Below are 144179 nucleotides of genomic sequence, written 5' to 3' on the forward strand. Positions count from 1 at the left end.
ACAGGTTTCAAAGACAAGGCAAAAAATTCAACCATCACAATGTGTGAGAATGCATTGCTTAATATTACAATGCTTCACAGCTGAGAAAAATTGGTGTGGTGGTTTGCTGGAATACAGTAAGAAAAGGTCACCTAGGCTTTTGCCAATCTCTTCTGATCAACAGTAATTTTTATAAATTTTCAGACAAGCAGAAAAGTTGTTTGGCTCTAAAAGCTGAAAGAAAACAAGTGGGTGTTTGAAATGAGGTGGCTTAGATTTTCTGGAATCCTTTGGAATCACCTGTGTCTAAAGTGTTAATTATTAAGCAGGATTTGTCAGGTGTCCTTGGGCAGCACCCATTACTGGCTCAATAAATATATTAGTGTTGGTGTTGTGGCCCCCCCAGAACAGAGGCACCTTTGCACTTTTCAAATCTGAGTGGTGACTGTGCAGAACTAACCACAGCTGCAGCCAAGCCACAGCAGGCTTCATACCTTAATACCACACAATTCAAAAGGTGCACTGATCCTTTTTCAGAAGCCACTCTACTTACAGCAGCAGATGGAAACCTTATCTTAAAGGTTGAGCTCAGCCAGGTCATGTGTGAGAGCTTCTGGAGCTAGCACAGGGGAAACTCTCATGCCTTCTCACATCCCCCCCCCTTAACCTCTCACACTAGCTGGCTTCTGACCAGCTAGCTCTCCTGGTGGCTCTGTTTTCTTCGCTTATACTCTTCTAGTTTTGGCACATTCCAGGCATTATCCTAAAATGCTTTCCTTAATGGAGTGTGTCACTCTTTTCCCTCATGTCAACCCATACTCTCAGCTCTAAAGTGCCACATGTCAGAGCCCTCTTTACCTCTCAGCTGCAGCTGAAGCTGAGCAGTGTGTGTGCCATAGCCTTTGATATTCTTGCTTATACAGGGTAGAACTTTCGCTTGGCATAGCCCACCTTCCATTAAAGAGCCATTTTCAGTAATGGCCTACATTGGGAATCTTACAAAGAATTTTAAAAAGCATTTGACAGGGTGAAGTGAAAATATTTCCTGCTCTTTCACACAACACGTTGGACTATAGGTGTTATCCTTCCTTTATCTTCAGGTGTTTGCATGCAGAATCAGTTAAAAAAATTGCTTTTCTCTTAAAAAAAATAAAATTGAAACTCCTTTGAATTCTGTTTTCCCTTGGAGTATTTTCCCCACTCACTCCTCTTTATACATACATGTATGTTTGAAAATGAGAAATAGAAAAAGCCTTTTTTTCAATTTGAAGGGATGATGCACACTGAAAGGATCTTAATTAAAATATGTTTAAAAAGAGTATTTCACTTTATTAATTCAAGTTCTGCTTGTGAGAACGTGAAAGGAAATGTTTTTATAAACTTGAGATTTTTATGAAAGCTTGTTTTTACTAGTTCTAAAAAACTGGGTTACACTAATTTGGTGATATTTCTGGGAAATTGAGCAGTTGAAAGGATAAAAATGGTTTTATGTTATCTTTGGATTTTTACTGTTACTTTGCTTAGAAATTAACATGCAAAATACAGTTGCCTTCAGAAGGCTTCACAACCATTATAAATTGCTCAAAGCTTGTTGTATTAACTTTTTATTTTGGAAAAAGTTTCTCATTATCCCAAACATATCCATGTAGTACCTGATCTTATTAGAAAACAAAGCAAAACAGAAATCCGAACCCCATGTTGCTCAGGAACTGAAGCATCAGTTCCATGGGGGATTCCATTGTTTCTAATACTTTTAACTGAATTTCAAAAGAGAAGCCAAATATTGTTTATTTATTGGAAAAACAAAAATTGCTTTTCAAGTAAAGGGAATGAGAGTGCTTAGGTAGGATAGTGCCAAATGCCCATTTCTTTTTCAGTGCTTTTATTCATTCTGTATGCATTTACTTCAAAATTAGAGCAAGATATCAATAACACTAGATGTATGGTAATGGAATGTCCTGAATTAGGCTCTTTAAAATGAAAACTGTGTGCCCACTTCCCCGGTGCACTTCTCTTCAGGATGAGGGTCTATTGAAAGAGCCTGGTTTGGGACTTGATCTCACAGACATCAGGGACAGAAAAAGGATCTTCCACAGACTAATGATATTTGGGAAAAATCTGTGGCTTGTGGCAGAGTGGCAATCAGATAGCCACATCCCTGGAGATCAGTAAGGAATTTATGACATACACATGGACTCATAGCATAGTATTTAAAATGACATGTTCATCCTGAAGTGAATGAGAGACTTTCCAGTAGTATGCTAAAGAAATACTCCCACTATTTCTGCCATAGAGCACCTGTGAATCAGCACTTTCTTATTTCTATGTGTCTTTTGAAATTTCGCTGTACAGAACATCCTGCGGTTGGAAAATCACAGGCGTGTCTGCAATGCTCGAGAGGAGACAGAGCGATTCAAAGGCCCTCAGACTGTGATGGGAAACAGAGAACCAGACTTCAGGTGTAAACTGGAGAGAGCTTTGCTGCCAGCGAGATGTCCTTTGAGGTGGTTGCAGCTCAAAAGAGTTGAAATGAGAAGACCCAGAGTTTGACTAGAAGCCAAGAAAAAGATCAGCTCAGGTCAGTTAGCCTACCACACTGCATGTGGGGGATCTGTGATCGGGCACTGTCTCTGCCTGCTCTGAAATTGTGTAATTGAAGGGAGACAGTCTTCAAAGGTATCCTTGCCTGAATGGCAGCTCCTAGGGCTTGCTAGGCACTGCTAATGGGGGACTCAGGAAACTGCTACAGCAAAGCACCGCAACTGGTGAGAGAAATACTCATGCAACAAATTGCAGCATTCAGGGAGAGAGTCCTTGTGGAGGGACAGAAAAAGTATAGAGAGGGAGACCAAGGTATGAAAGCAGCAACTGAATAAGTTTGGACTCCTCATTCTGTCAGTCATGGAGTGCTGTGACAAAGACCTAAAATCATGGTGCTTGGTGACTTGAAGGTGACTTCCAGTTTTGTTATTATCTTTAGCTGATATTTAGATACCCCAAAACCTGAGGCAACCTCCTGTACTTTACACATCACTTTCTTGACATATCTCAGACACAGCTGAGAGTACTTCTTTTGCAGGCATTTATAAAACCATGTGAGGAGGAGATGCAGAAAGCAGACATATTCAAGACTTAATGGATAATGGAGCTTGGAATAACAACCATTCAAAAGGGTGAACGGAAATCATGGCCAATAGTTCATCATAATCACTCCATTGTGAAGAATGGTGTCAATGCCAAAGTGGTGATATTCCAGTACCCTTGCTTATAATGAAAAAAAGCAGGGAAAACTGTAGCTATTGGAAGAGAAAATTAATGTGAGTAAGGAAAAACAATTTCACTTTCTTGGAAATTATCCCCTCTGTCTTCTCATCTCTTTCATCAGAAATGCGTACTCACATCTACTCACAATTTCCTTCCCCCAAATCCTAAATGCAAAAGCCCTAATTGGGTGATGAAGACATTGCAGTTTTAGCCTAACTGCACAAGATATTATCTGATGTCAAAATTCTTTTTTGGCCTCCCAGCAAGGGCACAGGGTTGATAAATTTCTGGGCTTTTCCTTTAACCTCTCCTGACATCCTAGAGCTCTTGCATTATTGTGCATTTCACAAATCTCTAACTGCATCAGAAAAATTTGGTGACCTGAGGTCGAGATTCAGTTGAGTTCTGTCATCATTGAAGCCTGCTCTCAATTCTGGTTTTGGCAGGCTGGCTACCTGACTTTAATGAAGTTGATGTGTGAGAACTCCAGATCTGAAGACATAAGCAGAAAACTCACAAAGCTGAAGCTAGATCATTTGGAGGCAAATCTGAACATTTTAAATATGTGCCAGTGGTTTCTTCCATGGGTTTTGGAAGTTAGATAGAAATTTCCACTGAAAATTTCAGCTGCTTTGTAGTGGTTACTGCTGAGGCTAACCAGGTTTGGAGTGGGTCTGCTGACTTGATTATGTTGATCCCTTGAGCAATAAATCTTGCAATAGAAAGAAGCAGAAAGCAGAAGGTTTCTAATGGAATTTCTACCTAGAAAACCTCATTTGAGACATGCTTGTCTATGGAGAAGCAGATTCCTTCCATCATATTTGATGGCACCAAGGACTTTATGTGGTCAGGGAAGCACAGATTTCTTCACAGCAGGAGAGAGCACCAGGAAAAGTTTTCCTCTAGAAGCAGTCATGCAACTTAGAGGCAAAATTCAGCCCTTAAAAACTGATGATCCAAATGAAGTTATTATTTCAATACTATTGTTACTGGTCTGGTGTTAGTGAAGTAATGTCATTTTTCTGAACAAAATTACTCAGCTCCTTCCAGAAGAAAGAACTGAGCTCTGGTGCTGATCTCTGCCTGTCCCTGACATACTAGGGTTGTCATGGTGTCTCAAAGGACCTAGGGAAAAGCCACAAGAACTCCTAAATAATTTGGCAGTAAGGAAAATGCCCTCTTGTCATAAAGTTTCCCTTAGCCCTGTATAGAACAAGATCTGTCTGAGAAACAGCTAACTTCTAGTTTAAGAGTTAAGGGCAGGCTTATGTTTATTAAACTTCTTTTAAAAATAAAGCAATTTATGTTTCCAGTGCAGAGATAGTCAGGGAAAGTGTGTTGCTTATGAGACAGATTTGGCCCAACTCCTACCTTTGGAGTGTGATAATCAGATCTGGATAAATACACATGGACTTTTCTCTTCTGGGAGCGCTGGACCACATCATGCTGAAATGGCAACAGCTGGCAATATATTTAATTTTCATCAAGTATATTTGGATGATCTTTCTTACCTTGGCAACAGTATCGATGATCCTTGTCAATCATTCCAAATGCAGTTTCTCCTTCTGTGGTTTCATGGTTCCTTTATTGCAAATTCACCTGGGCCAAATTCTTACTCAGCTTTCTTTTGGGAGGAAAAGTCACAGAAATGCCTCTGAGGACTTGTATAATTGAATGCTCAGGAAGAATGTAAGCCAAAATATTTGATCTACTTTAGGAGCTATAGAAAACTGCATCTCAGTTGTCCCATGCCTGGGCTACCACTGGTTTATCCAGACTGCAAATGTTGAGGGTTTTTTTTCATTTTCACTGTTTAAACTCTGCCATCCTTCCCTGAATTCCTTCATAGGCTCAGTAGCAAGGTGAAAGTTCTCCCATTCAATGCCCTTTTTACTTCAAAACTGCTGACATTACTGACCTCATGTCTCACTAAATACTTTGCAGCATTTCTATCCTCTTTTGAATACTGTGTTTTTAGGTCTCTCCTGGGCATTACAGTCCTGTTGAAGGGCCAGCTGTGTGAGAAGCCACTGAAGAGTGTCCGTGACCTTGTAACTCCTGAATCCTCTGCTTTTCCTCTATAGCTCCAATTAAGGTATGTGACAGCTGGGCTTTTTTCACGTGTGCAGAATGGACTTGTGAAATAGGTGGTATCCATAAGGTTAAGAAAGTGTCTGTCTCTCTTGGGGTGCTCTACTCAGAGTTGTCAGAGCTCTTAAGGCATCCTGAGCACCATCACATGGGTATTTCTTGGGAGAGTTCTTGAATAAAGAGAAGCCAGCACATGCTGCTGAGCGTTAGTGACCAGCCTTGCTATTTTATGTTGTCCTTATGGGATGAGTACTGGTGCTGGAGTACTTTTGTCCTGTGGCTGTGTGTGCATGCAAACAGGCTCAGTCACTCAGGGAGTGCATGGGCTGTGCTTGGAGTGGGACCACACTCATTATTTGGGCTGTGCCACTTGTACCACTCAAAAGCTACTTGGATTTTGCTAGAGTAGAACTCAGTAGAAGTCATTGAGAGCTATTTTAGACAGATTTGGAAAATATATTGGGACTCTTTTTGTTTGCTCATGAAGACAAATGCTTTAGTTAGAAGTTCTTAGAATCAGAAGACAGAATTATAAAGCAACCCCAAAATCACAAAAAAATTTAAATAACCTCATGACACTAAATGCAAGCCTCAAGACTTTCCAGATCTTCCACTAAGTTCATTCTTCTTCCTAGAAAAACAGAATATTCCCCATATCCTTCATCTAAGAGCTCTTTTTTCAATGTTTACAGGACGGGAGATGAATTCTATGAAAAAGTCATGACTCCTGGGTTGTAGGGTAGGCAACTCGCTCAGAGCAACAAGAAGAGGTTGATTTATGGCCTGCTGCTAATTGGAGTTGCTCATAGAATTGGGATGTGTTATCCTGTAACTCGCAGAGAGACAGATGACTAGGCACAGGGGAAGATGAGTGAGAGATTAATTTGGTAAAATTCTCTATGATTTACTGTTTGGTTTCCCCAGCCATCCCACTGGACATCACTTTCACACAGTAGCTAGAGTCTGCAATATGCAACAAGAAGGTTCCTGCAAATTTGCAAGGGGCTGTTACTGACCATTTTCCTCTCTGATTTACAAACATTTGCCCAAGAAAAGGAAGTAAAACTTTAGCAAGTGGGGAAAAAATGCTTTATTAGGGCTTTTATTTGTGGGAAAATATTTTAAGAAAACATGTTTGGTGCAAATTGTGTTCTATATCTCCTTGGGTTATTTTCTTTCTTCTTTTGTGAGATGACTTTATTATCTTCCTGGGTTTTTCATCATTATAATAGTTGTGGTTGATGTAAGGGAAGGGTCTTATGATTAATATTTCATTCTGGCAAAGATCAGATCAATACTTTGTGCTCTCTTTTTTAAACTTAATTTAATATAGGCTGCTTCTTTTCCAGGGTTGGTAACTTCCTCCACAACTTTTCTGTCTACTGGCCTTTTACACTCTTGTAAATTTTTCTCTCACAACTTTTGATTTAATATTGTTATTGGGACTCGGAAGGAGAGCTCCTTCCAAGAGGAGGGGGCAAGATTAGGTGTCCAGACTTTGTTCACTCTGCAGCTTTTTTTGGACTGTATCAGCTCTTGTGAATTATGTGGACTCAGGCATGAGTCCAGCTTGTCAGGAAAGCTCTAACCCTCCTGCACCTCCTTATCATGTCCAAGAATACTCAGGAGGAGACACAAATAGGGAAACAGAGTAAGAAAATTTTGAGCTCTGCTTCTCTTCCTGATTTTTATCTCCCTTTTCTGGCTTTGTCATATGAGGATCTTTCACATGGATTGTGTGCTTTGCTGCACCTCTGTGTAGCAGGAAGATGAGGACAGCTCTCAGATGTAGGGTACTGCTCATGTTGTGCCTTGCTCTCCTTAAAGCTCTGAAGAACAGCCTAAATATGCCTGGGGAATGTCTGTGGCTTCAACCATATGAGAACTCTTGTTGTGCAGACAAGGTGATGAGATTTTAAATAAATGAACCTAGTATGGGTAGCAATTGTTATATCATAGCTTCTGAGGACTGTAAAAGTAAGAGCAAGATGCAGGAGCTAACGGTTCTAAAAATATTGTAAAAGAGCACATTGGTTTGTGTGCTGGAAGGAACTGGAAACCTACACATCTGCTGATATTTCAAATATCCATTAAAAGATATAAACTGTAATGGACCCTGATCCTTGATTGTCACTGACTTCCCTTGAAACAGGTGTCCTGGGTTTACTGCATGATGTTTTTATCCCCATCATAAGCTCATCATATTTGAGCTTATGATGGAGAGGTAAATTGCAAATGTATCAATTCCTTACTTTTTTTTCTTTGATTTTGTTTGTTGTTTGTTTGGGGGTTTTTTTGTTGTGTTTGTTTGTTTGTTTGTTTGTTTGTTTTGGAGGGTTTTTTTCCTCCATGGATTGACTCTCTCTCCCACTTCTGGGAACATCAGGACCTCGCTAAGAGCTGCTCCTCTTCTGAGTCTTCTAGTAAACACAGGGTTGCTGACTGGAAATCCCCTTCTCTGTCTGTCCCTCACAGTGGATCACAGGCAGCACTCCAGTAGGAAATATCTCAATCTTCTAGGTCAAGTGGGATCCCATCACTCCAGGGCACGTGGCCAGGCCCTTTGCTTTGCTGTTGCCTTCCACAGCACATCAGTGAAGAGCATGAGGCGCCTTTCTGTTGTTCACTTTATGAGTGATTTTGGTCACAAATGCATATACTAACTCAGCCTGGCCTTGGTTCATTATTTCAGTACTTTCCCTGCCAGCATGGATGGTTTGACCACACATTTCAGTGGTCTGCCATACAGACTATTTTTCATGTTTGCCCAGTGGGATGGCACTTGTTCATTTGTTTGGGGGTTGTTATTATTCTTTTTAAAAGTATTTTGGATGATGTTTGCCTGTGCAAATTGTCAAGGGGAATTAAGAGACCTGAAATAACTTGTAACTCTATTATGAGGACATATCCTAGAATGAACAAATGTCCATCCTGATAGATTTGTGAAACTAGAGAAGAAATTGAATTTTTTGTGTTCAAGTAGAACTTACTGTCAGCAATGATACACAGCCTCTGACTTGACTGTGTGCTGCTTATGTTGGACTCAGAAGGAAGGTTATAAAGGAAAAATGAGACCAGAGATGTGGCCAGTAAACTCTTCAAGATTCCTGTTTCATGCCTGGTAAGAATAGGACTCCCAATGATAATAAGCAGAGAGAGAAGAATGAAGGCAAGGAGGAAGGTATGTGTGAGACTGCTAGGGAGAAGGGAACCTGAGAAAAAGTGAATTTGTTGATTTACAAGGGAGACAATTTTTTCACTGAATGAGGGTACTGTATAATTTTCTTTAGTCATTTTGAATATCGAGATATGGAAATAGACGATCAGTCTAGAGTTATCTCTTTTCATCAATGGCATGTTTTTGTAAGAATATGCAGAGATTTCTTTCTTATAATAGGCATTTTGTATTACTTGGAAAACTATCAAGAAAAGGATCCCTGCATACAGAAAACACTTACTTTCCATACTCAAGGTTCACTTGGCAAGGAGAGAGAATGAACTGGTGCTGTAATGAGTTCCCTGTTCTGAAAAAAAAAATAAAATAGGAAGGGCATAGTGAACAAAGAAAGAAATGTTCATAAATCCAATGTGTCCTTGAGGAGAACAAGGCTTCCAAGGCTTAGAAGATAAAGCAGCAAGCTCTGAGACTCACAGGGGCAGAAATTAATGGCAAACAGGAAAAGAATTAAAAGGCTTCAATCATTAGTAGTTTCAAAGGAACAGTTCCCTTTGTTTTCCTTGCCTTAAATGGAGGTTGATGTGGATCCTGGAGAACTAGACTTAACCTTGATGCAGAGTCTGAAAAGAAGTTTGAAAGAAACATTTGTGGCTGTTGACCCAAATGATAACTCAACACTGAGCATGGTGCTGCACAGAACTGATGTCAGCCCCACAGAACCTGGTTGATTATGCCCTTATATCTTCACAACCTCCTGGGAGTACCAGAAAACACCATCCCCACCCCTCAACTTGAAAGTGATAATGGGACAGAGAGGACATCTAGGCTTCCATGGGAGTGAAGCTCTCAATCAGTCAGTCAGTCAGTCAGTCAGTCTGGTTTTCACATCTCTGTTGTTTGTGCTCTAAGGTTTGCAGTGCTGAACTGTAGCCATATGATCACTGAGCTTGCTGTCTGATCTACTCTGTGTGAGGAGATGCATTCCTCCCCTCTCTGGTGTACCTGAATACAGTGGGATGAACACCCTCTGGAGCTGTCTCTCTCCATTTACTGCAGAGAAAGCATAAACAACTGAGCTGATGTAGGTTATATCAAACCCCTCACTATGTATGGTGAGAGGAGAGGAATATAACCTGAGCCCACTGCAGATAGGTCTGAATGTGTCAAAGAAAGCAAAATCAGAGTGAAGGCTACAGTGAAGGTGGGTGAGAAGAAGCCTAGTGGAAATGAGGATGACAAATCCTTACTGCAGGGTCTGTAATGTAAAATGTGATCTGCAGGTGTGACTGAGTTAGTGGCGCTTGCTGTGATACCATTGACTGCTGAAGCCTGGCTGTCCTGTAGGACACAGAGGTCCAGCTGATGCAAGGCGATAGCAGAGAATTATGTGAAAGGCCACCACCCTGCTGTCACTGGATGCAGTGACCTCCAGGATGGCTGTCTGAGAGAAAAGAGCATTGTGGGCAAAGAGGAGACAGAGGCCTGTGCTGAGCAAGAGGGTGGACAGATGACAGAGTGAGGAAGTAATGGAACAAAAAGGGTCCAGCCTGCCTGAAGAAGCCTTTTCCAGTAGGGAAATTAAGGCATGCCCAGCTGAGGGGAACAGAGTTTATATCATATAAGGCCCCAAAAGTGGTTTCATGAATGAGGGAGACAAGATATAAAAGATAATTTCAGAATGATTGTGGTGTTCAGATCTGGGTCATTAGGCTGAGGACCAAAGAGCTGAGCAGTCTTGGTAGACAGCAGGGGGTTTCTGGGCTGTGAGTTCCTGCTTTCCTCGTAAAGGTTGCAATATGAAGGGAAAACAGAAGTTCTCCCTGGGAGAAACAAAATTTGGCTAACCAAGTACCTTGATGCCCTATTAATTACTGTCTTATTTTATTGCCTGTGATCTCTTCAGACACAACCTAAAACATGTTGTGCTGCCATTTCTTTCACTTTTTTCCTGTGGAGGTGGAAGATGTGCAAAACCTGTTGAAAAATTCATGCACTCCAGGGGTTTACATAACACCTGTGAAGGTTTTTTATCAATCAAATTTCTGAACATATCTACTTTTCCAACCATCCTACAAACTGAGACAAGTGTTTTTATTTCTCAAGCAGGGAGAACTTTGGACCAGGTGACCCACTGTGGTCTCTTCTAAAATTTCCTTTTCTGTGAGGTAGCCACAAGATTTTCAGAGTTCACACCATGTTGAAACAGGCCACTGTGAGGCTATGCTGGGAATAGACTGGAAACAGCCTCTCAGTATATCTGATTACTTTGTTCCTAAGCTATTGCCTTGAACCACAACAGAGATAGCTGGAGATCCAACATCAGTTGCATCGATGTGAGGGGGAAAAGTAGATGAGGTTGATTTGAGCATATTCAGTGTTCCCTGAATGCTAATGAAAAGAGAAACATGTTTGGCACCATTACAAGTCAAGCACCCTGAGGATTTCAAAATAGTGTCCTTTTTTATAACAGTAATAAATTTGTCAGTTATGTGGGGAAACATTGTGAAAAATGAATGTCTTTTACTGCATTCAGAACTGCTGTTCCAAATCCAGTGAGATAATGGCCAATAAAACTTTGAGCTGGGAGGTTGAGTTCTGCATTGCTAAAGCTTCATTATGTGTGGTTTTAGAAAATGTACACATGTGCCAGAGTGTCTCATTGTTCTTTTGCTGTTTTATTATTTTGTCACTATGAAGTGGCTCTAATTTCAGCTGTGAAATGCAAGTTTAGCTTATATTGATCCTGCTGTCTGTGTACAGGTCCTTAGCAACTTTGCAGGATGTTGTTAAGAGCAGTTAGGTTTTATATGCAGCTGAACCATACTATACTCTGTTCCCTATCAAAACAGATTTCACCCCAGTCCAAATGTACTTGATGAATCTTTTTCTTTCTTTTTTTTTCTTTGCATTGTAGAGGGCTGTAATTGAGATCCCTCAGATTTTCTGAATACTTAGAGGGAGTCAAGAGCCATACTATTTTTGCATTCCAAGGCAGAGAATGGGACTGCAGTTCCCAGAACTGTTTTGTTAAATGGCAGGCTCTGAGAGGGGCCATAGCGTTCTCTTGTCTTTATAGTACGTGGGTTCTCCATTAGGTGTTAGGCTGACATTCTCCATTAGATTCCCTGTTGCAGCTTCTAGGATAATACAGGCTTTCTTAATGTCTTTGACAAATCTTGTTTGAAAAATATTTATACTTGGTCAGACTGGAATACAGTTAGGAGCTCTTCTATAACCAGGTTCAGTTTTCAGCACTCAATGAAAGTACTTCATCTCATGAGAAGTTAGCATCCAAATCCAAGTACATCATGTTGCCAGTCAACTTTTTGGTTCTTTAAGTATTATAAATCCAATTCACAGCAATGACACTCCATGTGTAGTGTCAGGGTTTTTTTCCCTAACTGTGGTGTACAGTTTATAAAATGTTGCATAAGCTAGTACCCATTAGCAGATCCTTGGAGGGATGGCATTATGACACAATGACTTCAAAATTAGGACACAATGACTTCAAAAAGCTTGAAAATACTGCAGCCTTTAGGATGGGATATGTGAGTTTATTTTGTAGTGACCAATGCTATGCTAGGAAAAATGAACACCTTGTGCTGGAACAAAACCAATAGACAGGGGTACATGCTTGTGTAAAAAGCCTACCCTGACAAATCACAGAGTATTTTTGAACAGAGAAATGATGTGGAACATAAGAACTGGCTTAGTGTAAACCAGGCAATGGTGTTGGCAACACCAGGGATGTTATGAAAGACTGTGAGGACTGTGTGTTAGTGCAGCATTGTGGGTATCTCTCATCTGATCAAAACTGAACTCCCTGAGGGACTGTGGCAATAGTTTTCTCAGCATAGATGGACAAATCCATGATAAAATTATTCCTTTGAACAGCACTGAGACTTTGCAAGGGAGACTGGGCATAAAGCACAGTAAGACCATAACAATTTCAAAAATTATTCTGGACAGAGAAGGGCAGGAGGGTTTGTCATGGGCTGCCTCGCACCATGCTCTGGTCCAAAGGACAAGTGTGTGGGAGAGCACCAGAGCATTTTGTCAATCCTCTCTTACAAAGGAAAGCTCAGTGTTGACAGTACATCTGCTAGAGGATCAGAAAATGGAAATTGTTACTCTCCCCTACCTCTCTTCTATCTCTGACACCTTGTCTGTTATTCGTGGTTTTGACACAGTGCTATCGCATGTATCTATCTCGGGCTGTGTAATAGAAGTGCTGTACCAAAAGAGTGCAGAGAAACTTGCTGCTCCCCCTATCAGGTTACAGCACACATGTACCACTGGAAAAACTCTTTCTGAAGTCACTTGATCAGATTTTGTTATTGGTCATACACATTTGGAGAAATGTCTTCAGTACTATCCCATGGATTATGTACAGGTAATGCGGGGGATCGGATCCTTCATTTTATCTAAGGAGTCAAAGGCAATTAAAGTCAAAGGATTTTAAAGGAGGCAATTGAAATCAGGTGACTACTTTTGTTTTGGTTTATTTTAGAGGCAGACATTAAGGTTTTGAATCTGTTTTGTCTTGCCATCAGAAGCAGTCAGGTTTATCAGAGTTAAATTTAGAGAACTAAAATATAAACAAAAAGCACTTAAAACCAGCAACATCTTTCATCTTTTTCAAGTGAGTGTGTTTGTAAATAATACAGTATTATGAAACAGACTTCTAATTGTGTGTTAGTGTTTCCCCTGTAAGGATGCTGTGCAAGGAGCAGAATTCCACTAAATACTTGGAGATCAGCTCCAAAATGCAGAGAGGTCCAGGTGGTTCCCTGACATCCACATGGAGTTGATGACCTAATCTTCTTCCTCTGTAACTGAGGAACTCCTTTACTCTTCTGCTCCTTCTTCCACTACTGGCCAACAGGCTGCAAACCAAGTGTCCCTTCCAGTGCAGTCTGTGTTTGCTGAAACTCTGGTAGCTCCACTCTGGCCAGGTGCTCTCCTCCCACTCTCATGCCTGTACACTTTTCTGGGGACAAGCACTGGCACTTGAAGGGCTTCAGTGCCTGCTACCAGGGCTGGCCACTCTGCACAGCCCTGCTTAGGAAACAGGATCTGTAAAGGAGTGCCACTGAAGTCCTCTCTGATGGTTTTTGGCAAGGAAGCAAAGAGGAATGCTCAGTTTTACCATGGGAGATTTAAAGCTTCTGTGCTGGTCTCCAAAGTCTCCCCTGGAGCAGCTGAATGGGAGCCTTATGTGGGATGGGTGGGTTTGGGTCAGGACCAAATCACAGGACTGAGTGGTGGGAAGATGGGGGAGTCCCAGTTCAGGGCACACACCCTCTATATTTCACTTTGGATGTATTATTTTCTGATGGAAGGTGAAATGTTCATCTCCTGTCCTTTCTTTTTTATGGAATTGCTTTGCCCACTGCTAATTTAAATCTCAGGGATAAAATAAATCTTTGTGTTCAAATAAAAACATAAACTTCACTCTAGAGGCAATTAAAAATGAACAGACAAAATATTATAATATACTGAACAATATGCAAATGCTTTTTAATTTTTCCACAAGAATACATCTGCAGATCTGTATGCCATTGCAGAGATTACTCTGGAGGGATTTGATCCATAAAACAGAACAATATACTGACTTTTGATCTTTACTGAAGTGGTGAGTGAATGGAAATGCAAAAAAAAAAAAAAAAAAAAAAAAAAAAAAAAAAAAGAAAAAAAAGAAGGAAAACAGCACAGAGGGTAGAAATTGTGGAGAATACACCAGGAATTTCTGGAACATTTTACGCTTCAAAAATATGCACATGTGGGTTTTGAACTGCTCCATGATTTTTATGGGATCTGCCTCAAAAAATCTGTCAGAAATGTTAGGGAGCCAAGGCTCTCATACTTTCAGGCCAGACTCTGACAGTAATGCCAACCCAACAGGAAGGTCCCCAGGAGCCTTTTGTAGATAAAGTGGGCACACCATGCAGAACACTGATATCACAGAAATCAACAACACATAGTCACTGGGAATCGTTCAAACGCCCAAAAACTCTCTGAGGCTGGAAATGGCAATGACAAATTTTTGCTGGAGTAAATATTACTTTTACCTCAGATACTGCAACCAACTTGACAGAAGTCAGAAGTGCAGTCTTCTGCCCAGATCAAATTTGTCCTGCTGAGCAGTCTGCTGGTGGAGAAAGCTGGAGTCTGTGACAGTGAAACCCTGGTGAGAGACTCTCTGTTACCTCTCTTCTCACAATATTGAATTTGCTAGTTTTTATGTCACATACTGCTGATGGTACAATAGAAAGACAAAGCTGATGGTTCTCCATCTGTCATCAGAAAGTTGTCTATCTGGCCTAGGGTTACTTAGTAAGTTAGTTAGTTAGTTGTTAGTTTCTCAAAGATTCCTCCTTTTCCTACAGACAACCTACACTACAGAAAAAGGATTAATTAAAATAGAAACAGAATAGAAGCTGGAGGGGGAAGCTGGAGGGAGAGCCATTGTGATGAGGTAACTTTCTCTTGAATTAGTGTAATTAGGTTGTGTTATGATCAGACTCTGTCATGGAAAATTAGTCCCAAAGATGACCTTGAGAGATCATTAAACCATATTTCCTTCTGAAGGCTAGTGCAAATTTATCAACATCTTCCCTGACAGATGTGTGTATAACTCATTCTTAAAGATACCCAGAGATGGAGGCTTGAAGTTGGGGCCTCAGAACTTAAAACCCTTTAGCCAGCTATAGCAATGAGCAGCTGTGATTACTAGAATTAAGCTTATATTCTAAGGAGCTGGAAAAATCAATCATAATTTAAATATCTGAGTGTGTAGGCTAAGTAGCAAAACCACAAAGATAATTAAAAATTAAGTTTTGTAGACAGGTGAGACAGTGAACATCCTGGTTTTACTGCCTTTTTCAGTTTGTTTGTATGGGTTTTATCCCTTTATTTAAAAATTGAGTGCTTTCTCTGTCTTTTATGGTACAGTTTGGACTAAAGACATGTAAATATCTTAATATCTTTTGGTAAGGAGGAGCACATTGTTTGGTTTTAACTGAGAATAATTTTCTATCTTCATTTCACATGGGGTGGAGGTGAATAGTGGTGGGTGGCAAGGCAGTAAGTAACCAGTTAAGACTCTCCAACTTCTTACCTGCCTTGACATGGATTTGCAAAAACTGCTGCTGAGAATCCTTATCTAGTACTTGGGTTTATCTGGTTTAAATGTCTGGATAACTGCTTTTGTCTCTTTTGTGCTTACTATGGCCTTCTTTTAGAATCCTTTCTCTCCAAAACTGCTGAGGGATGTATGGGGAAAATTGTCTGTGAACTGAAGTCTTGACTTCAGAATTAGGTCATGAGTTATTGTCTGAGAGTTTGGTCCTTAAAACTAAACTGTCAGCAACAATCATTGAAATTGCTAGGAAATACTCTGTTAAAAAATCAGCTTGGTTTTACCTGCACAGCAAAGGAGGCTGCTGTTTGTACTTTCAGCAAGGCTGGAATTTCGACATTAGTTAGGCTTGTTTTGTGGCACAGACTTAGTTCTGGCACATACCTTCATCTCTCTGATATGTTGCTACAGAGCCAACATAGTTAAGGCTGCAGTGTTTTGAACTGAGTGCATCCTTTACAGATATGAATCCCTTTTCTAAAATGGGGAAAAGTGAAGTATATTGTGACTGACAGCTCAATCTCGGCTTTGCATCTAAACAAAACCCTGGTCTATGTGCAAGGCAGGAAGTGAATTGCAGAGCTTCACAACCAGCACAGAAACCTACATTCTCCTTGCAAATACACCGTTCAGCACTTCCACAGAGACTGTAGTTCAGTCCCCTGCAAAAAAGGCAGCAATCCTGGCGTGGAATAGGATGTAAAAAGCTATGTTGTGATGCACACTCGCAATAAGACTGCCTTACAGCAGGTAGGAAATCTTCTAATTGCTTACAGGATGTGGTGGAAGGTTGCCTGCATTCAAAGACTTTGTGAGAAAATGAAACTGAGTGTGGCAGAGCAGGACTTTGTAGGTTCAGTCTGCTTCCATGAAACTGCAGTTAGGTCAGATGTGGTACATGCAAAGGGAAAGTGAGCCAGGATCCAGCACCTTTGGGTCAGTATGGACAGCAAGATCTGGCATTTATATCTAATGAAAAGTGTGAAAGTAGCTCTAAGCAGGATGAGCTCCATCCAACAGTCTGCTTTTATTTTGGTTCTTTTTCTCTTGCAGTCGGAGTGGGTTTAAATAACAATGGGTCTGTGTAATGAAATATCTTAAAATGACCTAGAAAGGAGGTTTAGCTGACCCTGTATGCTTATTCCCAGCTCCCAGAGCTGTCCCTTCCTTTCTTTGCAGAATCCTTTCATTCCTAAGGTACAGTGTGGGCAAGAATACACACGTGCACAATATGCATGCTGGCAGATTACTCAGGTGCTGGTGGCATCACAGTGTGAGATGGCATTAAACAGGCCAAGGTGAAAGCAAATCAGCTCTCACTTCCTGCCCTTCCCATGCCAGCACATGGTTACTAGCCCAAGGTGCAGTGTGTCCTGGTGAGGGAATTGTTGAGGAGCAGTGTCATGCTGGCTGCAGCCATGGGAGGTCTGCTGGCGTCGCCTGGATGAGCACAAGCACAGCATCACGGTTCAGCCACTGCAGAGGATCCACAGTGTCCCCAAAATATTTTGCAGGTGCACAGGTGTGTTATCTGTGTCCAATGCATTGCCTCAGCATGAAAAGTGGGAAGGCAGAGTCCAAGTACCCAGGGTGGTGATGGTGGAGAAATTCTGAAGCAGTGGTAGAAAGCCGTGTCCTAATTCCACCAGTGTGGCACTGGTTGTTTTTTTTGCACCTCTGATATAATCTGCTGCATCAACAGGCTGCTGAATCTACCAGAGTCTATCCAGGGAGTGTTAAGATCACAGAGGATTGAGCTGCTTTTTTGAAAGGCACAAGTCTCTAGCATTTACTGAAAACTTTCAGAAAACAACTAAAAGTCTTGAAATTTCTGGAGAAGAAAGAAACAAAAGACATGGGCGTAATCATCACATTTAATGAAGTTCATAGTAAATGTATGTGTGTAAATATGTATTTATGTCTTTGTTAAACGGTTTCTGTTTCTCTACTTATGATTCTAGGACTCCTTAATATTAAAATTAAGAGACTATATGGTTTCACATCACCTGTATTTGCAATCTCATTGTAGAAGAGAAGTATTGTGGTAGTTTCTATTTGGTGCATTTCAGGAACAAAATACCTGAATCTGGTTTATTTAGATACACCAAACATATTTAGTTGCAATGATGGAAGTTATATAATATTTTGGAATGTCACTTTGCCTGAATGGAAAATAAACAGCCCCTTGTTTTTCCCCACCTCAAAAAAACAAATAATCTGGGAATTGCTTTAAATGCTGGAAAACACCCACCAGAGGTACAAAATGTAGAAACAGAATTGTCAGCCTTCCTGAATGATTAATCCTGGATTTCAAAGAACAAACAAAAATTCATCCCAAATGATCATTTTCAGGAAACCACAACTAAATGGGAGGACAGCTTTCCATTGGCCTAGTTGAGTTTGTTTTCATCTATACTTCATGGCATCCTTTTCTCTGGTTAGTTCCATGGGAAAATTCAATGTTAAGCATTTCACTACCTGTGAAACAGGTTATGGAAAAGCAATGCAATGAAAGTTTTGTGACTTTCAGAACACATCCACTCCCAGGCCTCTCGGGTTTCTTATTTGGAAGGAGGGAAGGACACAAGCATAGGACGCTTGAGGGCTGGACCTCCACCTCAGCTTCCTGTGTGCTCTGCACCACTGCCATGCAGCAGCAGAGCTCTGGGTTGGGTGAGGTGGTGCTACCACCCTTGCTTTGGTAAAGCCTGCAGGGATATGCCTGCAGTCCGTGCTTCAAATGGGAATAACATCACCATTTCCAACAGGTTTGTGCTCCGTTCCTCACTGTGTGTCACGGTTTTCTCTGCCAACAGCTTCATTGATCAAGGCATAAATGAAGGTAGGGAGCTGAAATTTGCTGTCTTCTCAGCACTGAGAGGATTGTTGGCTCTGCAACCTCTTAAAAAGGAGGAAAAACATGAAATCACTTTGCTCCTCTTCTGCAGAGGAGTCATTAACCTCAGTAACAGGGAAGGGGGTAGATTTTTAAACCACATGCCTGGGGGGATAAGACAAGCAACTGCTCTTAATGTCAGCATTGATATGTCTGAGTAAGTTAGTCCCTTTCTGAAAACAACATAATGAGCAGAGGTTCTGACTGTGAAGTTTTAGCCCAAGTGGGTGGAGGAGAACAGGGCTTGCAAAAGAAAGGCCAGACTCAGGCCTGTTATGATAAAGGAATATCTACATGTTTACATTTATCAATGTGAATTGCAATGAATATATATGTATATATATATATATATATACATTTACTTTTATATATATATATATGTAATATTCAGTGTGAAAAATAAAAGGCTCTTCGCAAATGTTTTGGTATTGTGCCTTAAAAAATGACACTTTCCACTGCCAGTCATGACTTTAAGTCAGATTATGGCTAAAAATATTAAGGGAAGGATCACCACAGCAACAATCACATTGCTCCCCTTCTGCAGAGGAAATGGAAAAACACTCAAACTTTGCCAACCTGAATAAATTACCCAGATTATCAGAACTGTAAGGAAAGCCATATGTAAGCAACTCTGTGTGTTTTTGTGTCTGGGAGTGTGTGCAAATGTGTTAACTGGGTTGCAGCTCATTAAATACTTAAGTCAAAGGGGGCAACTCTGAAAATATGCTCAAGAGACAAAAAAATTAGTGTGGTTGTCCCTTAATTGTCCAGCAGATACCATGTGAAGGGTAGAGCTCACTGCAATAGTGGGGAACTCCAGTCCAGCTGCAGGGCTGGGCTCTCCTGCCCATGGTGGCCTGGAGATGGGATGGAGCACATTGATGTCTTGGGCCAGTGTGAAGCTGAGAAAGGGCTGCTTTGCTCCCAGAGATGCACTCTTACTCCAGTCTCATAGCTGCTTGTACTTATGTGCCATAGTTTGCTCTGCCAAAGTAAAACATGTCATTAGCCAAGGGGGGAAGAACAAGGGTGGAAGGGTGAGGGGGCAGGAGCAATATTGTCACTGCTTGAATTGAAGCACATTATGCAGGAGTCTGCACTGGAAACCTCCTCTTACCAGGCTGCCCACACTGTCAGTGAAGATAGGACAGCTTTTTTAGAGGCAGTCCAAGGACGTGACTTAGAACAGTTGAAATGATGTCAAGTGCTTTGGTGAATTCATACTGCATTAAAGACTCTAAAATCATCTTATGGAAGCCCAGAGCACATGGCTTTTGAGCACTGGAAGAAAAGGCACACAGTGCAAAGGCTGTGTGTTCCCATTCTCTTGCCATCAGTATGAGCACTTGTTTAGCTGTTTGTAGCTCCAGAATTAAACCCTGGATTGTTGTCTGTCCAGGGGGCTGCTGTCACTTTCTGGCTTGGATTTCTAGCTTGAAAGGATCCTCAATTATTTTTGGGATCACACATTTTAAATAAATGGTGCTTGACTGGTCTGTGTTTTTAGCCTTTTCTACTTTCCAGATTCACAGATGTTTTGCAAAGGACGTGTGTGCTCCTGCTGAACAAACTTAAACCTACAGATAACAGACTTGCTTTTCTTTACTCTTTTTTTTATGTAGGCTAGTGCAGCTTGGGCTTGGCCAGAAGACCTAAGTGATGCCAATGATATCCTGGCCCCATTTGAAGTGTCTACTGAATTATGGGTCCAGTATACATTGTATCTATGTCTGTTGATGCAGACTGAATTCCAGTAATGACCCATACCTGAAGATAACATGTCTGGAAAGGGGTTCCAATGGCTTGGAAGCATTGGAAGAAGCACATGGAGCTCTCTCCTGACTTGTAGGACATGCTGTTCAGGGCCCTCGTGGGCCCGTGCCAGACAGGCACATGAGCAAGCAGGAGGTTTCAGTTTGATCAGGCTGAAAAGGTAGTTGTTGCAAAACAGGAGGTAACAACAACTCCTGTTGTTACCTCCAGCTTGTAAAGAGCAGTTAATGGTGAATTTGGTTGCTCTGCAGTATTCCGCTTTTTTTGGCTTTTAAGTGCAAATTTTAAAATTCTCATTTGAAGAGTCCTATGGGCCCTTGCTCTCTTTTCTGTCTTTTGATGGCTGCCACCTTGCTGTGCCCACTGTGGCTCGAGGGCCTTGCCACATGGCATGGGTTTTGTGCTGGTTGATGGTGATACTGAGCCATTGAAGTGGGGAAAAGCTAACAGAGGCAGCTGGAGATAATGAATCCTACATCACCCAGGATCAAGGACAGGAATCCCTGAGCTCAGAGGTTTTTCATGGGGGTCTGGTGCAATCTTGATATGTGAGTGACTGGAAGGGATGAAAGCACATCTGGATGGGCTAAGGAATGCATAAGCACTGGAATTCTAATACTTAATTCAATGCTTGTGCATTAGTTGGTTTGGTTTATTGGTAGTTTTTTTCCCCATCTCTTTTTAAGATTTGCTATTTTTCTGGATAAGAAAAGATGAGTGGTACATATGGTTAGATGTATGTTATTGTGTGTGGAACCTTTAAAATAAAAGTGTTCCCCAGACAGTGGTCTAGAAGTAAATGCTATGCATCAATGCAAGATAGCCCTTACAGTGAGTTACACTCTTGTTTGTTTCCCCTGTAGATGTTATTTCTCTCCTTGCAAGTTTGATTTAATTTGAAACAAAAACTATTCTGGCTGTAGGCAATTTTCATCTAGGCATTCAGGAAATGGAACAGGATTAGATCTACAGAAAATACAACTGCAGAAGTCCTGCCAGAACAGCATGTTGCTTCCTCCACCATCCTGTCAAAGTCACATCTGATGAGGATGAATAATCTGTACCACCCTGACCTACCTGTTAGGAGGACGGATTCTGAACTGGATGATTATGGACACTGATTTTCTTTCCTCTTCAAAATTACTGTCTCCAAACTAAGGTCTGTATGTTATAACCAACACTCCAGTCTAGAAAGCTGAAACTATTCCAAGCTGTAAAACTCATATCTGAGTTCCTGATAATGAGATAATATGTTAGAAGACACAAATTTCTTCCATCCAGATTTATGGGATGAAAGCCTCAAATATGAGGGATTTATCTAAAGCACCTGTGGGTCTTGCCTGCATTATAGTTTGGGAATAACAGGCTTGGTGGCCTCTAAGCTGAACTCAGCCTCATGGAGTGCCTTTCTGGGGACTGGTTTATTCTGTTTGTTGTACCTTCCTGTCAAATGTGATGGGAAATCAGTGATGAACAGGAGGTCTCTAATCTCCATGGATACTTGTCTCTGCATGGTGTCAAAATCTGAGTTGGCTGTTAATTTTCTCATATTTTGCATATGACTAGTTTATTTAGGAAGGGAGGGAAAGGAAGGAGATTATTTGAGATTGAAATAAAAAATGAGAGAAAGAAAATTTGGCAGTGGTTCTCAATTGTAGCTGCTGGGAGGCCTCCAGAAGCCTGTCCCATACCTGCATCTCCCAAGCCTGTTGTCAGCTCTCAAGCTTTGTTCTGTGCTCAGAGCAGGGTCTCGAAGGAACACAGCTGCTGCAGTTTCTTGCAGACCAAAAGGTGATCTTTCGATCAGCTGAGCCATGATGCATTATTTAGTGCATTCCTGGCTAAAATGGAAATGAAATATTTTTGTTAGCACAAAGATTTGTTTGTCCTTTCACTTTGATGCATCCTTTTTGCATCACACAATAGTGTGGTGTGCACACCACTCCTTGGGGTTTCTTCTGGGCAAAGTTGGTAAGACTTTGAAAAAACACTGACTGTTTACTAGAAGGACCCTACTAGCCAGATGTAATAGATTTCAGTTTAGAGGTACTGAGCTTGCAAAAAAACAACTTCTATTTAAATAATGTGGAAGAGTGAAATCTTCCTGGTGAAGTGCATGTCTTTAGACTATCAGCTGATACTGGTAAGTACCATAACCAGCTGTTACTTCAGCATTAAGTGTTTTGCTACTTCCAATTAATCAAGAGTTTCTTGGAAGTTGCCATATCAGGGCATTCATTACAGGGATGTTTAATGAGTAGAATATTTGTCATTTGCATAGAGAGAGGCTTCAGCAGTGATCCCAGTGATCTGTGATAGTCAGGTACTTAGGCACTCTGTGTATCTGTTGGGTGAAGGAGGGGAAGTAGATGGGACCAATTTTTCACAATGTCTGACATTAAATTTCCTATATGGTCTTCCAAACAGAGATTCAAAGAGGCTGGAACCTACCTCTCCTGCTGACTGTGAATGAAAACTGCAGTATATTCAGCTACAAGTCCATCTGCTCTTTAACTTTTTTTTTTTATTCTATCTAAGAGTGTTTTTCCTTTGAAGTTTCCAGCACCATTTATGAAGGCTCAAAAGGAGTATTATTCATATGTTTCAGATGAGGAAAGCTGAACTGTCAAAGTAACATCTGACTTGAGAGTAGCCAGTATTCTCCAAGGCATCAGCATTTAAGAGGACCTGAGAAAAGATCCTGTGCCTACCAGGAAATTTCACTGATCTCATCAAGCCACAAAACTCAAGAAGGAGGAAAAATCTGCACAAATTAAGAAGTGCCCAGCAGATCATGCTGTCTTGTTGAAAACCCCAGTGGTAACAATTTTGCATGAAATGATAGGTATCTGCTTCTATGGGATTATTTTTAGCAGTAAAAGAATAGATGGTGTAAGATAAGTGAAGAGGGATTCCATAAATAGCTGCATTTCAATTGCCTGTTTGACATAATCTTAATTGTTACAACAAACGGCACAAAATGACAAAAATGAATACCTTTCTACTCAGAAGATAAACTGTTTTTAAATAGAAAGGAATGAAACCTAGGTCTATCATTTTTAGAACCCCAGTGAACTAAAATGGACATGACTGGAGAAGCAGAGACACCTGAGAAGTTTTGAAGACATTTCTCTGGCATGTTCTCACTGACTCCGAGACCTATTTCCAGCCACAGTGTCTGCTCATCCTAGTGCAGCATCCTTCAAACCTACCTTCCCCAAAGGATTCAGCAGACATGGTTGAGAAAAGGGCTAAGCACAAGCTGGTAAGCACTCACTGCAGGGACTTCTACCTAATGTGGGATTTAGTCAAACAGTAAAGTACAAGCTTCTACTATGACTCATCTGGTGTAAAACTAGTGCTAAGTATTGTACATAATTAAGACAGCATTATTACAGTGAGATGGCACTTCTTTTTTTGGTATGGTTAAAGTCATGAAAAGGTGTAATGTTTGCAGCCTTCAGAGCTGTGAAGATGAGGAGTTCTGATAGGAGTTCATTCTAAAAGATATCATGGCTACAGTGAGTTTAGATCATATTTTGCATTACTGCTGAAGCTTTGCATGCATATTTCTGTTGCCTTTGTGAAAAGCTCTGGTATTTGTGAGAATAAACACGACCTTAGACTCATGTTCATTAGATAACACTTGCAACACTGGCCTCTCTACACATTCCAAGGGTTTTCATAATTTTTAAACCCATAAATCAAGTATTTTTTTTTTAGATAGAGTTTTAAAAGAGACCTTAATGGTTTTTCAAGTAACAGGCACAAGAAATTATATTTGCCATTGAATGCAAGAGAAAATGTAATGTCAGTGAGCTAGAGGTTCAAGATTTGAGCACTGACTGTCAGCAGGTACAGAAGTATTAGTAAGACATTGTCACTACCAATGGGAAAAGTTGAAAAATTTGCTTACTTGTCCCAACTTTTTCCTTCAGAGGTCCACAAATCAACTTTGCTTTTAGTGAATGCATGATCTTGGTAAAAATTTATTGTGGTATAATGCAAAGAAATTCAGCTTATTGGTCCTTCTCAACCCATTTGTTCAAGTTACTTGATTCTCGTTATCCTGTACTAGAAACTCCTATGGTGTTATGATTTTCTTTCTGTTCATTGATTACCTGTCTGACTTGCAAGAGAGAGGTGGTAAAGCAGACTGCAAGATGGTGACATGGACCACATTTTAAGGGACAGGACTTTAAAAGAATTCATTTCCACCTATGTATTCCAATGGATGCCTTTGTAGTATGTTTATGCTCTCACTGGAAAATCTATTGGCTACTTATTCAACCTAACTTTAACATCACTTTTCTTATAGTTTCCTCACATGCTTTTTATGCTGTGTGTCATGCACATCTCTAAGGAATTATTTGTGTAAGTTACAGGATCTACAGAGCCTCAGGGGGAATCCCAGGCAAACAATGCTCTTGGGTGAAGACATCTCAACAACAGCCAGTGAGCCCTTTCTTTTTGTATCTATAATATTTTACAAGTCTGAAGATTCTGAATTCCAAGGGTCTTTCTGAAAAAACAATCATTTAATGTAAAAGATACATCAATTCCTGTTTTGTTTGCACTGATGCTTTCTGGATGAGTTTCCAATCTATTAGTGAAGCAGTAAATGCTCCCCCAGCAACCAACCATTGATGTTTTGAAAGCAAATCAAAAGCAGTGCAAGACTGTTGAAGAAAAGGGCTTGAAAGGAAGAGTGAAAGATCATACCATTCCTATGGTAGCTGCAAAAGTCTGTGAAGATTACAGCTGAGAGAGGGATGGTCCAGAGACCAGAGAGAGACCAAGGACAAGATATCTGCCTGCAGAGTTTTGTCCTTACATGCCTTCTTGCAGGCTCACAGCCTAAACAGCACAACTAAAACTCTGTAGGGCTGATCTGTTAGGGGCACACTGCCAGAGATGGAATTTTGTGAGAGGAAGGATAAGCTACGAAAGGAGAGAGCACCTCTTGACCATGGTTTTTACCTTGGACTTTACCAGCTCTGACAGGATTTATAGAGAGTCTGGACATGTAACAGAAAAACTGTGCATGCCTGTTCTTTGTAACATAGGGTTTTCACTTGAGCTGAGGGGCCAGGGACCTTGCTGTGGGTGCATGCTAGAGTTGCAGTCCTGATGCACTCCCAGATGCTCTGACTTATATTTATTCCAACCACAAGCTCACTACAAGCCCAAAGGGAAAAGTATTTGTATTCCACTGTGCACGTTGACAGTAATTTTGTGGATGCAGCACAACACTGTAGAAAGAGACAGGTATATGGAGCATTTAGAAGGCAATAATTTCTTCTAACTTTTTTATTTATTTATTATTTTTAGCCACACTCCAAACATTATAGTGGGAATAGCAAAGGAAAGAACTTGCAGACTTCACAAAAATCAAAGCCTGCAGCTTGTCCTGGATGGGTTTATTTGGCACACATCTGTGATTATGAAATGAATTTTGAATTGCTTTTGAACTTCTTCTGGATAATGATTCATCCTTTCGATTTCCCTTTTCCCTCCAGAACATCCGCCATTAACAAACCAACTAGTTGCAATGTTTTACAATCCACATTTGAACTAATTTCTCAAAAGATTGCACATTTCCTTGAATAAACAATTACTCAGATCATTTGCACAGAGATAAGGTCAGTCTTGGGACTGAAAAATGAATCAACACCCCTCTCTGGCAACCGTCTTTGAAATAGTCATAAAGCAATTGCAGTCAGAACATGTTAAACTGCAACTTCATGTTGCAGAAATGCTACATCAACAGGCAGCTTAAGTGTTTCTGTACAAACAGATATTGTACAGCCTTGGTTTGGTTGAGTGGAGCCCATTACAGACTTTAGGCACATGCCTGAAGATGGAATTACACGACTGAAGTTAAGATGTGCTTAAGCGTTTTGTTGTGTTTGGCCTACATGCTACATCTGTGTTTGTATTACAAAGAAAAGCTGTTCTACAAGACATTCAGGCATTTTAAAAATGTATTTTTGTTCTGAACTGGAACAGGAAGTTTTATCTTTTAATGAAATTTAGGAGATCTTTAATTCCAGAAATCTTGTAATTGAGTGTACTTAAAACATTGTGTGTCAGTAATGTTGAAATTATTTGAGACATTAAGATTGAAATATTGCCTGTCCACATATGTTACTTAATTAATTAGAAGCAACTGTTAACTAAGCATGCCGGGATTGCCTGGGTTGTGTATTACCGCCCCCTGGATACGGAAAAGAGCTGTGGTCTGGTCTAGCTTCTTGGCTGAGATGCAATGTTCTGTGAACATGCTTCTCAGCTGAGCAGTAAAACAAGGACGTTCATCTGTGCACAAAGTAGACTTGGACCTACTAAACCCCGCTCAGTCCAACTGGATTTAGGTAGGGACATCTCAAGTGTCTTGTACCAGGTCTTTGCTGCAAGTGCTTCAGAAATGCAGGACACAGACCCTGTACTTCTGCTTTTAGGTGGTTTGGGTTTTCCTTAGCTTGTTGGTTCTGCCTTTGATGTGTCCAAGATAAGTTCATACTGTCCAGGAACCATGGTAGTTTTGGCACAGCACCATCATTTTCATCTGATGCTGTACATGATAACTGAGCCTCTCTGGAGCGGAGGGCTGCAGCCCTGCAGCAGCCAGCCAGGGTGCAGAACTAAGCTGCAGCTACCTAAAGTCAAGCTGGGTCTTTGCAGGAACTTTAATGTTACCTTCAAGCCTGTTCTGCCATGGACATCTCACTAGCTGAGGACTACAGTCTGGCTTTACACTTAAAAGATGAAATTTGCAAATTAAGCATGTTTTGGTAACTTCTTGTGAATTATATTCCCATAATCAGTAGTCATTTTCTTAAAAAAGTTTCAGTATTGTGGAATCAGCCTTCACTATAAAGACACTCATGCACTGGGAAGAATTCAAGCAGCTCTGTGAGTATAGAGCAAGAATGATAGACAAGGTCTTACCAGACTGAATATATTGCTTGTTCTACCTGTGTCTAGATATAGTGGTTGTTCAAAAGGGAGTAGATATCTGGAAAAAGGCTATGAATGGGAAGGATACTCTGTTCCTTTCTGTTTCCCCTGCTCTTCAAGTTACAATCTCTTATCTCAGCCTCATTGCCTGATAGATCAGGTAGGGTTGATCCCCAAGCCAAGGGCTTATTTGGGTAGGTGGGCTTAAGAAGACTGAAACAATTGCTTTAGAGAGGAAACTTTCTGTGGTCAAGGCATATGGCACCTGTGGTCAACTTTATTCAGACAAATGTTTCATCTAAAATGGCCTTTCCTGTTTAAGTCTCCGGGTAGTTATGGCTTTGCTTGGATTCCTGCCCTTTTCTTTTGGGGTTGAAATAAATATCTGAGGTTCACAGTCTTTGTATCCCTATCAGCTTCTGGGTCAGCTGGCCAGCAGAGAGGTTGTCTAATCCCATTTTTGAGATATTTTCTTTCATCTTTTAAGGCCTCAACTACAGCAAGACATAAATTTAGTTGGAGACTGTGAATATTGACCCTTATGACAACTCCCTCTGCCCTTGCTTGGCTCCTCTCTTACTCTTTCTGTAAGAAACTAGGGAAGTTTCTAGTATCCAACAACAGCATTCTTTGGATTTAGATGTGAATAAGAATAGGAGTGGGAACCTGGATTCTATGTTCATAATAATAATTATTATATTATATTATATCATATATCATATATCATATATCATATAATATCATATCAATTTTGCTGAAGTTCCTACATGGTATGGTTATATTTCTGTTTGAAGAAACAGAACAGCTTCACAAATCAGTATAAAAAGATGTATGTGTTTCCTCAAGCATGTATGTGCTTTACTGTAATCTGACACTTACTGTAAGAAATACATATTATATAATTGGCAGTGGCAGACACATATTCTGATAGAAAAAAATATGGATTGAATGATACACTATGTATCACTGATAGTGACTTGCAGCCGTATTTCCATAAAAGTAAAGAATAATTTAGCACTTGAAAGTCAGGCCTCAAAACCAAAATAAAATGTTTTTCTGTTTCTGTACCTAGCCTTGGATATATCTGCCCTCACTGCAGACATCAGCAGTGTAGACACATATGGCAAAACCCATCACCCCAAGCTCCCTTTGCAGTCAATACAGGGAGCAGGCACTTTTAGGCCATGATTCATCTGACCTATTTACATGTCTGCTGTAGGAGGAGATGAATCACTGCCTAGACTAGATCTGTGCGGAGGATAAAGGGAGCCTAAGATGGCCAGCACAGATGTAGATGCTTGTAAAGATCTACAGTTTGAATTTAGGCTTTCAGTTTGGAACAGCAATTTTCCAGAGAAGAGTAAAATTTCCTAAGCCATGTTTTTCTAGCAGAATATGTGTATGAATATATACATCTATGGTATCTTTCTTCCTGCAACAGAAACATTTTCAACAATATCTTTTGAACACTGGTCCTATATCCCCTTCCAAATGTCCTACCATCTGAAGAGCTGCCATTTTATCTCTGCCTCTGCCCCTCTTTCACACATACAGACATGTGTACACATACCATGTTTCAGAGCTGGGCCTTCTGAGTTTTCAGCATTAACTTAAAATATATTCCTCTGTGTGTGGTAACTAGGGCTGCTGTTACACACAGACAGATATTATAAATGGATTTGTTTTTTTAAAAAATCCAAAGCAAAATATGCAAACAAAAACACCAAATGAAGATTTCTGAAATTTCCTTCTGTTTAAAAATAACATTTTTATTAGGGTTTTTTTTGTTGTTGTTGTTTTTTTTTTTTTTTTTTCTTCTAGGATCTGCTCTACTCTGCCTGCAGCCTTGGTAAGGCACAGCATCACAGGAAGAGGAACACGAATTCCTGTGAGACAAGTATTCGTGCAGAGGAGGGGGGAAGACAAGACTTGATAATATAAGGAAGAGTGCAGGTTCCTAAGTAAAGCTGTGAGACAACAAGAGAGAGGCACAGTTGTGTTATTATGCATAGAAGGCCAGAGTTGAGAGTCTGGTTTTCTTGAGGGTGATGTCCTGGCAAGTACTCTGGTGTACATGCTGTAGTATAGTGTTCCAGTGCATCCATACATCCATCTATGCTGCAAATGGCACGGGAGTGAGATTTTAATAAAAGAAGAAGAAATGAAACCACCCTGTTGGAGAGCTTTACAATGCTCAGCTGCTCCTGAGGAGTGCTTGGTGTAGCTACAACAGGCAAAACATCCCTCCCATCTAGTCACTGGCACACAGCACAGCAACCCATTTATGTGAACACCTGGTTGATCAGTTTGCCTATGACAGATCTTGGCACACCCTCTCCTCTGGCTGTAAAGCTTAACTGACTTGTGTGTTTTTTCCCTCCACAAACTCTTGTCTGGCATGGGAGGACTTGGAACAGAACAACTCTGGCTCTGGCAACAACAGGAAAGTACATTTTAGATAACCCTTTATTGTGCAAGCTTTGCAGCCATTTAAGGGCTTTTCTGTGGGGTTGGAGAGGAAGGGCTGTCCATCGTCCAAAGTCTATTGCTGTGGGAAGGGTGCCTGTGGCTGCAAAGGTCTCTGGCAAAGGCCACAAGCATCTGAAGGCTGCTCTGAGAAATGGATATGGGCTCACAGTTCCCCACAGGGTGCTGTGCAGAAGTGAGCACTCTTCCAGCAGTCATCCCAGTGCATCATTCATTAAACATAACACCCTACAGGAAAATCAAGGCTTTGTGTTTTCCATACCCCCTCCTGCATCAGCCCTGACGTCAGTAGGTTGGAACCACGGAAGTGAAATTAAGGCCAGTGCAGTCTAATAGGCAAGGGATAGCAAATGCTAAGAAGTCAAGGTGATGAGAAAATACCTGCCATCTGGAGCTGTCATAAGCATGAATTTACATCTCTCCCCACAAAATAAATAAATCACAGCCTGCAAAACATTACTCTCCCTGGATGCAAAGTCCCACTCCTACCGCTGCCACCAAAAATTTTGGCCTCCCCACTTTCTGTGTGGTCGGTGGCTTCTGCTGAAAGCCCCAGGGTGACGTGCCTGGGCAGGGAGAGGCATCTGCAAGCGCTGCCTGCTCAGGCGTGGTGGCTGGAGCGCAGGGAGCTCTGCTGCAGCCACTCACTCCAGCCCTGGCTCTGACGGAAAGTTTTCCTCCTGGCTCTGACAGCACTGCAGCCACTTGGGGAAGCACATGACTTCCTTGGGAGACGGTGTTTCTTGTTTGTGTTGCAGGCCTCCAGCAGGCATGGCACCGAGGCAATATTTATATCAGTTTTTGTAACATCATCACAGCAGCTGTAATTTTGGGAACTGAAGTGCTGGCTGGAAGTGGGAGAGAGAGGCACAAAGCACAACACGCCACATAGAAATGTGGATGCAAGGGGGAAAGAAAAAGAAAAAAAAAAGGCAAGAAAATTGGCAACCTGCCTCCTCCCCCAGAAAGCTCATTGTGCTCCCCAGTGCCAGGGGTGCTGCTTGCCCTCCAGATGGTTACCACGGGGCCCATCTGTGCAAAACCAAGTCAATGGCAATTACAGCTCAGGATGTGTGTGATGGGATCAGATCTGTCCCCTCAGGGTGCTTGCACTCCTGGGGGAGCAGGACAGGGGAAGGGGAGTCCTCCAGCCAGGTGGCTTTCTGTGCTGCAAGCCAAACAGTGTTCAGCAGTCTTCTCCTACCCTTCAGCTGTGAGAAAGCACAGTGCAACACTTGTGTGCAGGTAACCAGTCTGCCCCCAAAACTGCTGCAGCCCCATGCTGTGCCTTGGCAGCCAGACCTAGCAAGCTCCTTATCCCACCTACTGGTGCAGTCATGCTGCTTCCAGGTGCCCAGCTCGGATCTCTGACTCACACTTTGCATGTGTCCTGACCTCTGTGGAACTACCATGCTGTGGCTGGGAAATCCCCAGGGAGGTAGGATAGGAGTCCTGTCTTCCAGATGATTTACTTGCTGCTTCCCATGGGAGGTGTTCTCTCCTTTTCTGCCCCCTGGCTTGATTTCAGTGGTGTTTAGCCATTGGAGGTTTGAGAATTCTCTGGTGCTGTGGGGCTGGAAGTCACAACTGCCTGAAAGACAGTAGAGTTGTCTTCACTGTGTCTCCTTGTTTCTTCATCTGCCCTGCAGATGCAGAGGCGAGTGAGTGCCCTTGGTGAGTGCCATGTGTGCAAGAGGGGCTCTCCACTGCCCATGCATGTTCTCAGTAGGTGGTTTCTACCTCTACTGCCAAACAGGAGCAGCTGGCAGAACACAGGCTTGAATTCTTACCTGTGCATTGCTTTTTCTCCATGTAACTCCACTGGCCTCTTGAGTTATGTCTGACAGAGGAGGTGTCACAGTGTCTCCAGTTGCCTTAAAGCTCGATGAAACTGAAGAAAGTCAACACGAAGCTAAAAAGCTCCCACAAGGTGCAGCCCCAGACCTGTCCAGTGATGCACATTTCAGCATGGGCAAGAGCTGAAGGTCATTTGACCCAAATATAGCTGTGTGGTACAAAACACCTTCATTGTCCTGGACAGCACAAGGTCTCTAGAAAAAGCTGGACTGCCAATGAACTCTCCAGTTCATGTGTCCTACAGCCCTCTGAAAGGACTGCTGTGAGGACCTAGCAGGGATACCATCACTGTGTCTGCCTGGGAGGACTCCTGAAAACCAGCACCTGAAGCTGCATCACAGGCTCCCTGAGGCAGAGACACCACCAAAGTCTGGCAAGGGGGTAAGCATGGCTTCTTAGACTGTGTGCCTCAGAAAATCCCCTCCAGTCTCCCATTTCATATGCGCTTGTGCCATAAGTACTCCTTCTTGGTCTCAAAAAGAACTGAAACTTCAATGGCCAAGTTGTTTCCTTAGCACAAACACCCTGAAATGCTCCTGGTGAGCAGAGTTGGGGTAAGAAAGGCTGGGAGGGGAGGGAGGAAGAAAAGACATGCCAGCTGTGGTGGCAGATCATCCGAGGTGGCGCTGGGAGGGCTTGGCAACCCTTTCAGCATTGTCCTATTGCAACAGGAAGGAGGAGGATATACAGAGATTATTTAAAAGCCCCCAACATTTTCCCTGCTTCTATTGCACTGCAGAAATTCTGCAAGGGAGAAGGGAAAAAAAAGACTATCTGAAAAGAAGGTACCCTTGATAACTGAAAAAAACTTCCTTTTAGAGCTTACTTCTATTAAATAATTGCTACGTTTTAAATTGCTGTTTTCAGGGGCTTTGGGAAGAAGTTTTCTTCTCAGTCATTAATATTTTCTTAGAAGGGCTGCATGGCTTTTTCACTGCTACATGCTTACACTGAAATAGATGTGAAAGCAGTTTTCAGTAGCTCAAAAAGAAGTCTCTGATCAGCCTACATCTAAGATTTCCCTTAAGGACATTAGTGGGAAAGAAATAAGTGGATAAGAGCTTTTTTCTTTTCCTTTATTCCCCTTTACCCCCTTCTCTCTTCCCCCCTCCCCCTCTTTTTCTCAAAAGTGGATTGTCTGGGTGCAGGAGTTAGCTCTGTAGATATTGGGTGTTTCTGTGCATAGGGACAAAAATACAGTTCTCCACTTTATCCATGGGCTGTTGCAGGCTGTAATATTTGGCTTGATTGCAGTATGACTTATAATGTCATTTTTATTAGGGAGAGGTAGTGTGTGATGCACTTTCTGAAAATATAATTTGCTATTTTGGATTCAATGGTGCTTTTATGGAGGAATGAGAGAGTGAAAGATTTTCCAGTTCTTTTACCTGAAACTTCCTAATGTTTTTAGTGCCCTGCTTCTCCTAGACAAATACTTCTGTGTTAGACTTCCCTCTCCTTCTCCCGCCCCCTCCTTCTTCTCTTATTCATGTGTTTTGATGAACACAAAATGCCTTCCAATCCTTAGAGTGCTGTACTTATCATTAGACTGATGTTTTCTGCCTCTCAGTTTTTATTTATGTAAGTCTAAAAATGTGTAGCTCACTGGCACCCCACATTGCTTTTGGCTTCTCCCATCTTGCACGTGCCATGCTAGCTCATGTTTGCTTTTTCCTTGAGCTCTCTCTTTCATGCTATTACAACTTTTTTTAGCAGAGGATGTCTGAAACAACGAGCACCAACGAGGAGAATAAACTTCCTTTGAATGGGAGAAGAGCCATCCCACCAAACTACTCCAATGATGAAGAAAATGAGGTTCCTGAGATGGAAGCTTTTGGAGTGATACCCAGAGGATTTAATCCCAGAGGTACAGTGTACAATTAAGCTGTAAATCTATTTTTACAACTTCCATACTCTTAGCACAGGTCTGTGAACTAAACCCAAACCACTTTTTCCTTACATATTTCCAATTCAGACAGTTTTTCTTGCTGTTCATGGGAAAATTTACTGAAACCACCTGTGTGTATGGAAGTGTTGGCATGGGTTATGGGTACGGAAAGTGAGGAGTAAAGAAGCTGGGTGATCACTTATCAGCTTGAACTGTGGGACTGCTTAAAAAAAGGCAAGAATGGGTTTTTTCCAGTTTGATCACAATCACAGAATCACTTAAGAACCTACTGGCTTCAGGCATGTCTGTAGCAGCATTGGAGTGTAGGGCCAGAAGGAGTCTGTTCTCTTAATGACCTGTTTCATTTATATGGCCTTAATCTGCCTGTGAAGCTGCTGAAAAATGTTGTCTGGCAGGGAAAACTTTTGCTATATATGTTCATTTCAGTCACAAAAAATAACATGAGACTAAAAGATGTACCCATATGATTTTTTATTCTCCTGTGAAGAATGTTTCAATCTTTTGGCTGGGGAAACAAAACAATATCATGATAGAGAATAGACAAATGAAAGTATGTTCCCAGTGTTGGCTCTTTGGAGTCAGCCAGAAATAAAAAATATGCAAGATCTGTTTTAAAAGAAAACAGGTTTAAATTCTGAATGTCTCATTAATGAAATTATGTTAAATTTTTTGCCTATTTGAATTGAACAGCAGAAGTTGTTGAATGTGGCAGCTCAGGGTAGCTGGATGTAATACTACTTAATGCTCATAGGGGACTTTTCATCCAGAGTTGAAGGAGTGCTTAATAAATGTGGACAAGAATTAATTACTGAATTTCACACATTGGGAAACAGGCAAAGAGATTTTAAGTGACAAGTAGCAAAGCATTATTTCTGTAATCCTAATCATGTGCCTTAACCACACTCCCCTCCCCACACACCCCTCCCTACCCCCATCTTGATACACACACATTTCCTTTCGAAGCATTTATTTTTAAAAAAATGCCTGAGCAAACCAACTGGCATGTTAAGACTGCAGAAATTTTGCTTGAACCTAATTCTGACAACACTGTAGCTGTGGGGCAACTGTGTGTGTTTAAATTGTCAAACGCAATGCAGCGCAGGTCCCAGCTAGACACAGTTTCAAACCCAAACCTCTCACAGAAACTGGAGATGTATTACTGTGGGATACCTTAGAAGGAATGCAGCCTGTAGCTAAAGCCCACCAGTACCAAGAGAAAGATTCCTGTTGCTTTTTGATGTGCTTCACATCAGGCTCTGAATGAAGTGTGGTGCCTGTGGGCGGCAGCCTCCTGCTTTTCAGAAACACAGTGGAAACTTAGGAATGTTGGGTCAAGTGAGTTGAGGCTGGAGCCCAACATGTCCTTAAGGTGATGCTCTTGTTGAGAAGAACATCCCTTATCCAAAGCAAGAGTTTGTGGCCATTGGGTAAACCTGGCTGTGGGACTGGTATGGCTGAAAAATAAATCTGTGCATTACAGCAGAACTCTTTGTACAGCTGCATCACCTCTGCTGTGCAATTCTCTCCAATGCCTGTAGCCAAAATACGCAAGGGGTGACCTGAGGGGTCCCTGAAGGGACTGCAGCAGTGTTTCTGTTTTGGTGCACATCAGCTGTGATCTAAGCCTGTGGCACCAGCTGATACAAGTGTGGTCTCTGGACATACTGCTTGGGGCAGGGTGCTTAAGTCACCTGTCACAGCATGTTAAATGTTTCTTGCCCCATGGAGCTTGACCTGACATTCAGGAGCTGGGCTTGCCCCAGAGCGCTCTCAGTGTTGTGCTTGGGGGATCAAATGGTTGTCCATGGGCAGAGCAGGAGCAGCACAGTGCAATGAGGCCCTAGAGCTGGGAGCACATCCTGGCAGAGAGCTGCTTGGGACACCTTCCCCTTCTCCTCCACACCCCTACACTTCTGGGCTGTCCAGATTTTTCTGTGGTGGTTTCCAGATTTCATTGCCATAACACACTGAAAAAAAAGCATGCAAATGCTTTTATCTCTGCTGTTACAATGGAGGTGTTTTCTAGCCTTTGGACACCTGATATAAACATCTAAACACCTGTGTCTTCACCTGTGTCAGATTGTAGTCAACACAGAGCCATCCGGTGAGTGGAGGTGAGGGCACAGGCTGTCCGGAGAGTCAATGGATGTCAGTTCCATGGTGATCTGTATCCTTCTCTCAGCTCCACTGGCTGCAGCAACCAGCCATCAGCTGGCCGTAATAACTTGTTACATAGCAGGCTCACATCATTTAGATGCCTAAATTTAACAGAATTCTGCCCTTGATCTGTGCAGTGTAGGAGTCTACAGCTGAGCTAGTCACCCTCGTTTCCCTTGACAGCCAACAGAGAGAAACAGAGCATTTTTAGGGTGTGATTCACTTGACCTATTTTAGCTACTACTCTCGGATGAGGTAAGACCCTGAGCTTGCCTCGCTCTCTGCTGACACCCACTTCGGCTGCGCTGAATCACAGCCGGGGCGAGCGCGGCGCCGGCTGCGTCCCCAGCGCGGTCAGCGCGCTGCCTGCTGCTGGAGCTGCGGCAGGAGATGCTCACGATGGGGACGGAGCCCTTCTTCAGCAGGAAGCCTGTGGCTCCGGGAACATCCCGTGCTCGTCCCGGCCAGCTCATCTCACCACAGTGTGTCGTGAGTGGGCTGGGTGGGAGGACGCAGCCCTGTCATCCCGCTCACCCTTGCAGAGTCCGGTGAGTCGCCAGGCGTTTGTGCTTTCCCTGCTAGCAGAGTGATGGGCACTTCCTTTGGAAATTCACGCCATTTTTTGTAGTAATTCAAAGTCCTCCCTCTCTGGTTGTTTGAGGAAACCTGATGTTTGGAGGCTATTCTTTTTATTTGAAAAACTGCTCAACTTTGTGTTCATTTATTGCCCTGCAAGCTTAACAGGCTTTAAGAAGGCATCACACTGTTGCCTCTCATGCAGCAAACTGAACAATAGACCAGGCTACAAGCAAACCCTCAAGTGTACCTGACTTCAAAGGAGGTCTCGACTTGCCACCTGTCCCTCACAGCTGAGCATCGCCTGGAGCTTTCCTTTGGATCACACCCTGGTGCTGGTCCTAGCACATCCCATTACCCTGCTCATGTTTTGCTCTTTGTAATTACCATTACTGTAATTAGCACAGGCTCAACCATGGGTTGTCTTCATCTGGCAAGCTGCACATACATTTTAACACTGAGTCTAAAAACAAAATGTGTTTTTTGCAGATGTGGATGGCTGTGTTCTGACAGGAGCTGTGTAAAGTCCTGTGATAAAATGAAGCAAATACTGAACTGAAAGCCCAGGGTGGCTTAACTTTGCAGTTTCTTGAAGAGGAAGGGTGGGGTCACTATTGCCCCCATCTCCTGTTTTATTGCAAAACACCAGATGAAAACAAAACAAACCCTCAGCTCTGTTTATGTGCATCCTTGGAATGAGGGAGAAGCTGAGCCAGTTTCTTATTGATATTCACAGAACCCCAAAATACACAGCTTTTAAATGTAGTGCTTTTGGCCCACAGGGGTTAGAAAGATATAAGAAGAGAGATTCTCCCCTGTCCCTACTTTACCCCTGTACAGAAAATTCTTGCCTCATGTAATTCAATTGTGAGTTTTGTCAGCATTTTTGAAAGAGGACTGCTAAGTTTTGCAAGGAAGGAGGTGAAGACATGCCCTACTTCACAGAGGGGCAATGGGAACGACTTCTGGGCAAAAATGTTTCATACAGACATCTCTGTAATCTCAGCCAGTGCTAAAATCAGCATGGATTTTTACAGAAGTTACTCCAGAAGCCTGGTGAATTGAGCAGAGAATAACAATAACACTATCATGGGACTCTAAACCTCACTCAGGATTGAACAGAGTATTCTAGCCTTTTTGCAGGTTAGGGTTAGCAGGAGGCAGATGGTTTTGGGTTCAGTTATGCAGGGCTTTTCCATTAATGGTTCCTTATCATGCCGTGTCCTCAGGCATATTACTTTCCTTCTGTTTCCTAAAGGACATGGATAGGGATCTGAGGGATGATGCAAGCAGGAGTGGGACCTACTCCCATTGCCATTATTCCCCTGTCTCTTATTAGCTATTGCCCAGAGCCCAGGCTGGAGCTGGAGAAGGACCTTGCTTCCTATCCAGGGAGGCTGCTGCCTGCAGGGCTCTGCTGCCTGTCCAGAACTGGCAAATCAAACAATTGTGCTGAGCTTCTGTGAAAGGGGCCACATTCAGCCTTCAGACTTGAATGTCCAACTCAGTTACTGAGCACATCATTCTTGCCCTCAGTCTGCTTAGTAGAAAGCCAAATTAGCCACCATCAGAAATACACACAGCTCCACCAGCTGCTGTAAATGTGCAGCTCTTTTTGCCAGAGCATGAGTTTGGCTCTGCCACTCTCAGTATAAAATGCAGGAATTAGCTTGTTTCTAACTGTCAGCACCTGGAAAGACAAGCTGAGAGCTGCAAATCTGGCTTTACTCTGCTGCCTCTCTCCTGGTGGTGAGTTGTAATGGTCCTGCTCCTCCTGGCAGAGGTTTCATGATTATGTCCCTAGCATGCAGGCGAAAGAACAATGTCCAGTTCATTTTCATGTGGTTTCTCATAGTGTGAGAAGACTCCAGTTGTGCAGATTTGTGGTGTGGTACAGTCATGAGGCTTATGGTGACTGTGAGTGCCTGTGGCTATCCCAGTGACACCCCACACTGGTCATTTGCTGAACAAACTACTTATAGCTTGCTATAATACTTCATACAGCCTGAATCTGAAGGGAGTAAAGCTTTGTCTGTGTGTGTTATAGATACCTACTGCTGCTTGCCTGTAACTATGCTGTAATTATATGCTGTAATGTTATATTTAGTTTTCATAAGGAGACACTAATAGCAGTGGAGGTGTACTGAGAAGCTGAGACAAGACACATGCAGTACACCCAAACCTTATCTAATACAGGCAATCCAAGCTCTCAGCTGAACGCAAAATCAGGCTTTTCAGCTCTCAGCACTGGTAGCATTTTGCAAACAACCTATTTAAGTGTCCCAAAGCCCCTTTGAATTTGCATTTTACAAATGGGGGACTACAAGAAGGGGGACATGAAGCCTCAGCCGTCCAAGTCCCACTGATTGCTCTGGTAAACTTGTGACAGCAAGGCCCAGACTTGCAGAAAACCAATGCCAATGGAAAGATGGGTCCAGACTCTCCTTGGGGTCATTCACTTTCCAACACCTAGCAACCTGCTCTTTCTGTGGTTGCTCTCACCATGCACTAGAAGCCTTTTGGCCTCTGTGAAAATGGCAGGTGGACAGAGAAGTGTCTGCCAATAAGCCTCTTCTCAGCCAGAAGCATGTAAACCCAGACAGATCCACCATGTTCCTGTTGCACGGTGTTCCTTCCCTGGAGAAGGGGAGGACAAGGCCTCTAACAACATTGATACCAATATTGACATTTCAGCACGCTGACTCCTTCCCCCTGTGCTCATTTACATGTCTCTGCAGATTACCTGCGTGTTGTGGATATTTATATGTTCAAGGAGCCTCAGGAGATCAACAAGCAGGAGCACCACACTGACAAGTACTACAACCCCAAGCTGATTGTGCGTCGGGGACAGGCTTTCCAAATCCAGATTGACTTCAACCGACCCTACCAGCCACAGTCAGACCAATTCTGGCTGGAGTTTTTGATGGGTAAGTGCCTGGCAAGGGCTGTGTCTTATCAGCAAAGCAATAGTCTCTCATAAACAGGAAAACAGCAGAAATTCATGGCTGGGTCTTTTCCTGTTATGATTGATAAACCATAAAAATAGGCTTAGCCATAGGCAAGGAAGTGTTTTTCTAAACAGGGTTTGAATCCTTTCTTGAGAAAACCAGCAAAATTTCATGTGAGAGAAAAGGAGCAAAATCTGGGAGTTTCTGTTTCGTAAGCTGTACTTTTTTTGAGCTTCCAAAGTTATGTCTGGTTAGTGCTGTATGGCAATGCTGAAAGGTAGGTGGAACAGGAAACCTCTTTTGTCAGTGTTTAGGAGATGTAGGGAAGAGAGTCTGTTGTTTGAAGCAGGAGAGATGACTGTATGAATTGAGATAGCAAAATAATGATTGCATAAACAGGGGAAGTTACACTGGGCGGAAGAATCTTGCAACTTTTCAGCCTGCATTTACAAACAACTCAGTAACAAGAGACAGAGTTCAGTGACTGTGATTTTGCACCAGAAACAGAATCATAGAATCACTAAGGTTATAAAAGACCTCTAAGATCATTGAGTCTACATGTTAGCCCAGCACTGCCATGTTTACCACCAAACTGTGTACCTAAGCAGGGGTGGTTATTCTACCACTTCCCTGGGCAGTCTGTTCCAATGCATGGCTACCCCTTCAGTGAAGAGATTTTCCCCAATACCCAATCTAAACCTCCCCTGCTACAACTTGAGACTATTCCTCTTGTTGTATTGCTTGTCACCTGTGAGAAGGGACCAGCTCCCTCCTTGCTACATTTTCAGGCAGTGTAGAGAGTGATAAGGTCTCCTCTGGGCCTCCTTTTCTGCAGGCTAAACACCCCAAACTCCCTCAGCCACTCCTCATTGGGCTTGTGCTCCAGATCCTTCCCCAGCTCTGTTGCTCTTCTGCTGGACATGCTCCAGCACCTCAATGTCCTTGTTGCAGTGAGTGTTCCAGAACTGAGCACAGGATTTGAGGTGTGGCTCCACCAGTGCTGAGACACTTACTCAGGATGATATTAGAGACTTTCTTAATTTATTGCTGAAAGAGAGAGAGAGAGCTATTTTCCTCTCACTGAGAAGTCTTCATCAGTGACCCAGGTCCTAAGGTTCCTGTTGACTCATTGAAGGCATGGAACTAGAGAAAGGCAGGACCTCACTTGAAAAGGAGAAAAGGTAAAGGATTTCCTGCTATGCTCCAAGATGGCCCCACCAAATTCTGGTCCCTACGACACAACTCTGGGAAACACCCAGCTTCATCTAGATTGTTCTGGGGGTTTTTGTGCTAAGACATCAATGGTGCCCTTATAAAGTCTTTAAAATAGGTTATAATTGATGTTTTAATTTACTTTCCTGTGAGATGCAGATCTGAAATTTGTAATGCTGAGTCTTTTCCATCATTGAATTATGATGATGTGACCATTTATTAGATTTGTTGCCTTCTCAAGCTAGATGGGCGTTTATCTCTTAAACATATGTGCAGTGAAAATGTTACTGGCTGAACATTTTTTTTCCATGGCTCTCTTCTTTCTAATTTAAATTAGGGTTGGGAGGCATGTTATGACAGTCCAGTGAATGATTGGCTGAACAGCCACAAGTGCCTTTAAAAATTTAATATGCATAAATATCATTAGTTCTTTTGGGATTTAATTAAATTCAAGATTGTTCCCTTAATCTTTATATGTTTAAAACAAACAGCTGTATCAAGAAGACGTGGAAAATGGAACATTTGTTTTTTATTGCACTCTGTGCAGCTTGCATTTGTTTTAATCAGATATTCTATATTGGAAGAAGAAAATTAACACTTCTTTTGACATTGCACAGTCCACTTAAGAGAACACATTCACTTATTTTTCTGTTGCTCTTTCCTAACACATCCATCCATGGTTTGTAACTTGAATCCCTAAGTATGGATAAAAATACTCTCATCTTCAGCCATTGTAGGAATGGGGTTAATAGAGCCTGAGCCAGGGGATAAACACAGCTCTGAATGATTCCTTTGGAGCTAGCCCTCAGTGTGTAGTGGAATTCCCCTCCCTCTTCTTCACTGTTGCTGTCCTTCCTGTGACATGGGGTGGGTGTCCATGCGTGGTGGCTGACAACTGGCTGCAGATACCAGAAAGGGTTCAACGCTATTGCCCTCCCGTTTTTTCTTTGCTTCTGTGAGCACCACTGCCCTCATGTTGTGAGGACTTTAACTCACAGAGATTCAACTGGGAGGTGTTCAAGCTCGTCTTCTGGGAACTAGTCAACACTCAGCACTCTGCAAATGTTTCACTTTGTGAACATGTGGTGAAAATGCAGTATATTTGTTCTCAGATGCTAGCAACAGGAAGCAAAACAAACACAGTCCACAGCAGAGAAGGAAAATTCAGAAATTATATGCCCGACTCTTGCCATTTCTCCTTTTAGTATCAAGTCCAATTTTAATGCTGAGAAGAGAAAGGAAATTTCTCTTACTTAGGAAAGACAACTGGCTGCTGAATGTCTCAGTGCTGTGCTCTCAAACCTTTTGTCAGAGGGAGCTGTGGCCATTTTCATCCAGTTTTCTTTGGTTTATCTTCCTGAAGAGCTGGCTCTCACCTCTTGTACTGCCTGAACAGCAGAATACAGACAAAAAGCTCTTGCCCAGGCTGCCTGTGAGCAAGGGAGAGAGGCAGGCACCTCCAAGCAGAGTTTAACCCTGCTGTCTTAAAGTGGGATGAACTCTCTTCTGGATTTTTTTTCTTCCTCTCTTGACTCTCTCTCACAGACCAGACTCTGGCTTTAAGAACACCAAAGGCAGGGAAGCTGAATCCTGCCCTTTGGTACTGTCAGGCAGAAGCTATCCCTAGGGAGTGGTTCAGAAAACAGCCCTGCAGCAGAGGCAGCTTGAGCTCACAGAAACTTTTTGTTCTGAAAGGATTATACTTCCTAGGAATGTGCTGAGCTTGGGAGATTAAAGTGATGGACACACAGAAATATTGGCAGGTTGTTGTAAGATGACCTTTGCAAGGAGCACTCTGTGTGCCTGAATAGAAGATTTCAAATGGTGCAGCAGAACTGTTGAATAGAATAACCTCGATTGGAGAGGCCTCTGGACGTCTCATCTCTAAGAGGTCAAAGCAGGTCCAGCTTCTCCAGCATCTCTGGATCTTTCCCTATGAGCAGGTTTTGAGTATCTCCAAGAGTGTGGATGTTTCCCCAAACAATGTGGACCAGGCTGTCCTGAACTGCAGAATATTTTGAGTGGTTCAAGGTTCTATTCTCGTAAGGGATGGCTGGCCTTGATTCCCGGGGAATTCAATTGGATCTGGGAAAACTTGAAGTCTCCTTTGGCAGGGCTGTGCCTACAGTGGAGGCTGTTTGTACAACAGTGCCTGCAAAGCTGTTCAGAAGTTATTAGTTCGCAGCTCTGAGAAAGTTCCCCAAGTTGACATTAATCCATCACAGAATTTTTATCCATTAAAGACTAATTTTGATCCTGAAAAATGTGACAATTGTAATGGATTGGTCCTGTGGGTGTGCACAGAACTATTCTATTTCCGTTATTCCCTAAAATTTACTTTCCTTTCTCTTTTTTTTTTTCCACTCCTATTTTTTCTTCTTTTGCATCATTAAAAAGATGATTAATGAAGCAAGTAAAGCAAGTAGAGACTGCTTAATCCTTCTAATTGATAATGAATCAAGGGTACCTGGAACAAATGCTTTTTCTGTCATGTGAAACAAGATCTGAAATGCTCAGAGAACAATCTTTAGTTACAATCCTTCTTAATCCACAGTCCATTTAAATGCCATTTTCACAGAATTCAGGGGTTAAATTGTATAAATAAATATATATATGTGTGTGTGTAAATATACATATTTTTGTTTATGTGTGTATATATATATATGGGAATATATAAATAGTTCACCCCAATCTCTTGGAAGTCACTTTTACAGACATTCTTCTATGATAGTTCCTTATGACTGAAGTCGTTCTTGCTTTAACAGACTGTTTTCTTTAGAGTCATCCCTGGTGAAATTGACTGAAATGCTAACATGTGAATTATTGTAATTCAGTTTTGCACATAATCCTTTATTAAATTAGGACCACAGTTGCCTGCCAAAGTATGGAACACAATGAATGTGCCAAAAAATCCACATGGAAAAATATCCACTTATAAAGAGTAATTAGATGTAATTCCAGTTCTTGTGCTGAACCTCAGCCCTGCCACAGTACCTATGGTTTGAGAGCTGCTCTGTCACCACATATTTCCTTCATTTCCATCTACTCTCTGGCTTTTACAAGAGGAAAGGTGAGCATCACCACTTGGGTGAAACTTGTTTTATTGGTTTGGGGTTGTGTTGAAAAAGCCACAATAGAAGTGCAGGTGCTGTGCTTACTTCTAGTTCCCCACAGTGGGATTAATTCCAGTTAGTTTGGAGCCTTAGTGAACCGAGAAGAGCCAAAGGATTTCCTCACCCATCTTGATCTATCCTGACTCCTACCTTTGTGGTGATGGGGATATTTTGTGTTCCTCTTAATTTTCCATAATGCAAGGCTTAGCCTGGGACAGCCAGTTTGGTGTGGGTGCTGCAAAGTTTCCACTGGCACTGCTGCACTGGCAGGGATTTCTCTGAAAAGCAGATGAATGATGAGATGGGCTTATACAGCCTTCAATCTTGCTTTTAGTAGTAGTTTCCAGTACGTGGCTGTAAATCCTTGAGGAGCTGATGAGTTTATATGGTGCATCCTGACTCTAATGATGTATTTTCCCCACATCCTCATAAATTGCTGTCTATTTGTGTTTTCCTTAAATGGCTTCATAAATCCATATATATTGGTCTAGCCCTAAATGTTATTATGAACGTTTTATTCATTGACGCACTTCTGGAAGGGCCGTAAATTCCAGTCCCCCAGGCTACTGTCACCTTTCCACACGTGTGCATGTGTGGATACCCACCCACCCGTCCATATGCTCTCCTCAGGCTTCTATAAATCATTGGCTTCTGGCCTGAGATCAGAGGAGAGACTTACTGCTCCTTTTTCCACAGTCTTCCCAAGCCAGTTCCAGGGGGATAGTTATAAACACATCAAAGAAGCTAAGAACATAAAGATGTTAGAGCTGATCCCATATGGCTTATTTAGGTGATACCAAATTCCCACTTACAGTCAGAGGTATATCTGAGTTCAACTAAATAACCAGAGGTCCAGTTCAGGATATGCACACCAGAATCTATGGAGCTCTTCATACTGTCCTACAGTGTCCACTACCTTTCCCTGTTTTCACAGCAGAGTTGGGCCAGGAAAGATTCCAGGATTATTGAGGTTTTGATGATTTTGTCAAGCAGTTATTCTGCCTTAGTGGGAAGTATTTCTCCCTCTGCTGTCACCTATTCTGCTCAGCAGCGTTGGGTCAGGGCGGATTGTAGCCAACAGAGGTGCTAGAACATGAGATATCCCCCAGCACTAGGGATGGGATGTCGAGCTGAATCTTACTCTGGGTGAAAGTTGCTCTTTGGAAAACTTTGGATCTTCATGTTTTAGGAGATTCCTTGCCTTTATCAAGAGAATTAACCAGTCTAGAGGACACACTGTGTTGGTAGGTAACTCAGGACTGTGAGTTTATTAGAACCTCATTTCACAAAGAAGTACAAAAATTTGAGCAGAGATACAAAAACACCTGATGGTCTAAACTTGGAGTTTCATTTTATGACAGAAAAAATAATTTATTAGCAGCAGAACATATTTCCTAGAGATTGCCTCCCAGCAGACAAGAGACCTGTTTGCCAGCTCTTAGCAAAAAACAAACCTCTCCACTTTCTGAACAAAGGCATTGGGGTATTCTTTTCCTCCCCTCTGGAATTCCCAGCTGGGCCCCAGAGGAGTAGAGAGGAGGGAGTCCCTTGAGGTGGTCTATGAATGCAGTATTTCATGCAAATTAGTCTTTATTAGGCTGACTTTTTCACTGCTTCAGCAGCATCAAGTGGCACATAAAATCTGGCTGTATTTTTTAGTTGTTTTACTAGCTAAGGTGCATGGCTTTGATGCGTGTTTTACAATTGTAAAGTACTACAAACATTCACTGCTGGGACAGAGTGGCCAGATGCTGAGGATTCATAACTGGAGCCATGAGGAAAACTTCTTTCAAGATATTTGTGTTTACTACATTTCCAAGTTTGTATATAGCACTTCTGAAGGCAATGGAATTTGAGGGTGGTAGGAACCCAGATGAGATGTTAGTGATTTAGAGACTAATGTTTTTAACAAAAAAATATTTCTTCTTCTTGCTTCTTTTGATTGTTTGGAATTTTATGGGAGCACCTCTCCTGTGTCTTTCTAATTTGTTTTACTCTGTGTTTCATGTCATATATCTCATATGCTAACACCTATCTCCAAGGCTGCTTGCTATCAAAAGGCTTACTCTGCTGCACTGGTGACTTCCAGCTCAAACTTATTTATCACAGTAATTATACTTCCATAAATGGTGCTGAGATAGATTTTTTTACCCTTTATAAGAAAGAGTGTATCTAGATAAAACAAATGAACTTATAGGAAAATTGTTAATTAGCGTGTAATTAACAACTCCAAAGAGAGACAGGTCACTTGACTTCTTGAAAAGCCAATCTTCCAAGGAGGGTTGCTAAAAAGACAAAGGCTACTGAGATTCAGCTTTGTTCGCCTCCTTCTCTTCTGAGGTATCCCGCTTCCATGAGGAACGAAATTCCCTGTGACGGTCACTAGATCTCTAATCTCTGTGCTACCAAATCTTCCTTCCTCCCTGCTGGAACTAAAGCTCAGTTGTGCGGGACCTATCCAAGAGCACCTGCTGGTCCCTCCAGTATCTGTGCCAGCAGCACAGCACTAATTCAGCCCTGGCATTTTAATACACAGACACACACACACACACAGACACACACACACAGACACACACAGCAGTGTGCATGTCCACTGGGGATCAAGGGGAAAATTAAACTACATGTAGTCAGGAGCTTCCAGGGACAGGATAGAGAAGGAGAAGGAGGAGAATAGAACCAAGCAAGCCCTGTTTCCTGTTAGTCACTCATAAAGAACAGCAGCAGAATTGGATAACTGGAGGAGGACCGCTCATGTTTTGACAGCTGAATTCACTGTACCTATCTCTCACCTTCTCTCTGCTGCTGTAATCCCTCTCTGGTGTGGCAGTTTTACCCAGAATTTAACACAGCTTGCCTCCATGCCTGATGGGCCCAGAGCCGACATGCTAGGGAGGAAAGGCATATGTTGAAAATAACTGACTTTGAATGCATGTGTGTGGCCACAGTTCTGTGGTTTAGATGGCTTATTATTTTGCTGCTACATAAATAGATTTTGGCAAGTTTTAACAAATGCTGCACTTTGCTCTTTGCCCCTGTAAAGTGTTTATGTGTGACAGGGGACATCCCATGCATACCCACATCCACATGTGCTGCAATCATGGTGCCTTTTGCCATGTAGATCTTTACTCACAATTTTTAAATTTATCTTGTGAACTTCTTCAATAGCAACAGCAGCTTTGCTCCTCTTTTCCTGAGTGCCTGGAAACCCCAAGAAGTGTGGAGTCAAGCTGAGCTGCAACTGAAGTGAGAAGGAGCTTTAGGACCTCAGCTTAGTTAGCTACAGAAACCAGGGTGGAATAAGAAAGGATAAGAAAAAAGAAAGAAATATCAAAGCATTGCAGACCTGTGCACTGTGCATCAGGGGAAATAGATTTGTTTGTGCCATTAGATGTTCTGTATAAGGGAGGTTTCTGTAAAAATTAATGTCTTCTGGCAGCATTGTGGCTCAGGACCTATCCCTGTAAAACAGAGTGTTGGAGCCCTGAGAAAGGGGGTCACTGTAAGTTCTCTCTCCTCTCCTGCTTCAAAGGCAAGACAGTCAGTAGCTTCTATTCAGTACATGATATCTTTGAAGGAGTCTATTTAAAAAATCACCCAGTGCAGGAATCTCCAGACTTTCTGAGTTCACAGGCTGGATTTTCCCATTTCCATGTGCTGTTAGAGTGAGCAGACAGGGACATCCCAACAGTGTGATGTCATGCAATGACTTTGTCTGCCACAGAGCAATTGGCTGTGAAATGTCCTCATGTGAGGGCCAGGGCCTCCTACACCCAGAGATAACGTGAGCACTGGGGAGTGAGGCAACCACAAAGAACTGGCTGTGGAGCATAGTTCAGGCTGCCAACTCGTGGTGCAAATCAGAGCTGGAGAGATCCTGAGCCAGCTAATGCTACTGGCACAATGTCAGCACCCTCCTGTCAGCATAAAAAGGGTTTATCTTGTCTACATGTCCCAGTTCTGACATGCACTCAAACTGTCTCCTGCCTCTCTGTGGGTTGGGTTAGCACCAGAGACCCTACAGAGAGTGCTCTGCCAGGCATTTACAGGCCTTTGGTAGTAAGTCTTTGGATAGTATTGAATCTTCTTCCTTGGAGACTCAGCCAGAGAATGAAATCACCACTGCATGTTACTCCATCTGAGGAAGGGCCAACATTGCAGATATCCCAACTCTGAGCCAAAGCTGGCTCTACTTTTCCACTGCAGCCAGAAATGTGTGCTCAAGATGTAGATAAAGGCGAAAAGACCAAGCCATCCTGATAGCACTTCCCTACAGAGTTGATAAACATAGTACTGAGCCTATGTAAGAATTATTTGGCCAGCAACCTTAGCATGCAATGCCAAAGTTACTCAGCTTTATAGCACACTAGTACCAAGACAACAGATGTGTGTAAATGAGACTAGTGTGGCTGATGCTGTCAGGTGTCTACATGTGTGTTTACAATTCAGCTCTACAAGCTCCTGACAGAAGTAACAATTCCCTTACTCTTTCATTTACACCCCCTATTGTTCCATTTGCATTTTGTTTTGTTTGGTTTTTGGTTTGGTTTGGTTTGGTTTGGTTCTATTTCAGAAGATTAGGGAACCTGTCCCCTCTTCAAAGAAAACATTGGAAATTGCTGACTGTGCTCTTGAAGGCTCTGCTCATCTTCCCAAACTTCCTTGTGGGTTCAGGATTTATGTAACCATTAGCAAGAACCAGATCATGATTGTCTGTCAGGAGCAAACACTGTCCTCTTGTATTCACTATTTATAACATAGTGCAAAGTATCCTGACTTCTAGGATATCCGTCCCTGGCAAACCTGCTATGTCTGCAGGGATGTAGAGCATCCCTGGTGTCCCAGAGCACCTCCTCATGAGACCAAGCTAATGCAGTGACCCCCTACTCTGTGGGACAGCTGTGTGGGGCTCTGGGCTGAAAGAACCTTGCATACTCCTTCAACAGCAGCTACAGCTGCTGCCCTGTTGAGAAGAGGTATATTAGGGTGTCTTGTGGCTTTGCTTGTTTGGAAGGGAAAATGGGATTTTGAGGTTTCAGAACAAATGAGAATGATTTTTTGCCAAACCTGCTTATGAGGTGCCAGTGGCAGTGGTCCCATAAGGATGTCTTGAAAAGTTTTTGTGGCCTCTTTGAGATCCTATCAGATTCCTATAGGCAGATTTTCTGGGAAGTGATTCTGCAGTCTTCCCATGTACACGTGGCATACACAGACATGGTGGTGCAAAGTCACTGCCAGAGCACAGCTCCTCCTGTCCCCAATAGGCTCCTACACCGACATGCAGCTTCCAGCAAAGACAAGGATGTCAGTTCCTAACCATGTTAAAATAGTAATCTCTTCCCCCTCCCACCTTTCTGAAGGAGGTACGGGAGGTATTTTTAAAAGTAGCACTTGTTAACAGTTTTCAAGGATATCAGTTCAACTGCTTGGTTTGCTCTGCTGCTTTGTTTGGATTGCTGTTTTTAGAAACAGATTATGTCAAAACTAGAAGCAAAATATCAACTGTAGATGCAAGCTGGGTCATGCACAGTTGCACTACAAAGAACAAAAATGTGTTCAGCTCCCAGATCTGTTACCTCTATAGGTTCTTCTCTCTACATTGGCTTTCTTTTGATGGTTTATATTTGAAGTGTCCAGTGCTCTGTCTTCTAGTGTTTTCTATTGATTTTGCTCTCTTATTCTATTCCTTTATTCTTCTGTAGGTCTTTTCCTTCCATTGTGTTCCTCACTGATCTGAATGAGTTTCATGGGTTACAGCATCCCTGGCCTGCAGGGCAAAGTGGGTTATTTATGTGCATTGAATATCTACAGAATGAAAATTCATGTGCTCAGAATAACCTCTTGGATGAAGCACAGTAGCCCCAGATTTCTCAGAAACACAAATGTCGTGGCAGCTTGCAAGTTTCAGATTTAAAGCTGGAGTTGTCCTTTCCCAAAATGTAGCAGCGTTCAGATCTGCAATTATCTCTACATGGGCAGTATAAAAATAAGCAAGCAGGAAAATGAGTTTAATATTGAAGTTCTTAAATAGTAGGAATGAAAAATATAGAAGTCTGTCCCTCCGTCTGCCATCATTGCTTTTCATTACCCTATTTTTGAATGAGGCCAACTTTCAGCCTAAAATATGAAATGAAGAGTAGATTTGAGAATGAGATACGGAACTCATCCTTCTCACAAATGTGTCTTCTGTCTGTGCTTCTGGTTGGCTTCCAGATTTAGTTTGGCTCTACCTCAGTCTCAAGGGGTGGAGCCTCACACAACTTTGAATCCTGGCACTGAGCATGTTTACATGTAGCCTATCCATCTAGCTGCTTTTAGAGTTGGCGGAGTAAAATAAGCTCCTCTGGGGTGTGATTTGTCTTATTATGAGGCAGACTCTCACGTGAGGTACTTTGGAGGCGTGTCATGCTTTGGGACCCATTTCTGGCGGAGAAAGTTTGGTGATTCAGCCCCAGTGTGGTGGTTTATATTCTGGGCATCCAGAATATAAACCACGTGAGGGGTGGATGCTCGGAGGGAACAGAGCACTGGGTATCTGCATATGGACTCATTTGTGTTTCCTCCATCTGTGTGTACTTCATGAAAGAGCTCTTGGCCTCTGCTTGGCAGTGCAGTAGTGCAGAGAAGAACAGGGCTCTGCTCTACTAAAGAGCCCCAAAGCTGATGTCTGTGCCCCAGAGGGCACTTGTGTGCTAGCAACAAGGGTGGTGGGTACATCTGAACTGGGGAAGGGCTCTCACCTAATCTCCTAAACTTACCAACAGTCTAGCTGGTGTTGTTGACACCAAGGCAAGGAGCAAGCTGGAGTGCAGCTTGGTGCACTAGGATAAACAATAGTGAGCAAGAAAAGCCTGGACAGTTCCTTCTCATGCTGGCAGGGCTATCTATGCTCTAGCAGTGCTCAAGCCAGTGAGACTGGAGCCTGCTGGAGAGAGGTGGGTGGGGGTGTGGGTACAGGCTGCCTGCAGGGAGCTGTTGCAACTATTTTTCAAGTTACCAGGCCCTGTGAGGGGCAATGAGAGAGTAGGTTCTTTTTGCCCACTAAAACCTGTCACCTCCATTGAAAATAAAACAAAAGGACAGAGGACTACTAGAAAATTTAATAACTGTCTTCACTTCTCACTCCAGGTCGCTACCCACAGCAAAACAAAGGCACCTACATCCCAATCCCAGTAGGCGGTGCACTAAAACCTGGTCAGTGGGGAGCGAAGGTTATCCACAGGGAAAACAACTCCATTCGGCTGTCCATCATGTCCTCTGCCACCTGCATCATCGGCAAGTTTCGCTTGTATGTTGCTGTCTTGACTCCCTATGGCATCCTTCGGACACGCAGGAATTCAGCGACCGACACCTACATCTTGTTCAATCCCTGGTGCCAGCGTAAGTACCTGCTCAAAGGCTTGCACTTTGTGTTGCTGGGCTCATCAGCTTTTAGGTGGGTTGGTCCAGGAATGGGGGCGTGGTACCAAGGGGGTTGGAGACATGTCAGTTTGGGTCTGGAAAATTTACAGGAGCTCTGCCAAAAGTCAAGTCTTTCAGGCTAGGGAATAGCCCTGTGTGAGCAGGGTTCCATGCTGGAAACCAATTACTTCATTTTGTCTAAACTCTGCAGTTTTATGAGGCCAAACCTGTGTTTGCCAGCTCAGGCTCCATTTCTCATAGTAAACACACCCTAAGGCTTTACTCTGACTTGAATAGGCAACACTGAGAGTCTCCAGTGTGCCTGTGTGTGCCTTAAACAAGTCAATATAAGCATAATTTTTTCCAGGATTTGTTGTGGGGCAGGATGTGGTGGCTTCACATACTCTGTTGTCTTACATTGCTAATTGCCACATTTGGGATTGAACATCTGAAGTCAAAATATTGTGGGAATTTAATGGGAGCTGCACAGGTTGGGTGGAGGCAGCTTGCTGTGGCATCACTGGTGGTGCTTTCCTGCTGCTACATGACATTTGCCCTTATAACTTCCCTTTTAGTGGTGACTAATTACCAACGGTGCCCTCTCTGAGGAACAAAACATTTTGCAAATGAGCCTTTTTTTTATAATACAGTGGGTTGAAGAACAATTATTTTTTTTTTAATCTCTCGGGATCCTTGGAAGAAATCAAGCTTTATGCTGTCAGGGTCGTATTTTACCCAATGAACTCTGTGTCTGGCTTTCAGGAGAGGGCAAGGAGGACCAGAGATGTTTGGCTCTGCCTTCTGACAGGCTGTAGCACTGTCTTATCTTCCGACACATGCAAGGTTCCAAATCACATGTATTGCAGTATATTTAGGTCACCAGCTAGCTTCAATATTCTCCTGCTACCCTTCCTTCATCTTTCCATTTTTTTACCACAGTATTTGCATCAAATAATCCTGTACCAAAGAAGGGCCCTCCTACCAAGTGACAAGTAAGTTTAGCATTATTAGTAGAGCCCATTATTCAGCTGCACTGCTGTCACTACATGGAATGATTTGTGCTGGGTTCATTACTTGCCCCTAGTCCAAGGGAATATAAGCAATGATTAGCTTATGCATTATTTAAGAAGATATAGATTAATGCTGAATAAAGAGGAGTTAGTAAAGTGGGAATAGAGGGAAGGGCAGGGCTGAGGGCCCTGCCACACTATGAGATACTTCTGAAAGCAGTGTAAGGTACCTCATAGCAGTGCTTGTTCTGGAGGGTGGGCAACAGAAAGAGAGAAAACATTGCCAAAGCTATGATCAACTGTGAGCAGACAAAACTTCTCAATGTTTTGGCATCATCAGACTCACAGCTTCAGTCAGGGAAGGTAGAAAGCTCTACCTAAACGTAGAGCACTACTTGGTTTTAGTCCTGTGTGTTTTAACAGCCAGCACAGCTATGCTGCAGTGGCTCAGCTCATCTTTGGAAAGGTATAAACCCCAGGGAAAATCTTCTTAAACTGCCTCAGTTTAACTTGTGTTTAGCAGACAACCAGCCAGGGCTGCATGCAGTCCTAATGTGGAGAAAAGATGTGATGTGGGGGGGTTGCCTACCCCACTGTGGTGTGACTGGGACCACACAGGCTGATGTGAGGTGTTAGAGGGAAAAAGGGAAAATCGATCCCTACTTCACAACTCCTTGCCCAGCAACTCCACGTGCAGACTGATCCACCATTATTCATGGTACACAGACACTTTGCTCTCCTGTGCCCTCCCTCCCTCACACCTGAGCTGAATGAGCCAAAAGCCAGCAAGATTAAAAACCACAATATGGGAGTAAACCCACAGGGAGCAAGATATGCAGCAGTTGCCTCCAGTGCCAGGCATCAGCAAGGCTGATGGAAAAAGTCTGCCTTAGGAAAGCAAAATTATTTTCTGGGCAGCAGAGACATGTTGTGTGACCCTAGGTCCAGGGCTGGCAACTTGGGGACCACATTTCCCTCTGCAGCTTACATTTTCAGGTGTGTCTCAATGGCTTCAGGTCCTGTCCCTTGCTGAATACTGTGGTTTTCATTTCCTGCTTGTTTAATTTGGATTTGGATATATCCTCATTTCTTGTTCCTCTTTTACTCCTAGGTAGTTTGGGTAATTGGCTCCTATATCTGTCTTTCCCTCCTCTCCTTTTGTTAGAAAATCAAGGACTGTTTCTTCATGCTTTATCCCCTGGCTGGAAAAGATTTTTCAGTGGAATGACAAAAGGGTAGAAAAACTGAGGCAGTTAAAGTGCAGAGAAAACAATAGTTTGAAAATCTTCTAGGCTTGTTTGCTGGTTTAATAGCTAAGCAGAAAAGTCTGAGTGAAAAGCCTCATTAAAAAGAGAGGAGAGTGATGCCAGGAATGAATGGGGATTGTTATAGCAGGGAGCAGAGTGTCGGCTCTAGAGCCTGGTGCAGCTTTCCGACTCATCATCTCAGAGGAGCATCAATATGTCAGTATGAGCTTTTCTTTAAGACAGAGGCATTTGTGCCCTTTCTTATTACTCCTTTTCTCACTACAGTTCAGTTTTGACATATTTTCCAAGGCAGGGTTGTTTTTCTTGTCCTGCTGCTTCAGAAGAAGTTTGAATACTTTACCAGTCAAGCTACAGAGTACTTTGCTTCCAGAATCATCATATGTTTTTATATATTTTAATCCCTTTAGCTATATTTAAGACTGATAACAAAGAATGCTTTAAAGACACAGGGCCAGGTTCTCCAAATTTATATACACCAGCCCCAAACATCTGGGAATTTGCCTAACTTGTAGATTGAGATTTCAGCTACTCAGGTGAAGTTTTAATTACTTAATAAGCAAGGTAAAGTTTGTGAGGAGAGGCAGCATCCTTTCTACAGCCAGATGACACAGCTGAATAAAACAGATGTGCTTTTAGGCATGCAGAGCTCTCTTCAGTTCTGGAACAGAAGATAAAAATGGCAAGTAGTTAAGGATAACTTCTTGGAATTTAACTAAACTCTTGGCAATATCAGACTACATGAAAGCAGAGAAGAACTCCTTTGATCTGGATACTGTGAGCTCTTTCCAAGGAGCTGTGAGCTCTTTCCAAGCAGGTGCTGAGTCCCTGCAACTTTCTGCTGGGGAGCATTAAGTGCTTATCAGCAAAAGACCTTGGGCTGACTTCTGTGACTCTCTCACAGGTGGAGGTGCACAGTGTAGCTGAGTAAGTTGCAGACCCTGTGGGCTGAGGTGTGCATTTTGCTTACCCAAGCCTCATGCAAGTGGATTACATTTAAACAATTTAATATATTGCAGCTTTATTGGGTCAGCTGCATATTTCTTCTGCTTAAATGTTCTAATACAGTTTGAGGATTAGTAACATGTGGTTGACTCTGGACTCATCTCACATGTTACCAGTCATCCAAATCTGGCCCAATAACATTTTATTACTTTTATGGGTAAATCTTAAATTTGATTGCTTGTGCCATAGATTCCACATGGGCAAAATTCACACAGAGCTTCACCCTTCTGCTACATTAATGTAGGCAAGTACTAGCACTATTCAAGGCAGCATACTGACCTTGATCCTGGGTAGACTCTTTTTTGTAGATAACTGCATTGGCGTCTTGCAGCTTGGAGTTTGTCACAGCACTGTCCTCTTCCCAACATGAGCCCTGAGGGTTCCAGTTGAGGCCCAGCCTCACATTCCTGGATTCCCTCAGGAGCACATTGAAGGGAGGCTGGGAGCTCAGGGCAAGCCTGCTGCTTCCACTTCCACCTGTCTGCTGGTGCTGCTGCCCTCAGCTGTCACTGTCTGCATGAAGAAATGGCTTTTCCAGCACCACAGGATGGCTCTGCTGGGGTTAGGGTCTCTCCATGCCGAATATAACTCATTCCCTTTCCCAAATATAAAGGGTTACTCTGCACTCCTCATGTCTTTAGCAAGGGATTCCTCACCTGCAGTGCTGCCTTCACATGAAGTGCATTTTCACCTTTCCCAACTTCAAACAGAGTAGCGTGGAAGCTAATTTGCTTCTTTGTAGCATTGCTGGTGTCTCAGTAAATTCCCAGGATAAAAGTGAGTAAAAAAACCTCTGAACTGCTAGAGAAAAAGAACAAACAAACCCAGCACATTTCTGTGGAATTCTTCCGTTTGTCAGATGTGAGCCTCCACTTGTACAAAATAATTAGGAGTTGCATTATGTAGAGCATGCTTAGCATCAAAGTAGTCACAAATGCCTCATATTTTTTTTCTAAACAGTCTCAAGGGCAGTGAAAGCTGTCAAAAATCAAAGCAGCTGGTTTCCCTATAAAACACAAAAGACCTTTTTACCTTATCAAAAACACAAATATTTAAAATAATTGACAGAGAAGTTAATCAATTTTCATCTGATTTAGCAAAGATCACGCAGTCACAAAATAACATAAGCATCTCAATTGATACCAGCAAGATCAATGTTGATATTTTTAATCCCCAAAAAAAAACAACAGCTGTCAAGAAGGCATATGCACACACTTCACTGAATGTGTATCTGCACAAAAGAAGGTGTGAATTCTGCTTCTTTAAATGAACTCTATGTACTATTTGTATGAACAGACTTTAATAAAATCCAGTGCTCAGTGAGAGAAGGCAGATAATCGTTCAATGAGCAAATCAGGCAAATCCAGCCTAATGAAACAGATCCTACATGATCTATATTTTTAGTGGGATGTTATACAGAACTTGTTGGACCACAAAAAAATCATGTAATATAAAGTTTCATAAGTGTATGAGAGTCCCTACTTGCAGAAATGGCTGCAGCCTTTTCATTCACTGTCAAGTTTGAACACTCTCTTTCACCTCGTAGCCTCTGAATATAGCAAACTTATGATCATCCACTTTGTACACGGCTGCAACTTTTCACTGCCCTAGGCCATGGGTACTGAAAAGCTTACAAACTTCTTAGTGGCCCTGCCTTTAGAAGGCAGGTGAATATCACCCTGCCAAATAACAATAGTGGGTCTCAGACCTGTCTACTTTAGGTAAAACTCCATGGAACCTGCTGTTCCTCTGCTTGCTCCAAGTTGTACTTAGTCATCAGGGCCTGGATCGCAACTGCCATAAAGCATAACAGCAAGCACTGATCTCCTCAAATGCAATGCAGGCTCCTTGAATTTAACCCCTGCTTCTCTAGCTTTTTTTTTTAATTAATTTTTTTTATTTTTAATTTTTTAAAAGTTTCTTAATTTTTAATTTTTTAAATTTTTATTTTTAAAATTAATTTTAAATTTTAAAATTTTGTAATATTTTTAATGTTAAAAAATATTTGTAAATTATTTTTATTTTTAAAATTTTTAAAATGATATTAAAATTATTTTTAAATTTTTAAATTTATTTTATTTTGAAATTTAAAATTTTTTTAAATTTTTAAGTATTTTTTTAAATATCTTTTTAATTTTTGTTTTAATTTTTTAAATTTTATTTATTTTAATTTTTTTAATTTTTAAATTTTTAAAAAAATTTTTTTGTTTGTTTGGTTGGGTTTTTTGGGGGGCTCAGGTTTTAGCTTATTTTTGGCCAAATTGCAGATTCATGGAGAAATGAAGAAGCTTTTGAGGATGAGGTTTACATAAAAGTGCAAATCTGATTTGCATTTCAACAAAACAGAGCAAATCAATAGGCTTTTAAAAGTTAAATGATCCTCTAGTAATTTGTAATGGAGTGCTGAAGAAATCTACTATGACAGTAGTGAGTGTAGTGAGTTTTGTACTTGCTCATATCAAGCTGTTGGAAATTTCCTTTAATTTGCTGTCTGGAACCACAGTACTGATTTCTTCAAATTAATTCATTTCCCTGGTATTAATTGTTAACGTGTATCTTTTACTCTCAAAATACAAGCATTGGTACAAGAAAGAAATCTTTAACTATTCTAGAATCTCAGCATCGCAGCCTGCTTCATACTTCCCTGTGAATGTCTGAATGGTTTCCTGTCATTCAGGGTTCCTTATGAACGTTAATAATGAGTTATTTACGCATGTAAATCATATTTGCAAGTCAAGTATGTATGCATATGCTCTTGATTTTTGATATAAGTCTAGTCTAGAATGTACCTTTTGTATATGTTTTGATAAAGACCTCATGCAATTACTTCTAGGTCTCACTTAGACACTTGTGAATATGAATTTCTCCTCATATTACCTGATCAGTCAAGCTATGTGGGGAAGGGATGTTCCAGTCAATAAGTAATGCACAGAAAAGTCAACCAAACCTTTCTTTTAATATGTTAGAAAAACTGTATTCCATTTTTTTTAATGCACTACAGGTTTTTCTTTAGATCTCTTGACCTGAGCTGTTTTCCATTAACATTAATAGGTTTGAAATTGTTCTTTGATCTGTCTATATAGATGCAGAATTGCATCATGGTGCTCCAACTTTTAAATTAGTTGTACACACTAATCATAAAATTCTTGATGAGATGTGACATTTTAATCATACTTTACAGATCCTGAGAAAAACTGGCAGGAGTTGCCAACACTTTTCCATCTTGCTTGTTTTTAAGTTGTATATCATATTCCTAACTAGGATGACCACCTCCTTATCCTTGTACTCTGTTGAAGCAAGTAATGCTTTGTTTGATGCAAGAGGGGAACTTTTCACCAAAGACGAATGTATTATATGCTAGGATGTTTTATCGGTCCTATGTGAAAATTAGGCACTTGTACTAATATTTATTTTTGGTAAACTAATGCAGTGGATGCTGTGTACCTGGATGATGAGAAAGAAAGGGAAGAATATGTCCTGAATGATGTTGGTATTGTATTCCATGGAAACGCTGAAGATATAAAATCAAGAAGCTGGAGTTACGGGCAGGTGAGCTGTTTAGATCTCCTCTGGATGCTCCCAGTAGGACAGCAAATGAGTTTAATTGACACCAGACTGTGGCTGAGACTGTGGGCTCTGGAATGCATTATTGGTTTCTCTTTCAGAAAGATAAGGGGTATAATTTTAAAATTGCATGAAGTGGGTGTATGCCTAATCCAGAAAAGCAATATTATAATAGCTGATATTTAAAGACCTTGTTTCAGGGGCATATTTCAGATACTAAGAGGCTGCCTGTTGGAACTTATAATCATTAGCTGAGGTTTCCACAGGGCATAGGTATTTCTGCTGCTGCATTATTGCCGCTTCAGGATCAAATCAATTTATGAAAGGTAGAGTTGTTTGTTTGCCTTTTTTTCATTTTTTGACAACAGGTTGTATTGCTTTTTGACTTTTCTTTTTAGCTTTAGCAACTGGGTGGAAATAATTTTGTTATTTTTGTGGATCAGATAGTCACAAGGTTCCCATGACAAAGTAGTGTTTAATTCCAAAGTTCTAAATTCTCTCTCCCTTTTCTGCCTGGGCTTGATATCATCAGTCTCCAGTGGTCTCTTGCAGTCTGGGGAAGACAGCCTCCACTAGGCTGGAGTGGGGTATTGATGTGCCTTCAATAACACAGAATCATAGAATAATTTGAGTTGGAAGGGATTTTTAAAGATCATCTGTTTCCACCACCCCACCATGGACACAAACACCTTCCATTAAACCAGGTGCTCAGATTCCTGACCAGCCTGGCCTGGAACACTTCCACGGATGGACCACCCACAGCTTCTCTGGGTAGCCTGTTCCAGCAATTTACCACCATCATTGAAAAAACCTTCTCCTTTATATGTAATCAAAACCAACCCTCTTTTAGTTTAGAACCACTACCCCTTGTTTCAGACTTTTTACTTCCCTATTTTACCTCAACTTTCTCATAAGAGCTACCCAGCCTAAAAATCCCCACAGGATGGAAGAATTCATTTATTGTGTTAGAATGGGAAAAAGGCATTGCCAAGCAGAACTGAAATTGTAGCAAAGCTATAATCCTAGCTGTCACTCAGAGGGGCTCCAATAGACAGATATTGGACATGGTCAATTTGTCTCATCTGTTGATTTTCACAACAGCACAATTAAGAAGGTATTTCCTTACTACTGTGGTGATGGATCCGTTCAGTTTTTGTGGTACCTCCCTAGCACAGCCTTGCAGAAGGGTCCTTACAACTTGCTTTTTCTCCCTCAGCTAAATACCACCTCAAAGCTTGAGCAGGATGGATTGCCAATGTGCTTGCCCTGGAGAGCTCTTTGAACTCACATCTCTCTTTTTTCCTAATTTAAGGGTACAATTTCATCTTTTTTTCCCTGTGGCAGCACTGCATTAGGGAGTTCCTGCCTCTGCACCATTCCTTTGGTTGTGTCAGTGCCGTTGTTTGCAAGGGCTGACTGGTTTCCTGACTGAGACAAAAACAACCCATAAATAAGGAGCAGGGAAGAAATTCCATAAACTGCTGGTGCCTCTGATATAAGAGATGTGGAGCCAGCTCCTGAGGCCAAAGCTGGGCTTGCATGTAAGCTGACCAAAAATGCCCCCTCCTGGCCCTTCTTTCCCCCTGCAAGCACTTGTGCAGCCATGCTGTGACTCAGACTGGAGAGCTGATCTAGCTGAATAAGACTCTCCTTGATTTTTTTTTCCCCCTGGGTAATTTCTGGGTTTGCTCTGTTCCTAGATTTGGGATTCACTCCATGACAGATGTAAGGGGGAGGGAGAGAGGGGAATAAGCAGCTGGGGTGGAAGATGCTGCCTAAAGCAGATGCTGGATTTATGTCCTAAGATGTTAAATTTATGGCCTATGGTGGCTTGGCCGGAGATGTTTATATTCTGGGATTCTGGCATCTTCCTGACACAAATACCAGCCTTCCTTGAGAAACTGCATTATTTATTTGGTTTTGCTAGGAGGTAGTTCTGCCTGGGAAGTTGGGGCCATTCCATAGTCCTTTGTCATGTACTTTGGAAATTCCTGTGTTGGTTGAAATCAGAGGACCTGATTTTCACCCCATGATGTGGTGCATCTTTTGCTATTGGTCTCCCATGTGAAAGCTGAGTGTGGCAGATGCATCTCAACAGGCCCCAGCCAAGAACTTTGATGGAATTAATAATTTTGTGGGAGTTTAACAGACATGTCAATCTGCAAAGGAACAGAAAAATGTTCTTCCGGTTCCCTTGCTTTCAGTGAAAGGGAGGAGAGAGTGTTCCTGATCTTACCCTGTCCATTTCCAACCATTAAAGACACATTTTTGGCAATCCTAGATGTTAAAAACAGCAGCATTTCTGTGAGTAAAAGCACTAGCAGAAAGGCCTATATTAAGATATATCATACAATTATGGTTTTTATATTTATGATATATAGCCCTTTACAACATGTAAGTCAGAATCACAAGGCCACACAGAGTCAAAGAGGTGAAAGGTACATGGTCATATACAAAAATGCAGATAGACTAGTGCATGGTATTGTTCTTAAACTAAAAAATTACTTAGGACAATGACAGCTGGAAGCTTTAACCTAGGTTGTGAATTGAAAAGGAGCATAGAGTTCAAAACTGGTTGGAGAGAGTTTTCAAATCTGTTGTCTGTAATGAGAAGCATCACGAGAGAAAAAAAGGCAAGAAATGTGGACAGAGGAAGAGAAAAACCCAGAACAATTGAAACATGGCTGCAATGAATAAGGATGGAGGTGTTCCTTGTAACATGGCTGTGATCCCTCCTAAGAAAGTGTAAAAGGCAGTCACTAAGAAAATTCCATGGAGGGTCCAGGGGAAATTTGGGTTTGGAAGAAATGTAGGCACATAGGAATTCTCTAGCTGAAAAATGTCAGAAGTTGGATGCCATGTCAATCATTTAATGTTGACTTTTGGTTTTGTGAGAAGCAGAAAAGAAAACAAGTGAACATAGAGTTCTGTTTCCATCATGGCTTCTCTCAAATCCACACATTGATCTGCTTGAGCCTGGAAACCCAAAAAACTGTGCCCATGTAATTCTACAACACATGCATTTGGTCAGGTCAAACCACAGGCAACATGAGATCACATCTGCCTGCAACTGACTGTGAGAAACACAGCCTCAAGTCAAGCAGTGCAAAAAGTGATACAGCCTCTTTACTCTGGTTTAAATGGAAGATGATCTATTGGAAACAGTTTAGCATGCAGGTGGATGCCCAGGACAGCTACATGTGCTGCTCTATAAAACAAGGCATGTCTGTGTGCGCTTCACCTGGGTGCTTTCTCATGCCTTATTTTCCACCTGCATTTTTTCCCAGGTGGTTTTACCAAAGTTCCTTCCTCCTGAAAAAGGTATATTTTCATTTCAGCTTCAATGGAATAGACAGGGACTGTGCCTGAATCAGGTTCACCCAACTGTCCTAGCTGCCCTGCCTACTACTTCTCTGGTTCCTCTGATATTTCAGAGATGTTCAGCCTTATAACTGCTATTTTTCTATTCCACTTCCCTCTAGGTAAGATTTTCTTGCCAAGAATGAAGGCAGAAAACTGATTTAGTTTGATTAATTATTTTTAAAATTCCTTAATAGTCAAGAAGGGTAAAACTGACCTTAGCATTAAGGCTACTATGCATCCTACACTACTCCAAAAGTGTAAGCCAGGTAGCCCTTGTCCTCTCTTCCCTGTTGATCCAGTTATTTCACTAGCATTCATGTCACTTTGTAAATGCTAAGGTGGAAGGCAACAACCCTGATAGCTATTTATTTCCTCTTTATTCTTTCTGTATACACTGGCAAGATTGACAGTGTCTCATAAACTGTAGATGAGAAAAGTTTAATTTGCAGGGTAAACCTCTTACTGCTCTAACCCAGGCCTGATTAATTGAAGTGCAGATAACAGATTTTGATCCTGGTAAAAGATTGTTGGGCCAGACTCGAAGAAAAGTGAATTTGAGCCTGGAATGACAGCTGCAAGGGCCCAGAGTTCACATTTTCTGTTGTGAGGATTCTCCTTGGGAAAGAGGTTCTCCACAGCACAGTCATTGACCCGACATTATTTGCATCACATCCCAGTAGAGAGGACTGGGATGTGCAATTATTCAGCCTCCCAGTAATGACAAAATACTAGTAGTAGGTCTCTGAGAAACACTGATCCTTGTTTCCCTATTCCCAAACACCATTAATTCAGTTTTGCTCAGACTATAAAGTGATCACTAGCGAATATCTGCTCCAGAAAAAGTAATTCAGTGCAAGTGTGGGTGATAATAAGAGAGGTGTGCTGCCTTGGAGGATGCTTGCTGAAAAGGATCCACATGGCAGTGGTATCCTCAAGGCAGAAGCAAAGAACTTCCATTGGCCAGGAAATGGCTGAAGATGTTGAAACACGATGTGCTTCCCCTTTCTTGGTTTATGCCAGAGCTCAGTGTCTAGGATGTCACTTCTATCCCTCCCATCTTCCCTGCTGTATCAGCAGCAGTCTTTACTCTTTGGGCCTTCCTTTTCAGCTCTCTGACTTCACTCTTTATTCTTCTCTCCCCAGACTGCCTGAGCAGCAGTTTGATCTGGGACCTTTCTCACTTTCTTCAGGAGGTAAAATTCAGGATGGCCTTATCTGCCAAGGAGCCCTAAGCCAGGCTGTAGAGAGTTAGGAAATCAATCCAGCTCTAGTAGCAGCTTGAGAGCAAAAACCCTATTAGCATGAATCATACCTTTCAGGATGCAAGCATAGGACATAAAACCTAGCACTATGAAGTTTCTGTCACAGCCTTTAATGTTAATATAAGTTTGTGTATCTAGAAAGTATTTGTTTTATTATTGTGCATTTCTTGTCTGCTGCCATTTTCCAGGGGACAGAGGTATTTTCCTTTGTTATGCAGTTTCTTCTGGGGAAAATGAAATGCATAGCAGGGCAAGTTCTGTGACAAATGGTTTCTGGTCTATTTAGACACCTCTGCCCTCAATTCATTCTTGTGCTTGTTCATGCTAGATTGAAAAAAATCTTTTCACTCTATTTTTGAAGAAGACTGTTTTAGGTCATTCAGTATTTTTGATGTCTAAATTTTTTAGACCAGGATTAATCTATACAATAAGCTTTTGGCTTGTCAATTTTAAACAGATTTAAAAAATAACTTTGAATTTTAAGTGTCTTCAAATTACACTGGCCAACCACTTATTGTTCAAGTTCTCAGCAGTGCACTGGCTGTGTCAGAGAAGCCCTGGAATTAGCAGGTCTGGAATCTATGAAGGACATAAAGTCCTTTCTAAGTAGACAAGCTTCTTGTAGTTATTATTATATACCCTCCTATTATATACTTGTTAGCACTTAAAATTTCATGTCCTGTCACAAAGTCTGTGTTGTCATTTCAACCTTCTGGAAACTGGACTGAGATTGAATTGAAAATTACACTCCCTTCCCTCACAGACTCTCACATTTTTATTTTTTTCCCACACATGGGTGATTATTCCAGAAGAAAATTTCTATTGTTAAACACAGAGCTTTGATGTGACCAGCTAATTTTGAAACTGATCAGCAATTACAACAACAGGGAAAAATAGCTTTGCCTGTTCTTTCCAGAATAAAAAGTGAGTCAATTTTTCCCCTGTGTCCCTTTTTATTTTCTTTTATCTAGTTTGAAGAAAACGTTCTGGATGCTTGCCTGTTCCTGATGGACAAGGCAGAACTGGAGCTCTCTGGTCGTGGAAACCCAATCAAAATCTGCCGTGTTGCCTCAGCAGTGGTATGTAATGGATGCCTAATATGTGTCAGAAAGGACCCATAAATCAAAGCTGCCCTGATTTAACTGGCCCTCTTGCCCTGACATGCTCTCTACAACACACAACAGATCAGTTGTCCATTCTGGAGTCTGACATTTTATTTCTCTCCACTAAGGTTCAAGCAACTGCTGTTGGCTTATTGCCTTTTCCTGAGAATTGTGCCTCACTGGTGGGAAAGCCACTTTTAGACATTGCACTCCAGGCAGAAGTGTTTCTTATGTGACAATGTGCTCATTTTCCAGTAGCTAATATAATTGAGAAAGCAGTTTCTGCTATGGATGATACAGTGGCACGATGGGTGGAATTTTGGATGGGGAACTGAGGGACTTTATGTGAACTCCAGCACTAACCTCAATGGAGTCTTAGAGCACTGCAATGGTGCGTGTTGTTTTGTCTGATCCAAGGTCCAAATGACCTAATCCAGCTGAGAACAGTCATATAAGTGGGCTGCTTTGGCCCCAGAGGAAAACACTGTGGGAACTGTCCTCTTTAACATGAGATCCACAAAACATACCCCAGTCAGAATGAAAGTACCTAAAATAACTGAGGAGACTATCCAGACCTCCACTCTTTCCAGCTGCCAGACTCCAGGAAACATGCTATGGGTGCAAGAGCAGTCCTATCCCTAATATTCAAGATGCTAGGCTCATCCAGGTTGTGGAAGACAGAGGCTGAGTCCTCTTTTTGCTTTATTAGAGGTCTGAACTGGTGCTTTCTGCTTCCCAGAATAATACTCTAGTCACTGAGCTAGAGTAATTAGATGTTCTCCTGAGCCAGCTACTAAAATAGACTGTCCACAAAACATGGCTGCTGGAGATAGATGATTCCTTAACACATTTGTTATAGAACTTGCCCAGGCTTTAAGAAAATGAGGTCTTTGTCTTAGAAGACATTGAAGTGGAATCTCCAGCCTCTCAATCTTGGATGTTAAATAGAATAGCTTCAGCAAGAAGTATTGAGAACACCTCTACTTCTCTTTGTCTTTTAACATTTTAGTTAGTTCTTTCACCCCAGACATTAGAAATCCAGCTTTGGACCTTTATATAGAAGAAAGAATCAAATGTGGTTTCCTCATCCCTGAACTAGTAGATGCAAAAGTCCCTCATGTAAGGAATGTGAAAGCCCTCAGAACAGAATTGAACAAAGTCTATGAATCCAAATAGGGCTTGGATATTAGTTGGGTTTTGAGCCACTCGACATTTTAGAGAAGTGGAGGAGTTTACCATTGAAAATCCAGGACTCAGCAGACTTTGGGGCTGATCTGCAGAATTGGGCCATAACTGGGTAGAGGGTTTGGTCATTGAAATCTGGACCTGAGTAATAAGTGGGCAAGAGATGCTGAAATCCCACCTGTGCTACTTAATCTCATTCTTGCTCAATTTGAAATGTGGTAGAGTTGAGCTTGTCTGAAGATATGCACCCCCCATGCTGGAATCCTTCTGAGGCTTTCTGGCACAGCAGAGCAGGTAGAGTCCCTCTCTTCTTCCACTCATTACAGTCAGAGTAGAGAGTGAAGATCAACATGCTGTCCTGTCCTTGAAGTGATTCTTTCCTTGGCATGTTTCCTACGCTGGTGAGATGGGCATAACCTCTTAACCCGTTGGTTGTGACTCTGAATACTTATCTCAGTTCAGTCCTAAGGTTCACAGGAAGTCAATTTTCTAATTATAAAAGAGTAGTTAATGCAGCCAAAAGTTTTTAAATGAGAATTGTGATTTATTTGGCTGGCGTGTAGCTGTTCCACATTAGCATAATTAAAAGGTACAGCGTGAATGAGCTTCTTGCACAGCCTCAACTGGTTTGGTTCAAATTGCAGCTAGGAGACGTATTGCTCGTTAATGCCTATCGGTATAGCCATTAGTCAGCAAAACTCTTTGCTTTGTATAATCTTACCAGAGGAAAACTTACACAGCAAATTCCTTCTTGTTTTCACATGGGCCAGACCAAAGAAATTAGTTTCTACTCTGAAAATAAGAGTAGACTGGTTCTCTTCTCAATCTGTTTCAAATTAGGAGGGATTTTATTAAAATCTCTGGGCCGATATGGACAGAAAAACAGATGATGGAAAGAATACAGCTTAATATTTCTGAGACTTGTTTACCAATATATAACTGATTATGTTTATTAAAAATACACGACAATGAGCATGCTTAATGTTAATAAAACTTATTAACTGGCAACATGGATACTCAGTGTGGTGATTTAATTTCAGAATTATTTTTAAGTATTTGACCTTCATTCAGAATTGTTCAGTGTTGGAGAATCCATGACCCTTAACAAGATTGTCCTACTTACACTCCTAGCTTCATAACGAAACACTTCTTTCTTACTTTCTAGCCTAAACTTGGCTATATTCACTCTTTCTCATCTTTGTGGTTTGCTAAGTAAAAGAGCTTTTTGTTATTCAGTCTCTGACATCTCTAATGCTCATTTCCTTTGATTTTAGATTAACTCCAGGGATGATGATGGTGTGATTGCTGGATCCTGGAACAATTCGTATGATTATGGTGTTGCACCTTCAGCCTGGACAGGAAGTGTGGACATTCTCTTGGAGTACTACAGTTCTAAGCAACCTGTCCGATATGGCCAGTGCTGGGTTTTTGCTGGTGTCTTCAACACATGTAGGTATCAGTGAGAAAAGCTCCAAGCTACTATGCACCTCTTGCTTAACAGAGTTTTTAGGTAAAACTAACTAAAATACTTCCTTGCTCTGTGCTGTTCAGGAGTAAATACTAGAGATACTTAAAAATACATGGCTGAAATAGATAGTCTTTGAATAAACCTCTGGTGTGTCCTTCAGGTCAGCTGCTCTTCCACACAAATCTATTAACTTTTATTGGTTCAGTCAAATGTACTCAGTGACTCACGAGGGTAAGGTTGTATGAAAGTTGAGGCCTTCAGCACAGTCCACATTTCTGTCATGAATTCTTAGACAGAGGGCTTGTTGTCTACACCTAAAAGATTAAATAAATACTCAGTATGGGGTATGTGATAGTGTTTCTGCTCCAGAAAGGCCAAATCTTACCTACTGAGTATTGGTCCTAGGAAAACTGAGGGGCACTGTCCCTGTACCTGTTAACTGAACACTATTAACATTTTATGTAGAGTTCATGAGTGGAGAAAATAAATGATGGCCTAGTTTATGAATTGTCTAGCACTACAAGGTTAAGTATAAACACATTTGGTCAAAATAGAGTTCTAGCGTTGCAGTAAGCAGAATGTTGCACGTCATAAAAAACACTGGGGAAAGCAGCCTTGGATTGGTCCCATATTTTGACTGTCTAGCAGTTTCTAACAGCATCATCTGCTAATGTACAGGAACACACTTGCCTCCTATGGAGTTGCTCCAACAGGTCCATGTCCTTCCTATGCTGGGGACCCCAGAGCTGGAGGTAGCTCTCAGAGTGGGGTCTCAGCAGAGCAGAGTGAAAGAATCCCCTACCTTGCCCTGCTGACCACACTGCTTTAGGTGTAGCCCAGGATGCTGTTGGCTTTCTGGGCTGCAAGTGCACACTGCCTGGTTATGTTGAGCCTCACACAATGGGTTTGAAAAAGTTCATGCAAATGTTTCGTATGGATACAATGCCTTGCCGTGGATTCCATGGGCCTCTTTGTCTTCTCTGCCCATTGCCTTTTCTGGATTTCCCTAGATGACAGACAGACACACACACACACCAGTTCTCCCACCTTCCCCCCACACTTGCCCTGAATCACCACTACGCAGTAATTTGCCTGCAGGCCACTGTGAAACTGGAGTGATGCAGCAGAGCCTGGAGCCTGCTGTGTTAAAGGGAGAGGCGTATTTATCTGGGGCAAAACTTGCCTTAGTTTGCTGACTAAGTTAGTCAAGTCAGAGACCTGGCAGTTTGCACTGCAAGTAGAAAATTGGTTGAGCATTATGAAACGCAAATATTGTCCAGTATTGGCTGTTCTGATGATGGCCACTGACACATCCAGCTGCTGACCACTGCACAGGGGACAGCGAAGGTCCAAACAATCACATGCAACTCTCAGGGTTGTTTTGAGGTGTTTTTGAGTCTCTCTCATCTGTCAATGTTTTATCATTGTGACCAGTTCAGCTTTCCAAGGTCACTATATTGTACACTCCAGATACTCATCTGTTAAAAATGCTAAAACATTCCAAAAAATGGTCATTAATCTTGAAATTGTCAGACAAATTATTTCCAATGAGCCCTGATGGTTCATGTGCTGGAAGCCTGGGAGGGCACTTGAATTAAGTTTAATCAATAGGTACATATGGTATTGGATGCATCCAGGTAATTTTTCATCCAGGAACTTGAAATGAATGTGCAGTGTTACACTTTATTGGGAGTCACAGTAGTGACAGTAATGAATATACAAAACCCAGCAGTAGCAGCAGGGCTGTTCAGCTCTGCAGCATTGGAACTATTTTTAAATAGGATTTTCAGTAAAAATCTTTTCCCTTAAGAAAAGAAACACAAACCACTCCCCAAATATCCACCCCAAACCAAAAACCACCACCACCATGACTACCAAAAAAACAACCAAAAAACTGGAAAAAACCCCAACAAAAAAGATTTTTAAAAACCCCAGAACAATAACAACAACAACAACAAAAACCTAAAAAAACAAAATAAACCCTGTCAACCACCAAAAACCCCTCACGCTCTGTTTCTTGCAGAACCATGTTGGCCCCTAAATTGAAAGCCAGGACCTTTTCCTGGCTGAGACAAAGTCTGTCATCTGGAGTAGCTGGGATGATGTGTCACCCCACAGACCTGTTCCCCTAGCCCGGGGATGTGCTCCGTGCCTATTTATCTGCCGGAGTGCACAAAAAACACAGAAGCCTACTGGTGCAATGTTTCAGATTATAGACATAGCTGTAGCACTTCCACAGTTTTTCCACATCTCTTAAATTTACCCCTTATCAAATGGTAAGAAGGGTCATCAGTGCTATTTTGTGATGGTGTGAGAGTGAGGGCTAGGGGCTTTTTTTGTGATCCTCCTTTTAAGGCCTTAATGAAAGAAGGGACTATTGACTACAAAATGCTGTTACTTGGCAGGCAATATGAATTATGTAACACATTTTATTCAGATTCTCAAACCTTGTGATTTCAGTTGCAAATAATGCAGCTTTTCCCCATTGTTAACAGTAATTTTCTACTTTATTCTTTGTGCTCTCCAGATCTTGTCTGACAGCAGACATCAAACAGGAAAACTCCAAATAAAAACTCCTTAAAAGGAATTTAAACTCCTTAATACTTTCTATTAATTTTCTTTTAACCATAGTCCCATAATTCTCCCAAATTACTGATGCTAAGAGACCTAATATATTGTGTATCTCTTGCAAGCTCAAACTTCTTTTCTTTTGTATCACATTTGGTCATGCAGCTGACCCATTGCACCCAGATTTGACCGGAAATTCCGCCATGTGGTCACTATGCAAAGCTGCTTTGAAACTATTGGTAATCAGCATCTGGTAATCAGATACTTCGGTTATAACCCTTGTATCAGTATTTGTCTTTAATGCTCATAATTTTGAGACCAAATTAAATATTTAGCATGTGCAATATAAATCAGATGCAAGGAATTATTTGGGTTGATTTGACTGAATTTTCCCATTTTGTTCTGGTAATTACTATTTCAGTCCTCTCACCCTGTCTTCCATGAACGCAGTCTCCATATTTGTCCTTCTCATCACACTTCTGTCTTTGCCACAGTTCTGAGATGCTTGGGGATACCTGCAAGACTCATTACCAACTATTCTTCTGCCCATGATAACAATGCCAATTTACGGATGGACTTCTTTCTGGATGATGACGGAAAAGTGGACACCAGACTTACAAAAGATTCTGTGTGGTGAGTCCTCCTGGAAAATGCCTTTAATGTGTCAATGATCAAAGTAGTAAAAAACATGATGGCAATGCCTGTATTGTGTTTATTTCTCTGTGCATTGAAGAACACTGCTGGCTTATGTGAAAAAGAATTAATAGATTGTTGGTGGGCTGAATAATATGAAGAGTTGTGGTATAAACAGGCAACCCCTGGGGAATCCTGCTATTAATATTCCCATACAGCACTCATTTAAGCACACTGGAGAGCTGGAATGGGCTTATGCTCCTTAGGGATCAGTTTTTCTAAAAATGGAAGAGGGTAGGATGGGCACTTCCATTCTTCTGGAGCCAAGGTGCAAGGGGTACCCCAATATCTGTGGAAAAACACCCTTTTTGATCTGCTTGTGCCCAGTTTCCATATTTGTAGACTGTTTTACATTGTGTGCACACAGTCATTGTTGCAAAGGGGTGCTTTCCAAAATAAGCCCAGTTCAGCTGAAAAAGAAACTAGTCAAGGTATCATAAAAGATACTGAAATGCTATCACCAGATTTATAAAAAGGAAACTCCTTAGGGCCAAGAGGAGTTTCCACAATCTTTTTGAGAAGGCAGTCCTCTAACTGGCTCTTCAAACTCTTACTGTCTTCTGTCTGACAGGAGAAGTGTAGCATATATTGATTATATGCTCTGTGTGGGATATTGGCCCTCAAGCCTCTCCTCCTCAGAGTGAAGAAAAGAATGTGACCTCTACATTCCTAAATTCAGGAGATACTTGTCCTATTCAATGTTAATATACTTGACTTGTGTCAATGAGATCTTCAACTCATTAGCATAGCAGCTCATCAGCATGTTTCATTAATAACTTCATCTCTGGAAGTCTGTGTATTAAAACTGCAATAAACCCACTACGTGGTGGAGGAAGTGACTGAACCTGTTGCTGTGACATCTTTTATGTGATTTTCATATTCAAGAGGAAATCTAAGGAAAGCAGGTTCATTTACAAGTGATGCTTGTGTCACAGCAAGACAGAGTAGTTGAGACTAGAAGGGACCCTTGGAAGTCACCCAACCCTCCTGCTCAGAGCACCGTCAGCTAGAGAAGGTTGCTCAGGTCTGTGTAGAGTTGGGCTTCGAGTATCTCCAAGGATGGGCACCCCACCACTTCTCTAGGAAACTTGTGCCAGTGCTCAAGCATTTTCACAGTAAGGAAAGTGTTTCCTGATCTTCACACAGATTTTTCTGTGTTTCAGTATGTGCCCATTGCTTCTTGTCCTGTCCTTGGACTACTGAGAAGAGTCTGGCTCTGTCTTCTTTCCCTCAATTCCCTAACCAGGAATTTATACCTATGATAAGATCCTACCCAGCCTTCCCATTTTCAGTCGCAGCTGCCTTAGTTTCTCCTTGTGTACAGTCTATGTGGTATCAGCTATTACTTCCAGTTTCTTTATCAGCAAACTTGCTGAGGGTACAGGGAATCTTGTAATCCAGGTAATAATAAAGCTGTTAAACAGCGTTAGACCCAGTCTAGAACTCTGGGGTAAACAACTAATGACTGAGTTTACCTGGGGTGATCACTACTGATCACAACCCTCTGATCCCAGCAATTCAGCCAGTTTCCAATGTATCTTGCTATCCATTTGTCTAGTCTACACTTCAAAGGTTTGTCTGTGAGGATGTTCTAGGAAATGGCACTAAAGTCAAAAGGACCAACCCCCATGCAGTGGTCTCCCCTTTGTCCTTTCAGTCACTTGTTTCATCAGAAAAGGCTCTCAGGTTTGGCAGGCACAGCTGGCTGCTTGTAAATCCATGCTGACTACTGCCAATCACTTAGTCCTTAATGAGTTTGGAAATGTTTTCCAGAAGAACTTTCTCTATAACCTTCCTAAAGATCAAAGGGAAGCTGACAAGTCTCTCTCTCCCTGGATACTCCACTCTCTTGAAGAGTAGAGCAATATTTAATTTCCTCCAGTCTGCAGGAACTTCCTCCAATTACCATGATCTTTTGAAGATAGATATGAGTGGTCTTACAGTGACATTGGCAAGCTCCCTCAGCATTTTTGATGGGATTACCTCATATTTTCCATCAGATTCATTGGATTTGTGTGTGCTCAGTTTGTTTAACTGTTCTCTGTCTTGTTACTTGTCTAGTTTTCAATGTTCCAAACCTCCACACTTGTTTCATGGGCTGTGATTCCTGAGGGCAAATCTTAGCAGTAAAAACCAAGGTAGAGAAAGCATTGAATGCCTTCTCCAAATCCTTTGTCACCAGATTGCCTGCTGTGTTCAACAGCAGAGCCACATTCTATAGGCTTCCTTTTGACACCGATTTGCTTGCATTTCCTGCTGCTCTTCATGTCCCTTGACATAATTTGTTTGCCCTGTTCTGGCTTTCCTGTACCTGCACCTGCATGGTCAGACAGTGGCTCTGTTTTCCTCCAGATCACCTGTCCCCACTCTCCCCCTCTTTCTTAAACACCTCTTTTTTTATGTTTAATTGGAGTTTAATTGGGACCGCCCTGTGGACTTGTGCCACTTTTGGTTGATTTCCTGCACACAAAGATGAACCATTCTTAAGTCTGGAGGAGGCGACTCTTGAAAAACATCCAGCTCTTGTGCATCCATCTTCTACTCAAAACTACCTCCCATGGGATTCTTCCAAGCAGGACCTTAAACATGTTAAAGACTACTCTCCTGGGATCCAGAGCTGTGGTCCTGCTATTTGCCTTGTTGCCTCCTGATAGTACCCTTGGGCAGTTTTCTTGCTGTCTGTGAGACAGAAGGACTCAGCATGTCTCATGGGGCTGGTCCTTTTATGGCTCAGAGAGCTGTAAAGGAGAAGTCTTCTGAAACCTCCTCTGCCTATAAAACATGTGAAACAAGAGCCAGTGTTTGGGACCCTCAGTGCACAATCCATACACACCCAGCAATGGATCATTGTTATGCTTTACAATTTTCACTCTCATCCCTTCTCTCCTTCTCCTAACCTGATCTATGAAATACATCCCACCAACTTTTCACACTTCCTTTTACTTCTCTCTCTTTTACCCAGCTGTTTCCCATGACTTCTTAATTTAATCTCTTTTCTCCTGCATTCTTTTGGGACAGGGTAAAATGATCCAAAATCATCCTATTCCCAATGAAATCCACATGCAATTTTACACTAACATTTCATCCTTCCATCCTACATTGCTTTTCCTTGGCTTGATAACTTTTTTAACTGCCTCGTTCATCCTTTTATCCTCCCAGTGCATTTATTAGTACATGGTGCACATAACCCTTTGGGCATGACTTAATATATACACCTCTTTTCATTTCTCCTCTGTGTCCTTTCTTTTCATTACTCTGTAACACTCCTTGGTAGCCCACATGCTGACTCCTAATGACTTGTGTCTTAACCCTGATTTTATTTTTAATGCCTCTTTTATTTCTTTTTTCAAGAGGACAAGCTCAAGGTATTTATAATGATTTTTTTAAATGCATTTCTCACTTTTATTTATAATGCCTTGCAAACTGGAAGCAAAGCTCTTTTTCTTTATTAATATATCATTTCTATTGTACTCTGGCCTTGTACTGCTGGAGCTGATCTGTCTTCAGGTCTTAAATACTCTCAGACTTCAGGGATACTTGGAGCCAGGATTTTTAGTCCAATCAATCTCTGAGTGTGGGGCTCCCTCTGAATGTTATCTGACATTTATTGATTTTTATTAAAGATTGTCTTCTCCCTCAGGATAGGAAACAACACCACCAACAACAAAACATATACAAAATTACACAGACTTTGCAAAAAGTTATTTTTATAAATGTGGCCGGATTTAAGGCCATCAGTACTGTCTGTTCTCCTTGTCTTTCTTAATGATGATATAAAGACACTTAAAGAATATTTCTCTTGGATGGGAATCAAGACTCACTCCTACTGTGAGGTCCAAGCATATCAACATCGGCATCTCAGCAGAAATTTTCCTGATGTCACCCAACTCCACAGGAGTTCATCCATATCCAGGCCTGTGGAGAAAGCCCTTCTGAGACCTCTGCTCTCCCATTCAGTCCCAGATCACTTTGCTCTAATTTCTCAACAATTTTGTCAGTGCCTGACCCTAGCAGTACCTCTCAACCTCAATGCCTGAACTTGTTAGCTCATAAAAGGGCAGCAGCTGCTTCCAGCATCTGCCTGTCCCATAAGCAATACGAACTACCATTCTTGAATTGTCTTCCAGGCATAAAACCCGCCTGGTCATCTTTTATTAATTTCCCCATTGCTTTGTTTAGTCTATCCGTAATTATCTCTGTAAATATTTAATGGTCACTACATTGATCTCTATTGCCATTCTTGTTTTCTTTAATGTCTCAGGCTTGCTGTAGAATACAAGAATTATAGAATCAGTTCAACAAATTATGACCATGGAATCAGCTCCTCAGCTATGCTCACTTCTATAGGGAGATTTCTGCTACCTTTGGAAAGGGAAATATTTTCCTCATCCTCCTTTTCTTAATGCTCACTGCTCTACAAGCAGTGTCTTTCTGTCCATTCAGATTCAATATCCTTATGTGTATTTTTAATTTGCATGGCAGGAGACCTAAAAAAATTGCCATCCTATTGTGTCCAGCACTACACCAATAGAAACAAGAAACAAAGGTCCTGTCCCTAAGACAAATACAGAAGAAAATATAGAAAAACTGTGTTAATTAATTAAATAACTGAAGTAGATCTGCAATTTCCACACTGTTACCCGACTCCCAGCCTTGTTTTTATCATCCTTTCCTTTTGCCTGCTCTTCAGGTTCTTCTTTCGCAGAATGCAAAGCCAGTGACATCCAACTTTGATTCAAAGTGAACCAGTGAAGGCTTCAGGGCAGGGATTGTCTTTCTCATATGTTGGCATAGCAGTTTGCAAATACCCACCTTCCATGAAGTGTGTCCCCAATCTCGGGTAGCCCTCAGCAAAGTTCTGTGAGCATGATTCAGCGCTGAGTACTCAGCAGCATCAAAAATTCTCCGAGTGTGCGTCATTTTCCTTGAATAATTCCTTTTTCTGTAGTGCTGCTTCATTAACTCTCCTAACTGACAAGTTTTACCCTGATCCAAGCTTTCATTTCCACTTTGAAATGTCTTGTTAGACAAGCTTCAGATCCTTCTGACTCTGCTCCATACTGTTTTTCACCTATTATTAATGAAATGGTCAGAGTTTAACAATCCCCATTTTTGTTGCTAATATCATTGCGTGTACTAGAGGCTATATCAGCAGCTACACAGATGTAAGTTTATTCAGATCTGCTGTAGGATATGTATAATTTGCAAGCAAAATTGCCCCTTTCTCTACTCTTTCCTTCTTTTATTTTTTGCAGTAATGAAATTCAAACACTTTGCTGTCTTTACTGAAAGACCTTCTTTCCAGATTATCTTTTCTTGCTTTTCTCTCCCTTGAGCATTGGTAGCATTGCTGGAAGTTACAACATCTGTACATCCTTTCTGCTCATCTTTGAAACACCCAGGGCAGACTGTGATGGTGCTGTGCTGTTTTTTTAATTCTCCTGATCATCCAGCCAAGTGAGAGCATTTTAACCCTGAGCACCTAGATGAACTACTCTCAGAATTTTATAATTCAGGTCACTGTCCTGAGCCCTAAAGATGCAAGTTGGCCCACGGTGATTGTAGGTAGGTTTTATGAAAAGGCGTGTGTTTTAGGAGCTCTGACATCATGCATTGTCATGACACATGGGAAAAAACTTACAAGAAATCTACATTGAAGATAGTTTTCAAAAGGCTGTGTAGGGTCTTTTTCTCAACCAACACAGAAGTCAGTAAAGCATGCTTGTTTTGAGCCATGAAAACAAAACTACACACTGTACGTTGCAGAGTTGATCCCAAATCTCTTCATAAGAGATGCCAAAGCTTCAGTCTGAATAATTAGAAATCAGACGATCTTTCATTGGCTTGAAGATTCAAAGTTTGCTTTAGCAGGCAGATTGAAGTGGAGGTGTCTGTCTGGAAAGGAATTCTAGTTTGTGTAGCTTTTCATATACCCCAACAGTCTCCAAACACTGGCATATCTTCTGAGACATTTACACTCAGAACATATTAGAAGAATCAAAAAACCTTCTTCAACTTTCAGCCAAGAAACTACAAGGAAGAATTGTGGCTTTCAGATTTTAACAGCTAGGTACCAAACTTATAGACCTAAAAATCTGTTCTCTTTAAAGAGTCAACATTTTTATACCTGAATTGGCAAATGGTGTTATTGAAGCAATGCCAGGACATAAATACGCAGGATTTGTTTTGGTCTGTGTGCTTGTTTCCAAGAATTTAATATACTGGTCCCATCTCTTTTCTAAGGAATTATCATTGCTGGAACGAAGCTTGGATGACCAGACCTGACCTTCCTGTTGGCTTTGGAGGATGGCAGGTTGTTGATGGGACACCTCAAGAAACCAGTGATGGTAATATTGCTTGAAGTCCTCCTTAGTTCACGTTCTAATGTTTGAGATCTCTGTTTCAAACAATGAGCTGACGATAGCTGAGCCAGTGGCACCATAAGGCCAGTGACAACTTCTTGAACCAAATAACCACACTCACCTCGGGGCCTTCTCCTGATTTGTTCTGAACTCTAAACTAAATTTGTCCTTATTATAACACTGCTCATGATGCCCTGGGACACAAAATCCTTCATGAGAAAGGTCCTGCTTGGTACTGAAGAGATGTGATCCTGTTGCTAAAGATGGCTTTTCACATTTTAGAGTACCTATATGGGAGCCTGATCAGACTAATTCTCCTTTACTTTATGCAGCCCTAACTGAACTACATGAACAAGCAGTAGGCAGGAGAGAAAAAAAGTCACTGGTCTTTCTTTCCAGTCCTAAATTTCCCAGCCCTCAAAATACAATCTTCTCAAATTTGTAGCAAGGTCTTTCTCAGCCTGTGGTGTACCTGACTCCTCCCAAAATTATCTGGGTTTACCAAACCCAGCTGTAACTGTATTTCAAGAGCTTGAGACTTAGAGTGGATGTTATAGTGCCATTAAAGGTACTGAACCACCAGGTTTCTCCAGACCCGAGTCTGTGTTTTCTACAAGGCTGGTAACAAAATTTAGCTTTTTGCTTCTTGGTCAAGAGTTCCTGTAAACTATTAGAAGATTTTGTCAAACCCCAAGAATTCTTTTTCTTTGAGAAAATAGAACATTTTTACATGTTTTTAATTTATTTGGTCTCTCACTTTGTCTCTCTTCTCCCCATAGGTATGTACAGGTGTGGTCCAGCCTCAGTTCAAGCCATTAAACATGGTCACGTTTGCTTCCAATTTGATGCTCCTTTTGTCTATGCTGAGGTACAAAGTGAAATTTTGTTTTATGTGAAAAATTTTACTGGAGTGAGTGATATCAGAGAGACCATAGTGAGACAGAAGATAGCTCTCCAATTTATGGATTGAAAAGTTACTTCATGTATACTTCATGTCACAGAACAATCTCATCATTGTATTTTGACATGTCAGCAGGCATGATATGGCTCTAATGAATGACAGAGATTTCTCTACTCTCTGCTCCTCAATGTAATAATAAGAAAAAGCTGCTCTGACTTCACTGAATCCTCAAGCTGTGGTCATTTTTCCTTCCAAGATTCAGCTATGCTGAATGGGTCACTAGCTCTAGCTGCTCATTCTCTTTGCTCACCACATTCCTTTTGGCTGTGGTGGGTCATGGAGATCTAACAAGGCTGATTTGACTGACAGATCTGAGAGGGAAATATCTCTATAAGGAGATAGAGGGCCTGGTCTGGAGCTTTAACCTCTTGCACCACCAGAAGAGGCATGCCCAGAATTGCAACACTGTGAGACAAATTTCTCTCTAATTGAACTGTAAATGGCTTAGGACAGAAAAGAATGAAGACATTTTAGCTATTAAGCATTCTCCTCTCTATTTCTAAAGCTTTTTGGTACAAGAAATGTGTAGTAGTGCTCCTCAGTTTTGAATGACCTCTCTGCAGCCTTGTAAAGTTTACGCTCTCTGTAATTCTGGAGCTGTGAATAGTAAAATGCATCTCAGCATACAAGTAATTTTAAACATGAAATGTAGATGTGACATTAGCAGGACTTCAAGTCAATGTGTCATTATTTTGGGGGGGATAGGCTGACTCCTTCTCTCTACTTTCATATATCTCAATCTTCTTTCATTTAATTTCATAGGTGAATAGTGACATTTTCTACACAAGAATGGAGAAAAATGGAACCCAAGTGGTAGAAAACATTGACACAAGCCGTATTGGGCAGTTGATTGTGACCAAGGAAGTTGGAGGTGATGGAATGATGGACATTACTGAGGAGTACAAGTTCCGAGAAGGTAACCTGAAATGAGCTGGGACCATATGGACATAGACTTATATGTATAAGACATAGACAGTCAAATCCTGGATGATTTGGAAACCTCTGTCACTGAGGGAGTTTCATGAAAAGCTGCAAAAGTCCCCTCTGGAATTCTTTATTTGTAACTCCATCACAGAAACACTGTAGATGCCTTGATCATAAGGCACAAGCAAAACACAAACTTTGCTACACTGAAATGCTTTAGACTAAGTTAGTTGTAGTGAAAATAAAGGCTAGTCATGGAGCAATTCAAAGCGTTCAAAACAATTCAAGGCTTTCTGTACAGATGTTTAGACATTTCTTATTCAGGCCAGATGTTCACACAGAGTAAATCAGTGTAGCTGCATTGATAAGAATTCAGCTACATCAGTTTGTCTGATATGGTTTTAATACCAACTCCTTTGGTAGCTGTGAAGTTCTCCCATTGCTGGTGTTACCCCAGGAGGGTTCACTGTCCTCATCTATTTATTTTAGCTACTACAAACTATGTTAGACATACCTTTATGATCAGGGGGGCTGATGCTGCACTTCTGTTTCTTTTCTAAATCTGGTTTTCATTCATTCCTAGGCTCAGATGAGGAGAGGCTGGCTCTTGAGACTGCTGTGATGTATGGTGTTAAAAAGCAAAGTATCCAAGACACCACATACCAGCCACAGACAGATGTTGACATGGACTTCCAAGCGCAAAAGGCAGTCCTTGGCAACGACTTCAAAGTCACTATAACTTTCAGGAACAAGAGTCGCAACACCTACACTGCAACTACCTACTTTTCGGGCAACATAGTGTTTTATACAGGAGTCCCAAAAAGTGAATTCAAGAAACACTCTTTCAGTGCAAAACTGGAACCCTCTTCATGTAAGTCTTGCATAGTTATTTTCTGTATTTTTAACTTTCACCAGTGTTTACACCTATGGGTAGAGCCAGTTCTAGTAGCCAGGGGTAGGATATTCTATTGAGTGTCAGAAGGATCCTCTCTCTACCCTGAACTGGATACCGGGGTCATTTAAAGCTGAGGATGTTTCCTTCAGGCTGTTTCTCCTCGCAAAATGCTCTTTTACACCAAGCTGCATCTCTGGGAATTGTTAATTTTAGTTCTTTTGTACAAAAGAAATCAAAGAAGCACAGGTGTTAAGCTGCAAGGTATTGTTTTTCCTTTGAATTCCTTTATTTTCCTAGTAGCGTTTTAGCAAGTGAAGGGGAAGTTCTGGTTCCCAAAGACGCCATGTACAGAGACAAGAGGGTGTATTTTTTTGTCTTATCTGGTAGAAGCTGACAAGTTCTGAGTAGATTCAAGTGGATATCTGGCTTTGGAGGACTCTGTGGTTCAGGATTTCATATTTACAGTGATCTAAAAAGTTTATATGTAATGAGAATGTGCCACAATAGAGCAGGGACACTTGTCAGCTGGGCAGCAGCCCCAAAGGTGAGTTATCTTTACAGATGCAGCATTTACTTCTCCTAGTGCCCTCTGGAATACAGTAGGGAGATCCTGCCACTTCTCATGAGAAAAGAAGGTCCTGGCAGACCCGCTCAGGAGGCTGTGGGCAGGTTTTTGTACTGCTCAAAGTAGGAAAGAGAGATGTTTTCCTTTTTAAACTTGGACATAATCTATTTCCTGTTAGCCATTACAACACATGTTTAGGACCAGCTGTACTTCCAAGTGCTACCTAGCAGGCTCTAGCAAAAGTGACTGCCAATCACTTGTTCTCCTGACAGGCCTGTGTCCTTGGTCAGCAAAAGTGATGACCACATGCTCTTACAGAGATGAAGTAGAGGATCCTTCACTTGAGTTCCCTGCTGAGAGAGTCAGCAAGCCATGACTTTGCCTTCTAGACACTGCTACTGGGCAAATCAATCTTTCTCAGTGCAGGAGGAGTGGCAGGACTTTGGGAGCCCAAAGAATGGGCCTCCTGAACTGGGTCTGCTGCTGGATCACAGCAATCCTGGCTGACCTCTGAGTTTTCTGTCTTCTCTACCTCATCCCAGCTCAAGAGACACTGTGAGCCCTCTTTCTTCCAAGAGGACTAGTTTTGTCTCAGTGAGAAGTCTCCATGGAACCACAGTTCCTATCAGGCCACAAAAAAATTCCACTGCTTTCTTCCTCACTTTGAACATCATCTGAAACGGCACATTTTGTTTGGAGCTCATTATTCTGCAAAAAGTAGAAGCCCACTGATAAAGATCTAATTGTGAAGGTTAATAAAACTTCTACCTCCAGCCTGTAACAAAGCCCTGAGAGCTACTTGCTAATTCTTTCTACCTCTGTGGATCATTTGCAGGGGGGCTGGAAATAGACATTGGGTTGTTCCAATATATGCTATCAAAACACAGTGTGAGGGCTTATAGTGACTTACATCAGTTACTAAATATCTAATCTGAAATACTGCAAAATTTTGGAGACTTGAATAGGTGCAACAAAAAAAAAAAATCAGTTTCAACAGTCTTGGTCTAAATTCTGTGCCACTTCTTTGATGAGGGAAAATTCGGTCATCTTGTAGGAGAAGTGTCTGCTACATTTTCTGACTGTGATTTGTGCATGGTTTCAGGACATATTTATGTCTGCTTTTGTATCAAAGGTCTGTGTAGGGTATTACTACCTAAAATACAGCTTCTGCAGTGCTTTGAGGATCACCTGGCTCCTCTCTGCAAGAAATGAAATTAATAGATTTTTAAACATCACTGAGCATCACAATTATTTTTTTCTAATTTAAGTAAATGCTAAGAAAAAAAGCTTCTTGAAATAGTGCTGGAAACCCTGAATTGAGGATGGTGAGTGAATGCAGACTGGGGAGAGGCACCTGAAAGACCAGAACATGGATTTTTATGTATGTGTATCAAGAGTATGTCCCCATCACTGCTTCTGGACAATGAGACATTTCTAAAGTTATTCCCACTTTTCAAGTTGGGGATTTGCTTATATCTGACATACAGGCATCAACTTGTGGGGCATCCTGTTCTGTAACAGGACAAAAACTCCTCAATTTCTGGAGGTGATAAATGACATTCGAGCATGAATTCTTTCACCTTTTCCTTGGAAAGAAGTACATGTGAAATCAGGAATAACGTCTGAGCAGGTGGGCAGTGTGAAGAAAGGTAGTGTGATTATCTGCAAGTGTGTGAGAACAATCTGTCAGGGATGTAACAGGAGAGTACCTTCTGAGGCACCCAAGGAGGATTTGTTCAGGTCAAGAAGGGTGTGTGTATAAATATATATACATATATATATATATATATATATATATATATATGTGTGTGTGTGTAACAAAAAAATTACAATGCTAAACAGATTTATTAAAGACATTCTTCCAGTCCAAAATACTGAAAGTGTGAGGCAAGCTCAGTTTTCGAACAGGAAACGAATGAATTATTTTCAGAATAATGATTAAAGGAATTGTGTGGGTTGAAAACATCTTTGAGGATTTGAATAGCTTAAACCTTCCAGTGCCTTCAAAGGTGCTCTCGGATCTACTGAGTTATATTTAGTTTTCTCTACTTTTTTGAAAAACTATAAGGCAGCTCAGTGTTGTGTCTCCCTTGGCTTTCCCAGATGCAGTAAGTGGTACTGACAACTCATCCGCACAACCAGTGCTAAGACAATGGAAGTATATTCTTTTTTTCCTGCAGTGATTAAATTTAAACAGAAAAGTTTGCCTTTTCTTCCATTGTAAAGTAAATTTCTCCTGGTTTGTAACAAATTTATTTACTTATTTACTTCTCAGATGAGAAATGCCTTGCCTGATTTATAATTTACAGTTAAGGGTATTATGGGAAGTTCTTTTACATAAGATAAAGAGTGAGAGGGAGGGAGCAGGAGCACATCAAGTAATTTTAAGACTGGCGTAGTAAATCCAGGTCAGGTGGCCACCAAGGGAATAGCTTTGAAACCAAATCAAGGAACTGGTTTTGATGTGAGCGGATCAAAAGAGCGAAAAGGGGTAAATGTCATTTACCCAACTGAGTTCAGTTATCCCAGTGTTTACAGTGTATGTCACAAATACAATACAAATAACAGATAACAGTAATCATCATAGGTAACAGATGGGAGATCTTGATGTGTTTACTAGGGTTATAATGAATGTTTATAGAGAGAAGAGCTACAGGTCTATATGTTTTGCCTGGTCAGTTAGTTAGCAAGTCTGATTCTCTGCATCACATTCTCACACCATTGTTGGCCTGGGAATTGCAGTTCAATATAGTTAAAATTAATGATTCCCTGCTTCTTAACTGTCTAGCCTACAGGGACTTGTTCCCTCCGATAATTATTGTCAGAGAGCACGTGAAAACTCTCTGGAGGGCATGCTGGTGACAGGAAGACCTTCTTGCTAAATTTTGCAGGCAAATCCAATGTAGAGCAAAGGCAGATAACCAGACATGTCCTGGAGAGCAGGTGATCTCCCAGGTAGCCTGCATGGGCTCACATCCCCCAGTTACTCTTCTGGTGGCATCCCTGTGCCAAGAAGAGAGGCAAAAGAAGAACAGGAGTAAATTGAAAGAGCAAACATTTACAGGAATGACACTCAAAAGCTGGTTTGGACCTTTGTGCCCAATAGATACGTATTTCCAGCTTTCCTGCTCATTAATTTTATGATACCACCTAGAAATCTTCAATAGTGACCTGGCCCATGCTGAGGGTACTGGGCAGGGGCTGTGCACAAACCCAGACTTTGCCCCTGGAAACTCACAGCCTAAATGGAAAGAGGGAAAAATTAGAGGTGAAATGGTGTAGTGAAGAAATTTAGTTAGTTTGAGGAAAAAAAAAAATCAAAGCCATTCTTTATCTGGAAAGCCACCTTTTTTTCTAGGCACTCATGTAATTGGCACTGGCCATGATGAGAGGAGCAGTTAGTGATCAGATGGCTTCAGATGCCTTTTTCCTTTGCTGTGTCTCCCCTCAGCCAGCTCTTTTGACGTTGTGATCAAATCGAGCGAGTACATGCGCGACTTGCTGGAGCAAGCCTCCTTTCATTTCTTTGTGACTGCGCGGATCAATGAGACGGGGAAGATTCTGGCCGTGCAGAAGGCGGTAATGCTGGAAATTCCCACCCTGCGGATCAAGGTAGCTCAAGGTTGTGGTGGAAGGGATGTGTTCTCTACAAGGGTGTTGCATTGGTTGTGGGGTGGAGGAGGATGTGTGTTTATGCACATTAGAGCATCTAACAGGGACCTTATAGAGCAGTGGCTGGCTGGAGGGTCTGAGGGTGTACAGGTACATTATTATATAGTGTATTGAGTGTCCCTACACTGAAGAGAGAGGCTGACAGACGCACTGGTAGTGAAGAGCTGTAATAATCTCAATGGAAGAAAGAGGGGAAAAGATCTGAGAAAGCTGAAGCAACTCAAAGGGTAAGAGAGATTACTCACTCAAGTCACTCAAGCTCTTCAAATTCTTCAAAAGTTTATTATGTTTAAAGCAACACAGCAGAGGGGCCTCTTGCTGAAAAATGAAAAACATTGCTATTGAAGTGATTTTGCTGGGAAAGCTTCCACAGGTACTATGGAAAGTTTCTCCAAACTTGAATGGGCAGCACTGATTCAGGACAATGTCTTGGGACCTCAGTGCTTTGCTGCCACTCTAAATGTACTGCCAGTGGTGTTCCCCGAAAGTTGGAGTGTTTCTGCAGACCTATGAAAATGGAGAAGAGTAATGCCTGTGATACTACAAGGAGCATATGCTGTATAGCAAAGACAAGGCATTTTAACCTAACTGGGATTAACTTAACAAGCCCTTTAACTGGGATTTAAACTTCTCAATTCATAACCGAGCATCCAAATGAACTGCATTGATTTCAAAAGCACCAAGCCTTCGTCTGCTTTGAATGATGGAATTTGGATATGCTTTTTTCCTAATACTAGAAAAAAGAAATCAGAACACATGTTCAAGAAACTTTATATAAGTATGAATACAGCTCTGTAAAATTCAGGACCTTGAAAGAAATCCAGCTTTTTCCCCCTCTATATATTTATTTGAACTAATGCTCAGGTTTCCATACAATAATTTATGTAGCAACTGCAAAAAGAGCTTTTTTAGAAATATGGATCAAGACTACATCAAAGTTGTCCAAAAAATCTACTCTGTTTTATGGTCATTAGAAATACCATGATGCTCTGATCAGATAATTGTATTTTCGGTACTAAGCGTTCCAGAGAGGAGGTAAACAAGACAAGCAAACTCTACTTCAAATAGCTGTCTCCAATAACCAAATTTTAAAAGTAAAGAATTCTTTCCATTCAATACCTAAACCGAACATCTTCTACATCATCTCAGATTTTCAACTTCAAAATAGTTTATCCTCCCTGCTGGTCTGAAGAAAGGATTTTTAGCATATAGAGTAGACTGTTGTCCAAAACCCATGTTTCTGAGTAAAACTAAGTTTTTCTCTTTTCTGTTTCTTTGTGATGCATGAAAATACACTGAAATTTTAAAAGCTGGAATTTTTAAGGGGTATGTGTGTATGTGCGCATGTGTGTGAGCAGATATTGATAGAAGAAATTTTGATTTATTTCTTTTCAATGAAATTTGAGATAGTTTATCTGTGAGATAGTTTATATGTGAAGTTTGCTTGGTGGATGTGATTGGCAGACCAAATATCTTGATGTGAGAGGCAGACACAAGAATGAAAAAATGTATATCACATTATGTCTTCAGATGAACCTTTGGTCTTTGTCTGTTGGTCTAAGGGGATTTTCAGACTCAACAGTTGAGGAAATCACACCATATTCTAACCTTGAGATCAGGTTACAAAAATAAGACCGGTAAATACGTATCATGGTCTCAGCTGCAAGTCTGGGACTTCAGGATCATTTTGATTAACACCCAGTGATCTCAAATGGTCAGTTGAAATTAAGAGGTTATAGGATCTCTAATTGAGCCAAGACTTCTGAAAATGCCAGTGATGTCCTTTTGTGTATTCAGGTGGCCAAATGCCATTGAGAGCTTAGTTGTATTTCCTCCTTTTCTCCAGTTATTTTATTGGTTTTTGGCGCAGAGTAATCCCTTAGACCAGAGTCTATGTAGCTTTTTGCAAATGTCATACTTCCTTAAAGTACCACTTTAAATTTATTGACAAGGTACTTGATTTTCTTAGTTACCTTTCTCAAGACCTTTTAAATCAGTTGATGGACCATGAAGTGGGCTGGAAGATCTGCCAGCCATAAATTGAAAACCCTTGCCTGAGCAAAATAAGTTCACATTTTCTGAGAGAAATGCTGAATTTCCAGAAGGATAAAGAACCCCAAATCCCCATGCATGTAGCTGTTGTTTAAAAACACATTTGTTTGAAGGCTTACTATTTTCCAATGCTAAATGTACTGCCCTTTTGCTTACATAGGGTTTGAAGGAAAGCTAGCCTTCAGGCCTCCATAGAGCACATGTGCAAGGTTGAAAACCCTTCAGGGCATGAGTAGAAAATGCAAAAGCGAGGGGAAAATGACAATTTTGAGGGTGTTACCACATAGCCTGGTGTTTCTAATTTAGGGTAGAAAGACCTGCCCTTCTCTTCTGGAGCTTATGTCCTGAGCAGATCCCCTCAGTGCTGGTGGGGAGCCTGAGGAGGGGGGCAGAGTCTTGGGGAGAGGCCCCATCAGCTGGACTCACCCTCAATTGGGTCCTCAGCTCCAGAACTGAACATACAGATTTCTAGTTTTCTATGGAGATGAGGGCCAGCCTCTTGATCTGCCACGTGGTTTGAGGGAAAATTACAATGGGTGGAAAAATGTACCATCCAACAATTTTCTTCTCACTAGGCTTTCTTTGCCTCCTGCAATTTTGCTGTGTGCTCTGTTCTTCTGCCTTGCCAGTACTGTGTATCTGTCATTATCAGTTTCTGGTGCATTGTCCTTTCCTTGTCTTGCAGACCAAAGGTGAACTAGTAGCTGGTAAAGAAATGTCTGTGATTGTGGAATTCACCAATCCTCTGAAACAAACCCTGGAGAACGTCACACTCCGCCTCGAGGGACCTGGCATGCTGAGAACAATAAAAAAGCAGTTCGGGTAGGAAAGAAAGCACAGCCAGCTGGGGGTTTGTCCCCTGCTTACTCACAGTAGGAAGCTCACAAGAGACACTTAACTAATGCTGTGCTGAGTAATTTAATTCAAACACTCTCTCTGTACTTTAAAATCCAATACACAGGGGAGCTATAGGTCTCCATAGTCAGTAGAAGTTGGGCTATCCAGAGAGATTGTGAGAGCATTTCATCTGCTCAGTACCAGGGCTGGAGGAATTGGTAGCGTTTGTGAGTAGTTGCTAGTGCAGCCCAAGTTTACTTTTTCACTGTATTACATTACTTTTAGCACTTGACAATAGCACCTACAAGCTGCTATTGCAGAGAGGAAGATTTATCCCGCACTTGAAGTGTTTACTGCCGCTCACTCAGCATGTGCAAATCGAGTCCTGTGCTGTTTCTTGGAAAGGGCTTTTCTCTGCTCATGTTAATCATGATTATACAAGACATTCAGGTACCTCAGATGATCTTTTCAAGCTCATGTCAAGACACAAAATGTGTGTTGTTTGCAGAGCCTTCTGGCATAGCTGCGGCGTGTGTGTGAGCGCACAGCTCCCCCCAGTAGCTCCACTGCACAGGGCTGCCCTGGCACACAGGCATGTTCCCAGCACAGGCCACTCCCAGATCTGAGGAAAAGGAAAGCCACCTTCATTATTCTCAGAGTCACACCTTACACTGATACCATGATACCCCTATGCTAAGCAAGTTGTAAATCCTCTTTCCGTTTTAGTTTGGTGTTATGAGTTTAGCATTAGCCAAGGGTATATAACAAAGAAACTTGGAAAATTTTGAGGCTATGAGCATCTATCTATCTGGGCTTAGTATCTATCATTACCTGAGCTGATGGTCCCCAGGTGTGTGTAAAAGGAGTTTGAGAAATTCCCTTGTGCTTCAGCAGCTGCATAAATTGTCAGCATCCTCTGCAGCCAGCAGGGGAGGTCTGATCCTGACTGCACCTGGGACAGAGATAAAAAGATCAAACCCAATCTCCAGAGTAGAGCTGATAGAAAAATAACCACGAAAGGGCAACATACTGTGTTTGCTTTGTTGACAAGGTATGTCACAGGTGCTGCTGAGCATGACTCAGCATGGTCCACAAGAGTTACACCAGTTGTGGCAATAGCCCTCATTGCTGCCCAGCTGTGCCAGCCTCCCCTGTTGTTCTGCATCCTTTTCAATCCAAAAGCTGCTGGGGACTGCCCTCACCTTGAAGGATGCAGAAATTATCAGGTGCATCAAAGGCACAAGAGTTAGGGGAGAAAAATGACTCACAGAACACACGTCATTTTCCTTAGAGTCACCATGTTTTCCCCTTTTCAGTAATGCCCTTGGCAACATTGAAAATGGAAATGGATCAGCTTAGTCATTTTAAGATTTACCTTCTCTGAGATGAATGTAGGATGCAGGTGATACACACGGAGGACAGAGCAAGGGGCAGTTGTAGTTTATTTAAATAATAATCACATTTGTCTCCATGCATTCAAAGTGATAAATGGCTCCAGTGTGTTGATGGCTCAGCATATTATGCAGAATCATTCATCACTAAGTTCTCTCCCAAGAAAATCAGATCAGGGTGGCTTACTCCTTTTGCAAAGAGAATTGAACACATTCTAGGCTTTCCCCACCCTTTCAACACTTCCCTATTTACCAGGGACTGTTACATAGGGGATGGAGCTTTTTGTTCTATGTGGGGATAAGGTTTTTGGCCTCTGTGTACTTTTCAAGTAGTTTTTCTGTATCACTTGAGTGGCTCCAAAAAACTGATCATGTGTGACCTAGCTGATACAACATTATTCTGGCAATGTACTGGCTGCAGGGCTTCAGTCTTGACCATTCATAAAGTCTATATATAGATAAAGACATTGATATTTAGCTATTAGCCTCAGACAGTTGAGGAGCATGAGTTATGGAAAAGCCTTTGGCAGCAGCAATTCTTACTCAGGGCATAGTCTTTGCATGACAAATGAGAATTAAACAGGCAGTGATGGATAGTGCTAAAACAATTATAGCCAAGCATACTTTCACACTAGCAGGTAAGTAATTTTGGGTGTTTCTATATGTCAGAGCTAAGCTAGTATTAGCATCTGTAGTGAGAAGCAACTTGTTCTAGGAACAGGACAGTAGAGAGACAGGAAAATGCAGGTTTGGTTTCCCAGCACAGCTTTGTCTTCCTGCGCATGCACACACACAACACACATATATATGCAGTGAGATGATTTCACTATAAAACAAAGATGGTAGTGCTACCCCTCTCTCACTGGAGCACTGTGAAACTGTGGCCCAAAAACCTTCATCCTTAGGGAATCTGGACCCCCAACTGCTCAAGAAGTCTGCACAGCAGAATTCTATAATTACTTCTTCACTTTCCATTCAGATGGAATGTGAAGAAGTAATCCCTTGCAGATAATTCCCATAAACTCTAAAAGGTATTTTACTTTCTTCAGCAATTTAATTCATTGGTTTATCATAATTCCATTTTAGTGGGCACCTGGTAGATGCAAGCTAACCAGCTATAGGGAACAGAATCTCTCTCATTAAAATCAAAGATAAAAAGAGGGAAAACACTTGCTAGAAGTAGTCTGCATATGCTCACATCAAAAATATGATCTTTCTCTACTTGCTTTTTTTTTTCCTAAAAGTAGGTACCTGCCCCAAGGTACCTCTATCAGTGTATGCAAAAAGGAGCTGGGATACCTCATTTTACCAGGGGCAGACTTGCACTGAAACAAATACTCAGGTGGGAGGATTCCAGGCTAGCTAATTTAGAGCTAATTAAAGTTTCTTGTCTCATGGCAATTTGTGCTGAGCCTGGGCAGACATTTCTGTCCTGACCCTGGCATATGATATGACACCTGAGAACCAAATCCTATCAGATGAGAATTTGAAACAGTGACTGAAGAATAGGCTTGCTTTGCTCTCACTTTGTTCTGTTGTTTTCAGGACGCTGTAGCCATATGAGATAAGAGCAGTGAACTTAGAACCCTCTTATTTAATGCTGAGGAAAAAATAATTCATTTTCATAAATAGGTCCTCACTATACTGCTTTTTCCATTGCTTCCTTTGGAGCACTTGTATCCCAGCATCCACCAAACACAATCAATCAATCAATAAATATCAGCCTTTAAAATCTGCACACAGAACCTTGTGAAAGCACTGAGAAAACACAGAAACCCAATACCTGAGACTGTCCATGCATCTTAATTTTAGCAAAAAAAAAAAAAAAAGAAAATGAAAAACAGTGCAGAGTGCCGTTATTTTCCATATGAGTTATCAGGAGTCATACATAATGTAAAAGAGTAACCAACAACAGCAGAACTCCCAAGAATATTTTAACTTGCTTTTTGGACATGAAGAAGTCATCAGAAGGGGCCACTGAGGCAATCTGCTGATGGCAGGGTGGTTCAGGGTGGGAGTGACTGAGGGGTTGAACATCTCATAGGGTTTGCAGAGCAATGGCCTGTACACCTGGACTTATCTCACCGCTTAAGGAATCACCACCAGGCTATAGGCTATAATAAACAGGAAAAATGGAATTATAAAGTAGAAAAAATATATTTTAGATATAAAGAAGGTCATTCTGAAGGTGATCATGAGAGGAAGTGACAGGAGGCAGATGAAAATGGATTCAATTTGGAAATTTAAAATTAGCCTGGAGGAAAGGCTAGAAAAGGCTTTTGCAGGGTCAGTTCTGAGGAATAGAAGATGGAGAGAGTAATTTACATGACGTTTATGAGAATGAGTGAAACATAAAATATTTGAGACATGTTATACTTATCTACCTTCAGTTTCTCCAGTTTTGTGTCAGGTTGAAAGCATGGACTGACTGCAAAACTGAAATTTTTCTTTTTTTTCTTCAGGAGAATCCCGATGAACTCTACATTGACCTGGGAGGTAAAATTTACCCCAATGCGAGCAGGTTTACGGAAGCTGATTGCAAGCCTGAATTCTGATGCTTTGAGGCATGTGTATGGTGAGCTGAATGTCCAGATTCAGAAACCATGAACCAAGGTGCTGCCTTCTTCTATCATTTAGCTATATTTAAAAATATCATGGTAAGAGGTGGCTGATGGAGAGTTATAAATCTGCTTATTGTTATTTTGGTCATCCTTCTGCTGAAAAAAATTGATAAAGCAAACTAATTGGTATGACTGAGGAGAGTATAAAAGAGCACCTGGATGCTGAATGATTTAAAATTAGCTATATGTAATTAAAGGCAATTCTAGGTCATATTATTTCTGTAGCTCACTTGTATTTATGGTCTTTTGCATTAGTGCTGCAAGGGAATTTGAAAAGCTCCATTCGCCAGAGTAATCTGAACTTTAGTTTTAATTAAGGCCTGGTATTTCACTGAAAAGGGAAAGAAAAAAATAAAGAACCCAGTGTTATAAATTCTTAGACTGAATTACACAATGTTATGGTAGATCATTCGGGCTGCAATAGGAACAGGTATTTCTAGCTTAAAGGGTCTGCTTTATCCTACAAATTAATAATGTTCTGGTTAGTGGAGAGCTCACTTTGCTGGAAGCATCTCTCCAGATGTTTTATCTCCAGAATATTCTCAGCCTCTTGTTTTGTCTTGCAACTTCCCTGTGCTTTTTTTCCTACTCTCTCATGTGTGCAGGCACTCACACAGACTCACTTCATACCCTCATCAGACCCTGTATTTAGTTGGTGTGCTGTTCCTCTACTTTGCTGGGTGAAAATCCAGAGTTTTTCTGCCTCTGCTCAGAGTTTATCACACAAAACCTGCACTTTCTGGTCATATCTCTTGCGTAAGACATGTTTCTCTGCCTTTTTTTCTCTTCTGAACCCAGCCTGTACACCCTTCTCCCACATGAGTGTGTCAGGAGTGTTTGCTGTCCCAGAGCAGTCCAGGCTGGCAAATGGGGTGAAGGAAAGAGGAGTGGAGCAGGGAGCCTGAGGCTCTTCTCCTGCCAGTGCCACAGCCTAGCCAGTGTCCTGCACTGGAGCTGGGGGTGACTTTAAACTACAAATATGGGTATGAATTTAGATTAAACAGTGCCTGAAAGTTCCCAAGAATCATAGCTAAAGCAGAATGAAGACCTGTTACATGAGTAACCCCAGGAATACAGAGGGACAGAATCTCATCTGGGAAAGGAATAAAGATGTATCCTGAGAGTCAGAAAATTACACAAGCCCCAGCGACTCCTCCCCTCTGGCCACAGTATGTATGTAGGAGCTGATCAGGTATTAACAGCACAGGGGAGCTGGCTGAGTTTCTAAAGTTAAAAGGAACACATTTCTCATTAAACCCTGGGGCTTTACTGGATGGCCATGCCATTTGTGGTCTCAGTGAAAAGCAAGGGAGACGCCTTCCTTCCCTTCTGCTCCTCTTGTCGCTGCACATTGCCCATGGTACTTCTGCAAGACCTGTAACCAGCTGTGAAAGTCTTGAGGGAAGAGAAATGCAGCTCTTTTTACTAAAGTGTGGGAACAAAGCAAAAATTCATACCACCTGATATAGTCTGGGACTACCCCAGAATCCAGGAAAACCAGATTTTTGGGGGCTTTCGCTTCAGGAATGGACACACCTTCATTTTATACAGCCTATGTGACCACATCAGAAACTTTGCCATGTCAAAGTCTTGTGGGGTAGAAGAGACTGAACAATATATTGTCAGTGCAAGGTGACAATCTCTGCTAGATAATTAAGCAGTCTTACCAAGCTCTACATCTTCTAATAAAATAATCCATTTTGTGCTCTTGCATATAAACCTGCTTTCTATTCCAGGCATTTTATAAATACAGTGTAATAAGAATTCAAAATAAAGTGTGTCTGATTGCACTGGTGTGTTGTGTTGTGCATCTTGATCAATTACTTCTACACAGCAGCACTGTAGACACCAGTTGCTGCATCTTCATTGTAAAAATTAAAAAATACACTTCTGAGCCATGTGTCTTTTTTGGTGCAAAGGAGAAAAACTCATATTTATTTAAATGAAAAATTATATTACAGGCTAATTTTAACTGTTTTCCTTTGGTTCTCCTTCTGTTCCAACAACTGGCTACCTAATGAATTGGAGAAGGTGATGATTTCCAGAGAACATCACTAGTGCCAGGAAAAAGGTTCCCTGGAACTTGTTTTAACTTGTCAGAGACCATTAAGGCACAAGTTTGCCCCTAATGAAACCTTACCTATGTCCCATTTTTAAGGAGTGCTTCTCTCAGCGAAATATTTCAAGTCATTTTACTAACACACTCTTAGCTGAATGACCTTTGCCAGGAGACAGGAAGTGTTTTACTTATAGTTTATAGAGAGGTATAGTGATGTGAAGTATATAAGATGGCTGGGAACAGAGACCAGGGATGTCAGCAGCCCTTGGCACCACCTACCCTCTCACTGTGCACCGAGATGCTCACAAAAATCTAAGGAAAAAATGAGGATGGCTTCTAGGATTTCAGCCACTCACCAGCCCGTGCGTGGGCTGTCACATCAAACACAGGTAAAACCTGACTGGAGGAGAAGGGAGTGCTGTGATTGCACTTTGTGTACCTATAGGGTGTGATCAATAAATAATGAGGACAGATTGGTGACTCAGATTGAGAGGAGCTCTGAACCAGAAAAGAGTTATTGAGTTCAAATTCTTCAGCTGAGGGTCTTTGTTGAGAGAGCTGAACTGGGGTCCTCAACGCAACCATCACAGCTCAGAGATGCACTGAGGAGGAAACAGTCCAAGAGCAAAGAGACAGAGCTGAGACTTCCAAAGTTCTCACAGTCCAGCAGCTCAGAGATGCTAAATGCAAACAAGTCACTCCTGAAGCAAACCTCATTTGTTACCAACTTGTTTCATCCAAGCTGTGGGGCAGCTTGCTTCAATAGCCATCAACTTGTCACATTCCAAATCCTGCTATGATCAAAAGGAGACACATCTTCCATGCAGACCTGGGAAGAATATGTTGTTAGTCTTGTTAAAAATAATCTAATCAGAGAATTATTAGTAACTGGAATAACTAGGATGGTATTATATTCTTGTACTTTAATACAATGATACTACCATTTATTGTCCAAATTATATTAGGTACACATAAACTTTATAGAATTCTCCATTTTCTCTGCTTTTATATGGATCTCTACACTGCCCCTGTGATGTCTCCAAGCTGGATGGGGGCATGTGTAACAGCAAGTCACCAGTGTCCCAAGTCCTCTACCAAGCAGAGTCTGATATTAGTGGGAAGTCTATCTTCCTCTTCACTGGGATAATCACAACAGAAAATTTCGTCCTTGTCACCCTATGATACATCAGAGGTCATTTTTACAGACTTCTTGTACACACCATGTCTTGTTCTTTTTTTTATTGATTCAGCTCCACAGCAGATCCTAATTTGCTACGTGATGCATTTTACTTGTGTTGGGTACTCAATGTTAGGTCTCCTTTGTTACATCTAGAATTTTTCTGACCTACCTCCTAATGTTGCAGCCTTTGACAACCACTTATTAACTACTGGTGAGCTGTTTGTAGCCTGAGGCCTCTCATATCATCCTACACCTGCACTGTCAAGGCCCCTGTTACCATCCCATTCTAGTGAACCTTTATGCTGCATTTTATTTTGAGGTCATGAACAGTTCATTCTACAAGGAATAAGTACCTGCACTTAGTGTTCTACTAGTTACAAAAAGGACATATAACAACAAGAATTTCACCATGCAATCGGATAAAGCACAGCAAAAACTAAAAGAAAGCCAGTAGTAGATAACAGGGCATTAGATAATTGCTTTTGCAGGTAAAAATCTTGACAAGCCCCAGTGCCTGTGCTGCTAGGTTATCACCAAGCTATGACTTTTCTCAAGCAATGGCACATCTGATTTGCACACCAAAAGGCGAGAACATGACTGAGCATTGACTTTTCTAGTGACTGGTACTACCAGTGATAATTGGTTTGAACTGAAACTAATCAATAAACAATGCCAAATCAGTGACACACCTGGTCCCCCTCCGCTTTCTTCTGCTGGGCACTCTCCTTCCTGCTATGCCATTTTCTCAGCATATTGCTTTCATATTTGTCCTTGTTTTTCCCAAGGAGAAGGCTGTGGCTGCTGGTGCTAACTTCTGAATTTGAGTGACGGCACAAGAGAGGAAGACAACAGAAGACAACCAGATGAGAGGAGGTGAGGAAACCAGAATGGATATCTCTGTTATGAAAGAGGAAAGTCTAAAGTACACTGTAAGTGTTGATGGAAGGAGAGGAATTGTCTTGTATATTGGAGCTGGCACGATAGCTGGATGAGAAAAGGAGACATGAGTGTGCTCTATGAGGGATCCAAGCTGGGCTCAGCCTTTTCCGTAAGTCACCTGCAGCCCAACTCAAACAGGGTTGTGCCTGTCTGGTCTCTGCAGGATTAGCCTGGGAATAAAAGGGACACCTTGCTAACACTCATGCAGCTCCTGCTCAGGTTTTGGCTACCACAGAGTGGGCACAAGACCCTGACATATGCTGGAAGCACCACTCAAAGCCACAACAACACACAGGCAGGACATGATTGAAGGGGAGGGGAGGAGGTCATTATGCAGCTGCCATCACCTGCAGCTTGCCGTCCCTGCAGCCATAATCCTGCTGTATTGATTGTGTGACCGTTTCCTCAGAATCCACTAACTTATGGAAATGGTGTAGATCAGGCTTCCAAGCTGGAAGTTATAAATACATTGGCTTACCCAAAAATCTTTTGAAGTGGATCCAACAACAGGCAGACTGATGAGACATTTTTGCCTCCAGGTGTGAAACAGGGGACACTCACAAAGTTATGGGGGAGGAAGAATGAACACTCTCACTGTCTACTTGGTAACTTCTATGTTCATTGCTGTGTGAGTTCTGAATTATGAATAAGAGAACTGCAAGTTGGAAACATCATTAATTAAGTGATGAATCAGTGAATTGGCATGTTAGACTGATTTGTGCAAAGTTTGAAGTGTCTGTTTTCTTTCCTAGTGTGTTCACAGAACAGAGTTTAATTTAGGTATTAATTTTAATGTATTTTCCTGTAATTTCAAGCAATCAAAATTCATCATGACAACCCTAATGGAAGGAGTGGGAAACATCTGGTCTAGTGAAAACTGTAGTAGCAATGAATGGTGTTGCAGATTCAAGTATTTTGCTTATGCAACAGGACTATCTTGGTTGGGCACAAATCCAACATAGAATCTCTGTTTATTAGCTTTGGTGGCTCTTTTTTTGTGTTCTTTGAGAGCTTCCTTAAATTTTGGCATCTACCAAGGCAATTCCCAAGCGTGCTATCAACAGATATAATCAAACATCTCGTATTTACTTTGAACCTCATTCTCCCACTGACCTCCTTTGACATCCTGTGTCTCTGGTACTGGGAGAATCAGAGAGACCTTCTTTCCTCTCCAACATGCAACCTATAGTTTCATCTACTTCTGAACTGCATTCCACCCACATCACATCTTCTTCACTTTAGGAATCCTATCTCAGTCATTTTGTGCATGTAAACTCTTCCATGCTTGCAACCAGTCTTGTTTCTCTCCTCTGAACTTCTCCCAGCATTATGTCACTTTAAGTACCATTTAAACACAGCAGTTTCAAGCAGCTGCATTTTGAAAGGACACTGCTAATGAGTGACTGGCCTACCTTTGCAGGGAGAATGAGGATCTCTTGGCACCCAGATTCATTAAGTTAAACCTGGACTCAGCTGTGGTTGAAACAGATTCAAAACAAGCCCTTGTTGCAAGATCTGTACCATAAAGGTTGAACACATTTTGTGCATGCATTGTTTCATGAAATACCTCTATTCTGTCAGAGAAGTGTGACTGCCCTTGAAAAGACCACAGGTCACCTTTCTACAGCAGTGTATGAACAGTAAGTAGGGCATTAACATTTGAAAACCAGCTGATCTCTTTCATCACTATGTAGATTCATAGGATTATGAGATGTGCTTAAATGTTATCTGCATGCTGCCCTTCTTCAAAGTAAATATGTCTCAGAATCTCTGTGGTTGTATGGTGCTCTAAAGGTTGTTTTATCTGATTACAAAATTCCTCTGCTTGGAAATAACCTGCAGAATAATAGTGAAATGCTGCTGTGAACTTCAGACATCTGCTCAGAAAAAAAAAACCTGAGAGACTAAGGGGTAAATCCAGTGAGCTGTAACTCAGTTTTAACATTCTTCAGCTATATTTGCATTAGTAAGTTTTACAGGAACAGATCTTTAGAATGAAGCCGCTGGCACTGAGTTCCCAATAGCTACACTGTATTTTGGAGGGTTTATGTTAGACTTGCCATCTCTGGTCTGAATGGCTGTGAGACCTTGGAGAGCCTTTTGTTGCACTCTTCAATTCAATCGCTCTTCACTCTTCAGTCAACTCAGATAAAACAGAGCTGATCCACTGTGTGCTCTCAGATCACTGTGACATGAACTAAAACACTGTAAACCATTTTTTCAAAAATGTGTTACTGGTCAAAAGATGTGAGGAATGGTCAAGAGCTCAACATCTGTGACAGCTGCATGACAAAGATCTGCCTGGGCAATGCAGTCTGAGAGCATGGAAGCATTCACAATTTCTCTGTGTAGATGTACTGGTACAAAAGTTCTCTCATCACTGTTGCTAACTCCAACGGGAGGTACAAAAAGTGCACCTTCAGAAGTAATGGTAGGAATGTTTGGTAGACCAGCTTTAATTAAAAAACTCTCTAGTCTCCCACAGGTCTGGTTTTGTATCAGCAGGAATGGATGGTGCTCTCTCCAGAGTGGCACACTAACACTGTGTGATCCCTAGAAGTATCTTTATGCTGATTTGGCTGTATCTGTGCTTGTACCAAGATGCATGCTTTGGGAACTGGTCTCCTTTTAACCAAATGCTGCGCACTTCACTAGTGATGCACGCTGCCTCCAAATCCCCTTTGCAGCTGGAAAAGTTTGCCCTGCTGTTTGCTTAAAAGTTTGTTGGGTTTGTTGTCCTTTATAGAACAAACAAGTTGAGCTAATTTAGGGACTGTTATAAAGATGATGTTCCAAAGCCTTGCTGCCTAAACAGTTTAGTTTGTAGGAAGACATTTTCCTTTACTAAGATAAGCTTTGCACACAGCCATTATAAACCCCACTGCAACATACTGATGAATTATTTTCTGCCTTTCAACTGGTTTAAGTTAGGTAGCCACAGCTTTTGCAATATAAAACAATACTTTGTGCTCCAATCAGCTAGTTCTGGAAGAGCTTTTAAGTAATAAAACCTATTCCCAAAGCTCTGTTGACCTCATCAGCATTACTGGTGCCCAAGAAAAAAAAATACCTTTGCGTTCAGAGACTCAGCAATGGGGAAGTGTCATCATCAAACTGCAAATTAACTTGCATCCAACTGTGGTTACAAATGAAAGTGTGAGATTAAGCAATGGGAAAAGCTACCATTTTGAGGAAAAGATTAAAAAAAAAAAGCAGACTTTAGATGAGAGTATAGGAATTTAGGAAAGTGAAAGAACTTCTACCTGTGATTTTTACATATTAAAAAATTGAGTAGCAGGAAGCAAATACAGCTAGGAACAATTTTGAGGGTGAGAGGCCAAAGAGGTTGTATCTAGAACAACATAGACACGCCAGCAGGAAAACTAATTATGCCACTCTCTTAATCTGTAATTCCTGTCACCAAGTATATCTTGGTTCCTTTATATCACTGCTCAAACAAAGACCAGACAAATATGTCTCTTCCTGCAGAACAAAAGGGACTTTATGGCTCAGACCCCTTTTTGAGTGCTTTTCATCCACAACAATTTGTTCAGCCTATGGGTCTCTTTTACACAAAACCTCTACCTAGAAATTGGTGCTTAGAAACAAATAATAGACTAAACTGATGATGAAAGTGCTCCTTGACCCCTTACCCCAGTCCTTTCTTTGCTTCCTTGGCCTTGCTGAACTTGGGGCAGAAAGCTGAGACACATTGCAGAGCCCACAAAAAGACAAAGCAGGGGATGTCTGAGAGCTGAAGGAGAGAAGGCAAAACTCCTGGCCAAAATTCAGGGTGTCTGCAGTCATTGCACTGGTGGTGGGATCCCCCCTTCTGAAACATCTGTGGGAACAGAAGCATGAGGCAGGCTGGCTGTACTAGCAACTTGGAAGTGGGAGTATCTCATTCTGCTTTCAGTGGGACTGGAGTGGCTGAAGTGATGGGCCACTGCAGTAACCAAATTTACAATGACTCAATTATCCAGTTATTATAATTTTTTATTTTAATGATTTGGTATATTAATTGATGTTGTGTGTCTGGGCAGTTGAACACTTCTATCTTGCAGTCGGATCAGGGCTTTCAGGAAAATCAGAAGCCCCACACTGAGCCTACCAGCTTGGAGCTTTGTGAACCATAAACCCAGGGTGATGGAAGTGAATGCTGGAATTAAAGGTTGATGTGGCTGGGAGGTAGCTGAGATAAGTTTGGTAACTGCCTATACCAGCAGATACCAGAAATCCTTTCTGCTCCCCTTTGCTTGGTCTCATCACAATCCTTGGTGAGGGGAGAGTTTTGATTTTGTTCTTCACCTCTCCATCCCTTGAAAAGAAAATAATACACATGAGGAAACACCAAATAATGAAAGATAATGGTGTTTTTCCTCTTCCTTTTTTATTTTTTGTCCTTCATTAGTTTTGAGTTGTATTGTTGATGTCTGGCTAGGTTACATTTACTATTGCAACCCACCCTAATAGGTTCCTGGTAAAAGACGTGGGCAATGAAGTCAGCTCCAGGAGCTCTTCCTAGGAGTACACCAGAAAAGATAAAAAATAACACAGAGAAGATCAGGCAAATCTTCCTCAGAAATGGGGTTGTTGCTTCTCTTGCTGTCACATATGTTGACTTCAGGAGATTGCCAAAAATTAACTGGAAAATCAAGGCAAATAATGGGAATAAAATCAGAGAACCTGAAGAAAGACAATAGCTCCATAATATAGGAATTAACTAAACCCATTCCAGAAGTCAGAGAAAAGGGGAAATATTTCTGAGGATCAGTCATTTGCCAAGGGAGGCAATAATGTCAACCAGATAGAGCTGGATGGTGATTCAGGATAAAGTATCTCTGCAGATGATTTTTTGGCATCTTTGTGCAAGTCTGTTCTCTGGTTTTCATCCTGTTTTACGGCTTGGACAGGAAGAATAAACAAGCTTCAAATTAAAATCTGTATGATGATCAAAAAGTCCTATGTTATTTTTTTCCCAAAGACTTGACATGGACTGTGGATTTAAAAAGATGTATAAATCAGAAACATGGTATTATTACTCCAGGTTATTATAAATCCTGTATGTAACATAGAATTAGACAGAGGAGTAAAAGTTATTCCATATGTAACGTCTCCAGCCACAACCATCCCAGATGGTTGCTTCCAGTGAGGGTTGATTTACAGTGAGATACAGGGCTGTCTTTCAAAGGTACTGACTAAAAAGTGCTTGGCTCCTGACGTCAGTGAAAGCACATGGTCCCTCCCAGGACAAGTCATGTCTTATCAGAACACATACAAGACCATAGATAATGTGCCAGCTTTTAAAGGAATCGGTATTAACTATGTTTTGTTGTGCTGTAAAGGCAGGTTAAAGTTATATCCAAAGCAGCTGCTGTTGCAGGGTTGGACTGGCTTACATCAGGTCTTGGTTTGGCTTTGTGCTCTTTATTGACTAAAACATAGTACTTGATTGCAACAGTGAGATCTACTTTTAATTAGCCCAAGTTGGATGCTTGTATCCTGGGTCTTTGATAAATTTACTTTGATACTAGTGCAAATGCTGAACACACCATTGCTGTGTCATCTTTGACTCAGAAATTTCTCTTGAGAAGAACATCAATTGAGCATTTCTGTGCGTCAAGCACAGTAAATCAACATCCCCATACTCCAGTCAGGTTTTCTCATTTCATCAGAGACCAGCATTTTTACTACTGCATCAGCCTTGAAAACACTTTTCACCTTGTTTCCTCTCTCAACACTTCTGTAAGTCATCTTAAGCATCTCTCTACACTGGAGGCTGATCCAGAATGGCTCAGAGTGATGTGGAGCAACACAGTTAGACAATTTTTGGCATCCTAGAAGTATGTATAGTGATATTTTGATGACTCTAATTCAAAATTAGCCACAGCTCTACCTCCTTAAAAGCTTGTTTTGTTCTATTGCCACAGTCTTGATGGTTTCCTACTACCTCTGAGTCAGTCACTTCAGTTGATGATGATGCTGAAGTATTGCCTACAATTTTCCCTTTAAACTGATACACCAATTTTTGAAATACTTGCACACATACAGGTTGTTGATACGAAAATTAATCAACTTTGTGGTAAAGTACATTACATAGCCTGTAGCCTGAATGTTAAACTGGTCCCCTGGAGGTTTGATGGGAAGATCTGTAATAGTTTTGAGGTCTGAGCCTAGCTCTGTTTGACTCAGTAACCTTGAGTACATTATTGAGATCCCAAACAACTCAAAAAACAGGCACTGAGGTCTAAAGGCAAGAGCACCATCAACTCAAGAGCCAGTGCTTCTCTCTTGCCACCTCTTCATTTCAAAAACTCTTTCCCTACAGTTGTTTTATCTTAGAAGGTCTTCCAAGTCATTCCATTTAAATGCTTGGTCACCATCAACCAGAGTGCCCTCAAGGTCTCCACAAATGCATTACACACATGCACACACATGCTCACCTTCAGGCATCTTCAAAGCACTCACTTACCCAGGGATGTTGAGCCCTGGCCCTTTGGAATGTATCAAGTTGGTAAGAAAGAGACTTACTTTTTTTTTTTTTTTTTTTCAATGCCTATTAATGAATGTATAAAGGGCTTTCCAAGAGCTACTGTGAAGAAATAACCTAATGTGTCACATGGCAATAATCAGGCTAAGGGTTCATAGAAGCAATAACAGGATCTGACCACTTTCTACAGGGTTAATATTTTTCTGATAACTCCAGTCTATACCATGGTCTTTGCTGATCATTCTTCCTCTTTCTCTGCTGTGTACTTGTCACAGAAGTCCCTGCCCAATCTCTCCATTTGGGCCCAGGGGTACACTTAAGTACTCTTTGCATGAGAATTATCATCTGGGATGGAGCCCTTTGGGTTTGGTGCTCATTTGCTGAATTCCCTGTGCTAGCAAACATAATATGCAGAATTCTTGCCTGTGCTTTAAAGACCTGCTTACATCTTAAAAATAACTTTTTAGAAAACAATTCTCCTTTACCTTTTCCCCTAAGCCAAACAACTCACTCACATCCTGAGTTATATATATCTTTTTTTCTTATGCATTCCTAATAAAGGCTGTGGTATTTTACTGGGAAAAGCTTCTTGCTTGTCAAAAATTCCTCCTCTCCTGCAGCTAATTTCCTCATTGGGATCACAATTCTCTGCAATATCTTCATTGATTTCTCCTGCAACTGTTAATATAACTTAGTTCTTTATACATAATTATCTGTAAATGTAAACTGACAGGATTTTAGAATGTGACTAGCGATCTCTGCAAATTCATGCTGCAAGAAACCTCATTTTCCTAGCGAATATTCCTCTGCCTTCTGAAAATAAATTTTGCCCTCTAAAGTGGTTCAGGCTGCATGCCCATGATAAAGCTACCAAGTACCTACAACTCATTGGCCTACAAGTCCAAGTATGCAGCTTCATGTCCAACTCAGCACACTGGAAACACCCGTAGCATCTCAACCAAGGCTGTGCTCCCAGTCCCCTCTGCTGCTTTCACGACTGCTGCACGAACCTTTGCAAGGCTACCAGCCCAACCTGCCTCCCCAGGCACACATACACCTTCTCATCCTCCCATACAAAGCCTTCAACACTTCACTTTCATCTGGTGAACCTGCTAGCAAGGTTCCCAAACAGATGGCAAGTCTCGCGCATGAGACAAATTTCTATTTCTAGCCCCATTTTGCAGAACACAAGAGCTCTGGAAGAGGCTTGCTCACAGCCTCGCAGTGAAATCACGGAGCTGCGAGAAGCAGACGGGTTCTCGGACCTCCCCAAGTGTCATCCTCCAGCCCTGAGGCCAGCGTGGGCTCTGCCCTCTTGACAACAGCTCTGCTGCTCTTTCAACCACTGCTGGCTGGCCACCCCAGGAGCTCAGGCTGTCCAGCAAGCCAGCAGTCATGCCTTTAGAAACTGAGTGGCCATAGCACATGAGAGATTAATTTTCAGTCTATGTCTGACCTTCGGCCATAGGTTTCAAATCCTTGCATTAGATTGCAAACCTGCAGCATACACGGAACAAAAGGTGACCAGAGAGTGCAAATGCACATTGACCAAAGTGGAGAGATGATCTCTCCTCCAATTTTTTTGTTGTTCTTTTGTTTTAATCTGGCTATGTGACACACTGAGAGGGTCTCATGTGAGGGGAAGTGGTTTCATTTCCTCTCAGAAAGGGAAAGTTTGTGGACACAGCAGACAGTGACATCTTTATGCTATCTCCAGTGCCTGGAAAGTTGTTTTGCTTGTGAAAGGCAGCCAGGCTGGAAAACAGAGAGGAGGTCCTTGATCCAAGGTATCACTGAGACCCTCAAAGGACAAGTGGATGTCCTTACTCTCTCTGTACAACATAAGTGAAGTGATGAAAATGGAATTGCCACACAAGGGCTGGGAGAGACCATCTGAGACAACTTCCAATTCTTCAGACAGAAAGAACAGCAATGAAGATCTGGAAAGGAGGGTGTATTTAGAGTTGCAGGTGCAACAAGCTGTTGGGAGAGCTTAAAACTGAGCAGTTAAAAATCTCCTGGGTAGGCAAGAAACACAGGATCTTGATGACTTTGGTCACCACAGGTGAATGGATCCACTGGTTGGACACTCTGTGTGCAAAGAAAAACACCTGTATTATGGTGGCTTTGAACAGGTGTCTCGTGGGAGTGGATCCTTCACAACGAGTTTTTGTAGGCTGTTTTAATAAATCAAGAAAGAAAGCATATTCTGACCAGCAATTCCTTGTTATTATTTCAGCTAACTGCAAACTCTGCTACTATTTTGGCTCAGCCACCTGCTCACAAAGCTTAGTTTGTTGCTAAGTGTCAAAATACCCTAAATCAGAACTGGTGTCTCAGCTAGCAAGCAAGCAGCAGTAACACTAATGAGTCTGCAACTTGATTTACATACAGGATCTTGGTGCCTGCTACTATAAGAACAGCAATGATAGAGACTAGGAGGTCTGCATGAGCTTAAACAGAAAAATCTATCACAATGATGATCGCTTTTGGGAAAAAACCCCACACATTCGAGGGATTTAGAACATTTTAGTATCCTATATCCTCCTCCTGAATTACTGAAACTTTATATTCATGCTGACTTAAGAAGTCAGTATTTTTCAGACATGTCCCAGGAATAGCTTTTAGACATTTTAGGGCTTTTTGTTTTTCTATTTTTGACTAGGAGTAAGTATTTTTATGCAGAACAAAGCAAAGGTAATTTTGAAGTATTTGACTCTAGAAGCATTATGGTCAGCAGGTCAGAATCTGGCTGCCAGGATGTTTGGATTATGGCAGCACACCAATTTGTTCTTCTTTGTTTGCTCTGCTTGGCTCTGGCTGTGCTCTAGTCAACAAGGATTGGTTGCAAGTCTCATTAACATTGCTGGAAAGTGTTCATGTGTGCAAGGGATGAGGCTCCAAACACCCGAATATTCATCAGCAATGACTCAGAGACCAGAAGACATTAACTCATAACAACACAAGTGCGGGGCAGATGCTCCCAGACACAATTTGAAGTCTGGGATGGCTGGGGGAATTCATTACACAAACCAGCTATGGTGGGCCTGCACCACTGAGAGTTGAGCAGTGGGACCAGCAGGGAGCATGGAACACCCACAGATTTACCTGGGGTTCCTTTCCTTGATGACACTTAAATGCACAGTAAATGCTGGCATTCAATTTTGACCTTCAATCCATGAAAGCATAGTGGGGAAAACTGTGGGGGAAAAAAAAAAGATAATAATCCCTAACCCTTTCTTTACCTTGTTCAACCAGCAGACTTTACCCCACAGGCTGCCAAACAGTACAGGCCTGATCTTCCTCCTCTTCCTCCACCCCAGCAGGAGCTACCAACACCTCAAACTGTGTCATGGTGGCAGATCTGCCTGGCAAATCTGCTCCCTCCCAACAAATCCCTCTGGCAAAGGGAGCTTGCAGGCATTTGCAACCAATGGACCCAATTCAGAGAGAACATCAGAGCTGCTGGAAACAGGCAGGATTGGGGCAGAGGGTCTCAGTTTGGGAAGGAGGAAAAACAGATCAGATAAGAGTGATTTGCAACACCCAGAGTCTGAGCTTACTGGCACTCTAGCAGCGGTAAAACAACATCTCATAAGGACACTTGAGGCTTCAGTTGCAAAACCACACCTGGCTCAGCAAAGCATCAGAGCACCTGGTGATGTCTACATATGAAATAATCACATGCATAGAAACATGATGGAGCATGTTCATCTTGACATGGGAGTGTTGGAAAAAACAAGGCCTCCTAGGGGGGAAACTTGTTATCTTCAATAATGAGGAGAGGAGAGGAGAGGAGAGGAGAGGAGAGGAGAGGAGAGGAGAGGAGAGGAGAGGAGAGGAGAGGAGAGGAGAGGAGAGGAGAGGAGAGGAGAGGAGAGGAGAGGAGAGGAGAGGAGAGGAGAGGAGAGGAGAGGAGAGGAGAGGAGAGGAGAGGAGAGGAGAGGAGAGGAGAGGAGAGGAGAGGAGAGGAGAGGAGAGGAGAGGAGAGGAGAGGAGAGGAGAGGAGAGGAGAGGAGAGGAGAGGAGAGGAGAGGAGAGGAGAGTGATGGGGTGGCAAAGCAGTTTAAAGAACTGGAAACAGTGTGACTTCCATATGTAAATGGCTTTTGTGGAAGTTCTCCCAGTCTAAGATAATTTTCCATGGAGGAGTAAAAAGAAAAGCATTGCTTAAATCCCTTAAAGGTGGTGGAAGTAAACTGCACATCAGTACTGGTCTCACCCTCTGCACAGAGGGAAGGAGGATCCATTTTTTAGCAAATTAAAGCCTTGGTGCTGAAAGTTTGTCTTCAACTTTAGGCAAATAAAAACACAAACTGAGCAAACAAGCAAACAAAAAACAACCAATCAATCAACCAACCAAACAAAAAACCAAGCCCAAATCATAGAGGAAGGAAAAAAATGGAGGAGGAGGAGGAGATAAATCTAACAGAGTCATTCCCCTGCATAAGAAGCCCAGAGACTTAGCTCCACTAAACACTGTTGATAAACATATATAGATATTCAAGGAGAAACCCTTTTCCCACTTCTGCTGTGTACTTCAATGATGCCACAATTTCATGTGTTCTGTTGCAAATGAAGTGTATGAAAATTCAATGCATAAAACCCATCACAAAAGAATGGGCCAAAAGCAAGGAGGGTTTATTCTTCATCCTTATATAAAACTGGACACTCTGTGCTGCAAAAACACATTTACAAGAGCATTTTTGACATGATGCACAGGAAGATAGCTTCATATATAGCCATCAGTGAAATCAAGAATACGAATAATGCCAAGTCTCTTGCCATAAAAAGCCTTACTGTAAGAGCAAGAAACTAAATAAAATACATGGACTACCTCCTTTCTCCAACACACCATGATGTACAGTACAAAGGTATTTAAAACAGCTCTAATTAGATAGAGTATAGCTTGAAAATGTCCTGAAAGGACACAATTACAATAATCAATGCAATAATGTGGGATAAGACCTTGCATTATGCCTAGACCTGCACCTTGACTCAAAAGGATTTCTCTCTAAGCAGAGCCCTAAAATCCAGGTTGTTTTGCATTCTGAGGCTATGTTTGACAAGCATATGAAGTAGCAGCTGCTCCATCATTGCTCCATTTCAGATGTCAAAGTCTGACCCTGTCAAACCCACTCACAGCCTCACGTGTTCTGGTGAGGAGCTGGAGAAATGCATGGACTTATTCACCAGAGCACTGTTCATTCATAACGAAGTCATCTGTGCTACCCACATCCATTAGCCAGAATCTGAAATACCACACAGAAAAGCAACTGCCTAAAATTTTCATGAACTGAGGTATTAGTCCTTGAGACATGAATGGAAAGAGAATCGGAAGTGTGCTTGTGATGATGAGTCATGGGTTTAAGAGGATATTGCCAGGTAAATATTTTTTGAGCCTTCCTCTTTCTATTACCAGCACTTATCTCGCTGCACCTGTGAGAATCTGCAGGCCTGCATCCTTGCCTGGCAAATTCCAGCTGAACACCTCAAGCCACCATTTCCTGCTCAAAGTCTAAATTTTCATGAACTGAGGTATTAGTCCTTGAGACATGAATGGAAAGAGAATCGGAAGTGTGCTTGTGATGATGAGTCATGGGTTTAAGAGGATATTGCCAGGTAAATATTTTTTGAGCCTTCCTCTTTCTATTACCAGCACTTATCTCGCTGCACCTGTGAGAATCTGCAGGCCTGCATCCTTGCCTGGCAAATTCCAGCTGAACACCTCAAGCCACCATTTCCTGCTCAAAGTCTAAATGGTCACACCTGGATTGAGAGTACAGAGTGCCCTTTAATGTAAAGGATATTGCAGCACCAGTCAAGAGGTGTTCAGCTTTTCTGGACATGCCATGAACCAGGTGGTGGCAGAAAGGCACTCATCCACCAAAAGTTTCTCCAAAGACTGGAGAACAATATGGCATATGTAGGATCCATTTTCAGGAGGAGCTTCTACACTGAAACATGGGGTAGCCCTTCAAACGCTCCACTCATGACATGAGTTTGTAGGAAAGAAATGAATGTTTCAACAAAGGTCTGAAGAAGACAATTACATGTAAAACCACCTAGGTTTCCAGAAGATTCTATATTAAGACATATAGATGAATTCATGCAATCATCTAATCAGCTACCCACCAGTGATGGAGGCTGCACAAAGTGGCCAAATTGCCCCATTTCCTGCTCACCCTTGTGCTGGAGTATCTACATGAAGAGAACAAAACTTACATTTTGGGAGTGTTGGCTGGGGAGAGAGATCTTTGGATGTCCCAATCAGTCAGCTGGTCGTCACAGTTTGGAGCTACACCTCTCGCTTCAGGTAATGAGGAGTTCAAAAGAGAATTAACTTTTTTCTTTCTCAGAAAGAGGATATCAATGAGAGGAGCTGGCAAATCCAGACAGGTGGAGAAAGGAAAGAAGAGTCTGCTATGAGAAAAGAGAGGGCACAGAGAAATGAGAACTATTAGAAGGGATGGAGTTGGAAATGATGGAAAGAGAAAGAGGAATCTCAAGGGTAGGCAGCAGCAAAGGTGTTGCTAATCATGGTGCAGAGTAATATGGAAGGTTATAGAGACAGAGGACTTTGCTGATGTACATGCAGAGAGCGTGTGCTTCTTGTCCCTTGTGAGGAAAACAGTGAGTTGTCCCTTCTGCCTTGGCACAGTTTGGGTGAAGGACCTGGATGGCCTCAGGTGGACTGGGTTCTCCTACCTAGTGTCAAGTTTTCCATCAAGGTAGGCAGTGCTGACATACACCAAGGGCACCTTGTGCATGACCAGCAAGGCCAAGGTGTGTGAATAAATTTCCTGCACACATTGCACACATCAGTGATGTCCCACTGGGCAATGGAGGGGTCAGGATACCCCTGGAGAAGACAGTGTGTCCCACTGATGGTCCCAGCACAACTGGGGTACGTCATACTTTCTGCATGCTGTAGTGGCCACTTGAGGTACCTTAAACAGCCTCAATCTGTGGCTTGGGCAGCAGTGCATGGCTTTGCAGCTCTCTGCAAAGTTCACCTGCCCTTGGACCTGGAAGGCAGCATAAATACACATAACAATTTCCCAAAGTGGAGACCACAAGTACCTCTGAAGGGAACTTTTCACATCCAGACATCAGTGGGCCACTGACAGGACAGAGGCCTGTACAGGTGCAAGGTGCTCTGGCTACTAGAGGGATCTTATGTCTCTATTATTGCCATTTGGCTGAAGGAGGGGATTGTCCCATTGTACACCACGCTGGTGCAGCCTCACCTCAAGTCCTGTCTGCAGTTTTGGGCAAGACAATATCAGAAAGACACAGAGCTATTAGAGAGCATCCAAAGGAGGGCTACAAAGATGGTGAAGAGCCTTGAGGGGAAGCCATATGAGAAGGGGCTGAGGTCACTTGGTCTGTTCAGCCTGGCAAAGAGGAGACTGAGGGGAGACCTGAGGGGCAGACACTCTGTGGTGGCCACTGACAGGGCCTGAGGGAATGGCCTGAAGTTCTGTCAAAGTAGGTTTGGGTTGGATATCAGGAAAAGGTTCTTCACTCAAAGCATGGCTGGACACTGGAACGGGCTCCCCAGGGAAGTGATCACAGCACCAAGCCTGACAGAGATCGAGGAACACTTGGACAATGCTCTCAAGCACATGGTGTGACTCTTGAGGCTGTTCTGAGCAGGGACAGGAGTTGGACTTTGATGATCTTGATGGTCCCTGCCTGCTTAGGGTATTCTATCATTCTGATTCTCCCATTTTTCCCGAGGTGATGCAGCACAGGGTAGGTGCATCCTGAGCAGGTGAATCCTGTGATGTACAGTGTGGATGCCCTTGGGACAGACAGCTCACGAGGGGTGAGGACTCAGCAGAGCCGGGTCCATGGGCAGCCCTGTGTAGAGCAGGGCCATGAGCCTAAAGTCACCTAGTTCACCATTCCCTGCCTGCCAACAGCCATGCATTATCTTCCATTCTCTATTGAAACAGCTAAGGCTGGGGCCACCTTCCAGGAAGCATGTTTTGTTCAATATCCAGCACTGCCGTACTGTGGTCCATGACTTCTTGATGGGAGATAAGTTGAATTGCAAAGCTCCATCACTGAATGGTAACTCAGCATAGATTAAGGAGCGGGGGGCAAGGGAGAAGCATTTGAAAATATTGCTGTCACAGCCCTCCCCTCTTCCTCATGTTGTCTTTTCACTCTGGATCTCTAATAAAAATCTTAATCTAAGAATAATATCACAGAGAAGCCTCTTGCATTGACATGTGAAACAATTTTTGCCTAAGAGCTGCAAGATATCATCAGCTTGTGGAGTCTGTCAGAAGGTCAGCTCTGTGACTGAAGTTTATTAGCAGGGCTGACAAGGTTGTGCCTGTCTGTGCCAGCAGCAAATCACAAGGTTCCTGATTCAGAGTCTCTAACAGCAGTCCTGGTTCCTTGTTTTTATTGGTAGGACTGATTGAGGGCACTGTAAACCTGTAAGTGAGCAGTCCAAAGACCTGAGTTAGAGTAAGTGTAACAGCTCTGTAAGTGTGTGCAATGCCCGTGATTCCCCTGATTTGCTGAGATAGGTGCTCCAAAAAAAAAAATGGAGCATGTGAGGTGATACACAAGAGAAGTAGGTTACCCATGACTTACTGGTGTTCTTTAGCTCTCTTGCCTCTAGAGAATGGCACTCTTGGAAATAGCTGTCATGCAGACCTTATCAGATAAAAGGCAATTTGCCTGGGGAAAAAAAAAAAAGCTTTATTTACTGAATTCTGATGCTTTGTACCAGATGACTCATTGTCACACTTCTTTTCCCTCTTCTCAGTGAACTAGAATCGTGTAGCAAGTTACTTTCATCCATTATGGCTTGTTGATAAGATGAAAGGACAAATTTTAAACTTTAAGATTTTGCTTATCCTGTAAGAACATAAGAACATAATTGTTATCCTATATGAGCATCATTAAATTTTTCTTTCTGGTCACCTGGTTGGCATTTTGAGTTGAGGAGTGCCACTTAGTATTGGTGACCTCAGACCTCAAATTTATATTTTTTATAAAATTTGGTTCTGGGGCATCTTTGCATTGGTTCTGAGGCCCTCAAATTGGGGGAATGAAGGTTGCTTGAAGCCCCCAGCTCTGCTTGATGGATTTTAGCCAAGGACATTTGCATAAATATAATTCCTTGGCTATGATATTAAAAAATCACACAAATTACAGTTTTCCCTGTTGTTTCCCAGAGTCTGGTCTAGCTCTCTAGGAAGCTGGCAAAAGGATTATTTGGTTTTAATTAGAGTTGGATAAAGACTTAGAATACAACGGACCAACTATTTATTTTGCACGGAGTCGACAAAGTACAACAGGCTTCAATAAAGATGTGCCAGTTTACAGCATGCGACAAACTGACAACAGACAGTTCCTTAACAGCTAAAAAATGCACTAACTTTACAGTCACAGGCTGATGTCAGGATTTGAGTGTCAAAATATTTGGATTTGGGCCATTTGAGGAAACAGGTAGGGTGAATACTGAAAACCAAGTGAATATTTTTTCTTAATAGTAGTTCCATTTCTGTTATTCTTTTATGTTAGGTGTCAAAATCTCAAATATTTTACAGATGAGACATTTTGGTATGTGCTAGACTGAAAGAAACCCAATCTAGTTCGGACCTTCTAGTTGAGCATACACCACAGCTTTTAGACCAGAAGCAGTAATATTTGGTAGATTATGAAAGCTAGGCAGACAAATAGACCAAGCTCTTAATTACACATCCTGGAGAATTTCTAGATCCTGTTAAATTGATTTATTCTATATTTATGAAATGAGAAAAAGGTCCACATGTGGGAGGCTCAATTTGTGTAGCAATAAGATGGAAGATTAAGACAAGAACACTACTTTATTACATATATCTTTTTTCCTTACAAAAAAGAAAAAAGGTAATTATTTAAATTAATTACTTTAATAATACAAACCCATTATAATAGCTTTTGATCATGTTAAATAATGACACAACACTTATGAGGTAGAGTTCACCTAAGAAAAGTCATCACAGTAGGTATTTGGGCTCAAAGGGGTGGCTGCAGTTAGCACACAGCAGGATTTTATGTAGATAGAATTAGGATAAAGAAAATTGATTTTTAACTAACCATGAGGACCACAAAAAGAAAAATTACCATGCTCCCTAAGGGAACAGAAGTGCAGCCACCCCCATGGGAAGAGAATTAGACTTCATTTCTCAATGAAGCTGAATTTCAGCAAGATTCAGTAATTAAACTGCTTGCTTTAGCAGTCAGGATATTTGCAGCCAAATTATTGTTTCTTCCTGCTTAATTGATAGGAAGGTACATTTGCATTCAGCGCTTGCCTGAGTCTCAGCCACACCACGGCGTTTTCTGCTCAGAGGCCAAGGGCTGGAGAGGAATCTGAGCGCTTGACAGAAGCTGGAGGTCAAACCCCACCACCTCTACTTGTGCCGGGCTGCACAGCCTGGCCCTCCAAGAGCCACAGTGAGCTCTGCTTGTCACTAGCTATTCCCATCAAATTAAGGGAAATTTTGAGATAGACCCCCTTTGAGGTTGTGTTTTTCACAGGCAGCTTATCTGTATTAAGTTGTGCCGGCATATGTGGAGGCAAACATTTGCCTTGGGCTCTGAGACAGTTTGATCACTTTTATTAGTGCCTGGAAAAGCTTTCACAGGGAGTGTACCACTGCCACACGACAGGTGTCTGTCAACAGGGTATTTTGTGGAGTTACAAGGAATGAGGTGTTGGAGATACGTGAGATTGCTTGAGACTCACCCTGAATTTACAGCTTTTTCCTAGTGATTCAAAGGCAATTTCTGTGATGCTCCATTCCTCCAGGCCTTAGGAATCAAAAGTAGAGCAGGTCATTTGCACTGGCCTGAGCAACCACCAGGCCACCACCAGCATCAAACCTGTGAGCTGTCACCTGCTGGTTTCTTTGGGAATACAGAGAAGTTGGTCCCAAATGGGATGCTGGGTGCAATGCCCAGGGGCTGACTGGCACCCCAGGCTCTTGGTGCCAAGCAGAGCTGCTGCTTCAAGCCTTCCTTGCACCACACAGCAGAGCTGATCATCCCACTGCTGACCACAGAGCAGGAGCAACAAGTCTGTGGGAGGAGAGGGAGGAGAGTTCAAACAACAAAAGCTGGGAAAAGTGAATCTGAGCAGACAGAAAGAGGAAGGAAAGGAGAAAGGAAGGATGGCTTTTCAGTGGGCTGGTAAGGAGAAGGAAAATGTATCTGGGAAGAACTGCATTTTCTCATTCCTTTCTAAATTAAGACTTGTAAACTAAAGTAAAGAAAATAATTGGGGAAAACAAGAAGCAGGTGCAAAGCAGGATGCACTGCGTGGCTGGTAATGAGGAAGAGGATTTTTCTTCATCATGCAGAGGAAATGCCAGGATAGCAAGGGAAGCAGATGCTGCTTCCTGGCAGCTTGAGTGAGAGGTAATGTCAGGGAAGTCAGGAGGGGACAACAGTTGTCACTTTTCATGATTTTTCGGTCCCCATAATGGCCTTTTCTATCAGATTACAAGATTATTTGCACTGGAGAAAAGAGTGAAAATGGATGTCTTGCTGCGTATGCATGAAGGACAGAAGGGCAGCAGCCAAGTGGAGGGACTCAGCTGGGTCCCAAATGGACCACACAGAAACACACCAGTGTGAAGAGAAATGCCAAAAGTTCTCCCACAGCTTGTGTACAAGCAAAATTCCTCCTCACCTTATCAAAATCCCTTGAAAATTTGAAGCACTGGAAAACATTTTCAATAAGATAAACAAGAAAGCTGGTCCCCAGGTGGAAGTCTATAGAGAAACAGAATATAGAGAGCTGTTTTAAGGGATTGTTTTCTTTAAAAATTCAGATCTGCTGTAAGATTATATGAAGAAATATTTAGTTTTGCTATTCTTTCAGAAATTCCCTGAGCTGTGTGACTGGACTTGAGCTCCCCTAGGTCTTCCTGCCCCATGTTCACACCTAACAAAGCTGTGATTGATGGATGCTAGCATAAGAAGGCTGCTCTTTGGCCCCTGAGGGAACAGAGGATTAGGTATTAGCTAAGCTGCTATTGCAAAACAGCACCATGACACCTACTGGACCCACTGGCTGGGATAGCCATCAGCTGGTCTTGTCAGTGAGGGCAATGCAGACTGCGAGGATTTCCTGTTGGGCCAGCTGCATGAGCTGCCACACAGGCTCAAGCCAGCTGCATATACAGATGTGGCAATTACTTTTGCTTGCAAGTTGTCAAAACCTTTTTTTTGTGGCAAAACTTACATTGAAAACCTTGCCATGGATCTGCCTGTGTTCTCTCCCTCTGAGTTACTTTGTCATATTGCCAATCACAGATCAGACAATACACTCCTGGACTTGCCAAAATCGGGGCTTGACATGAGTCAGAAACTTTGAATGCATGGATTGATTCCACCAACAAGATGAAGCCACAATACCTCTTGGATGGGCATAACTTATTTCAAGGTCACTGGAAGGTACAGTGGCCTTCTCCAAGATGCAAACATCACCACCCTGGCTGCACTTCCAGCAGTCATCAAGCCATTACTATTTCAGGTTGGCTACACCACCTGCAGCAGTGGCTAGAACACAACTTGATGATTCCTGAAGTCACTCTCTCCCTCCTACATAGTTTTCATTCACTGCCTGATTTCTCTTCTTTTTGTGCTTGTTAGCTAATAACTAGCTAAGTCAAAGTCACCTTTTATCATCTGTGATCCAAAAAATATCCTAGCAGTAATACTCAGAACAGTGAAACATAATTAGAAGCTTGCCAGTTGCTGAAGCGGCTGTGATGAATCTCTGTTTCTCCAGACAGTTTGTTAAAAAAAAACAAAAATCAGCGTGGAAGACAGTAACCTTTGTGATGGGATTTGCTGTGCGTTTTTTCTCAATTTGTATGTGGTTTGCATGTTGTCTCTCTAAAAGGGTAGCCAGAATCCAGAATGAACAGCCATGGCCATAGGTCAAGAAGGATTCCCAACGTTTCCTTTCCTACAATGCAGGACACTGCAAGACCAATCCTAAATTCACCAACAATATAAGAAAATGTAAAATTTTCCCTCTAATTCGTAAGGGAGTAGAAAAAAAAGGTGTTCATGCAATAAAATTTACTTTGTATATGAAGTGCTTTAACCACTTGCCCCTCCCCTTTTGGGTCTTCAACAAGAAACCAAAACTTCTTTAATGGGGGTTGTTACTACAAAAACAAGGAAAAAATCACTTGCTATAAACCCCTGATTTAAAGTTGATTGTTAAATCTTGCAGCAGTAAATCCAAGACTTTACATGAGATGCAAATCTGATCCCTTCTTTAGCCCCAGACACTCCTTTATCATTAACTCATATGCATCAAAAGGCAAAATTTACCCTGGCATGCCTCTTCTTTTATGATCTTACATGTAAATATTATTTTTCTATCCCCTGAGGCCATTTAGCTATTCTGAAGAAATTAGAGACAAAGATGGAGCAATTCTCAGCTCGAGTGATTAAATCAGCTTAATAGAAACCCAGGATCAAGGAAGAGCATTTCCTTGCTAACTCTCTGAGCTCCTGGTGGGCTCAGCTCTGGGGCAGGAATGAGTCACTAACCACATCCTTCATCACAGCTCCTGAGAGATGGCTTGTGTGTTTTCTGCTGTACTGTATAGCCATACCCTTATGGCTCCCAGTTACAAAAGTCCAGACTAGTTTTACCCTAAGTTTATCAGACTAATTCAGATCACACTAATTTAGATCTCACTTCAAAAGTAAAAAAAAAGAATGCACCCCATGTGTGCCATGACTTCACACGATTTTCTTCCCTTTAAGAAAAAAAAAGCATGCTAACAATTCAGCTGGTAGAAATTTCACTTAGTGTCTGAAATAACCAGAATGTATTTCAAAATAAATTCTTTACTTCTACTGTAATTTTCCCCAGACCTGAAGAATAATGAACGGCTTTATGTCCCCCACCAGCTCTGTGGTTCCTCAGTGGAATTCTTCTCTCCAGCTTTTCAAGTTTCAGCCACTTTCTCAAGATGCAATTTCAAGCTAATAATACTAATAGTTCTATGCCTAGCATTCCTCTACAGTCAAGGACCTGGAACAGGATTCACAGGGGAGATGTTTGTTTTGGGTTTGTTGAGGGGTTTTTTTGCCTCTTGCGACAGGTGCCATCATAGACTCAGAATTTTCTTAAGTTAGTAAAACTGCTTCTGGAGTTTGCTCCAATGCTGTCTTTTAAGTCTCTGCACTGATGATCTGCACCCTTATGCACTTTGTGGAGCTCATTACATTAATTGTTTGACCTTTCCTATAATGAAGTGAACATTCTGCTGCTCTCTCTACTATCCTTCCTGTGTGACCCTTCCAGATTCCAGGATTCTGTTGGGCAAAAATCTGGCTGACAGGTTGGGCACAAAGGTTTATAGTGAATGGGGTGATACCAGGCCAGCAACTGGTCACTAACGGGGTTCTGCACAGCTCTGTTTAGGGCCAGTGCTCTTCAACATCTTCATAGATGACTTGGACATAGAATCAAAGGTATACTAAGGATGTTTGCTGATATTACTAAATTGAGAAGAGCTGTTCACTCCCTTGAAGGCAGAGGGGCCCCTCAGAGAGGCCTTGACAAATCAGAGACATGGGCAATCACCAACTCTATGAAGTTCAACAAGGGAAGGTGACAGATCCTGCGCCTGGGGCAGGACAGCCCTGGATATACAGGCAGATTTGGGAATGAGAGGCTGGAAAGCAGCCCCATGGAAAGGGACCTGGGGCTCCTGGTCAGTGGCAAGCTGAACACGAGCCAGCAGTGCCCTGGCAGCCAGGAGGGCCAGCCCTGGCCTGGGGGGCATCAGGCACAGCATGGCCAGGCAGGCAAGAGAGGGGATTGTCCTGCTCTGCTCTGGGCTGGGGCAGCCTCACCTCCAGTGCTGGGGGCAGCTTTGGGAGGCACAGAATAAGAAAGTTGTAAAGCTGTTAGAGACCATGCCAAAGAGGGCCATGAGGATGGTGAAGGGCCTTGAGGGGAAGCTGTATGAGGAGCAGCTGAGGTCACTTGGTCTGTTAAGCCTGAAGAAGAGGAGATTGAGGGGAGAGCTCATTGCAGTTACAGCTTCTGTGTGATGGGAGGAGGAGGGGCAGGCACTGATCTCTGCTCTCTGGTGACCATTGACAGGACCCAAGGGAATGCCCTGGAGTTGTGTCAGGGAAACTTTAGGTAGGGAATTAGAATCTTTAATAGCTTTGGGTGGTTGGGCACTGAAACAGGCCACACAGGGAAATGGTCACAGCCCCAAGCCTGACAGAATTCAAAAAGGGTTTGGACAACATTTTCAGGCACAGCATGTGACTCTTGGGTTGTCCTGATCAAGGCCAGAAGTTGGACTTGGATATCTTTGTGGGTTCCTTCTAACTTAGGATCATAGAATCATTTCATGGAATGGATTGGGTAGGAAGGGACCCTAAAGATCACCTCCCTACAACCCCCCTGCCACGGGCAGGGACGCCTTCCACTATGTAGCTAAGGAAGACTGCTCCAAATCCCATCCAGCCTAGGCTTGAACATTTCCAGGGTATGGGGCAGCCATAACTTCTCTGGGCAACCTGTTCCAGTGCCTCACCACCATCCCAGTAAAGAATTTCTTCCTAATATCTCATGTAAACCTACTCTCTTTGAGTTTGAAGTCTTTCTCTCTTGTCCTGTGACTACCTGACCTTATAAAAAGTCCCTCTCCAGCTCTATTGCAGACCCACCTGAGGCACTGCAAGGTGCTGTAAGGTCTTCACTGGGCCTTCTCCAGGCTGAACAACCATACAAATTTAAATAATGTTGCTGTGATTGGTGTGAGATTGGAATCTCTTGGCCTGAAAGCCACACTGGGCTTAGTAGAGCAGTTTAAACTCTGTCTTGGAGAGAGAGCTGAAACAACCTGGACTATCACCCAAAATACAGACAGGACACTCTGGCCAGTGAAAAGTCATACGTTGTGACTGGCAATGTTTTACAAAGTGAGTTTGGATGAAGTACATGTCTGTGAATGGAAGCAGTAAGAAAACTGGAAGATAAAAGGAAGAGAACATCATAAATGTTGGAAGCAAAGTACAGGAGAAAGAGACAAAGAGGCATAAGTAAGAAATCCTTTATTTTAAAGAAAATTTCTGAGTGGAAACAAACAAACAAAAGACATAAAGCAATAAAACAGAAACATTATTTCCTGATGGTGAGTTCTTACCACAGCAGGGAAAACAAGATATATTTCCACAATGGGTGGATCTGTTGGATCACATGAAAGAAACAATGAGCTCCATTAACCATTCTTCTAACAATCAGGAATTGGGAATGAGGAAAATAACAGAAAGAATCAGGATTACAGTGAGAGATGTGTTTTTTAAAACCCAGGAGCTGCAAGGGCAAGAAAGACAAGGTTAAATGTAGGTCAGCTGCAGAGCTAGGGAGGTCCCCAGTGAGCAGAGCAGGGGCTAGGATTTGAGAAATCTGATGGCACTTCAGATTTATCTTCCACTTCACTGTGTTGCACTTTAATCCCACTGATGTGAAAGAGAAATCTTTCCTACCTACCAAAATAAGCAGTGAGGAATAAATTTAGCACTCTGGAGATGCTGGTGTGATTTCCTGCCGGTTAGACAACAACTGAGATCCAAGAGTACGGCCAGCTATGTTTCATGTTACCTGGGACTCCTTTGCTTGGATGGAGCCTGAAAACCTCCTACAATTTACAGCCCTTGAGCCCAAATATACTTGCAGTGCCAGACCTGAGTCTCAGCAGAGCTGGCGGGACTGAGGTCACCCAGGCAGACACTGAGGTGAATCCATAAGGTGATGATGGTGCTAATAGAGCTCAGACTGTGCCTGCATCAAAGGCTTCTCGCAAAAGGCATGCTAATCAATAGAATTTATAACAAAATTATTTGGATAAGTAATAGATAAACTATATAACCTATTACATAAAATACGTAATTAAATGTTATTTGTGAACTAGGAAGTCCAGCACAAAGATTAAGCTGACTGTCCAAAGCAGCAGGAAGGTCAACTCCCCTTCTCAGCCACGTCCCAGAAGCACCAAGACACACTAATATTCCTCACAAGATTGATGGGACTGAGAGTTTCCTTAGTCATTCACAGAGACCAGACAATGACATTTCCTCTGTTGTCTCTTCACAGGGTGGGAGATAGGAGGGTGGCTGCATCTGCCACAGGACCCCACAGCAAGCTGCTCTAAGAGCCCCAGCAGCCCTTGCTGGCTGTCACCATCCCATCAGCAGCAGCCCTGAAACCACCAGCACTTCCCCTGTGCCTCTCATCTGACACAGTTCCTCTCTGGACACACACCAGCCAGCAGAGCCTCCCTGTACCACCACAGTCAGCAGCAGCAGCAGCCACACGAGCCTATCTCGCAACCTGTTTAACCAGCAACAAACTGTAGAAATTAGTGAGAGAAAGGAACAAATATAGATAGATCTTCTAGGAGGTTTTGAGCTGCTTATCCAGTTTTCTCTGGTTTTCCTAAGGTTGTCTTCTCATTCATAGAATTCTGATGTAGACAGAAGAGGGTCTCCCAGTCTGCTTTGCTTGTAAAAGAACAGCAACTTAGGCAGATAGGTGGACTTTTTCTTTAAATAAGTGCTTAGGTTGTTGCTGGCATGAAGCAGATTGAACTCAGAGGCATGTGTTAAAACAATTACACTGTGTAATTCTTCAAATTAAATAGTGTCCTTGTTAAAATATTTATAGGGGAATAATTTTTCAGATAAGAAAGCTAAATAGTCACATATAAATGCTTCCATACCTCAAGTTTAGAGATTTGTTGTTTAAAAATATAATTTAAAAACCCCCCAAACTGAAAATGCTATACCAACAAGAAAGCCTAGTCTCAGTGTGAAGCTCATCTCTCTAAGAATCCTAGTCAGATTAACTTCAGACTTTACACACACAAAAATCCTTCTCTGGCTAGAGAAAATAATTGAAAAATTGTGAGTAGAAAGCAGCTTTTTTTTCAGAAAGTTAGGAAAAGAAGGCTGAGCTAAGTGTAAAGCTAGGTGTAATCCTCCCAATGGAATCACTGGAATATTTTTAATATATGAAATATTTTAGGTTTTAAACTCTATACCTCAGTCTTACTGTATTGCATATATAGACTATCAGACCACTAGGCTTCCTATCATCTTTTCCTAATACTTTTTTTCTGTTTCAAGACTTTTTGTTGGAAAATGTTAGAATCCAAACCCAATACATCTGTAGTAGTTGAACAGCTGCCTCACTTTTGAGATGAATGGTGCGGCTCTATCCTCAAGTGCACTCAGTGCTGACTGATGTGAGACACTTCCCAGGAGATCACATCCAACCTCAGATGTCTCAGCAACTTAATCACAGGGAGATGAGGGCATTAGCTGTGGGAATGGGCTGGAGGGCCTGCAATAGCCTTTACCTGATGGCCTCAAGAGATTCCCTTCTCCATTTCATGCTGAAAAAATACATGCCCAGCCACAACCACTGCTGTGAGCTGTGGCAAATGTCTCTGCCTTTGCTTTCACAGAGAAAAAAACGCATGCAGCTCTTCCCAACACTTTGTATTGCCTTGGTGCTTCTGGTCTTGGCTGGTTTCTTCAGCTTTTGCAGCTGGTTAGAGACTCCCCTTCACCAGGAGAGCAGAAATTCCACCTGTTCCCTTAGAAGGGCAAGAACAGCTTCTTGTGACCTTGGTGCAGGCTTGCAGGAGGTGAAATCCATGGCCTTCTCTGCCGAGCTTGGAGGTGAGTTTGCAAAGCGTGAGTGCTTAGCAGAAGCAGCAAGGTCTGCTGAAGGCTTGCCTAAGCAGCTCACAGGCATGCAAACACAAAATATTGGCATTTCCTTCAGTTGCATTTCTTAGGCTACTCAGTGTAATCCCTCCCTTTGGTAACAGCAATTCTTGGTGGTTTCCCCCATTAGAGTCCTTGGATGCCAGGAACCTCATTGTGTGTATCTTACTGCAATACAGCACGCTGCTTCCATTCTTGTACATGCTCATCACTTTCAGGAATTGCATCAACTCTAGAAGAGTCTGATCCTGCTCTTATTACGGGTGATGACTGAGCTTTTCCATGAAGCCCGTACATGCTGACTATCCATTTAACCTCAGTCCTCAGAAAGCAATGAAAGTGGCAGGAGGCGGGTGGGAGAGGGCTGTGGTGCTGACTCTGCAGCAGCCCCAGCACTTAGGCTGCTCACAGCCCCAAAACACTGTGCTGGCAGCCACAGAATCAGCAGCAGGATGGGGTTTGTCCTGCCCTCCCACTTCCAGCATTGGATCAAACTGGTCTGCTGTCCAGCACCTCCTACTGGGGATATGTGTTTATTAAGGGTAGAAGCTGATCTCACTGTGACACATGGCATCCACGAACCTATAAATTTCCTTTAGCCATTCTTCCCTCCCCTGCTCAGTCTGGAAATCTCAACTGCAGAATTCCTCTCAAGAAAAACAAAAAACAAAAACCCAAAAACAAAAACAAAACCCAAAAACAAAAATAAAAACAAACACAAAACAAAAACAAACAAGCTGTGCATTGCAAGGAACCCAATTATGATACTGGAGCTGAGATCTGGGCACTAAGGCTGTTGGAGTGAGTTTGCTAGTGAATTTCCCAAATACTTTTGGGAAAATTAGCTGGAGAGACACTGGAAAATTCACAAGCACTTCATACACTACTAAGTAAGTGTAAACACCTGGGGATGTTCACTGATAAGTTTAACAAATTCTGTAGGAAGTCACTAGCTGTTCAAACATGTAATTATGTGTTAACAAGCTTAACAGGGCAAAAAATAACAATGATTCAGTAAGTGGAGTATGGGATGCTTTTCTTCCTTGTTTCCCTGCAGATTAGAGGGAGCATATGTACCTTTATTTGTCCAACTTAAAAAAATAAAATAAATAAAACGACCTTTTAGGAGCCCTTCAGCAGCTTGACAATTGTGTCATTTTAGTTCTTTTAACAACCAGATGAACTCAAGAGCAACATTATTTCCTGGCCAGGGGAGTGTGGAGCAAGATATGGCTTCTCACATAACCTGCTTCCTTGGGCTCCTGAAACTCATACTGCACCAGCAGTGCTTTTCCCCGGTGCCAATTCAAAGTCTAGAGAGCTTTGGGTTTTACCCTACTTAAAAATAAATACATGCTAATTATAGGACAAAAGTAAAAAATCTCCATTCTACTGTGCTGTGCAATTCTGCTGCTTGGCATGGGCAGAGGGTTCAATGCACCTTTGCTGTGAGCAAGGGGGAGGGCTGAAAAGGAAAAATCAATGCCATTTCTTGTTCAATTAAGTTCATTGTGATTCAGAGCCACCTCCTCACACTGCAGAGCCTGCAAGAGATCAGTGCTGCAATCACTACCTTTTAACAGCTTGTGTTCTCCGTCTGGACTGCACAAGTCACTCACTGGCAGGGCATCACACTCTGAGGAAACGAAAAAAATGGGGGAAAGAAGAAAAACATCCTTATGGGACCCTCTGAAATGTGTTGTCTGAATCATGGGTCTTCAGGTGGTCATTTCACAGGGGGCAGAGAGGGCAGTTTTCTCAATGAGTCATTTTATTTAGATGTCAGAAGTACTGCTGTCTTTTTACCCTTCAGTAAAAAGTTTGCTCTCCTTGCTGCCTGGATGAGAAATATCTGCAATACCCATTGTGCTGCTTGGTCTGGCTCAGGCTAAGCAGTGTGATGGTCTGGCTCAAAGACTTTTGGAAGTCAAGAGAAAGATTCTGAGGACTCTGTTGGACTACAGCTCAGATCAGCCCAGCAATCAGGGGCTATCAAGAGGTCGTGACAAAGGATTTTTAGGGGCTCTCCCACCAACTGCCTCACTTTCACTATTCTGAGGCAGCTGTAAAAAACGTCTATGCAGAAGAATGGGTAACCTGGAGAGTTTCTAATCCCAAGCCCCAGCCTGCAGAGGATGCCAAGGTCTACCATGGAGCAGGGTGCCCCCTCAATGCCAGCACCTGCCCTGGCACCCCATAGGCCTGCTCAGCACCTCCCAAAAGAGGAGACCAGGATGCTTGTGAGCATGTCTCACTCTAGTGACAGGACAGACAAACTGCAGCAGCCTGCCTCTTCCCAGCCTGCCTTTAGTGGCCTCTGCCTGCTCCCCAGCTGGAGCGGCTTGTGCAGGGCCCTCGGGGTTCAGTCCCCAAATCACCAGGGTCTGGCAGAGCAAGCTGTTCATTACAAAACCCAAAGATGAGAATGATAAGGGGTGGCACAGGCAGAGAACAACATAAGAAAGAGAAGTAACTCCTTAATGTTACTAGGCAAAGGTCTTTGGTGCTCACAACCATGCTTGTTTTAGATCCTGAGTGCATTTAAGCTAATGGCAATGGATAAGTGATGCACGAAACACCTTAATTCACAGCCATCCACATCCCTTCCCAGCCTCTTTATTGCACTGCTAGATCATGCTCAGGAGCAAGACAAGTCCTCAAGGAGGCTCCTGGCTGTGGGGGGCTCTTATGCACCTACGAACAGCAGCTTGGAGCTTCTCCTGATTTTCCAGCTGCAATCACCTGCATGGCAGCTGACATATGACAGTGATATTTGAGCTAATTGTGCCAGCTGGGGCATGCACAAAACAAATGTGGCCCAAATGCAGCTACTGAAGAAGGGTGTTCTTTGATGAATGTGTGCTTCTCTGCTCAAGTCATGCCTTTGTGAAATCACTTTACAGTTCACATCAGGAAGAAGCTTTCCACTCAGATTCACAGGACTTATCTCTGACCTTTCCCAGTTTCCAGTGTCATAAATAGGTTCCTGAAGCTAATAGTAGAGAAGGGGGATGAAGAAGTTGCCTGTTCTCAGCACTTTTGCAAATCAGACTGCTGATGAATGTACAGACCCACAATGTTTCCTTGTCACAGAGCCCTTTTCATCTTTGTATACGTTCTTCTTTCCAGATTTCATCCTTCCTAGGAAAGTGAGATCTCACTTGGAGTTCTTGCAATGCCCGTGTGAGTGGCTGAACATCTGTCCTAGCAATGTTCTCATCAACCCACAATTAATTAACACATTGGTTTCCTTCTCCCTAAAGCCCCAAGTTCCCCAGAAATTTTGGTTTTCATGACTAAGGACTGATGAAGAAAAATCTTGAAGCAATATCTTCCTATGAAAGCTGGAAATCTGATAAGGTTGGTTCTTTAAATATGTATTTATGGTTTTTTTCTAGAACAAATCATATTGACTGTTACAAAGAAAACTCAGAGTGGTATTTCAGTTATTGAAGTCCTACGGTAACTGAAGGTTAATAGCTGCTGTGGCAGTAGATACTCTATAAATCAATGGCAGAAACACACGGATCAGAATATCACCCCACTGAGACACATCCCATTTCACTGTGGTCAATAGAAGTTGTGCTGCCAATGTCCATGGAAGCAGGAAATGTTCATGTGTCAGCAAATTTTAACACTAGTTATTGATACATATTGAGGATATAGGCTTTATGCTCCCAGATTTTGTTCTGACAATGGCACTGTTTACTCCGGAATTGAAGTTTGGTTCTGAACCAAGATCCAGAATTTGGTTATTGGCGTTTGCAACCAGAGAAGCTGGAATTACCTTAATGCCATGGGACTACACTCAAGGTTATTACCAGGCACTCAGGATGACAAGTATCTGGGCCAAGGTGTTTATTAAGGATGTCAGAGAGGGAACAGCAGCTCTGGCACGCTACCTACAGCTCATCACAAACCTTCCAATTCCACACGTGATGTGGGTTTCACCATAAGGAAGCAGCCACTGGAACAACCTCCAAAAGGACAGGGTGGACTCCCCAGCACGGGAGGTTTCTAAGACACAACTGGACAGGGTGCTACATAATCCCACCTAGATTCCCTTTTCCATCCAAGGTTGGACCAGACGATCTCTGGAGGTCCCTTCCAATCTGAGTTGTCCTATGGTTCTGTATTCTACGACAACAGGAATTCTGGATGCCAGGAAATCCAGCCATACAAGCCTTTACACAGTCATTTTCCAAGTCTATATACTTCCCTGTAGCCTATAATCAAAAGTTCACTACACGTGCCATCAAAGTGAAAAAACCCCAAAGACTGGCTTTAGGCTTCTGCTTCTTGAAGGAAAATATCAGTGGTAAAGATGCCAGGAGCTGATACTGCTTTTCTTCTGAGACTGCTTCAGTGAAGCCACCCCACTCTTTTGAAACATCCGCAGGCACCTTAAGCAGATCATGTGTTGCAAACATAATTGTGGTGGGTGTGAACTCCATCTGGCTCTCAGCATGCCTCCCCTCAGCTCGCCTGGGCTCGGCAGCAGAGCCAGTGCCACCATCCCATGGAAAGGGGTCGCGCTCATGAGCAGCACCTGGAGTGCACGCACAGGCACCCTCCTAAAAATACATCCCAGGGGAGTGCAGCTAAATGCAAACACTGCTCTCTCTGTAACAGATAGCACTTCCCTTCCTGGATTGGCTGGCACGAGCTGATCATGGTCAAGTGATGCCTTGGTTTTTGAAGGCTGCTTTTTAAAAGAAAGAAAGCACTGAAGAATGAACACAGAGACAGCTTTTCAAATGAACATAGAGGAGCCTGGCATTCTGGTATTCCCCTTTGAAAATCACAGAAGCTGGGCCTGACATTTCCATTATTCTAATCACTTTCTAAGTTTATATCAGATCATTTTTCAATGTTTCAAATAGGTTACAAATACCTTAACCAGCATTTTTCATTTTTCAAAAGATTTGGTAACAAGCAATAATGTCCCTTTTACATCCACTCAGCCATATACTTTTTCTTTCCCGATTTTGTATTTGAAACCAGAGCAACAGTTTACATTTCAGAAATATATTTTCACAAGCATGAAATGACAATGATTTTCCTGGTGAATGATAAGTGCCTTTTAAGTACTAATTTCTATAGAGATGTGGGGCAAATTCTGGTGCATAACTTTAATTTTTTATGCTTAGCTAAAGACAGACATGTCCAGCCAGTAATGAAGCCAGGTGTCTAATGAACAAGACCACCCAAAAACCCCTTCAGAATTCCAGCTGTTAGCAAAAGGTATTTCTTTAATCCTACCTGTCACATTTTCAGTATGTTCTCATCATTTTTCTGCTTAAATATAATCTTGGAGGATCATACTTTGAACGGCTATTCATTTATCAGCCAGGTTTGATATTTGCATGTCTTTTTCTGGCTGGCTGCCTTGCTCTAGGGAAGGACTGGGACCCACCGCAGGAGCAAGGACAGCCGCCTGTGCAGGACTGTGGGGCTGTCACTCAGCCCATCCCTGCTTCCCAGGAGACCCCCGAGGCAGGAGGGTGGGAGCACAAGCCACTGGCTCCCGTTTCCATCAGCTTCTCCAGGGCCAGGTCTCTCTCTGGCTGATGGTGAGGGAGAGAAAAAGCAAGCGGTCACCTCCTGGTAGAGGCAGTGTTACTGCAGGATGAGCTAACAGCGAATGCATCGCTCAACACCCATGGGAGGGACTTTTTAAATATCACCGTGATCGCTGGACCCTCCCCTTCAACCTGAGACGACGCTTAGAATAAATCAGTCTCTGACTGACAGCACCAAAGATTCAGTTTTTATCCCTATTACTAGCCTGAAAACATGAAATAAAAAGCCCATGGTGTGAGCCGTTTGAAGAGATATTTTGCATTTTAAAAAAGGGATGAAGGGAAAAAGAATTTGTGGGGATACAGACAGCTTTGCTGGGGAAAGCATCTCTCTGTTACCTTGAGCCGGCTGCCTCTTTTGAGTTTCAGCCATGACAGTCAGCCAGCCAAAAACTAAATGAGAAAACACATCCTCTAAACGTGGTGGGTCCCCTTGTGGCAGATAATTTCTGTGGAGCTAGGCTGGAATTAAATCATCTGCCCAGCACACTGCTCCATGCAGGGCTGCCCACCCAAGCATCCCCACAGCACACGGAGCTGCCCACGCCGTGCCCATCCCTATCCCTGGCACTGCTGTGTCTGGCCAGCAGCCCTGGGCTCTGTCCCTCTGCCTCCTCCACCACGGCAGGACGTGGCAGCCAACCCTCACAAGTGGAGCACGAGCCTGCTGCTGCTGCTGCTGCTGCTGCTGCCAGCGTGGAGAGGTTTTTCTTAAAAACAAGGGCAAAATCGTGCTGATGAGCAAAGTGTCCTGAGAGGAACTGAGCAGGGCACCATCAGACACTCCTCTCCTTAAGCACAGATTGATGTCTCTTGGAGGCAGGCTGATATTCAAGCACCTTCTAAAACATGACACCTTCCCATACTAGGTTGGGGAAAAAAATAAAGGAAAAAAAGGACAGTCTGATAAACAACTGTCCCCACTCCATCCTGCTCCCCGGCTCCAATAGAGCTGAGAGTGCTGCTATTTGAGATGGGCAGAAACTGCTGGCTTTTGTTCAGAATCTATAGTGCAGTGGGCCCCTTCCTGGGGCAGGAAAGGTGGTAAGACTGGAGTCAGGCTTGAATTTCAGACAGATCTGGACTGCCACAAAAGTCAAGAACATTTAGAGGAATTTGGCCAGACCCTTTTCTCCTCTGTAATTGATGCCTCAAGCTGTGAGATCTCTTTTTGTTGTTGCCTGGCTAGAAATCCCCTAGAAATGCCTGTTCTTATGAGAGACTTGTGGCCAGATTGCCAGAGGCTACAGTCATTTCGGCAGTGATAGACATATCAAAAGCCAGATATTAAACTCTTCCTGATTGTGCATTGGAAACTGCCCCAAAGTTAATTCCAAAGCAGATTTGCAGAGTGTAATATTCAACACAAGCTTCTTGGAGCCAGCCCAGCCTTTAACCTGAAGCTATAGCTTGTCTGCCTTCAGAAAAAAAAAAAAGGAACAGTCAAAACCCTAGCAGATATGCTTTTATTATAAATCTATAAGAAATAATAAACCAATAAACCAATACAGTTATCAGTAGGGCAGAGAAGTGAAATGAAAAATTCCTCTGGCTGCAGCCTCCACAATCTGGTGCTCCTGCAAAGGTGTCTTGTCCTTCAAAGCAGCAAACACAGCCATAAATGGCCAAGCTGCCGAGACCTGAAAAGTCCAATGTTTATGCCCATGTACCTCAACCAACAGTCCTTTCATCCTCTTCCTTTTTTATGCTGATAATGCACCAACTGTGAGATATAAAAGGTCTTTTGGGCTATCAAATCCATCCCTCTGGGTAAAAGGACAGGGCTCCACATTTTGATAGCTGCTTCAATCTCTCTTATGCGTTATAAAATCCCTCATCACCACAGCAGCAAAGAGCTGGGTAAAAGTGTTTTGCCTCAGCTTCATCTTAAACTCAAAACTTTTGCTACTTTGAAGGAGAATTTTGTGCATAGTGCAGAGCTTAACCTTTGCCTCCTTGACATTGCCAATGTCTTCAGGAGGGTGTAAAGGACAACCCTACTCTGGGCTGCAGGTTCATGGTGGAGTGAATGGAAGGGCAAGCTGCCAGGGGACACAGCCCCTGGCCTGTGCCTTGCACTTCATTCACTGCCATGTGCCCACGTGCTGAGCTGGCTCTCAGAGCTGGCTGAAAATGAACCGTTTTTTTTTTTTTTTAATTCCTCAGATTAGTTTTCAGTCAGCTCTGTCCTCTAATTCTTCTTCTCTCTGTCCATAGTGGAAATCTATAAATAGGAAGAAAAGGTGGAACTAAAGGAAATTATGGGAAGGCACAGTGGTGGCAAGCCAGCGTTTTTCATCTGCAGGGCCCAGCTGATGGCTGGCATAGTTACCCAAAATTACCCTTGCCTTTGAGCTGGAGAAACAGAGCTTGGGGGCTCATGGTGGCTTTGAGGGGATGCCCATGCAAGCTGCCACTGCACACATTAGGGAGACCTAAGGAGGCAGTGGCACTCACCAGCACTATTTTGTGAATGGAGCTCTCAGCAAGGAAGCTTTCCCTCTTGCCCTCCAGTTTCTTTACTCTTAGCTGCACTGTCATTTAACCCCTGCACTCCCTCTCCTTGCCGGCTGGCTGCGTTTGCAGCCCAGGGGAGTCGTGGGTACCCGGCCTGGCAGCTGCTGTCTCTCTGTCATTCAGGTCTGAATATTGGCACGAGTGGTTTGTAAAAGAGAGGGACCGACAGCCGGTGCAGGACCCTGCAGCAGAGCCAGCACGGCGGGACTGCAGGCTGGGGGGAACTGGGAGGAATGGGAGCCAACACTAATTTTCCCTCCCACGAGACCCCCTCTGGCTCCTGGGGTGGGTGATGAAGGTCAGGGCTGAGCTGGGCAGGGGGAAAGCTGTGCACTGCCAGAGCCACGGGACACGGCTGCAGGGGTTTGTCTGATTACTTTGCGCTGGGAGAAGCCCGTGCTGGCACCTTGGGGTCCCTCTCGTGCTGCTGGAGGCGATGGCCGTGAGGACGGTCCCGGGAGGGTGCCCGGGTGCCGGAGTACCCCAGAGGGAGCCTTATCCCCGGCAGGGCTCACCGGAGCACGCAGCCCCACCACACCTGCAGCCCGTCCCCAGAGGATGGGGTGCCACGGCTGGGTGCCACGGTCCCCGCCGCGGGGCAGCCCCGCCGCCATGCCCCGGGCTGTGCCACGCGTGTGACCCCGCTGGCCACGCCACCCTGTGCGGTGTCACGGCCGGGCCGCCGCCGCCGCCGCCGCCGGGATGGAGCGCCGGCGAAAAGGCCGGGAGAGAGCGGAGAGAGCGGAGAGAGCGGAGAGAGCGGAGAGAGCGGAGAGAGCGGCCCCCCCCCTCCTTCCCCGCTCCCCCAAACCTCATCCCGAGGGTGACGTCATGGTGGGGGAGGGGACCCCGCCGTCCCTGTGCCCCGCACGCCGCGCAGCGCTGGGCCGGCCCGGCCAGCCCCGACGGGGCGGCCCCGGGGGCGGGGGGCTCTGCCGCGCTATCCCCACCCCCGGGGGCGGCTCCTCCGCCTGTGTGTCTGTGTGTCTGCCTGTGTGTCTGCGTCTGTGTGTCCCCTCCGCCCCCGCAGCGCTCCCGCCCCGGGGGGACGGTCCCGGCCGCCGCCCCCATCGCCGCCACACGGGGCCGGAGGAACGCGGGGAGCGGGGGGGGGGGGGAATTTCTCGCCGATTTATGGGGCGGGGGGACACGGGGAGAGCGGGTAAATCCAGCCTGTGATGCCTATAAATGGCGCTCCTCTTCCAAGGTGCACATTTATAAAAAAAAAAAATAAGAAGGGGGGAAAAAAACCCGGCCGGTGTCATCCCCCCACGTCAGGGCCGGTGGTGGGCGTGAGGCTGTACTTCCTCCGCCCCCTCCTAATGGAGCGAACCATTCCCAGCCAGCCTTCCTCGCCCTCTCCCGCTGCCTCCCTCTTCCTCTCCTTCTCCTCTTGTCTCCCCCCCTTGTCTGCAAAGTCCTCCGCTGCTCGGAACTTGTTGGCAATGTCTATTTTTCAGCTTTCCCCCACGTTCTCCAAAGTAACTATTTAAAGATCTGCAGCCGCAAATGGTTTTACTAAATGTAGGATGGGACTTAAGTTGAACGGCAGTTATATTTCTCTGATCCTTGCTGTACAGATAGGTAAGTGGACTGCCAAATTCCGTGTCAAGTTGTGCGCGCCCCAGCCCGGCTGCTGCATGCGGGAATGCCGGGATAACCCCGCGGTCCGTGCGGGACGCGCTCCCCGCTCCCCGCGCTCCCTCCGCGGCAGCAGCTCCGCGTTCCGGCGCGCTGTCAGGGCAAGGGAGCCCGCAGGAAAGGGAGCCGCTGTCTGGTTTCTCGTAAACCACTTTTGGTTTTCGTTTTCCTAAAGCGGTGCATGCTCACTCATACTTCGCCTTTTATTTTCCCTCCGCCTCTTCTTCCTTCTTTTCCCTCCTTTTCTCTCGGTTGCGTTTGGATCTGGGTTTCGGATGTCCCCTTCGTTCCCTTCCTCTTACAGTTTGGTGACTCCGGTGCTAAGAAATTTTCCTCCTCTCCCCGAGGGACAGAGAAATTAGAACGGGCACAAAATGTCTTGCGAGAGATCTAGCTGGAAAGTTTTTTTGCAGAAAATCAGGGGGACAAGAGAAGGTCTCCCTCTGGGAACCAGAACGTTTTCCCGTTTGTAGAGCATCTTAAAACCAAAGAAAACCCATCACTAAATTAAAGGAAATAATCAACTCGAATGCAGTGATTAAACAAATAAAAATTACTTTTAAAAATCGCGGAGTCCCACCGCCCAGTCGTTAATTTTGTGTTTGGAGAAGACCTGTCAAAAACCGAGCAGGTCCAAAAAAATTCTATATATGCCGTAACTTAAAATAGACCAGGTTTCTTTCCATGCCGGTGTGTATTTTGTGTGCTTGTTGCCGGTTTTGTTCAATATCTTGGGGGTTTTCGCTGGTTGCTTTTGTTAGTTTGCTCTCGGGTTCATTTTATACGTTTCTTTCATGAGATTTCTTTTAGTTACGGACATTAAACAATCTCCAACTTAATGACCACCTTGGTCCTATCTAGGCAAATGCTAAAGATTACTACTGGATATGTAGATTCCCGAGCATGATCCAAAATAAGGTTCAAATGAAAGGGGGATTAAAGCACGTCTTTTATTATCTAGACTGTCAGGTGTGAAGAGCCCTTTGAAAATATTTTCCTGCAAAGGAATTCTGATACAATTAAAAAAAAAAAAAAAAAAAAAAAAGCTCGGCATTGCTATTTAGAGATCCTTTTGATCGGTCACACTTCTCTCCAGAAAACCTCTGCAGAATTTTATAGGTAACAAAGAAAGAAGAGGGAAAAAATTTAAAAGGAGGGGAGAATTAGAAAGGGAGGCAAAAAACCCCTTGAACACTTATTCATCTAAAGGGGGGGAGGGGGGGGTGGGAGAGAAGAAATAGTGCAGCAAAATTTTGACCTCTGGGAAATGTGGTTAAATGATGCAAACCCCTACATTCGTATTACAATTCCATTTTAAATAAGGCTGAACACTTCACAAGGCCAGTTTGTGTACTGTCACAGAAAGAAGGGGGAAGGTTTTATTTGGATGTTATCCTTAATTGCAATCCTTGCAATTTTTGTTTGTGTGTTCGTTCATTCATTTGGAGGAGGAGGAAGATTTTCTTTCTGTTGTGTTTCTTTGGTTCAGCCGAGGATGGATTTTATTTCAAATTTCAAAAGGCAGCTAGAGTCGCTGGGAAATGCCGTTCCCGGGCTGGCATCAGCATGAGCAGTGGTTTGGAAAGTTCCCCCCAAATGCTGCTGCACACCATGGGGATGGTGGCGGTGCGGTGGCTTTGCGGTGCCCTGAAGGGGACAGCTTTGAAGCTCGTGGAGAGCTCCTCTCCTCTCTGCTCCTCCTTCGGTATTTAGGGTAACCTTCCCCCCACCTCCTCCGCACCTCCCCACCCCCGGAATCAGCTTCTGGTTGCCGGTGTGGGGTTTGCGAGGGGCCACTGGCTTTGCCCCGTCCCCGGTAAAGGCTCGAGTGAAATGGATGCTCGACTCGTTCCCAAAATGTCTATGCACCGGGACTTAAAAAAAAAAAAAAAAGGAGGGGGGGGGCGGGCGGGGGGTGTGTGTGAGGATTTATTTATTTGTTTGTTTAGGGTTTAAGCGTAGGAGATTGGAGCTGTCCGAAATCCCTGACATTTTGGGAGATGACCGAGCGGGGGGCTGGGGTGGGCTGAGTCTCCGCGGAAGGAAGGGACAGGAGGGATAGACCAGCCGCAGGAGAACGGGGAGAATGGGGAATGTCTTTCGGGAGGGGGCCCGGTCCGTCACGGAGGGCTCCTGCGGTCCTGCTGCATTGCACATTGCTGCACACGCTGCTGTCTTTGCATGGGTGCGGGCTCTGGAAGGTCGTGGCAACGGCACGGCACAAGCGACCTAGTTCATGAAAAATCCCGTTGTCTTTGAACCAGACAGGAACCGTGTCTATCTGCTTTTGCTTTTTTGCTTTTTTGCTTTTTTCCTTCCTTTTTTTTTTTTTTTTTTTTTTTTTTTTTTTTTAATTTATTGGCGGGGTTTGGGGCGGCTTAGAGCCAGGGATACCCCGTGCGGAGGCAGCGGCACGGGCAGGCAGGGCCAGGCTGCCCCTCGGGGGCGAGGGATGCTCGGCTCAGCGCTGGTCCCAAACGTGACCCCGCCACCCCCCCGGCCCCAGCCTGGGGCAGGGCTCCTCTCCGAACCCCGGATACTCAGCACAGCCCTACACTTTTTTGCAGAAATTCGTGACAACTCCCCCTCGGCTGTAGCTGCTGGAGCGAGATGGCGCGGGTTTTATAGGACATGGTTTTACCCTCGGGATGGTCTTCGGTTCTTCTCTATTTGTTTGCCTGCCTTCTTTTTTTTTTTTTTTTTTTTTTTTTTTTTTTTTTTTTTTCTATTTTTTTCCCCCCATCGTAGCCAATGTCTGGAGCCTGCTGGGGGTTTGATGTGGCGGCTGATGCTGGTGTGTGTGTGTGTGTGTGTGTGTGTGTGTGTGTGTGTGTGTGTGTAGAGGGGAGTGGCCACCTAGTCATGTTAGCGATGAATCAAACGGCAAGAGGAGGATTTGGGTTGAAACAGTCTCTTTTGGAGTCAGCCATTTAGCTTGTAACCCGTACCCGGCCAGGAAACACACGCACACACCCCTGGGGTGTCGCAGCCATTCCCTGAGGACGCGGCGCGGGCGGTGTGGGCGGCAAGGGGCTCCTCCTCAAGGGACGGGGGAAGCCCTTCCCGCCCCCGCCGGCCGCAGCGACATTCCCGGGCCCAGGGACAGCGCGGCGTCCCCAGCTCCCGCCACGGGCAGCCAGCGCCTCGCCGTGCCCGGGTACCCCGTGGGCGGGATGCCGTGCGGGGGCACGGGCATGCCGCGGGTCCCGTGTCCCGTGCTGTGCCGTGCCGCGCCCTCTCGGGGCGCGCAGGAGGAGCCCGTAACTCATTTTCCTCCCGCGTTTGCAGGCGGTTGTTCTTGTGTTGGTTGATATGGTGCTGAACAGAATGCCCTTGGCCAGAGCCGTCCTGGGGGTGCCTGGGCTGCCCGGCAGGTTTGGGGGAGCGGGGCTCACCCCGGCCCGGTCCCGCCCTGCGCCCCGAGCACAGGCACGGCCGGGTGGGCACCCCCGCAGCTCTCTCCGTGATGTCGCGGTCCCTTCTTTGAGTGTCTCCATCGCAGCTCTTTCTAGTGATTTTTTTTATTATTATTATTATTTTTAATTTAATTTTTTTCCCGCTGCGCCTTGCACGGTGTTTGCCCAGCGACCTGGGCAATAGGGAGCGTGTGCGTGTGCGTGCGCCTGCGTTTGCAGGGAGAAACGCTCCTGCTGCTTCCAGGAGGAATTTTCTAACAAAGGATCAAGTCCGGGGAGAAGCAGGCAGCGCATCTTCACCTCCCCTCCTCCTCTCCCCTTACAGAAAAAAATGGAGGGAAAAAATAGAAAAAAAAAATATAATGAAAGCATCGTCGCTAATCCACAGACACCGAACCCTCCTGTACTAAAAAAGCAAAGGGCGAGGAGCCCCCGGCTCACCTCCTCGAGGGGCCGATGGCGAGCCCGGCTCGGTCCCAGCGCCCTGCGCTGCCCCAGGTGGCGCTTTCGGCCGGGCTGGGGGCGGGCGGGGCGGAGGGGCAGCGGCGAGCGGGGCCGGGGGCGGCGGCGCTGACCTGTGCCCCTGCCCCCGCAGCGTACCTGGCGCAGGCGGTGAGAGCGGCGGGGCGGTGCGATGCGGTCTTTAGGGGCTTCTCGGATTGTTTGCTGCGGCTGGGCGATAACATGGCCAACTACCCGCAGGACCTGGACGACAAGAGAAATCTGCAAACGATCTGCGCGTAGGTCTTTCCTCTCTTCTTCGGGGCCGCGGGGGGGAATGGGGGTCACCCGAGGCTGGGCGAGGGGGGCGAGGCCGGATGGCGGCGGGAAGGAACACAAGAAACGCGGGGTTGCGCTTTGGGGTTGGAATCTCCGCTCCAGGGTCCCTCCAAGCTCACTGCCACGAGGACAGGCCGGGCTTGGGGAGCAGCGAAGTCTGGCGGGAATTTTTACAACGCCTTTTTTTTTTTTTTTTTTTTTTTTTTGCCTCCGTGAATCTCAGGTGTTTTATTTTCTGGTTTGGTTTTTTTTTGTTTCTGTTTTTGTTTTTTTTTTTTTTCCTTTTCCTCCCTACTTAGCTCCTCTTCCATGTTCTTTCCCTTCCCCCGATCTGCACTGGGGCGCTGACATTAGCTGCCCCGGCATCGTTATCCCTTTCCCTATTGCTGCCTGTGGGACACGCTCACCGCTGCCCACCCTGGCGCTGGCGGGGCGGCTCCTCGGAAAACAAAACGTAATTAAAAAGGGAAGAGCCCTGTCACGATATGAATCGCCCAGCGGCAGACAGGCGGCCGTCCCAGCGCCAGCTCTCTTCTGCCACCTCCATGGCCCCGGGAAAACCCATTTGCTCCCAGAAGGGACAAGAAGGAAAGGGCAACGATAAAGGGGAGTAAAATAATAATAGTAATAATAGTAGTAACAATGATAAAAGCAATAACAACAACAACAACAGCAACAAAAATAATAAGAGGAGAAAAAGAGCTCGCCTCGCAAAATCGCGTCCCGCACAGAGAGGAGAACGCGAGCATTTTCGATATGTCTGGGAGGAAAAAACCGCCACAAAATAACAACACAAAAAACCCCAAACCCAAACCACACGTACAAAAAAAAAAAAAAAAAAAAAAAAAATTAAAAAATTAAAGAGCGGTTGCAGCACAGGGTGTTTTCCCGCTTCTCGGTGCAAAATTCCCCCGTTAAAAAAAAAAACCCAACAAAAAACAAACAAAAAAAAAAAAGAAAAAAGGAAATCTTTAGAAACGAGATAGTATCTTTAGACGTAAATAAGTTTGGAATAGTTTTGGGTTTTTATTTCGCTCCGCAAAAATCAGGAAACAAAAGACATGAAGTGGGAAGGTGAGAGGGAAAGGAAAGGAAAGGAAAGGAAAGGAAAGGAAAGGAAAGGAAAGGAAAGGAAAGGAAAGGAAAGGAAAGGAAAGGAAAGGAAAGGAAAGGAAAGGAAAGGAAAGGAAAGGAAAGGAAAGGAAAGGAAAGGAAAGGAAAGGAAAGGAAAGGAAAGGAAAGGAAAGGAAAAAAAAAAAAAAGGAAAATAAATGGGAAGAGACTCTGTAATACTCCTCTCTTCCTACCTAGAGATTTCTGAGTCAAACACCTAAAAAGGCTGGCACCTCTCTGTAAATGCTGGGCTGAGGTTTACTTAGTGTCCTGCAACAGAAATAAATACCCGGGGGCAGCAGCGCCCTGATTTGATATCTTGTGCCCTCGAGTGCCAGACCAGATGTGATCCTGATCTCTAAAAATATCTCTTTTCCAAGAAAGACCCTTTTCCCGACCACCTCCCACCATCCGATTGCCTTCGCCCTGTGCTGTGATGTGTATTGAAAGAAGATGGTGAAAGATTTAATTTTCCTTTGGGAGATGCAATTACAGCAGAAATACTGCAGGAGAGGCACACTCTCAGACTCTGGCTTCTCAGTATCTCATTATTTATTACAAATGTAGCAAACATTGGGAGTCTACAACCAGCTTAGAGTGCTCATAAATTAGAGGCAGCAGGACTACTTTGGAGGGGAAAAAAAAAAAAAAGGAAAAGGAAGAAAATCAAGACCCAGTTTCGCAGACGCCTGCCTTGAGGCGTGGGGAGAATAGAAGGCGGATTTGGGGTGATTTTCGATTTTCGACGTGGAGAGGGAAGATCCTCCAGTACCGTCCATGGGACGGCGGGTGCCTTCCCGGGGACAAACGCCGGTCCAGTCCCCGAGAAGAAAGAATAAAAAAAAAAAAAAAAAAAAAAAAAAAAAAAAAAAAGGAAAATTTGTGCGAATAGCTGGAAATTATCCTAGGAAATGGAATCTCTTCCCTGCCTATAGACCCCTGGCTAAGGATCAGGGGTCGCTCCCGCTGCCCTGCTGAGGGTGCGAGGCGCCCAGCAGCTGAAGATGCTCCCTCTTCCTTCTCCTACCCTTCCTGCTTCTCCTTCTCTTCCCCCTTGAGCTTTTCCCGCAGTAAGGGCCTTTCCCCGCCCCGGGGAACCCCTCCCGAGGGTTTCTGCCCGCCGCTCCCCAAAGGTCCCTTTCCCACCCGCTCTGCCCAGCCCAGCCCGCTCCCAGCGGCGAGGAGCAGCCCCGGGAGGAGCCCGCGGGTCCCTGGGCCGGCCCTGGCAGCGGGGGGGACACGTCCCCCTCCTCCCGCCGGGCAGGGTCCCCTCCGCCAGGGGCCCGCCAGAGCGATTGTGGCAGCGCCCCGAAGGGCTGGCGCCGAGGGCGGGGTTGGGATGGGGGGACCCCGAATCCCGATCCAGCGGCTCCTCCCCGCCGGCCCGGCCTCCCTGGCAGGCATGCCCGGCTGGGGCGGCGCGGCAGGAGGGGGCGGCGGGCCCGAGGGGCGGCCCCCGCCCCGGGAAGGTGGGTGCCTGCCTCTTCTGACGCCGGCTGCTCTCCCTCCCTGCAGGTACTGGGATGATTTCCACGCCTGCACCCTCACAGCGCTCACCGATTGCCAGGAAGGAGCGACAGACCTCTGGGAGAAATTGAGACGGGAATCCAAAAACCTCGATTTCCAAGGCAGCTTATTCGAACTGTGCGGAGGCGGCAGCGGCGCGGCGCCGTCCCTGCTGCGGCCGGCCCTGCCCCTGCTGCTGGCGGCTCTGTGGGCCGCCCTAGTGACCTGGCTGCCTTTCTAGGGGCGAGGAGCACACTCACACCCACACCCTCTCCATGTGCTGGATCTATAGAGGAAGTGTCCATCCGTTGCTTTGGGGACGTTGTGCTTTTCTGTGGTTGATGATGATGATGATGATGGTGGTGGTGGTGGCTGATGATGGTGAAACACCCATGTAGGACTGTGGAAGCGTTCTCCCTTTTTTTTTTTTTTTTTTCCTCTTTTTTTTTTTTTTTTTTTCGTGTTTTATTTGCCAAATCTTACCAAACAGGCAGCGGCGCGCAGCCCAAATCGGACCTCAGCTTTACTATCGCTTCGAATCAAAAATAGAGAAAAAAAATATAAAGAAACTAACTCGAGCCCTCGTTGTGCAAACGCAATCTCAGGAACGGCTCTGGGCCACCCACTGCTAAGGCTGTAGCCGGCCGGGCACCTCCCGGCGAGCCACGGGCTCCGCTAAAAATGCGGCAGTGTGCGAGGCGAGAACAAAAACCGCAGACAGGAAAAGGCACTGGCGAGAAATCCAAGGTAGATGTCCACGTGTGAAGCATATGGTGAATAATTCACAATCTCTCATCTTTCCTCCACAGTCGCTTGTTGTTTTTTTTTGGTCATTCCACTGGGAAAAAAAAATTTAAAAATATATAAAAAAGAACATTTTTTTTCCTCAAGGGGAAAAGAGAGCGAGAGAGGGAGAGAAAGAGAGGGAAACGAACAGCTAAGGAAGGAAGGAAGGAGCAAGAGAAAGAAAGACGTATCTAAATGCCCGGAGGAATGAAGGAATGCTGCTAACATCTCTGAGAGTTTATCTTTACTTGCTGTTCGAAGGCATCTTTCCGAATTCACTGCCTTTAATTTTTTCCTCCTCTTTGTTTTAGATGTTACACAGAACAGTAAAATACCTGATATCCAACCGTAGAGATCACAAAAAGGGGGCTTAAATGTAAACCTAAAGGAAAAAAAATAACAACAGCAAAATGATTTTGAAAAAAAAAAAAAGAGCCTTGATTTTAAAAGAGAAGAAAAATGTAATTTAAACAAAAGTTTATTATAAAGTCAATTCAGCAAAAAATAACAAAAAAAGATTTGCTACAAAGTATAGACAGAAGTATAAAATAAAAATTATTGTTTGAAATGAGGGTGTCGTCCTTTTTATAAAATATACCTAGAGTATCTTGGAAAGGACAAGGCTTTTAAGGCAAGGAAGTCTAAATCTTGAACCCATCCCTTGACGAGCACGGCAATTTCAGTTCAAACAAGGACAGGGCGCCTCAATCGCTTAGTCGAAGCCTTTCTCTCTCTCTCTTTTTTGTTTTGGTTTGTTTTTTCTCTCTCTTTTTATTTCCCCCCTTTCTTTTGCTCCTTATAAGTACTCTGTAAACCCTCCCACCCTCCTCCTCCTCCTCCTGTCCCGAAGCCGGAGGCGCAGCAGCCGCAGCCGCGCGTTCCGGGGGCGGCGGGGGCGCGCATCTCCCGCGGGCGCGGAGCGCTGCCAGCCCGGCCCGGGGAGCGAAGGCAGCGCCGCCACCGAGGGGGAGGAGGAGGAGGAGGAGGAGGAGGAGGCTGCGGAGCCGGGGCCAGAGGAGCCCTTTCATAATTAATAAGGCAGCTCAGCCGAAGGAGCAAGGGGAAGGGGGGACGGGGTATTGATTTCGCAGCAGAAGCTGCTCTAACCTCGGCTATTTATAGACGCCTGATGCCTTTATAAAGAAATACACATCGAATAGTGAACACGTCCTTTTTGCTTATGAGAGGAGAGCCCAGCTGGCGATCGGGGGTGGGTGGGGGGGTGGGAGGGCGAGTGGGCGATGGGGAGGTAGGGACCACGAGTTGGTGCGAGGTTATTTATTCCGCCGGGAACCGTCGCCCGCGCGATCGCTCTCCTTTGCCAATGTGTAGGGTGGCAGAGTCTCTCCTTCGCCCCCTCTCCCTGCTCCCTCCTTTCCCAAGGTCCGCAATGTAATGTGTAAGCAATAGCAAATGTAACAGTTCATAAATCAAACAGTGGGTCGCAAGCCAATCTGCATTTCCCAAACGGATTGAATCCCAGCAACGAATGTGCTCGGGAACTGGAGCCAGGCGCCTTTACCACTGGAAGCAATGTTGATTTTTTAATGATAAAATACATTATGCGTGTGTTGGGGGGGCTTTGCAGAGCCCAGCCTCGCTTCGGCAGACACAGGTCTGCTTCAATTTCGTTTTACTTTGGCCTCCCTCTAGATTCAATCCCCACCACCACCAAAGAAAAAGGAAAACCCTGGAGAGCAGAGCTTTGTTTAAATGGTTCGGGTTATTTTCCCTCCCCACAGAGGATCTAGACCTAAATTGATTTTTCTGTGCACATCTCTGTATTCATGAGGTCAGGCGCTGCTGTTACGGTTTCCTGTGGCACGAAACGCCAGATGCCGAGGAGAGAGGGGAGAGGAAGCCCTTGCTGGGGTGCCGGGGGCTCCGCAGCTCGCTGTGTGTCCCGGCTGGGTCCCGGCTGGCGGCGGGCAGCGCTCCCCGCTCGGCCCCGGGGTGCCCGGGCTCCGCTCCCGGCCTGCGGCGCCCCCGGCCCGGCCCCGGGGCGCTCCCGCCGCCTCCCCGGCCGCCCGACGGGGCCCGTCCTTCGCAGGACGATGGAAGGCAGCCGGCCAGCTTCCCCTCACCCCACGGAAGAAAGCTGAAACGCCCTAATAAGGGGGCGATTTCCAGCTCATTAGCGGACTCGAGTTATCTTCGTGTGAAGTTCAATTACTAATGAATAATCTCTCCGTAATTAGCACATCCCCCAATTAACCCTCCGTTGAGGGGAATAATAAACGGCGGCAAAGCAGTGAAAAAGAGCGGAGCGGGTGGGGAGGGTGCCCGGTGGTCGCTCCGGGCCCCTTTCCTCCCTTCCGTCTCCTCCTGTTTGGGGCAAATAATTGTCGGGCGCTCACCCCCGGGGCACAGGCCTGCCGGGCTAGCCGGGATGCGCCGGCCCGCCCTGCAGCCCGGGATTCCCGCACAGGCGGCAGGGAGGGCAGCAAAGCCCGGCCCCGCCGGCTCAGCTCCCCCGGACACGCCGGCGAGCCCGCTGCTCCGCGCCTTTTTTCGGGGAGCAACCAACAAACTCCCCCTTCCCTCCCGTCCCTCCATTTTATAAGAGCCCCCCAATGCGCCGGGCATTGGTTGTTCCCTTTTCTGCTCCTTTCAAGGGCCATTTCTGAGCGCCGTGGTTGATTTTACGTATTTAATTTTCTCCGCCGCAGGGATGGATGGTTGCTCTGCCTTGCCATGTTGTGTGGGCCAGGAAACGCGAGCCCTCCGCCAAGTCCCAGAAAAGGACTGAGTGTACTGGCTTTGCCTCCCGCCGCCTTGCACCTGTAGGGTTTGTGGAGGCTGCGGGAAAGGCTGCGCTGCCGCTTGCCAGGCCCGTCCCGCTGCCCCAGGCAGCGAGAGCTGGAAGAGGCTCAAGCCTCGAACATCCCTTCCCAACTCCCGTGAGATGGTGAGCTGGAGAGGGGGAAAACGCAACAGAAGGGCGTTTAAACCTTGACAGTGACCACAGTAAAATTATCTCTCCCGCTTAAAAGAAAATGCGCACACACGCGTGCATAAAGGGAAAAAAAACCCCAACAAACCAAAACAAAACATAAATGCAGATCAACAGGGAAAAAACCCGCAGCTGAAACAAAAGGCAGGCAGTGCATTTCTAGCTGGCTGGATAATCAGGAAGAGTTGCAGCCATTGCGGCTCTGCCTGCCCTAATTCCTATTCCCAGCTCCGACTGAGCAACCGCAGCCCCGCAGTCCCCGGAGGGCTGCACAGCGCTGGCTCCTTCCTCCCCGGCAGCGCTGGATGCGCCCAGCTTGGCCTGCGGCTGCTCTCCTGCCGCCTGCCTGCTCTCCTGCCGCCTGCCTGCTCTCCTGCCGCCTCCCTGCCTCTCCTGCCGCCTCCCTGCCTCTCCTGCCTGCCTCTCCTGCCGCCTCCCTGCTCTCCTCCTGCCTCCCTGCCTCTCCTGCCGCCTCCCTGCCTCTCCTGCCGCCTCCCTGCCTCTCCTGCCGCCTCCCTGCTCTCCTGCCGCCTCCCTGCCTCTCCTGCCGCCTCCCTGCCTCTCCTGCCGCCTCCCTGCCTCTCCTGCCGCCTCCCTGCTCTCCTCCTGCCTCCCTGCCTCTCCTGCCGCCTCCCTGCCTCTCCTGCCGCCTCCCTGCCTCTCCTGCCGCCTCCCTGCTCTCCTGCCGCCTCCCTGCCTCTCCTGCCGCCTCCCTGCCTCTCCTGCCGCCTCCCTGCCTCTCCTGCCGCCTCCCTGCCCTCCTGCCGCCTCCCTGCTCTCCTGCCGCCTCCCTGCGTCTCCCCGTTAGCAGCCGGGCCGAGCCCTGCAGGGAGAGCGGCCTCTCGGCCCGGCCCGGGCTGCCCTCCGACACGGCGAGACCCCGCCGGCGCTGCGCTGAGCTGGTGCGGGTCGATTATTTTTGTTGTAAGGGGAGAGAAAAAAAAGGAAGAAAAAAAAAAAAAAAAAAAAAAAAGAGACCTTTTCCCATCTGTTCAAAAGCTGTAACAGGGACACGGAGTGGGCCTGTGCTGGGAGCAAAAGCTTGAGCCAGGACACACAAAACTGAGGAAAAATCTGAGCGGTAGTGAGAGCAAACTGGTTGGTGCTTGTGGAGGGAGCAGGGAGGCATGGTATGAAATAAGGTGGAGTATCCATTTCTGACAGGACCTTTTGGTGCCTGTGTCTACATCTCAGAGGAAGCAGCCAGTTACTGTTGGTCCTTGGCTCATTTGCACAGTCTAGGGATGAATGGATCTGTGGCTCTTCCAGCCCTCTTCCTCTCCAGGGTCCCTTTAAAATTTGTGCAGTTGCTGTCCTACCCAGTGAAACCCACTAAGTTCTGTGAGAAGGGCTGACAACCTAAGGAGAGAGAGAACAGCTCAGCCTTTCTATTCACCAAGCAGATTCATTAATGATTAGTGCCATTAGGTGGACTACAGTAGTGCCTGAGGGCCCCAATTAAAGGAAAAGTGAGCTTGTTAAATCCAGAAAGCCAGATTCTCCCTCTGATACTCCTGCCTGATGCAGAGGTGGTGCCTCCAGGGCGGGCAGCAGGAATAGCCCTGGCTTTCTGCGTGAGCAGCCTCTGTGCTTCCCCCCTCCCTCCTCCACCTCTTCCCTCTGCCCTGCCTGAGCTGCAGATCCTGCTCGCAGGGTGCTGCAGAGCAAGGCTGTTGCAGGAGTTGGCTGGCAGGACTTGCAGGAGGAGGTGTCAAATCAGCTTATTCTTCTGAGCCACTTCATTCTTCATCACGAGTGGGTTTGGGTGGGCTTTTTTTGGTTTAGGTCTTGGGGTTTTTTTGGGCAGGGTTGAGAGCAGGCAAAGTGGTGGGGATTGCAGAGGAGTCTGTTATGAAATCAGATGCGATTTTAGATGTCTGAAAGAGTTTCTTTAGGCTAAAGGCAGCTGAAGATCAATTGCACTGTTGGCAAATGTGCTTCCAGCTGGTTGGAGCTTCTCTTGAGAGAGAGTTTCAACCCAGGGCCCGTTGCAATGGTAGTGCAGGAAAGGGCTTTCCTTTGCTTTGGGCTAAGGACCTTCTGCTGCCCAGTTCTACCAGTGAGAAGAGAAACTGGAGATGATGTGGGAGAGGCACCACAGCACTGTTACTGGTGAGTTACTGGCTGTTCCTTTCACCCCAAATCCCCATGATGGGTCTGTGTTTGAAGATTTTGCTCAAAGCCCCATGCTCCTGAACTATGGGCTGCTAACAAATGGGCAGACTGTGCTGGCACAGACTTTGCCTTTCAGGAGGTACTGAAGAAATAGGTTTAAATGGATCAAATTCTCAGAAACCCAGCCTGCGGCTTGTGCCTTAGCTTTTTAGGCTGTACTGTTTGTTTTATTTTGTTTCTTTGTTTGCTTATCTCCAAAGCTGATATGAAGAAAAGATGGAAACAGCCTCCTGAAGGTCAAGGTGAGACTGACCAACACCCGATTGCTGGTACTCACCAGCAGTAATAAATCCCTGATCACAGGTGCTGGAAGTCTCTTCAGAGAAACAACATTGCTGCAGGGGACCAGCAACTAGTCCTGACCTTCTTTACACAGACATTCTCTGGGAAATGTATCCCCTGAAGTCAATGTGGATTCTGCCTAGGTAAGGATTTTGAACGCTCAGTTTTACCTTATGTTATCCCAATATGAACTCCAGGCTCATGCCACCAAAGTACAAAGAGCTTTGTGTGTGCATTGTGCTTTGCACTTTCACATTTCTTGTCCAGGATATCAATTTATTAAGTACTGTGAAAAACTTACTAGATTTCTCAAGCATCAGAGATCTAATCTGCAGAGCAGCTTTTTCTTGCCAGGAAGCAGCCTCAAGAGTGGATGGGCAGTGCATCCTTTAATACCACTTTAATACCACCAATTTCTTTAACACTTTGGAAACTACTGGGTATTCAAACTGATGCTCCCCAAGGCAGCAAATGAAAACCTCAGAACCTCAGTCAACCAAAATAAAAACCAAGTAATCAACCAAAAATACCATTAGTAACCGCAAGAAAGAAACAATCGCTGATAGCGATAGGAGTTGTTTTATCAGATTTATCCCCTTAAAACACCTATTTTCCTGCAGTGGCTGTCAGTTAGTTTCCTTCAGATACAGCTATGCACATGGTGTAATTCTGCCAAATGCACCTCTTCAAGAGTCAAACCATGTGTCTAATATAGTCTCTCTTAGTCAGGGCTTCTAATAGTAGCACTTCTGACCATCGTAGTACCTTAAGTGCAAGAAGTTTTGCAGTAAATGGTCAGTTTGGTATTTATGCTTATTTTAATGTATTTTATTTTGACTGGGTATTGTAAGAGGTTTTATCCCTTCCTCTGTTCCCCTGGGGCACTTTCAATTTTCCAGTCCTCTGGCACGAGCTGCCTTTTGCAAAGGAATGATTCCTGTAAAGGCGCTGCCTCATTTTGTTTCCCATATTCTAACAAATCCTTAAATTATGTTGTCAGATGAAAAATACAGAACATATTTTGTTAGCATGGAACATTGGTCACATTAGTTTCACAATGCCTCATTGAAGAATCCAATATGTCAGAAAATTGTCCTAAGCTTTGCTGTTTATTGAGGCTTAATAGATGCCCTTGTCCCTTTTACTAGAGCCATGATGCAACACTTGTTTTTTTTCTGTTGCCAAGACATTTCACTTGGTCTCCTTCACCCTTACTTCTAGTGCCCAATAAATGGGAGCAGCAATTTCAGATCTTTGAGATTTATGGGAAATGCCACACGAGGAGACAGGCTTTATTAATTGCAAAAATTTTATTTTACTTTTTAGCTTTCATCAGAAGAAAAACGCCTGGATTGAAATGACAGCAACAAATAATAGGTAAAGGATGCTCCCGCGTCGCTTCACAGGTCTGTTATGTAACAGAAAACATCCAGCCCTGGGTGCAGGAGAGTTGTGGCTCCCGTCCCTCTCTGAAGAAACCTCATCTTCCAGAAGGTTGTAGCAGCCCAGCCTCACGCAGGTGCTGTGCTGCAGCATTCCAGGCTGTGAATTTCAGCCTGTGCCCTTGGCTGGACTGTCCATGGCAGGTTGCAATATCTGTCCTGCTTGCAAAATCCCAGCCTGTTTTCAGCATTGTCACTCGCTGCTCACAAGCCCCCTGTTTTGCTGTGCACCAGAAGTTCATTTAATTACCTTCCCTCCATTTTCTTTAGGTGCTGGTGATTTGCACTCTCTCCACCTAAATCAGATATCTGGCACATCAATACTTAGAAGGCTTAGGAGAAGAAGAAAACATCAATATTTCACTGAACACAAAAAGTTGCACAACTCCCCAGTTTTTATTTTAATGTCAGATGTGGTTAGTGGGTCATATTTCTTTTTTTCTGTAAGACGAGTGATTTCCACTTCTCTTTGAATCCCACCTGTGCAAACAGCTTGTTTTTCTCCCTAGCAAGTGTTAACAAGGAACTGTGAGGGTTTTGTTCAGGCTCAGTAGTCAGGCAGTCCTGGGGTGTCTGACTTCTAGGAAAAGCCACAGCAGGAACAAATGAGAGCCAGCCCACGCACCAGGCACAGCTCACAGCTTTTGCTGGTCCTCAGCTCTGTGTTCCAGCTCACACTCGTGGTAAATGGATCTCTGTTAGCAACTGCAATGCCGACCAGCGCCGGGAGCACAGATCTGGACGTGCTGGGTGCTTCATCATGGAGCTGCCCTTAGAAACCATGGCCCATTATGAGGCAGCTTCACCCTCCTGAGCAG

General features: G+C 43.4%; 2 protein-coding genes across 5 annotated transcripts in view; both read left to right on the forward strand.

The window, feature by feature from the left end:
• Positions 1–31598: 31598 nt before the first annotated feature.
• Positions 31599–91492, forward strand: F13A1 (coagulation factor XIII A chain). Of its 2 annotated transcripts, none has more exons than XM_058025163.1 (15): positions 31599–32007; positions 33340–33493; positions 39007–39195; positions 50667–50918; positions 57650–57768; positions 63380–63487; positions 65971–66145; positions 69227–69365; positions 75669–75772; positions 76567–76655; positions 77511–77664; positions 78256–78543; positions 82584–82744; positions 85542–85678; positions 89547–91492. In XM_058025163.1, the coding sequence occupies exons 2-15, from the start codon at positions 33346–33348 to the stop codon at positions 89689–89691; spliced, it is 2208 nt and encodes a 735-aa protein (XP_057881146.1). In that variant the 5' UTR covers positions 31599–32007; positions 33340–33345; the 3' UTR covers positions 89692–91492. The 2 variants fall into 2 exon arrangements, with proteins under 2 accessions (XP_057881146.1, XP_057881152.1); XM_058025169.1 differs by having other exon boundaries at positions 33343–33493.
• A 36930-nt stretch (positions 91493–128422) lies between these two features.
• Positions 128423–144179, forward strand: part of NRN1 (neuritin 1) — a 16976-nt gene continuing 1219 nt past the window's right edge. The window contains exons 1-6 of one of the 3 annotated variants that reach the window (XR_009115943.1): positions 128423–128851; positions 132920–133064; positions 135733–136470; positions 141838–142062; positions 143246–143296; positions 143632–144179. The exon at positions 143632–144179 is cut by the window's right edge and continues 1219 nt beyond it. Coding sequence is in view for 1 of the 3 variants with exons in the window: in XM_058044165.1 (XP_057900148.1) it covers positions 128797–128851; positions 132920–133064; positions 135733–135964 (432 nt within the window). In the remaining 2 variants the exon portion in view is untranslated. Of the gene's footprint in view, positions 128852–132919; positions 133065–135732; positions 137403–141837; positions 142063–143245; positions 143297–143631 lie in introns of those variants that run through there. The other 2 variants (XR_009115946.1, XM_058044165.1) reach the window with 2 other exon arrangements.

The sequence above is a fragment of the Melospiza georgiana genome, chromosome 1, assembly GCF_028018845.1.
Source record: "Melospiza georgiana isolate bMelGeo1 chromosome 1, bMelGeo1.pri, whole genome shotgun sequence".
Classification (NCBI taxonomy): Eukaryota; Metazoa; Chordata; class Aves; order Passeriformes; family Passerellidae; genus Melospiza; species Melospiza georgiana.

What these genes read in the sequence shown, in the direction of transcription:
- F13A1 (XM_058025163.1), top strand. Translation starts at nt 33,346, where the DNA reads ATGTCTGAAACAACGAGCACCAACGAGGAGAATAAACTTCCTTTGAAT. An exon ending in CTGGCTGGAGTTTTTGATGG is followed by an intron (nt 39,196 to 50,666) that starts GTAAGTGCCTGG and finishes TTCTCACTCCAG; the next exon opens with GTCGCTACCCACAGCAAAAC. An exon ending in GCCGTGTTGCCTCAGCAGTG is followed by an intron (nt 63,488 to 65,970) that starts GTATGTAATGGA and finishes CTTTGATTTTAG; the next exon opens with ATTAACTCCAGGGATGATGA.